At 37.6% G+C, this 144,179-nt stretch overlaps 1 protein-coding gene and 1 pseudogene across 1 annotated transcript; one reads left to right on the top strand and one right to left on the bottom strand.

Annotated features, from left to right (window-relative positions):
* The first annotated feature begins 42,799 nt into the window (after positions 1 to 42,799).
* Positions 42,800 to 103,586, top strand: CYSLTR1 (cysteinyl leukotriene receptor 1). The gene is made up of 3 exons (XM_020910884.2): positions 42,800 to 43,281; positions 96,493 to 96,578; positions 101,426 to 103,586. Exon 3 carries the CDS (start codon positions 101,453 to 101,455, stop codon positions 102,473 to 102,475), a length of 1,023 nt encoding a protein of 340 aa, XP_020766543.2. The 5' UTR covers positions 42,800 to 43,281; positions 96,493 to 96,578; positions 101,426 to 101,452; the 3' UTR covers positions 102,476 to 103,586.
* On the bottom strand, positions 62,101 to 84,978 carry LOC139033144 (histone-lysine N-methyltransferase SETMAR-like; annotated as a pseudogene).
* Positions 103,587 to 144,179: the final 40,593 nt, after the last annotated feature.

Raw genomic sequence — 144,179 nt, 5'->3', positions numbered from 1 at the left:
TTTGATTTAGGTCATACCTGAATGGTGTAGTGGTTTTCTCCACTTTCTTCAATTTCAGTCTGAATTTGGCAATAAGGCGTTTATGATCTGAGTCTCAGTCAGGTCCCGGTCAAGGGAAGCCCAAGAATACTGGAATGGTTAGCCTACCCATTCCCCGGCGGATCTTCCTGACCCATGAGTTGAACCAGGATCTCCAGCACTGCAGGCAGATTATTTACCAACTGAGCTATCAGGGAAGCCCCAATACCTTCTATGACTAACACCAAAAAAAGTTGTGCTTTTTATCATAGGGGATAGGAATGCAAAACAGGAATTCAAGAGATACCCAGAGAAATTTTGGCCTTGGAGTATAAAATGAAGTGGGATAAAATAAAGAGAACACACTGCTCACAGAAAACACCCTTTTCCATCAACCTAAGAGATGATGCTACACAGTGACATCAGTACACAGTCTACCAAAATCAGATTGATTATGTTCCTTGCAGGCAAAGATGCAGATGACCTATACAGTCAGTAAAAAACAAGAACTGGAACTGACTGTGACCCAGATCGTGAGTGACTTATCGCAAAATTCAGGCTTAAATTGAAGAAAGTAAGAAAAACTACTAGGCCCTTCAGGTATGACCCATATCAAATTCATTATACAGTAGAGGTGGTGAATAGATCCAAAGGATTAGATCTGGTAGACCAACAGCCAGAAGAATTATGGACAGAGATGCATAACATTGTACAGGAGGCAGTGATCAAAATCATGGCAAAGAAAAAGAAATGCAAGAAAGCAAAGTAGTTGTCTAAAAAGGCTTCACAAATAGCTGAGGAAAGAAGGGAAGCAAAAGGCAAGGAAGAAAAGGAAAGATATACCCAACTGAATGCAGAGTTTCAGAAAATAGCAAGAAGAGATAAGAAAGTCATCTTAAATGAACAATGCAAAGAAATAGAGGGGGAAATAGAATGGGAAAGACTATAGATGTCTTTAAAAGAATTGGAGATATCAAGGGAATATTTCATAAAGAATAGAAATGGTGAGGACATAACAGAAACAGAAGAGGTTAAGAAGAAGTAGCAAGAATACACAGAAGAACTACAAAAAAAAAAAAAAAAAAAAGGTCTTAATGACCCAGATAACCATGATGGTGTGGTCACTCACCTAGAGCCAGACATCCTGGAGTGTGAAGTCAAGTGGGCCTTAGGAAGCTTTACTAAGAACAAAGCTATTGGAGGGGGTGGAATTGCAGCTCAGCTGTTGAAATTCTAAAAGATAATGCTGTTAAAGTGCTGCACTCAATATGCCAGCAAATTTGAGAAACTCAGCAGTGACCACAACACTGGGAAAGGTCCATTTTCATTCCAATCCCAAAGAAAGGCAATTCTAAAGAATGTTCAAACTACCATACAATTGCACTCATCTCACATGCTAGCAAAGTAATGCTCAAAATTCTCCAAGCCAGGCTTCAACAGTACATGAACCGAGAATTTCCAGATGTTCAGGCTGCATTTCAAAAAGGCAGAGGAATCAGAAATCAAATTGTCAACCTCCACTGGATCATAGGCAAATCAATCTACTCTGTTTCATTTAGTATGCTAAAGATTTTGACATTTTGTATCACAACAAACTGGAAAATTGTTAAAGAGATGGGAATGCCAGACCACCTTACCTGCCTCCTGAGAAACCTGTTTGCATGTCAGGAAGCAACAGGTAGAACCGTATTTGGAACAACTAACTGGTTCTAAATTGGGAAAGGAGTACAACAAGCCTGTATATTATCACCCTGCTTATTTAACTTATATGCAGAGTACATCATGCAAAATGCCAGGCTGGATGAAGCACAAGCTGGCATCAAGATTGTAGGGAGAAATATCAACAAGCTGATATACAGATGATACCACTCTAATGTCAGTAAGTGAAGAGGAACTAAAGGACCTACTGATGAGGGTGAAAGAGGAGAGTGAAAAGACTGGCTTGAAACTCAACACTCAAAAAAGTAAGATCTTGGCATCTGGTTCCATCAGTTCATGGCAACTATAAGGGCAAAATGTGGAAGCAGTGACAAATTTTATTTTCTTTGGCCCCAAAATCACTGCAGACAGTGACTGCAGCCATGAAGTTAAAAGACACTTGTTCCTTGGAAGGAAAGCTTTGTCACTGTAATAAAAAAAAAAATAGAGACATCACTTTGCTGACAAAGATCAGTATAGTCAAAACTATAATTTTTCCATATGTCATGTACAGATGTGACAGTTGGTCCACAAGGAAGTCTGAGTGCTGAAGAGTTGATACTTCTGATTCTGGTGAGAATCCCTTGGACTGCAAGATCAAAATGGTCAATCCTAAAGGAAATCAACTTTGACAGTTTATTGCATGGATTGATATTGAAGCTGAAGCTCCATTACTTTGGCCACCTGATGAGAAGAGCTGATTCATTGGAAAAGCCCTGATGCTGGAAAGATTGAAGGCAAAAGGAAAAGGAGGCAGCAGAGGATGAGATGGTTAGATAACATCAAAGACTCAGTGGACATGAGTTTGAGCAAACTACAGGAGATAGTGAAGGACAGAAAAGCTTAGCATGCTACAGTTCATGGGGTCACAAAGAGATTGGCATAGTGACTAATGATAACACCAATAGGACATTCCATCAAACCACCACAGTATTGTAAAGTAATTAGCCTCCAATTAAAACAAATAAATTAATTTTTAAAAATAAATAACAGTCTAAGTGAACAAGTAAGAAATTTATATTATCTCAAATTTTAAAAAAAGAAACAGAATACACTTTATTCTCAAGTGCACATGGAATAGTCTCCATTTTTCAGGATAGATCACATCTTAGTCCACAAAGAAAGATTCAGTAAATGTAGGAAAATTGAAACCATATCAAGCATCTTTTCTGACGACAATGTTATATCATTGTAAATCAATTACAGGGGGAAAAGTTTAAAAGCACAATCATACAAGTTGGGAAATTATTTGTTCTAGTTCTGTGAAAAAATCCCATTGGTAATTTGATAGGGACTGCTTTGAATCTGTAGATTGCTTTGGGTAGTATAGTCATTTTCACAGTATTGATTCTCCAATTCAAAAACATGATATAACTCTCCATCCGTTGGGGTTGCCTTTACTTTGTTTCACAAAGGTCTTAACAGCTTTCTGCTTACAGGTCTTCTGTCCTCTTAGGTAGGTTTATTCCTAGGAATTTTATTCTTTTTGTTTCAATTGTGAATGGGATTGCTTCCTTAATTTCTCTAAAAGATTTTTTTGTTGTTAGTTTATAGGAATGCAGGCGATTTCTGTGTATTAACTTTGTATTCTGCAAATTTACTAAATTCATTGATTAGCTCTAGTAATTTTCTGGTGGCATTTTTAAGGTTTTCAGCATGATACCTGCAAACAATGAGAATTTTTACTTCTTTTCTAATCTGAATTCCTTTCATTCTTTTCCTTCTCTGATTGTCATGGCAAAGAATTCCAAAACTATTTTGAATAATAGTGGCAAGAATGGGCACCCTTGTCTTGTTTCTGATTTTAGGGAAAATACTTTCCATTTTCACCAAGGAGAATAATGTTTGCTGTGGGTTTGTTGTATATGAACTTTATTATGTGAGGTAGTTTCCTTCTATGCCCATTTTCTACAGTTTTTATCATAAATAGATGTTGAATTTTGCCAAAAGGTTTTTCTGCATATTTTGAGATGATCACATGATTTTTATCTTTCACTTTGTTGATAAGGTGTATCACATTTATTGATTTGCATATATTGAAAAATCCATGATTTCCTGGGATAAATCCCACTTGATTAGAGTGTATGAGTCTTTTAATGTTGTGTTTGATTCTGTTTGCTAATATTTTGTTTAAAATTTTTTTATTTTTATTCATCAGTGATATTGGCATATAATTTTCTTTTTTTGTGATATGGTCATCTGATCTTGGTTCAGGGTGGTAGTGGCCTGGTACAATGAGCTTGGAATTTATTGGAAGAGTTTGAGAAAGATAGGTGTTAGCTCTTCTTTAAATGCTTGATAGAATTCACCTGTGAAACCATCTGGCCCTGGGCTTCTGTTTGTTGGAATATTTTTTAATCTCAGTTTCATTTTCTGTGCTTGTGATTGGTCTGCTCCAGATTCCTATTTCTACATCACTCATTATTGGAATGTTGTACTTATCTAAGAATTTATCCATTTCTTCCAAGTTGTCCATTTTAGAGGCATATGGATTCTTGTAATAATCTCTTATGGTCCTTTGTATTTTTCCATTGTTCTATAGTAACTTTTCCCTTTCTATTTCTAGTTTTATTAATTTAATTATTCTCCCTTTTTGTCTTCATAAGTCTAGCTAATGATTTTTGTTTATCTTCTCAAAGAACCAGCTTTTCATTTTATTTATCTTTCCTACTACTTTCTTTATTTTTTTTCCATTTATTTATGCTCTGATATTTATGATTTCTTTTCTTCTACTAAGTGTATGGGGAGGACTTTGTTCATCTGTTCCTAGTTGCTTTAGTTGTAAAGTTAGGTAGTTTATTTGATGTTTTTCTTATTTCATGAGGTAGGATTGTATTACTATAAACTTCTATTTTAGAACTGCTTTTGCTATATCCCGTATGTTTTAGGTCATCATGTTTTCACAGAACTGGAACAAAAAAATTTACAATTTTTATGGAAACACAAAAGACCCCAGATAGCCAAAGCAATCATGAGAGAAAAAATAGAATCAACCTTCTTGATGGCAGACTATACTAAAAGCTACAGTCATCAAGATAGTATGGTACTAGCACAAAAGCAGAAATATAGATCAATGGAACGAGACAGAAAGCCCAGAGATATACTCACACACCTATGGGCACCTTATCTTTGACAGAGGCAGAATATACAATGGAGAAAAGAGAGCCTCAATAAGTGGTGCTAGGAAAACTGGACAACTACCGGTAAAGGAATGAAATTAGAACACTTCTTAACAAAACACACAAAAATAAGCTCAAAATGGATCAAAGACTTAAATGTAAGACAAGAAATTGTAAAACTGATACAGGAAAACAGGCAGAACACTCTTTGACATGAATTGTAACAAGATTCTCTTTGATCCACGTTATAGAGTAAGAGTAATAAAAAAAAAAAATTTAAAAAACGGGACCTAACTAAACTTAAAAACTTTAAACAGAAAAGAAAACTATGATCAGGATGAAATGACAATCCTCAGAATGGAAGAAAATAGTTGCAAATGGAGTGATTGACAAAGGACTAATCTCACGCAGTGCAACATCAGAAAAACAAACAACCCAATCAAAAAATTGGCAGAGGATCTAAACAGGCATTTCTCCAAAGACATACAGATGGCCAATAAACACATGAAAAGATGCTCAAAATCACTCATTATTGCGTTGTTTAGTTGCCCAGTCATGTCCAACTCTTTGCCACCCCATGGACTGCAGCATGCCAGGCCTCCCTGTCCCTCTCTATCTCCCAAAGTTTGCCGAAGTTCATGCCCATTACATTAGTGATACCATCCAGCCATCTCATTCTCTGACACCCTCTTCTCCTTCTGCCCTCAATCTTTCCCAGCATCAGGGACTTTTCCAATGAGTCATCTGTTCACATCAGATGACTAAAATACTGGAGCTTTGGCTTCAGCATCAGCAACAGTCCTTCCAGTGAATAGTCAGCGCTGATTTTCCTTAAGATTTGACTGGTTTGATTTCCTTGCTGCCCAAGGGACTCTCAGGAGTCTTCTCCAGCACCACAGTTTGTAGGAATCAATTCTTCAGTGTTCTTCCTTCTTTATGGTCTAGTTCACACAACCATACGTGACCACTGGGAAGACCATAACCTTCACTATACAGACCTTTGTCAGGAGGGTAACGTTTCTGATTTTCAACACACTGTTTAGGTTTGTCATAGATTTCCTGCCAAGAAGCAATCATCTTCTGATTTCATGGCTGCAGTCACCATCCACAGTGATTTTAGAGCCCAAGAGGAGGAAATCTGTCACTACTTTCACCTTTTCACCTTCTATGTGCATGAGTAATAGGACTGGATGCCATTATCTTAGTTTTGTTTTATTTTGTTTTTTTAATATTTAGTTTTAAGCTGGCTCTTTCAGTCTCTTCTTTCACCCTCATCAAGAGACTCTTTAGTTCCTCTTCACTTTCTGCCATTAGAGTGGTATCATCTGCATATCTGAGGTTATTGATGTTCCTCCCACCTATCTTGATTCCAGCTTGTAACTCATCCAGCCCAGCATTTCTCATGATGTACTCAGCATATAGTTTAAACAAACAGGGTGACAGCAGACAACCCTGTTGTACTCCTTTCTCAATCATGAACCAATCAGTTGTTTCTTTCAGGGTTCTAACTGTTGCTTCTTGACCTGCATACAGGTTTCTCAGGAGACAGGTAAGATGGCCTGGTATTCCCATCTCTTCAAGAGCTTTCCACAGATTGTTATGATCCACACAGTCAAAGGCTTTAGTGTAGTCAATAAAACAGAAGTAGGTGTTTTTCTGGAATTCCCTAGCTTTCTCTATGATCCAGCAAATGTTGGCAATTTGATCTCTAGTTCCTCTTCATTTTCTAAACCCATCTTGGACATCTGGACATGCTTGATTTGCATAATGCTGAAGTCTAGCATGCAAGATTTTAAGCATGTCTTTACCAGCATGGGAGATGAGTGCAATTGTCTGATGGTTAGCACATTCTTTGGAAATTGGGATGATTATTGACTTTTTCCAGTCTGTGGCCACTGCTGGGTCTCCAGATTTGTTGACATATTGAATGCAGCACCTTGATGGCATCAGCCTTTAGGGTTCTGAATAGTTCTACTGTAATTCCATTGCATCCACTAGCTTTATTAACAGCAGTGCTTCCTAAGGTCCACTTCATCTTGCTCTCCAGAATGTCTGGCTCTGGGTGACTGACCACACCATCGTAGTAATCTGGTTCATTAAGATCTTTTTTGTACAGTTCTTCCGTGTATTCTTTCCATCCCTTCTTGATCTCCTTAGCGTCTACTAGGTCTCTATTGTTGCTGTACTTTATTGTGCCCATCTTTGTATGAAATGTTCCCTTGACATCTCCAGTTTTTCTGAAAAGATCTCTAGTCTTTCCCCTTCCATTGTTTTCTTCTAGTTCTATGCTCTATTCATTGAAGAAGGCCTTCTTGTCTCTCTGTGCTGTTTTTTGGAATTCTGCTTTTAGTTGGATGTAGCTTCTTTCTTCAGCTATTTATAAAGCCTCCTCATATAACCACTTTGCCTTCTTGCTTTTCTTTTTTAGTGGGATGGTTTTGTTCACTGTGTCCTGTGCAATATCATGGACCTCCATCCATAGTTTCTCAGGCACACTGTTAACTAGGTCTAAGCCCTTGAATCTACTCATTATCTCCACTGCATATTCATAGGGGATTTGACCTAAGTTGTACCTGGCTGGCTTAGTGGTTTTCCCAACGTTCTTTAGTTTAAGCCTGAATTTTGCTATGAGACGCTGATGATCTGAGCCACAGTCAACTCCGGGTCTTGTTCTGGCTGACTGTATACAGCTTCTCCATCTTTGGCTACAAAGAATGTAATCAATTTGATATCGGTATTGACCATTTGGTGAAGTCCATGTGTAAAGTCATCTCTTGTGTTATTGAAAAAGGATATTTTCTAATACTAGTGCATTCTCTTGGCAGAATTCAGTTAGCTTTTGCCATGCTTCATTTTGTTCTCCAAGGCCAAACTTGTCAATTACTCCAAGTATCTCTTGACTTCCTACTTTTGCATTCCAATCCCCAGTGATGAATATAACATATTGTGTGTGTGTGTGTGTGTGTGTGTGTATGTGTGTGTGTGTGTTAGTTCTAGAAGATCTTCTAGGCCTTCATAGAACTGATCAACTTCAGTTTCTTCAGCATCTGTGGTAGGGGCATAGACTTGAATTACTGTGATGTTGAATGACTTGCCTTGGAAATGAACTGTGATCATTCTGTCATTTTTGAGGTTGCATCCAAGTGCTGCATTTCAGACTCTTTTGTTGATTATGAGGGCTACTACATTTCTTCCATGGAATTCTTGCCCACAATAGTTGATATAATGGTCATCTGAATTAAATTCTCCCATTCCCATCCATTTTAGTTCACTGATTCCTTAGATGTTGGTGTTTATTCTACCATTTCCTGCTTGACCAGTTCCAATTTACCTTAATTCATGGACCTAACATTCCAGGTTCCTATGTAATACTGTTCTTTGAAGCATTGGATTTTACTTTCATCACCAGACACATCCACAACATGGTGTCATTTCTGCTTTAGCCCAGCTGCTTCATTCTTTCTGGGGCTATTAGTAGTTGTCCTCTGCGCTTCGCCAGTAGCATACTGGACAGCTTCAGACCTGAGGGACTCATTTTTCAGTGCCATATATTTTTCTCCTTTAATGCAGTTCAAGAGGATCTCATGGTAAGTATACTAGAGTGGTTTGCCATTCCCTCCTGCAGTAGATCACATTTTGTCAGAACACTCTGCTATGACCCATCCATCTTGGGTGGCCCAAAATGGCATGGTTCATAGCTTCATTGAGTTACACAAGCCCCTTCTCCCCGACAAGGCAGGAACTGTGAAAGGGATCCTTGTAGCAAGATCCTCTTTGACCCACCTCATAGAGTAATAGTAATAAAAACAAAATGTAAAAAATGGGACCTAACTAAACTTAAAATCTTTGAACAGGAAATAAAACTATGAACAAGATGAAAAGACAATCCTCAGAATGGAAGAAAATAATTACAAATGGAGCAATTGACAAAGGATTAATCTCCAAAATATACAAGCAGCTCATGCAGCACAATATCAGAAAAACAACCCAATCAAAAAATTGGGAGAGGATCTAAACAGAAATCTCTCCAAAGAAAACATACAGATGGCAAATAAACACCTGAAAAGATGCTCAACATCATTCATTGTTAGAGAAATGCAAATTAAAACATAATGAGGTATCACCTCACACTAGTCAGAATGGTCATCATCAAAAACCCTACAAACAATAAATTCTAGAGAGAATATGAAGAAAAGGGAACTATCTTTCACTATTGGGGATGTAAGTTAACAAACCCATTATGGAAAACAGTATAAAGATTCCTTTGAAATCTAGGGATAAAACTACCATATGACCCAGCAATCCCATGACTGGGCATATACCCTGAGAAAATCATAATTCAAAAAGACACATGTACCAAAATGTTCATTGCTGCACAATTTACAATAGCCAGAACATGAAAGCAATCTAGATGTCCACCAACACATGAATGGATAAAGAAGTTATGATACATGCATAGAATATATATTACTCAGCCATGGAAAGGAATGAATTTGAATCAAGTTTAGTGAGGTGGATGAACCTAAAGTCTGTTATACAGAGTGACGTAAGCCAAAAAGAAAAAATCAAATATTATATATTAACACACATACATGGTATATGACCTAGAGGTAGGTGGGGATGGGGGTGAGAGGGAGGTTCAAGAAGGAGAGCATATACATATATATATACACATGTATATAGATATATACACCCACTTATACTTAATTCACACAATTCTACGGCAGAAACCAACACAACATTGTAAAGCGATTATCTTCCAATTTAAAAAATACATAAAGGCTAAACTAATTATATGTAACAAAACAACCAATGGATCCCTAAAGAAATCAAACAAGAATCAAAAAACACATAGAGGCAAACAACAATGAAAACACAATGATCCAAAACCTGTCAAATGAAGCAAATACACTTTTAAGAGGGAAGCTTATGGCAATATAATCTTACATCAGGAAACAAGAAAAATCTCAAATAAACAAGCTAATCTTATACCTAAAGCGACTAAACAAAGAAGCATGAAAAAAACCCAAAGTTAGTAGAAGGAAAGAAATCATAAAGATCAGAACAGAAACAAGTGAAATAAAGATAAGGAAAACAATAGCAAAGATCAATGAAATTAAAAGCTTGTCCTTTGAGAAGATAAATAAAATTGATAAATCTTTAGTCAGACTCATCAAGAGAAAAAAGAGAGGGCTAAAATGAATACAATCAGAAATGAAAAAGGAGAAGTTACAACGGACACCATAGGAATACAAAGGATTGTAAAAGACTACTAGAAGAAACTATATGCCGATAAAATGAACAGCATAGAAGAAATGGACAAATTCTTAGAAAGGCAAAACATTCTAAGACTGAAACAGGAATAAAGAGAAAAATGGACAGTTCAGTTCAGTTTGGTTCAGTTTAGTGCCCAGTCGTGTCCTACTCTTTGCGACCCCATGAACCACAGCACATCAGACCTCCCTGCCGATAACCAACTGCCGGAGTCTACCCAAACCCATGTCCACTGAGTCAGTGATGCCATCCAACTATCTCATCCCTTGTCATCCTCTTCTCCTCCTGCTCTCAATCTTTCCCAGCTTCAGGGTCTTTTCAAATGAGTCAGCTCTTCACATCAGGTGGCCAAAGTATTGGAGTTTCAGATTCAGCATCACTCCTTCCAATGAACACCCAGGACTGATCTTTTTTAGGATGGACTGATTGGATCTCCTTGCAGTCCAAGGGACTCTCAAGAGTCTTCTCCAACACCATGGTTCAAAAGCATCAATTCTTTGGCGCTCAGCTTTCTTTATACTCCAATTCTTACATCCATACATGACTACTGGAAAAACCATAGCCTTGACTAGACAGACCTTTGTTGGTAAAGAAATGCCTTTGCTTTTTAATATGCTGTCTAGGTTGGTCATAACCTTCCTTCCAAGGGGTAAGCCTCTTTTAATTTCATGGCTGCAATCACCCTCTGCAGTGATTTTGGAGCCCCCCAAAATAAAGTCAACCACTGTTTCCGCTGTTTCCCCATCTATTTGCCATGAAGTGATGGGACTGGATGCCATGACCTCAGTTTTCTGAATGTTGAGCTATAAGCCAACTTTTTCACTCTCATCTTTCACTTTCATCAAGAGGCTCTTTAGTTCCTCTTCACTTTCTGCCATAAGGGTGGTGTCATCTGCATATCTGAGGTTATTGATATTTCTCCCAGCAATCTTGATTCCAGCTTGTGCTTCCTCCAGCCCAGCATTTCTCATTATGTACTCTGCATATAAATGAAATAAGCAGGGTGACAATATACAGCCTTGACGTACTCCTTTTCCTATTTGGAACCAGTTTGTTGTTTCATGTCCAGTTCTAACTGTTGCTTCCTGACCTGCATACAGGTTTCTCAAGAGGCAGGTCAGGTGGTTTGGTATTCCCATCTCTTTCAGAATTTTCCACAATGTCTTGTGATCCACACAGTCAAAAGCTTTGGGGTAGTCAATAAAACAGAACTGTCTTGAACTGTCTGGAACGGTCTTACTTTTTCGATGACCCAGTGAATGTTGGCAATTTGATCTATGGTTCCTCTGCCTTTTCTAAATCCAACTTGAACATCTGGAAGTTCACGGTTCACATATTGCTGAAGCCTGGCTTGGAGAATTTTTTTTTTTTTGTTTGTTTGTTTGTTTTGTTTTGCCTTGTGATTTTCTTTTTTTTTTTTTTAATTTTTATTAGTTGGAGGCTAATTACTTTACATCATTACAGTAGTTTTTGTTATACATTGAAATGAATTAGCCATGGATTTACATGTATTGGAGAATTTTGAGCATTACTTTGCTAGCGTGTGAGATGAGTGCAGTTGTGCAGTAGTTTGAGCATTCTTTGGCATTGCCTTTCTTCGGGATTGGAATGAAAACTGACCTTTTCCACTCCTGTGGCCACTGCTGAGTCTTCCAAATTTGCTGGCATATTGAGTGCAGGATTTTCACAGCATCTTTGAGGATTTGAAATAGCTCAACTGGAATTCCATCACCTCCACTAGCTTTGTTTGTAGTGATGCTTCCTAAGGCCCACTTGACTTTACATTCCAGGATGTCTGGCTCTAGGTGAGTGTGAGTGATCACACCATCATGATTATCTGGGTAGTGAAGATCTTTTTTGTACACTTCTGTGTATTCTTGCCACCTTTTCTTAATATCTTCTGCTTCCGTTAGGTCCATACAATTTCTGTCCTTTGTTGAGCTCATCTTTACATGAAATGTTCCCTTGGTATCTCTAATTTTCTTGAAGAGATCTCTAGTCTTTCCCATTCTAATATTTTCCTCTATTTCTTTGAATTGATCACTGAGGAAGGTTTTCTTATCTCTCCTTGCTATTCTTAGGAACTCTGCATTCAAATGTACGGTATGTCTTTCCTTTTCTCCTTTGCTTTTCACTTCTCTTCTTTTCACAGTTATTTGTAAGGCCTCCTCAGACAGCCATTTTGCTTTTTTGCATTTCTTCTTCTTGAGAATGGTCTTGATTCCTGTCTCCTGTACAATGTCACGAACCTCCATCCATAGTTCATCAGGCACTCTGTCTATCAGATCTAGTCCCGTAAATCTATTTCTCACCTCCACTGTAGAGTCATAAAGGATTTTATTTAGGTCATACCTGAATGGTCTAGTGGTTTTCCCCACTTTCTTCAATTTAAACATGAACAGACAAACAGCAACTACTGAAATTGAACCTGTGATTAATAAACTTCCAACAAACATAAGTCCAGGACCTGATGGCTTCACAGGCAAATTCTTTGAAACATTTAGAAAAGAGTTAACACCTATATATTTCTGAAGTTTAAATTTCAGAGAAATAAACATCACAAGTTCATTCTATGAGGCCACCATCACCTTGATAACAAAACCAGATGATGATATCACAGAAATTTATAAGCTAATATCTCTGATGAACATAGATGCATAAATCCTCAACAAAATACTAGCAAACAGAATCCAACAACACATTAAAAGGATCATACACCATGATCTAGTGGGATTTATCCAGGTGATTAAAGATCCTTCAGTATATGGAAATCAATCAGTATGATACACTATATTAAGAAATTGATGAATAAAACCCATAGGATCATCTCAGTAGATGCAGAAAAAAAGGTATTGACAAAATTCAACACTGACCTATGATAAAAACTTTCTTGAAAGTGGCCATAAAGGGAACTTCAACATAATAAAGGCCATATGCAATAAACCCACAGTAAAGATTATTCTCAGTGGTGAAAACCTGAAAGCATTTCTTTGATATCAAGAACAAGACAAGGATGTACACTCTCATCACTATTATTCAACATAGGTTTGGAAGTCCTAACCATGCAAATAGAGAAGAAAAGAAATAAAAGGCATCCAAATTGGAAAAGAAGTACAGCTCTCACAGTTTGCAGATGACATGATACTATATGTAGAAAATCCCAAAGATGCTACCAGAAAACTACTAGATCATATCAAAAAACTTGATAAAGTTTCAGGATACAAAATTAATACACAGAAATCTCTTGCATTCCTATACACTAGCAATGAAAGAGGAGAGAGATTAAGAAAACAATCCCATTTACCATTGCATCAAAAAAGCAAAATACCTAGGAATAAACCTCCTTAAGGAGACAAAAGATCTGTGCTCCAAAAACTATAAGATGCTGGTAAAAGAAACTGAAGTAGACACAAATAGATGGAATGATATATCATGTTCATGAATTGGAAGAATCAATATTGTCAAAATGACCATACTATTCAAAGCAATTTACAGATTCAATGTCATCCCTATATGATTACCAATAGCATTTTTCACACAATTGAAGCAAGAAGCTTTACAATTTGTGTGAAAACACAAAAGATCCCAAATAGCCAAAGCAATCTTGAGGAAAAAAACTGGAGTTGGATGTATTAGGTGCTCTGGCTTCAGACTATACTAGAAAGCTACTGTTAGCAAAACAGTATGGTATTGGTGCAAAAGAGAAATATAATTCAATGGAACAGATAGAATGTCCAGAGATAAACTGACAGACCTATGAACAACTAATCTATGACAAAGGAGGCAACCATATAAAATGGAGAAAATATAGTCTCTTCAATAAGTGGAGCTGGAAAAACTGGACAGCTACCTGCAAAATAATGAAATTAGAACACTCGAACTCAAAATAGATTAAAGACCTAAATATAAGGCCAGACACTATAAAACTCAGAGAAAAACATAGGCGGAACACTCTTTCACATAAATCTCAAGACCTGTTTTGATCCACCTCCTTGAATAATGGAAATAATAATGAAAATAAACAAATGAGATCTAATAACACTTAAAAGGTTTTGCACAGCAAATGAAACCATTAAAAAAAAAAAGATAGCCCTCAGAATGAGAGAAAATATTTGCAAATGAAACAAATGACAATGGATTAATCTCCAATATGCATAAACAGTTCATGCAGCTCAATATCAAGAAAACAAACAACACAATCAAAAACTGTACAGAAGATCTAAATGTGTATTTCTCCAAAGAAGACATACAGATAGCCAAGAAGTGCATGAAAAGATGCTAAACGTCACTAATTTTTAGAGGAAATACAAATCAAAACTTCAAAGAAAATTCCAGGCCCAGATGGTTTCACTTGTGAGTTCTACTGAACATCTAAGGAAGAAATAATACCAATTCTACACAAAACTTCCAGAAAATTTAAGAGAGGAAAGGACTCTTTCCAACTGATTTCATGAGTTTAGAATTACTCTAAAAGGGAAACTAGACATAGATGTTGCAAGAAAGAAAACCATATACCAGTATCTTTCATGAACATAGTCACAGAAACTTGTAACCAAATTAGCAATATATAAAGAAGATAATAATATATCATGTATCATGCCCTATCAGAGCTTATCATCTTGGGAATGTGAGACTCATTCAACATTTGAAAATTGATGTAATTCTTTATGCCAATATACTAAAAAAGTTGCATTTATGAAATCAAAGATGCATACGTAGCATTTCACAAAATTCACCCATTCATAATTTTAAAATACCTCTTTCAAGAAAGCAGTTCAAAGAAACTTTCCTATTCTGATAAAATTGAAGTTGTTCAGTCCTGTCCAACTCTTTGTGACCCCATGGACTGTAGACTACCAGGCTCCTCCAGCCATGGAATTTTCCATGCAAGAGCACTGGAGTGGGTTACTATTTCCTTCTCCAGGGGATCATCCCGAACCAGGGATCAAACCCAGGCTTCCCGCATTACAGGCAGGTGCTTTACTATCTCAGCCACCAGGGAAAGTATAAAGGACCTCTACAAAAAACAGAATTATGTATTACTGTGGTAGACTTCTCCCTAAAACTGTAAACAAGGTCAAGATATCTGTTCTTATCACTCCATTTAACGTCATACTGGAAGGCCTAGACAATACAGTAAAGCAAAAGGAAATGAAATTATTTTCTATGAAGAAAATCTCAAGGAATCTGCAGCTAAAGTTGCTAGTGGAATTAATAACACAGTTTGGCAAGGTTTCAGGATGCAAGATCAATGTACAAAAATCAACTGTATTTACACACACCATCAATGAAAAACATAATTTATTAAATTTTTATTGAAACATAGTTGATTTTCAGTGTTATGTTAATTTCTTCTGTATAGCAAAGTGAATCAGTTATACATTTACATATATTCACTCTTTTTTAGGTTTTTCCAATACTGATCATTATAGAGAATTGAAAAGATATTCCTGTGCTACACATGTTCGTGCATGCCTGACTCTTTGTGACCTCCATGTACTTTAGGCCACCAGGCTCCTCTGTCCACGGAATTTTTCAAGCAAGAATACTGGAGCAGGTTGCCATTTTCTACTCCAAGGGATCTTCCCAACCCAGGGACTGAACCCGTGTTTCTTGCATCTCCTGTATTGGCAGGCAGATTCTTTACCAGTCGTGATACCAGGGAAGCCCAGGTTCTAGTTTTGTACTATACACTAGGTACTTATTAGTCATCTATTTCATATTATATAATGTGTACATGACAATCCTAATTGCCCAATTTATCCCTTCCATCAAAAAGGTATAATTTCAAATGCTATTTCTAACATGAAAATGTACACTTAAGTGAAAATCTCATAGAATATATGCTGAATTTGTATGCTAAAAAAAAAAAAATACTTCTGACAGAGATAAGCCCAAATACACGCAGGGGGGAAAAGTGTCAAAGGATTAGAAAACTACATTTTCAACATATCACATCTCCCCAAATCTATCTATAAGATTCAATATAAGATCCAATCAAAATCTCAACAGGACTTTTTTTTTGTAAAATTCAACAAACTGGTTTTAAAATTTATGTGTCATGGTGGTTTAGTCACTAAGTTGTGTCCAACTCTTGTGATTCCATGGACTATAGCCTGCTAGGCTCCTCTGTCCATGGGATTTTCCAGGCAAGAATACTGGAGTGGATTGCCATTTCCTTCTCTAGGGATCTTCCCAATCCAGGAATTGAACCCAGGTCTCCTGCATTGCTGGCAGATTCTTTACCAACTGAGCTATGAGGGAAGCCCAAAAAATTTATGCATAAAGGTAAAGAAATTAGAATACCAAATGCAGTTTCAAAATAGAAAACAACAGCTGAGAGATTCACAATACTTGATTTCAAGATTTACAATACAGCTATATTAATCATAAGAGTGTTGTATTAGAGAAAGAATAGACATATTGATCAGTAAAACAAAATAGAGTCCAGGAATACATCCATGTATATGGTCACTTGAATTTTCACGAAGGTTAAAGGCAATGAAATGGAGAAGGATAATCTTTCAATAATTGGTATTTGAATTATCAATGCATTCTTCACATCTTATTAAAAACTAAAAATGGATTGTAGACCTAAATTTTAAACATAATCATCTATAAGAAAACATAAGAGAAAATGTTATGACCTTTGTTAGGCAAAGATATTAGATGCAACACCAAAAGGACATTGTATTAATTTTTTTATATATTATACCTCATTAAATGTTAAAACTTCTGGTCTCTGAAAGATACTACTTAGAAAATAAAAACACTATTTCTCAGAATAACATATCTGGCAACTTTCAGTATCGTATCTTTTTGCCTTTTCATACTGTTCATGGGGTTCTCATGGCAAGATTACTGAAGTAGTATGCCATTCCCTTCTCCAGTGGACCACGTTTTGTCAGAACTCTCCACCATGACTCATCCATCTTGGGTGGCCCTATAAGGCATGGCTCATAGTTTCATTGAGTTAGACAAGGCTGTGGTCCATGTGATCAGTTTCATTAGTTTTCTGTGACTGTAGTTTTCATTCTGTCTCCCCTCTGACTGTTAAGGATAAGAAGCTTATGGAAGCTTCCTGTTGGGAGACACTGACTGTGGGGGGGGGGGTGCGTGTGCACTCATCTCACATGCTAGCAAAGTAATGCACAAAATTCTCCAAGCCAGTCTTCAACAGTACATGAACTGTGAACTTCCTGTGTTCAAACTGGATTTAGAAAAGGCAGAGGAAACAGAGATCAAACTGCCAACATCTGTTGGATCATCAAAAAAGGAAAAGAATACCAGAAAAACATCTACTTCTGCTTTATTAATTATGTCAAAGCCTTTGGTTGTGTAGATTACAATAAACTGTGGAAAATTCTTCAAGAGAGTTGGTAATACCATACCACCTTACCTGCTTCCTGAGAAATCTGTATGCAGGCAAAGAAGCAACAGTTAGAACCAGACATGGAAAAACAGACTGGTTCCAAACTGGGCAAGGAGTATGTCAAGGCTGTATATTGTTTGTCACCCTGCTTATTTAAGTTCTAGGCAGAGTACATCATGCAAAATGCCAGACTGGATGAAGCACAAGCTGGAATCAAGATTCCTGGGAGAAATATCAATAACCTCAGACATGCAGATGACACCACCCTTATAGCAGAAACCAAAGAAGAACTAAAGAGCCTCTTGATGAAAGTGAAAGAGGAGGGTGAAAAAGCTGGCTTAAAACTCAACATTCAAAAAACGAAGATCATGGCATCCAGTCCCATCACTTTATGGCAAATAGATGGGGAAACAATGGAAACAGTGACAGACTTTATTTTCTTGGGCTCCAAAATCACTGCAGATGGTGGCTGCAGCCATGAAACTACTTTGCCAACAAAGGTCCATCTAGTCAAAGCTACAATTTTTCCAGTAGTCATGTATGGATGTGAGAGTTGGACTATAAAGAAAGCTGAGCACCGAAGAATTGGTGCTTTTGAACTGTGGTGTTGGAGAAAACTCTTGAGGGTCCCCTGGACTGCAAGGAGATCCAACCAGTCTATACCAAACGAAATCAGTCCTGAATACTCATTGTAAGGAATGATGTTGAAGCTGAAACTCCAATACTTTGGTCACCTGATGCAAAGAACGGACTCCTTGGAAAAGACACTGATCCTGGGAAAGATTGAAGGCAGGAGGAGAAGGAGACCACAGAGGATGACACGGTTGGATGGTATCACCGACTCAATGGACATGAGTTTGAGCAAGCTGTGGGAGTCAGCTGCAGTCCATGGGGTCGCAAAGAGTCAGACACAACAGAGTGACTGAACTGAACTATCTGACACAGGACTTGTATCCTAGAAATAAAAGAAACTCTTAAAACTCAATAATGCTGACAAAGATACAGAGCTATAGGAAGTCTCATTCATTTCTAGTAGGAATGCAAATGATACAACCACTTCAGAAGATAGTTTAGGAATTACTTACAAAATCATATATACTCTTACCATACAATCCAACAGTCATGCTCCTTAGTATTTATCCAAAGGAGTTGAAAACTTATGTCCATATAAAACCTGCACACCAATGTTTACAGCAGCTTTACTCATCATTGCCCAAGCTTGTAAGCAACCAAGATGTCTTTCAAATAGGCAAATGGATAAATAAACTGATACATCCAGACAATGTACTATTATTCAGCACCAAAAAGAAATGAGCTTTAAAGAGCTATGAAAATGAGCATTAAAATAAATGGAAGAACAGTAAATGAAAGAATCAAAAAGACACGGAAGAACTTTAAGTGGAAAAAAAACAATCTGAAAAGTGTATAGACTGCATGATTTCAACTATAAGACATTTTAGAAAAGGCAAAACTATAGAGATAGTAAAAATATTAGTGGTTTCCAGGGATTAGGGAAGAGGAAGGGATGAAAAGATGGAGTAGAGAGCATTTTTTTGGCAGTGAAACTATTGTGTATGATACACAGTGGTATTCACAAGTTGTTATACTTTTCCCAAATCCATGAAATATACAAACCAAGAGTGAACTCTAAATATAAACTATGGACTTTGCCTGATAATTACACACTAGTGTAGGTTTAGGAATTATATTATTCTTGTTTAAAATGTTAATATTCAGAGATGTTATGCATATTTGTGGGCAAGAGGTACATGGAAAATTTCTGTACGTCTTCATTTTTCTATGAACCTAAAACCTCTCTAAAAAAGAAGTCTTTTTTAAAAAACACATTAATATAATGTGAATCCACGGCTGATTCATGTCAATGTATGGCAAAAACCACTACAATATTGTAAAGTAATTAGCCTCCAACTAATAAAAATAAATGGAAAATAAAAGAAACTTAAAAAAATAAAAATACATTAATATAAAAACAAACCAATTTGCATTGTCAGCGAAAAACTTGAACAGATACTTCACCAAAGACAACATACGGATGGCAAGTGAGATTATGAAAATATGCTCAAAATCATCAGTCATTGGGGAAATGCAGATTAAAATAATGAGATATACCACTACACACATTTTAGAATGACCAAACTTGAAAAATCTGACAATACCAAGTGATAGCAAAGACTGGAACAACTGAAATGATTATATATTGCTAATTAGAATGCAAAGTGCTAGGGTCACTTTAGAAAACAGTTTACCAGTTTCTTATAAAACTAAACATACACAGACTCTATGACCTAGCCAACTTCCTCCTAGGTATTTACTGAAGAGAAATGAAAATACATATTTACACATGAAGTACATGAGTGTTAATAGTTGCTTTCTCCAAAGTAACAAAAAAGAAAGAAAACCAAAAAACTGGAAACAACTTAAACTTCTTTCACCTGATAAATGGGTAAACAAATGATAGCCACACAGTAAAATACTACAGGGATTTCCCTGATGGTTCAGCGGTAAAGAATCTGCCTGCAGTGCAGGAGACATAAGAGACGCATATTCAGTTCCTGACTGGGGAAGATTCCCTTAAGGAGGGCATGGCAACCCGCTCCAGTATTATTGCCTGGAGAATCCCATGGACTGAGGAGCCTGGCTGGCTACAGTCCATAAGATCGCAAAGGGTCAGATACGACTGGAGCAATTGAGCACGCATGCATACAAAATACTACAGAACAATAAAAAGTATGAACTATTGAACAACATGCAACAATATGGATGAATCTCAAAATAGTTATGTAAGGTATTGTTGGAGAGGAGGCAATGAAGAAAGGAAGACGACCTCAACGGAGGCAGGTTACCATTATTCAGGCAAGGAGGGGCGACAGTCGGTCTAACAACCAGGCTGAGCGCGAGCGGGATCAGGGAGGCTTCATATTTAAGGGGAGGTTTTGCAGAAGCTATATGGAAAGATTTAGTTAGGCAGGGAGTTCCGGGTAATCTTTAGCTGAGATGGCAGTTTGCGGATGAATGGAGAAGGGGTGGCGGGTGTCCCAAGCAGGGGGTTGAAAGCTCGGGCTGATGCAATCTGCTCAGAGTAGCCGGGTGGGACTTAAAGTTCAGTCTTGTTTTCCCCAAGTCAGGTGGTTCAGCAAGGGCCTTTGAGGTGTTTATCTCCTTTATCTAGGCCCGAGGGCTTTGAGGTCGTTACCTCCTTTTTCTAGGCCCGAGGACTCCTTCAAGTTATATTGAATGAAAGAAGCCATGTTAAAAAGGGTATATACTCTATGTTTCTGTTTAAATAACATTATGGAAACGGAAATATTGACAATATTGACCAAAAAAATTCAGTATTTGTCAAGAACTGTGAAGGAGGGCAGCACAAAGGAATTTGGGAAGGGAGTGTAGGATGGAACTGTTCTGAATCTCAAGTTTCATGTTTACATACAATCAGTATGACTTTTCAAAATGCACTCATAAAATTTTGCAGTAAATTTTAATCTACGTAAATTATGCCTCAAATATTAAAAGTTTTAAATGTCAATTAGATTTTGTCAGTCTTAGGTACTGCAGCCTAAATGCCAAAGTTAGATTTTTGGAATTTAAACATTACAAAAACAAAGGAATACAGAATCTAAGTTGAGTAGGTAAATCCTAAATAGAGAACTCCGTTTGATATCTATTTTCTTGTCCAAGTCCAGTCAATTCTCATACACAGGTATTTTTGCTTGTTTAGTTCCCCTTTATTTCTCCCTTGATTCAGACTGAACTATCTCTGAACTCCCGTGACCACCAAGGATACAGTGGATCTTTATCTTTTCTCTAAGTCAAACAGAGAGAAATAAATGCCTATAAATGCAGACATAAGCACACACAAACACTGAGCTTCAGATTCAGTATCTAGCATAGTATCTTGTTCCAGTAGATATTAAATATTCTTGGTGATGTTTTTGGGCACCACCATCTCTTCTATCCTTTCCTTACAAAAAAGTATGATGCCAAAAAAAAAAAAAAGTATGCTGCCTTCTGACTCTTCATTCTTGATCCTGTTTTAGCTAGTACATACACTCTACTTTCTCTCTGTCCAAACCTACTATACTTTGCTCTTAATATTTAAGACTAATCATGAACATGTGTAAACTCCAAATCAGTATACTGCCAGCAAAGTTCACCAGAATATAACCTAGGAAAATATGAAAGAAAAAAGAAAGATTTTTTCCTGCTACAAAAAATGTGAGATTTAGTTGTCAGTGTTTGTTCATATTTTTGTTTTGTTTTCTTTTGCTTTGTTATATATACCTCTATGGCTTCCTGTGAACTAGATAGCAGCTGTGGGTACACATCACAGACCGCATCTGTCTTAATAAGGCAATTATCACTTGAATTACCCTGATGCCTTACTGCTAGTGAGCAATGCTGAAATGTCAAGAAAACTGAAAAATTGTCAAGCAAATGAGACATTTTTTACATGACATTTACATATCAGGAAGTGATAAGATCTCCCTTTTGAGCTACTTTGACTTGCCAAGAAACATGTTAAAGAGAACAAAGAAGATTTAGAAGATTAGCTTAATTTTTAAATTAAACTAGGATTTAAAATAAAAGATTAACCTTGCATCTAAGCTACAATAGCACATATTCTGATTTCAGTGCTCTCAGTGGAACAGAATCCAAAAATAATTAAATTAATCCAGAATATATACCCCTCTGGGAAATCAAATTAAAAGAGGAGTAGCGACAAGGACTAAGATAACATCTTCTTATTTTTACTACTTCCTCCTGTACTGGAAGCATTTATTTGCAAATCTGACAAGAGAAAATAACAAAGAGAAAAATAACTGCAAAGAAGAGTTGTAAAACTATTTGTTAAAATGTAAATTGACAGAAAAAAAGAAAATGAAGTTTAATCTTCACTCCAGCCAAAATCTCTTGAGAATGTTAGGTAATGAAAAGCTGTAAGACAAAACCAGCATAAGATAAAACAAAGAGGGAACAGAAATGCTGAAACTCAGTGTGCTTTTTTGGACATGTGAAGGTCAGTACAGTCTACAGTAAAGACTTCATCTTGACAGTCAAGACAATGTGTGGTACTTATTAGTCCAAATTAAGGGCATTGTGAGCATCAAATGAGATATAAATATGAAAGAACTATAAACTCTAGAGTAATATGCCAATAATATATTAAGAATAATGATTATTATTATTTTATACTGGAATCCCAAAATTCTATTTCTCTAAAATTGCCAAACAAAACCAGAAGTTATAATAAGTACAAAAGGAAAAAAAAAGACTAAGTACTCTTTAGAGTTGCATTTCTTTCTTTATCTTATTTTCATTTCATTTTCATTTGTTCTATAAAATAGAGTAGGAGTTACCACTTATATTTTACTAGTACACTAGCATCTGTCATCTACTGGGACAAGACCCTACACTAATTTGTTATACTTTGTGATTCTAATACTCAGAATATTTTATCTCTGAGAACAATTTGAAACTCTGTTTGAGGTGAATAAATGTCTCTATCTTCTGATTAGTAGAGTGAGACCCAAAACACCCAAGCAGTTCCCATACAGTGAATTCAGAGAGAAACTTAATGCCAAAATAACCCACAGTGGTAAAAGAAACTGAGCCTCTTTCAGCCTTAACTATCTTTCATTAGTGGGTTTAGATTTCCATGAAGACCTGATAATGACTCAGTTCAACACTTCAGACTCAATTTGTCAAATTGGACATAGTCTAGAAAAGAGGCTGGCCTGAGGAAAGTCCTAACCCTAGCTCTACCCCTTACAAGCTGAGTTACTTTAGGGAAATCATATTTCTTTCTGGGCTTCTCTCCCTTTAATCTATAAAAAAAAAAAAAGGGCACAAAGTCATTTTAAGCTCTAAAATTCTACATTTTGACTGGATTGGCGAGTGTCCTCTTCCTTCTCCCACTCTGTGTGTCTTCTCCTGAAATAATGCTCTTAGCAAACATGTGTGACTTTTCCCTGACAGAGAAGGACTGCTTTTCTATTGTGAATATGTAATTCCCATAAGAAAAGAGAAAAGCCATGTAGAGAAAATGAAGTACCCTGGTGCATTTCTTAGATAAATAAACATTTGACTTAAAAAAGAGTATTGGATACAAAGCCTTGAAAAGCACACATAATATTTCTAGAAGACAGCAGTTCTTAAGAGTGTAAAAAAAAAAAAACTAACAAACTCGCCTTCAATTCAGTTTAGTCACTCACTTGTGTCCGACTCTTTGCGACCCCATGGACTGCAGCACTGCCAGGCTTCCCTGTCCATCACCAACTCCCAGAGCTTGCTCAAAGTCACGTCCATCAAGTCAGTGATGCCATCCTACCATCTCATCCTCTGTAGTCCCCTTCTCCTCCAGCCTTGAATCTTTCCCAGCATCAGGGTCTTTTCCAATGAGTTAGTTCTTCACATCAGGTGGCCAAAATATTGGAGTTTCAGCTTCAGCATCAGTCCTTCCAATGAATAATCAGGACTGATTTCCTTTAGGATGGACTGGTTGGATCTCCTTGCAGTCCAAGGGACTCCCAAGAGTCTTTTCCAACACCACAGTTCAAAAGCATCAATTCTTTGGTGCTCACCTTTCTGTATGGTCCAACTTTCACAACATGGCTAGTTTCCCAACTAACTGGTCTTGGGAAGCTGTAAAGTTTATTTCCTTATGGGAGTTCTCTGGTATGTATTCATTTTTTCCTTGTTTCTTTTGATATATTTTATCTTTATTAATCTTTTGTCTTTAATTTGCATCATTTTGATTACTATGTGTCTCAGTGTGTTCCTCCTTGGGCTTATCCTGTCTGAGGCTCTCTGTGCTTCCTGAACTTGGTTGACTATTTCCTTCACCACATTAAAGAAGGTTTCAGCTATTATCTATTCAAATACTTTCTCAAGTTCTTTCTGTCTCTCTCTCTTCTCCTTCTGGGACCCTTATAATCAAATGTTGGTGCATTTAATGTTATCCCAGAGAACTCTTAGGCTATCTTCATTTTTTCATTCTTTTTTCTATATTCGTTTTATGGCAGTGATTTCTCCCACTCTGTCTTCCAGATCACTTCTGCCTCAGTTATTCTGCTGTTGATTTCTTCTAGTGTATTGCTCATTTCTGTTTGCTTGTTCTATAGTTCTACTAGGTCTTTGGTAAACATTTCTTGCATCTTCTCCACTCTTTTCCCAAGATCCTAGATCATCTGCACTGTCACTGTTTTCAATTCTTTTTCTGAAAGGTTAACTATCTCCACTTCATTTAGTTGTTTTTCTGGGGTTTTATCTTGTTATTTAATCTAGGAGATATTCTTCTGCTTTTCATTTTGATTAATTTGCTGTGGTTGTGGTTTTCCTTCTGGAGGCTTCAGGATTGTGGTTCTTCTAGCTCCTTCTGTCTGCCTTCTGGTGGATGAGGCTGATGGGAGCGACTGGTGTTGGGAAAAACTAGGTTTTGTTCTGGTGCACAAGATCCTGCTCAGTAAAACTTTAATCTGATTTTCTGTTAGTTTTTTAGCCTGAGGTGACCCAGCTCTAGAGTCTACAGTCTATATGCTAGGGTTAATGACAACCTCCAAGAGGACTCACTTGTCAAGGAGCACCTCCCAGGACTGCTGCTGTCAGTTTCCTTGTTCTCCACAGTTAGCCACTGCCAACCCATACCTCCAAAGGAGGCCCTCAAACACTAGCAGTTATGTCTGGTTCAGTCTTCTGTAGGATCACGGCTCCTTTCCCCTGGGTTGTGGTGCATACAAGATTTTGTTTGTGCCTTCCAAGAGTGGAGTCTGTTTCCCCAATCTTGTGGAAGTCATAAAATCAAGTCTTGTTGGGCTTCAAAATTAGATTCCCTTGGGATTCCTAGTCCCTTTGTTTGGTCCCCAGGCTGGAAAGCCTGATATATGGTTCAGAACCTTCAAAACAGTGGGAAAACTTCTTAGGGATTATTGTCCTCCAGTTTGTGGGCCACCCACATGGAAGGTATGTGATTTAATTTTATCATGATTGCACCCCTCCTACCATCTCATTGCCTCTTCTCCTCTGTCATTGGGTGCAAAGTATCTTTTTTCAGTGGGTTCCAGTTTCCTCTTGTCAATGGCTGTGCAACAGCTAGTTGTGATTTCAGTGCTCTCACAGGAGGAGATGGCTACACATCCTTCAACTTCAGAATCTTGATTTAATCTAACAGAGAGTTTTTAACAAAGAGCGAAAAATATAAGGACAACCAAACGGAGTTGAAGAATACAAAAACTGAAATGAAAGTTACACTAGAAAGAATAAAAGAAGCAGAATAAGTGAGGCAGAAAATAGGTCAGTAAGCTGGAAAATAGAGTGGTATAAATCACTACTATAGAACAGAATAAAGAAAAAAGAAGGAAAATAAATGAAAACAGTTTAAGAGACTTCTGGGGCAATGTCAAATGTGCCAATATTCACACTATGTGATCCTAGAAGGAGAAGAACCAGAGAAATAGGCTGAGAATATAGTTGAAGAGATCATGGTTAAAATCTTACCTAACATGGGAATCAAAACAGTCATCCAGAAGGCACAGAGGGTCCATAAAGGATTAACCAAAGGAGGAACGTGCTCAGACAATTAGTAATCAAACTGACAAAAACTTAAAAGACAAAGAGAAAATGCTAAAAACAACAAGGGAAAAGAAACAATAGACAAGAGAATCCCCACTATACTATCACTGGATTTTTCAGAAATTCTGCAGGCCAGAAGGGAATGGCATGATATATTTAAAGTGATATAAGGGATAAACCTACAGCCAAGAATACTCTACCCAGCAAGTCTTTTGTTCAGATTTGATGGAGAAATCAAAAGCTTGACAGACAAGCTAAAACTAAAAGAATTTAGCACCACCAAACCTGTTTTACAATCAATGGTCAAGGAACTTCTCTAGGCAGGAAAAAAGGCCACAGCTAGAAACAGGTAAAATATGAGATGGGAAATTTCACTGGTAAAGGTAAATATGCAGTAAAAGTAGGAAATCATCCACAAACAGTTATGATATTTAAACCAGCAATTGTGAGAAAAGGACAGTACAAAGGCAAGATATTTGAAATTAAGACACCAGAAACTTAAAACAATCTTGTATATATACAGGCTGCTATACAAAAATCCCATGGTAACCAAACCAAAAATCTATAATGGATATCACACAAAAATTTAAAAAAAGGAATTCAAACACAACATTAAATATAGTCATCAGTTCACAAGAGAAGATGGTACTTCCCTGTTGATCCAGTGACTGAGACTCCATGCTCCCAATGCAGAAGGCCTGGGTTTGATCCCTGGTCAGGAAACTAGATCCCACATTGCATGCCATGACTAAGAGTTCATATGCCATAACTAAAAAAATATTGTGCTGCCACAACAAAAGATCCCACATGCCACAACTAAGATCCAGCCTAGCCAAGTTAATTAATTACTTTTTTTTAGTCACAAGAAAAGAGAACTAAAGAGGAAAGGGGACAAAAAGACTTACAAAAATAAAAAATAATTAACAAAATGACAATAAAAACATATATATCAACAAGTACCTTAAATGGAAGTGGATTAAATGCTACAATCAGACTGGCTGAATGGATACAAAAACAAGAACTGTATATATGCTGCCTACAAGAGACCCACTTGAGATGTAGAGACACTTAGCCAGAAAGTGAGGGAGTGACAAAAGGTATCCCATGCAAATAGAAATCAGAAGAAAGCTGGAGTAGCAAAACTTGTGTCAGACAAAATAAACTTTAAAATCAATACTGTTAAAAGAGAAAAGAAAGGACAGTACATAATGATCAAGGGATCAAACCAAGAAGAAGATATAGCAATTGCAAATATATATGCACCCAATATAAGAGCAACTCAATATGTAAGGCAAATACTAACAACCACAAAAAGGAGATATTAATAGTAACACAATAGTGTTAACACCCCTGTTACATACTTAACACCCCATTACATCAATGGAAAGATCTTCCAAACAGAAAATCAATAAGAAAATATAGGCCTTAAGTGCTACATTAGAGCAGACTGAATTAATTGACATTTATAGAGCATTTCATCCAAAAGCAACAGAATATACATTCTTTACAAGTGTACGCAGAATATTCTCCAGGATAGGTCACATGGTGGGCCACAAAGCTAGCTTTCATAAATATAAGAAAATTGAAATCATGTGAAGTATCTTTTCTGACCGTGACATTATGAGATTAGAAATCAACTACAATTTTTTTTAAAAACCTTCAAAAAAACACAAATACATAGAGGCTAAACACTATGCTACTAAGCAACAAATGGATCACTGAAGAAATCAAAGAGGAAATTAAAAATATCTAGAGGCAAATGAAACTGAAAACACAAAGACCCACGACCTATGAAACACCACAAAATCTGTTTTAAGAAGGAAGTTTATAGCAATACAAGCTTATAATAGGAAACCAGAAAAATCTCTAATAAACAACCTAAACTTAGACCAAAATAAGCTAGAGGAAGAAAAACAAACCCCAAAGTTAAGAGAAGGAAAGAAATCACAAAGATCAGAGCAGAAATAAATGAAATAGAGACAAAGAAAACAATAGAAACTGTCAATGAAATTAAAGCTGATTATTTGAAAAGATTATATTGATAAATCTTTAGCCAAACTCATCAAGAAAAAAAAAAAGGAGAGGGCCTAAATCAATAAAATGAGACATGAAAAAGTACAAGTTATAATGGGCACCACAGAAATACAGAGGATCATAAGAGACTACTGCAAGCAACTAGATGCCAATAAAATGGAAAACCTGGAAAATGGACAAATTCTTAGAAAGGTACAATCTCCCAAGACTGAACCAGGAAGAAATTGAAAATATGAACACACCAATCAGAAGTGCTGAAATTGAATCTGTGATTAAAATACTCTCAACTAACAGAAGTCCAGGACCAGATAGATTTACAGGTGAATTCTATCAAAAATTTAGAGAAGAGCTCATACCCATCCTTCTGAAACTATTGCAAAATTTCAGAGGAGGGAACACTCCCTAACTCATTCTGTGAAGCCATCTTCATCTTGACATCAAAACCAGACCAAGATACCACAAAAAAAGAAAATTACAGACCAATATCACTAATAAATATATTAATAGATGCAAAAATCCTCACCAAAATACTAGCAAATCAAATTCAACAGTACATTAAAAGGATCATACACCATAATCAAGTGGGATTTATAGCAGAGATGCAAGGATTTTTCAATATCTGCAAATCAATCATTGTGACACACTACATTAACAAGTTGAAGAATAAAAACCCATATGATCATCTCAATAGATGCAGAAAAAGCTTTTGATAAAAGTCAATACTCATTCATTATAAAAAAAAAATTCTACAAAAAGTAGGTATAGAGGAAGCCTATCTCAACACAGTAGAGCCCATATGTGACAAACCCACAGCTAACATCATACTCAGTAGTGAAAAGATGAAAGGACTTCCTCTAACATTGGGAACAAGACAAGAATATGCACTCTCACCACCTTTATTCAGCATAGTTTTGAAAATCTTAGACATGGCAATTAAAGAAGAAAAATAAATAAAAGAAATGCAAATTAGAAAAGAAGGAAAATTGTCGCTCTTTGTAGATGCCATAACACTATACATATAAAATCCTAAAGATGGTACCAGACAATTACTAGAGCTCATCAATGAATTTGATACAGTTGTAGGATAAAAAATGAATACACAGAAATCTGTTTCATTTCTCTACACTGACAACAAAAGATCAGAAAGAGTAATTCAGGAAACCATCCCATTTACCATATCAACAAAATGAATAAAATGCTTAGGAATAAGTCTACCTAAGAAGATTACTGATAAACACATGAAAAAATACTCAACATCACTCATTATTAGAGAAATTCAAATCAAAACTACAATGGAGGTGGGGATAGAGGCTCAAGAGGAAGGGGGATATATATATATAATTATGACTGATTCACATTGTTGTACTGCAGAAGCCAACAAAACATTGTAAAGCAATTTTCCACCAACTAAAAAATAAATAAATAAAAAACTACATTGAGGTATTACCTCTCACCAATCAGAATGGCCACCATCAAAAAATCTACAAACAATAAATGCTGGGGAGGATGTGGAGAAAAAGGAGCCTTTCTGCACTGTTGGTAGGAATGTAAATTGATACAACCACCATGGAAAACAGAATGGAGATTCCTTGAAAAACTAGGAATAAGACTACCATATGACCCAGCAATCCCACTACTGAGTATATACCCTGAGAAAAACCACAATTCAAAAAGACACATGTACTCCTCATTGCAGTATTATTTACAATAGCCAGGACAAGGAAGTAACCTAGATGTCCATCGACAGATGAATGGGCAAAGAAGATGTGATGCATATATACAATTTAATATTATTCAGCCATAAAAAGGATCAAATTTGAGTCAGTTGTAGTGAGGTGGATGAACCTAGAGCCTGTTATCCAGAGCAAAGTAAGTTAGAAAAAGAAAAACAAATACTGTATATTAACACATAAATATGGAATCTAGAAAAATAGTACTGATGAACATATTTGCAGGAAAGTAATGGAGATGCAGATGTAGAGAACAAACATGTGGATGCAGCAGAGGAAGGAGAAGGTAGGACGATTGAGAAAGTATCATTGACATATATACACTACATATACACTATTATAAAATAGCTAGCTAGTGGAAAGCTGCTATATAACATAGAGATCCCAGCCTGGGGCTCCGTGAAGACCTAGAAGGGTGGGGTGGGAAGGTGGAAGGAGGCTCAAGAGGGAGAAAAAAAAATATATATATATATATATACAAACCAATTCACCTTTTTGTACAGCAGAAACCAATACAACATTATAATGAATTATATTTCAATTAAAAAATAAATGTTAAAAATCTACCTAAGAAAAGACCTATATTCAAAAACTATAAGGTGCTGATGAAAGCAATCAAATATGACACAAACAGATGAAAAGATATACCATGCACTTGAGTTGGAAGAATCAATATTATCAAAATGAATATACTACCCAAAATGAATATACTATACTACCTGAAAAATGATTTACAGATTCAATGCAGTCCCTGTCAAATCACCAATAACATTTGTCAATTTGTATGGAAACACAAAAGACCCCAAATAACCAAAGCAATCCTGAGAGAGAAAAATGAAGCTGGAGGAATCAGGCTCCCTGACTTTAGACTATATTACAAAGCTACAGTAATCAAGACAATATGTTACTGGCACAACAAACAGAAATATAGATTAATGGAATAGGACAAAAAGCCTAGAGATAAACCCATGCACCTATGGCTAATTAATCTATGACATAGAAGCCAATAATATATTATACAATGGAAAAAAAAGACAGTTTCTTCAATAAGTGGTGCTGGGAAAATTGGACAGCTACATGTAAAAGAATGTAATTAGAACATTCTCTAACACCATGCACCAAAATAAACTCAAAATGTATTAAGGACCTAAATGTAAAACTGAATACTCTAAAACTTCTAAAGGAAAACATAAGCAGAACGTTTTTCAATAAAAGTGACAGCAATATCTTTTTGGATCTGTCTCCTAAAACAATGGAAATAAAACAAAAATAAACAAACGGAACCTAATTAGACTGAAAATATTTTGCACAGCAAAGGAAACCATAAACAAAACAAGAAGACAGCCTACAGATGAGAGAAAATATTTGTGGATCAAGCCACCAACAAGGGATTCAAACCCAAAATATACAAACAGTTCAAATACATCTATATAAAAAAAAATCCAATTGAAGAACGGGCATAAGATCTAAATAGACATTTCTCTAAAGAAGAAATACAGATGACCAACAGACACTTGAAAAGATATTCAACATCACTAATTATTAATGAAATGTAAACCAATACTACAATGTGGTATCACTTCACCCCAGTCAGAATAACCATCATCAAAAAGTCTATTAAATAATAAATGCTGGAGAGAATGTAGAGAAAAAGGAACCTTCCTACACTGTTGGTGGGAATGTAAATTGGTACAGCCACTATGGAGAACAGTGTGGAGGTTCCTTAAAAAACTAAGAATTACCATATAATACTGCAATCCCACTTCTGGGCATATATTTGGAGAAAGCTTCAATTCAAACAGATATATGCACCCCAATATTCATTGTAGCACTATTTACAATTGTCAAGACATGGAAGCAACCTAAATGTCTATTGACAGATGAATGAATAAAGATGTAGTGTAGGTATGGATATAGATAGATAGGTAGATAAATAGATTAGTAATATTACTCAGCCATAAAATAGGATGAAATAATGTCATTTGCAGGAACATGAATGGATTTAGAGATTATCATACTATGTGAAATAAGCCAGATGGAAGAAGACAAATATCATATGATATCACTTACATGTGGAATCTTTTTTAAAAAAGATACAAAGTTATCTACAAATCTGAAATACACTCACAGTCATAAATACAAACTTCTGGTTACCAAAGGGAAATGGGTTGGAGGGGGAAATTAGGGTATTGAGATTAACATATACACACTTACATAAATATGGATGAGACTATCTTAAGTGTAGTAAATCAGAGAAAAACAAACACATGATATCACTTACACATGGAATCTAAAAATATTATAAAGCTGAAGTTACTTACAAAACAGAAATAGACTCATAGGCATAGAAAACAAACTTATGATGTGAAATAGATGACCAGTCCAAGTTCGGTGCATGAAACAGGGCACTCAAAGCCACTGCACTGGGACAACCCAGAGGGATGGGATGGGGAGAGAGGTGGGAGGGGAGCTCAGGATGGGAGGACACATGTACACCTGTGGCTGATTCATGTCAATGTATGGCAAAAAAAAAAAAAACCCACCACAATATTGTAAAGTAATTAGCCTCCAATTAAAATAAATAAATAAATTTTTTAAAAAGAAAACAGACCAGAAAGATAAACACCAATACAGTATACTAATGCATATATATGGAATTTAGAAAGATGGTAATGATAACCCTATATGCAAGACAGAAAGAGACACAGATGTATAGAACAGACTTTCAGACTCTATGGGAGAAGGCGAGAGTGGGATGATCTGACAGAACAGCATCGAAACATGTATATTATCAAGTGTGAAACAGATCGCCAGTCCAGGTTGGATGAATGAGACAAGTGCTCGGGGCTGGTGCACTGGGATGACCCAGAGGGATGGGATGGGGAGGGAGGTGAGAGGGGGGTTCAGGATGGGGAACACATGTAAATCCATGGCTGATTCATGTCAATGTAGTGCAAAACCCACTACAATATTGTAAAGTAATTAACCTCCAACTAATAAAAATAAATGAAAAAAAAAAGAAAACAAACATGGTTATCAAAGGAGAAAAAAGAGGGAGGGATAAATTGGGAATTTAGGATTAACTGATACAGATTATTATGTATAAAATAGATAACCAACAAGAACCTACTGCATAACACAAGGAACTATACTTAATATTTTATAATAAATCATAATGGAGAAGAATGTGTGTGTGTATGTATAACTGAATCACTCTGCTCTACATCAGAAACTAACACAAAATTGTAAATCCTCTATACTTCAATAAAGTTGTTTTGAATTTTTTATTTAAAAAAAGGACTTCTTTAGAAATAATGACAATATGGTACTGGCATAGGGATAGAAACCTAAATTAATGGAACAGAATAGATAACCTAGAAATAGACTGATATAAATATTCCCAATGATATTTGACAAAGATGCAAAAGCAATTCAGTGGAGGAAGGCCTCTTCAACAAATGGTGCTTGAACAATTGGCCATCAATAGATTAAAAAATTAATCTCCACCAAAGTCTCACACTTTGTACAAAATTTAACTCAGAATGGATTACAGACTTAAATGTAAAACATATCTATGGCTGATTCATGTTGATGCTTTGCTGAAACAAATACAATACTATAAAGCAATTATCCTTCAATTAAAAATAATTTTTTTAAAAACTAAAACTTTCAGAAAAATTAATAAGAAATTATCTTCAGAATCTGGGGCAAAGCAAAGAGTTTTGACATCAAAAGCATGATCCATAAAGAGAAAAACTGACAAATTTGACCTCATTAAATTAAGAACTTTTGCTTTACAAAAAAGGAAAATAAACCTATTAAGAGGTTGAAAATGCAAGCTATATATGCAGACAAAATTCTTTCAGAAGACATATCTGACAATGGAATAGTGTCAAGAATATATAAAGAAGTCTCCAAAAGCAAAAAATAATAATAATAATTAAACATAATTAGAAAATGAGCAAAAGGTATGAACGGACACTTCACTGAAGAATATGTACAAATGGTAAATAAATACATTTTAAGATATTCATTTCATTAGTTCTTAGAGAAATACAGATTTAAATAATGAAATATCTCTATGCACTATTACAATGGATTTTTTTATTTAAATTATTTATTTATTTTACTTTACAACATTGTATTGGTTTTGCCATACATTGACTTGAATCCGCCATGTGTGTACATGTGTTCCCCATCCTGAATCCCCCTCCCACTTCCCTCCCCATGCCATTCCTCTGGGTCACCCCAGTGCACCAGCCCTGAGCATCCTGTATCATGTATTGAACCTGGACTGGCGATTCGTTTCACATATGATAATTTACATGTTTCAATGCCATTTTCCCATATCATCCCACCCTCCCCTCTCCCACAGAGTCTAAAAGACTGTTAAATACATCTGTGTCTCTCTTGCTGTCTCACATACAGAGTTATCATTACCATCTTTCTAAATTCCATATATATGCTTTAGTATACTGTTTTGGAGCTTTTCTTTCTGGCTTACTTCACTTGGTATAATAGGCTCCAGTTTCATCCACCTCATTAGAACTGATTCAAATATATTCTTTTTAATGGCTGAGTAATATTCCATTGTGTATATATACCACTGCTTTCTTATCCATTCGTCTGCTGATGAACATCTATGTTGCTTCCATGCCTGGCTATTATAAACAGTGCTGCGATGAATATTGGGGTACACATGTCTCTTTCAATTCTGGTTTCCTCAGTGTGTATGCCCAGCAGCAGGATTGCTGGGTCATATGGCAGTTCTATTTCCAGTTTTTTAAGGAATCTCCACACTGTTCTCCATAGTGGCTGTACTAGTTTGCATTCCCACCAACAGTGTAAGAGTGTTCCCTTTTCTCCACACCTTCTCCAGCATTTATTGCTTGTAGACTTTTGGATAGCAGCCATAGAATGGATTTTTTTTTAAGTGACACCAATCCTGTGAGGTTGCAAGAAACATCATTCATGCATTGGTTTTGGAAATTAAAATTGTTTGGCCACTCTGGAAAGCAATTTGTCACTTTCTTACTAAGCTAAACAAGCAACTGCCATTCAGTCAAACAATTAGACACTTAGGCATTTTCCCCAAGAAGTAAAAATTTATGTACACACAGAAGCCTGTGCATAAGTGTTCATAGGATCTTTGTTCATAAGTACAAATGACTGGACACAACAGAAATGTCCTCCAATAAGCATACAATTAAACAAACTGTGGCATATGCATTCCATGGAATACTACACAGCAATAGAAAATGATCAACCTGTTGATACACACAAAAACTTAAGATGAAGTTCCAGAGAACTATGCTGAGTGCTAAAAAGCCAATCCTATAAAAGGGTGACATGATCTTTGTTGTGATGGAAATGTTCTGTATTTGACTATATCAGTGTCAGTCTCCTGATTGTGATATTGTGCTATCGTTTTTTTTAAGGAGCTACCATTGGGGAAAATGGGGCAGAAAGTGCACAACATCTATTATTTCTTAGAACTGCATGTGAATATGCAGTTATCACAGCATAATATTTTAATTTAAAAAATTTACTTCACTCCGTATAATGGGCTCCAGTTTCATCCATCTCATGTCAGTGTACCACAAAAACCACTACAATATTGTAAAGTAATTAGCCTCCAACTAATAAAAATAAATGGAAAGAAAATTTAGCACCAGGTTCCCCACCAACTTGTGCTAAATGACTGGCAAGTGAATAGGCTTTCTTTCCAGGCCATCACCATTTGTGACAGGTCTGGATGCCAGATCCTGTCTTGGTACACAGTGGGAACATGTTGAGTGACACAAGGGGTAGGAGGATAGGCTATCTGATGCCAATCTAAGCTCTGTAGCACTGCCATGTCATTCCTCCTGAGTAGGATTCTGACTCAGAAGCATTTAACTATAATTCCGCAAATAGTAGCTTCACCCCATTGGCTCCTCAGCCAATTACATACACCATTTTTAAATTTTTTTTTTTTAATTTCTTTTGTGAGTATGTGTTTCTACCTCATTTTTTTTTTACAAACCCTGTGTTGAGGGCTGACTTTGTTTAAATCACAACAAAGAAACTGCTCTGTAAATGATCTATAAGCAGATTGCCTGTGAAGAGAGAGAATATGTTTAATATTATAGAAATAAATTCATAATATATTGCTAAGTAAAAATCACAAGTTGATGAGTAATATGTATAGTGAAATCCCATTTTTATGAATATATCTATATATATAGATAAATAAAAAAGAAAAAAGGCTATAAACATAAAGAGTGGGTTACTTTAGCATGAGGGGATCATGGATGAATTTTTAATTAATTTTATTTCTGCTTAGTGATATTTTATACTTTTCCATAACTAAAATAAAATGAAGTCATTTCAGAAAAAAAGAGCAATTTAAATTTATTTACGCTGAAATGTTAGAGATTTCGCAGATCTACTTTCCTTCAAGCAGTTGGAACTCAGTCAGCGTAAGAAGATATCTGGACCACACAAGAGATAAAAAAGAGAAAAGAGATCTCCAGGAAGGGCTGACACCTAATTTATTCCCTAATTTATTTATTCCCTAATTTTTCTCAGGATTGACTCAGCTAGACTGAGAAGTTTAGAGTTAATTTCATGTGTTTCACATGGTAGATAAGCCACGCCCCCAAGAAGACACATACACAGTGTGTAAGAGAGATTTCAAGATTTCTAGCTTCGTTTCTTCTTTATTTAAAATGTTCATCTGACTGGTTCTCTTGAGTATATATTAAGTACAGCCTGACTTTCAGACACTCTTAAAGTCTTAAAGGAGGCAACAGTTGTGCAACGTGGGGTGCTTACTTATAATACTATCAGCACTTCCTGCTTAAAACAGGAAGGAAGAGAAGGACTGACAGTCCTAAACCCAAAATTAGTGAAATGAGGCCTCTTTATCTCAGGAACAAAAAGACAGACCATTACACTTGCCATTTTGAGTGCTCCTGATAATTGCTTGTTTGCTCATTTGTTTAAATGATATTGGACTCAAGACAGCCTGGAGATGGAATAGTCATGAGATTCAAGAATATGTTTCATTTAGAAATCAAGTGGACATTAGAACTATTTCAGTAGAGGGAGGATACCAGTAATATTTTAATGCAAAAAAGAAAGTTCAACATTACCTAACAAATGCATTTCACAAGCAACACTAAGTTAATAACAAAAAATAATCTCAGAATTTTATAATGCATCCAAATTTCCAAAGTGCTTTAACAGACTTCATTTTATCAACAATGAGAAATTGAAAAACAATGGCTCTGGCTCTATGTTAAGAGATGTGACAAAAGCTATTGGTTTGAGTGCCTGAACACCAGATAAACCTTTACTCTTCATCCTAAAAGTGTACTTTCCTGCTATAAGGAAAGTGTTCAACCAGCCAGTAACCTCACATATATCCCCTTCCCACAACTTTTTCCACTATTTTTCTCTATGCATGAGAAATAAATTAAATGCAACTTTAAAATGCCAATGGCAATCTACAAACTGACAAGTAAAATTGAGGTTGATCCATAAAAGTACGTTCCAAATTAAAAATCATGAAATTAAACTAAGCACTTTGTTCCATAGCCATATATATTCCACTTTAAGGATTCAACTTAACCTTGTGACACAGGAAAAAATCTTCTATTTTGTTATTTTTTTAGCCACGGTCAAAACCTCAACAAGCTAATCTAGGCGCCAACTATCCAGTGGTGAGAGGTCTCTGGACAGAACAGGAATGAACATACTTAATAGGAGACAAATCAATATCAAGGAAAGAACTTCTGATCATCTGAAAGCAAAAGTAAAAAGAAAAATCATCTAAAATGCAAATTGGCATGTCTGTGAAAATTTTTTTCATTTATTTTTATTAGTTGGAGGCTAATTACTTTACAATATTGTAGTGGTTTTTGCCATACATTGACATGAATCAGCCATGGATTTACATGTCTGTGAAAATGTTATTTAAAAAAAAAAAAAACAAGATTCTATTTTATATTCTGATTTGTGCCCAATATTGCCTGGGAATTCACTTACACAAACCAAACCAGCAAAGCTAAGATATGGGAAAGTTTTTAATGCTCCAAACCAGAAATCATTCTTTGAAACAATGTCACATTCTTGGCTGGTAACTTTGTAAATGACTCTGAGTGAATAAAACCATAATGTTAATAAAAATAAATCTGTATGTATTAGAAGCATAATTTGTGCCAGGCACTATTGCAATTAAGCCCCATAATAACCACATAAAGTAGTGTAATTATTGGCCCCATATTACAGACCAGGAATCTAAAGATCCAAGAGTTTGGATAACTTACCTAAGATCACAATTAGTAAATGGTGGAACCAAAATTCAGTCCAGATCTGATCTGTCCACTTCCAAAGTTTATATTATTAAACCCTAGTGCATACAACCTCTCAGAATGTAGTTTCTTCCACTACATTCTACTCCCTTGGGGAGGGGGTACTGAAAAGAAAAATGAAAAAAAGAAAGTAATTGAAAACATGCTTTATTTGCTTCAAAATATTTGTCCAAGTCTAGTCTTGCTTGTATTTTTTGAAAGGGAATTTATCTTTGTAAGAGCGGTGAAGCTACTTAAGAGCTAGGCCCCAAACTCAAATATTTAAGTCAATTTCCCTTCTTGGCTTAGACAGTTGTTTGGTCCCTGGTGAGATAAAGGAAACATGCCAAACACAGTTTCTGAGCACATCCCTGGGGGATTTCCCCCAATACTAGGAAGTAACTAAGAGGTTGTTTGTATAGCTATTTACAGTTCACAAGCACTTCACATGTGTTAGCTCACTCTGATTCCCAGTGAAGTGACAGAGTGGTGGTTATTAACCCTTTACCGCTATTAATTTCAAATGGGAAAAACTGAAGCTCAGAAAATTCAAGTGACTTGCTCCCTCTCAGGTCACACCAAAAGTGATGAAGCCCCAATAAACCCAGGTCATGGAATTCCATTTTCAAGTTAAACTAATGTTTTCCCTTCAGTGGCTAAGGCAGTTTTACAAATAGCACTTTATTAGCCCATGCACACAGTAAACACATACAAATATTCCTGAGAGATGATGTCATTATGGCAAATTAAGCTCCAGATATAAAAATAAGCCTTTGCCCTTTCATGGCTCTCCTTTTCTGTGACTTTTAAATGCTGTGAAATAAGCATAGCTGATATTATCATTACTTTTCTAATAAGAATACTTAGACTCCACATTTATAGTGGGTGACCTCTCCTATAAAAGTCAGTTCTTGAATGACTTCTTAATTTAGAGACATCTAATAGACGATACTCACTCTAAACTATACTTAAAGGTATTTCAGCCTAGGCTAGCAAGTTTGGAGTAGCAGGAGCTTTGAGGATCTGTGGACTTCTTAGACACTCCTAAAATAATTCTTAGTACACTAGCCTCTACACTGATGCTGAAGTTGAAACTCAAGTATTTTGGTCGTCTGATGTGAACAGCTGACTCATTAGAAAAGTCCCTGATACTGGGAAAGATTGAGGGCAGAAGGAAAAGAGGGCATCAGAGAATGACATGGTTGCATGGCTTCACCAAAGCAATGGACATGAACTTGAGCAAACTTCAGGAGATGATGAGGGACAGGGAGGCCTGGCTTGCTACAGTTCACGGGGTCACAAAGAGTTGGACACCACTGGGCAACTGGCTGTTGTTTGTTGTTACAAACAACAACAACAACACTAGTCTCTAGTTATAGCAACACTTTCACTAAGAATTTACAGTACAATGATTACTCAGAAAGTTTTCTTTCATTTTCTTAGAAAAAACTAAACGACACACTTTTCAGTAGTTGCACAATCCCTTCAATTAACGGAAGGCCTAGTTCTCACTGAAAGACTTTGTCTAATTCTTCCATTACTGATCTTCTTTAGAAGTAAAGTCTGAGGTAGGGGCAGATCCAACCAGCCCCAGTTCCTAGGTTTGCAGGCTATACCAGGTTCCCTGATCACATGCACACAGCAAACTCTGTCTCACATCAGTTGCCAAAATGACTCAGCAATACAGTTCATTTTCCTACTCACACCCGTCTACAGCTGGACTCAGGGGCAAATACTAAAAGTATTTGGAAAAAGTAAAGTTGGAGTTTATCATCATTACTACAACTTCCATTTGTATAACTTTTGTTTTCCTTTTCAAAGCACCTTTCTACATATTCTCTCCTTTGGTCCTGTCAGGGAGAAAGGCAGGAACTCTACAAACCCATGCAAATGAACTTTCTCATCCGTGCTAACCAGATGGCATCCTCCTCAAACTTCAAAGCCCATACATGAAGTTACACACACTAGTGTGCCTCAGCTATGCCCATAGACCCACACTGAGATATAAATAAATACAAAGGGAGTGGAAATAAATCTACTTACTCTTGATTAGAAATCCAGAAACTTGGCTTCTTTCCCAACTTTGGCACTTAATTATATGACCTTGTACTGATGATATGCTTTACTCCAAACTAAGTATTAATTTTAAAATCTATTCTAAATCTGTGCAGTTCAAAGCAGTAGCCACTGTCTATATGTTATCTATTGAGCATCTGAAATGTGGCTAGTGTAAGTGAAGGACAGACTTTTCTATTTAATATAATTTAATGTATTTACATTTAAGTTTAAATAAGCACATAGTACTAGTAACTATGGCATTGGGCAGCACAGAATAATGTAGGGATTTGGGACTTAAATAATCTGTACCAGCTCTAAGTGGTCTATACCATTCTGTCCTACAGGTCTTATTCAAACTTATTCAAAATTTTCATTTATTGTGTTGTGGCTTCACCAGAAATGACAACTCAAAATTGATTTATATCACGAGGTAAGCCCTGGGGCAGAAACAGGGAGAGTGATGAGAGTCATATTTCCACAGCCAGACTGATACTTTTCATCGTCTCTGATTTTCTCTAAGCTGGAACTAAGCATGAATCATGGTATCCCAGTCTCTTTGAGTGAATGCATATGTGTGTACAGAGCTGGGCTGTAAATATAGTAACACTCTTTATCTACCTTTCCAAAGTGTTGTGAGTATTAATTGTGGGACAGTTTCAGTTCTGAAAGAAAATAAGTGATATTTCTTGATTTTGTGGTGAAATAAACATCTTTAGAAAATCTCTTTCTCTTATGGCCTCAGTTTCCTTATCTATAATATAAGAGAGTTGAACTAGATTTATTTAACAAACCAAACAAGGCAATCAGCTAACATCTAGGAACACAGTGATTAACCAGATATGTCATACCCTCAGGAACTCAATTTTTTTTAAAGTCTAAACAAAATGATTTTTCAAGGCCTTTTCAGCTCTATGAGTAAGTTATGAATCCTGCAGCACAAAGTTAATATATGAATGCTGTCTTGCTGAAAATCTTATAACCTTCTACCCAAGTCTTACTCCATTAAGACAGAGTCCCCATCTAACTACACATTATTCACCTTCTCCCTCACCATTCCCTTCTTGGTCCTCTCCACCCCAATAAAAAATTAAGAACTGAAAGAGTCTGGGGAAAATAAGAAAGAATATAGAGATGACAGCAAAAATATATCAGTGTGATATTTCATCATTTCCTAAAATAATAGAAAATGTAGGGACAAGTATGTAATGAAGACAGAGAGGATGGAAAAGAAAGGATAGAGAGATGAGGAAAGGAGATTAGGAATCTGCTGTCAATTATAACAAACATGGCATAAATTGATATAGCTAAACAAGGCCAAAACACAATTGGGGATGAGTGGAGCACTGCTTTTTCCTTTCTAGAGGCAGAGAAACAGCTAAGGACAGATAACTGGAGGAGTACATAGAGGCACCACAGAGCATTCTGTCTCTGCCACAGTTATTGTGATATCCTCTTGAAAGATTTTGCCTCTTTCTTTTTCCTTCCTTACCCAAGTATGTACTATGCTTCCACCATAGTTGAAAATGGCAGTAACAGTCCAGATTGGAGGCAAAGTGGTAACTTATCCTCTGTCTCTCTTATGAACTTTCCCCTAGATCTCTGGGGATCCAAACTCAGTTGAAGAAATTCTATTTCTAATATCACTTCAGTTAGTAAACTTTCCAGGAAAGGATTAGAGTCTGATCTTGAATCCAAATGTTATCTCCTTCTTCAATTTGATTGAATGACTTTTCCTCCCAACTAATACCACATCCAAGAATACTATGAAAGGAGATGAATATTTAAGAAACCTTAGAGCCCTGACCCCAGGTTGGCTGTGAGATAATTCTGGTACCTACAGATGCAAAGTTCAAGCCTTTGTTCCTGCATCAGGTAGCAGATCAGAAGGCTGTTGCTAGTTTCCTGATTTACTGAGTACACAAATTAGTTATTAGTTATAGGGCTATGTTTTCAAAGTGTTAATATGAACATATTTATGCCATTCCCAGATGAAATATTTTAATATAACTCAATACAAATGAAGTAACAAACTCCCATTAGGGTATTATTATCCATTTGGTTCATAACATCAAAGTGCTGCCCCAAGTTCCAGTCAACACATAACAGACTGCTATATCCCTTTCTCCAGAAGCAGACAGAGTATCCCAAAGCTCCAATATCCCAGAGCCTAGCCAAAGACAAATTTCTTCTAAATTCCTAACACAGGCCCACAGGCAGAAAACCCAGTCATTCCAGACCATTCTTAGTGTGACAGAAAGAAAAAAAATAATTTTTAATTCAATGGAGGTAATGTATTGCCGTGGGGATTTTGAGAAACCAAATTCAACCTAAGACATTTATTTTTCAGGACATAAGACACCAGAAAGGAGAAGGATTTTTAGAATGCAGATAGAGCCGTAATTGCAGTGAGAGAGAGATGTGAAATTTATCTTGCCTAAGATCAGGTTTCACATGCTGACGGTTATATTAGCATATACTGGTAGGATTATATTTCTCCACCTACAAATAGTCTAACCACTCCCCCAAATCATAAAAATCAGAGAGAACTAAACTGGACAGAGTATACTCCTTCCTGCTTCCAATCTCAGAGCAGTTGTGTGATTTCCTGAGGATTCCGTTGCTGGAGCTAGGGATAAAAGTTCATTTATACACACAACAACCTGCAAGTCCAGTTTCTATTCTTCTCTCTTTCTGCCTTCCCCTTCCCCCACTTTGAATGAGAGTAGCCAAATTGAGGCGTGCTTTAAACAGCTTGAGGACTGATCTGAAAGAGGAAGAAGAATTTGTATACATTGGCTAGCATATGTGCCCTGCCCTCGTCTCCTCTTGAAAATAGCAACAACTCATCTTTTCAAAGAAGTTTGCCTAAAAGAGCAGGCACACTGTGAATGGTGTTTACTTTCAGAACTTCCAGGGTATTCAAATTTACTGTACAGCTGACCAACGATGATTAGCTTTCCAAGGGACGGATAGATTGGATTTACTGAAGACCTGGAGCTTGCTTCTGAGAGTGAATGCAAAAGACCCTAAATTGCCAACCTTCAGGTTAACAGGTAAGCTGATTCAATGTTTTTTTCAGTGCTAGAACCAGGCATTTTGCTGATGGTAGATTTTAGCAAATTCCCAGGAGTTTGAGGATAAACAATTTGCCTTGTCTGCTTTAAATTGGGCTGCTAGTATGATTCTTTCTGCTTTACTTATTGGATAGAGATTCAATAATCTAATCAGTCAGTCAACAATATTGCTCAGTGCTTCTGTTAGGGGTTCAATGTGGCAAAATATAGAGGGGACACTCCCCAAGCCTCCAGCATCTTTGCAATCAAGTAAAAAAAGTAAGGGATATTTTTTATTCTTTATTAAGGGCTCAATGAAGTTTCTCTAAACTGTAGTAGCAGTTTCCTTTAACATACAAATAAAATATACAGTGACTGCTGAAGGTAAACCCACTATTGAAGACTGATTTGGTATCTTCACAATGTAGTTTCATATTCATTATCCTACTTGAATCTATCAATATTCTGCAATTTAAAGAAGTAAGTGTTATTATTTCTGTTTTGCAAAAAAATTAATTCAAAGGGGTTAAGAAATTTTCTGGAAACTTGCCACACAACTAGAATTGGCAAGTTCTGACTAGAAACTGCAAGTAGAAAGCTCTCACAATTATAAATGAATATAAGGAAATTAGATGATTTAGTAGCTTGGACATATCTGACTTATACCAGGTTTAAACAGGCTTACCACTTCATATATTTTAATCAAAATCTTTGGCCAGGAAAATCCTTCTACTTAAAAGCAAAGAGTTGTTTTTAAAAGCAAAGAGTTGTTTTCAAAAGTAAACAAATGGGTTGGTGGATTCCATCTATAGCTAAAAAGCAAAAACAAAAATTGACTTGAATTCAGTGGTTCTGCCTTCCAATCCTCTGATTATTTTGAAATCTAGAAAAAGGATTTTTCAGGCTATTATTAAAAAAAAACAAAATGTAACTAAACTCAGAGTTGAGATTGCATTGCATTTCAAATATGTTCGTGAAATTTGTTTCCAGATAATTTTAAATTTATAATCTCTACTACAACAAAATCAAGTTTATGGTATCTACTTAAATTATTCAGAAAACTTTCTGTTGCTGTTTTATTATTAATTGCTCAATCAGAACTAAAAGCAGTCTATTTTTACACTGTAAGTAAACAACCTAAAGTACTGTATTTACTTCAGTCCCCTTAATAAAAGCTGTTCTCCAAGTCCCCGTGATATTTAAATGACTATACTAGTGAGTCCCTTCCTGCAAATGAAATAAATCAGCCCATGAACCCAATAGAATAGTAAAGTGAAGTGAAGTAAAAGTCGTGTCCAACTCTTTGCGACCCCATGGACTATACAGTCCATGGAGTTCTCTAGGCCAGAATACTGGAGTGGGTAAACTTTTCCTTCTCCAGGAGATCTTTCCAACCCAGGGATCGAACCCAGGTCTCCCACATTGGTAAAGAAACCCAGGCAGATTCTTTACCAGCTGAGCCACAAGGGAAGCAATAGAATGGTAGGCTAAAGAAAGTTTGCAGGTTGAGTCCAGTGCGAATTCATCATTTAGGCGAATTTGCCATACATCAACATGAATCAGCCACAGGTATACATATGTCCCCCCTCCATCCTGAAACCCCCTCCCACTTCCCTCCCCACCCTATCCCTCTGGGTTGTCCCAGAGCACTGGCTTTGGGCACCTTGCTTCATGCATCGAATTTGCACTGGTCATCTATTTTACATGTGGCAATGTACATGTTTCAGAGCTATTCTCTCAAACCATCCCACTCTCGCCTTGTGCCACTGAGTCCAAAAGTCTCTTCTTTTTACATCTGTGTCCCCTTTGCTGCCCTGCATGTAGGATCATTGGTGCCGTCTTTTTAAATTCCATATATCTCCCCATCAACATGGTAATTTCCCGAAAGGCAGGAACTACGTCTAACTTTACTTTGTGGTACTTTGTGTGAGCTTAACTGAAGATTGTTTAACTGAATTACAAGAGATTTGAGCTATTTTAATAAGAACATAAAAGTAACAAAATAGATCAGAATAGCGGTCCATGCAGAGCTATCTGTGTTACTTGGGAGATTATGATAGATACTCTTCATGGCATCAAATCCACAAGGTTTGATATATATCTTAAGGATCAGTGCAGTTCCTTTAATATCTTATTATTAATAAGCAGTACTGCAAAGGAAAATTTATGATTTTCAGCACCATGGGTGAATTTTGCTTTTATCTCAGATAAATAGTTCCTGAAAAATCAAAAGCTTGACTAAATATGGGAGAGAAAACATAGTAGAAAATGAAACTATGATTCTTGGCTAGGAAGACACCTAAATGCTGAATTCACACTGGACTCAACCTGCAAGCTTTCTTTAACCTATCATTCTATTAAATAGCTCTGTATGGACCACTATTCTGATCTATTTTGTTACTTTTATGTTCTTATTAAAATAGCTCAAATCTCTTGTAATTCAGTTAAACAATCTTCAGTTAAGCTCACACAAAGTACCACAAAGTAAAGTTAGATGTAGTTCCTGCCTTTCAGGAAATTACCATGTTGATGGGGAGATATATGGAATTTAAAAAGACGGCACCAATGATCCTACATGCAGGGCAGCAAAGGAGGCACAAATGTAAAGAAGAGACTTTTGGACTCAGTGGCACAAGGCGAGGGTGGGATGGTTTGAGAGAATAGCACTGAAACATGTACATTGCCACATGTAAAATAGATGACCAGTGCAAATTCGATGCATGAAGCAAGGCACCCAAAGCTGGTGCTCTGGGACAACCCAGAGGGATAGGGTGGATAGGGGAGTGGAAGGGGGGTTCAGGATGGGGGGACACATGTATACCTGTGGCTGATTCATGTTGATGTATGGCAAAAGCCATCACAATATTATAAAGTAGTTATCCTCCAATTAAAATAAATTAATTAATCTTTTTTAAAAGAATGACAGAACATAAAAATATGAGATGGTAAACCAGTGTTGTTTTTAATGGCAAAGGCATTTAGAAAAAAAAAAAAAAAACAGTGGGCTGGGATGAATGGAGAAGGTGTCACAGAGAAGATAAAATGAGATAGGTCTAGAAGAATATCTAGAATATGGAACCATGCTGAACAAATTTTCTCTGCACATAGTAAGTGGTAAATATACATTGTTTAAATTCAATTCTAGTCACAGAAATGATGTGAGAAACATATTGTGTCATGACTGAGTTTGACACCTACAAGGTACACTGAGGAGCCTGATCTGGGATTGTGTTGAGGTAACACAAAATAAATCTGGATAGAAATTTAAGGCCAAATTATTAGCCATTGAATTCCAAGCACTTTTTAAGGGGTAATCATATTAGCAAACTTTGAATAAGTGAAGACCTGATAAAAAAGTATTTTTAGTAGACAAATCTAGCAGATTTTCATATACCTGAGTACATTTATAGAAAACTGGAGATGGAGAGACCACTTAAAAAGAGTAGCAGTTCCCACCAAGAGTGTAAGAGGGGTCCCTTTTCTCCACACCCTCTCCAGCATTTATTGTTTGTAGACTTTTGGATGGCAGCCATTCTGACTGGTGTGAGATGGCACCTCATTGTGGTTTTGATTTCCTCTTCTCTGATAATGAGTGATGTTGAGCATCTTTTCATGTGTTTGTTACCTATCTGTATGTCTTCTTTGGAGAAATGTCTGTTTAGTTCTTTGGCCCACTTTTTGATTGGATTGTTTATTTTTCTGGTATTGAGCTGCATATACTGCTTGTATATTTTGAAGATTAATTCTTTGTCAGTTGCTTCATTTGCTATTATTTTCTCACATTCTTAGGACTGACTTTTCAACTTGCTTGTAGTTTCCTTCATAGAGACTCCTTTTAAAAAACTGGAAATAGAACTGCCATACAACCCAGAAATCCCACTGCTGGGCATACACAGCGAGGAAACCAGAACTGAAAGAGACACATGTACCCCAGTGTTCATAGCAGCACTGTTTACAATAGCTAGGACATGGAAGCAACCTAGATGTTCATCAGTAGATGAATGGAAAAGGAAGTTGTGATACATATACACAATGGAATATTACTCAGCTATAAAAAATGCATTTGAGTCAGTTCTAATCAGGTGGATGAAACTGGAGCCTATTATACAGAGTGAAGTAAGTCAGAAAGAGAAACACCAATGCAGTATATTAATGCATATATATGGAATTTAGAAAGACAGTAACAACAACCTTATATGCAAGACAGAAAAAGAGACACAGATGTAAAAAAGACTTTTTGGATTCTGTGGGAGAAGGTGAGGGTTGGATGATTTGAGAGAATAGCATTGAAACATGAATGTTACCATAAGTAAAGCAGATGACCAGTGCAAGTTCGAATCATGAAGCAGGGTACTCAAAGCTGTGCTCTGGGACAACCCAGAAGGATGGGGTGGGGAGGGAAGTGGGAGGGGGGGTTCAGGATGATGGGACACATGTACACCTATGGCTGATTCATGTCGATGTATGGCAAAAACCACCACAATATTATAAAGTAATTAGCCTCCAATTAAAATTAATTAATTTTTTTAAAAAGAGAGAAAAGAATAGCAGTTAATGAGGCTCTTCCACTGCTATTTGGTGGTAGTGGAAATGGAATGAAGAGTAACTCAAGAGTAATCGGTGAAAGTTGGTGAGTGACTAGATATAGGCAGCATAGGAAAGAAATGTCAGAGCTGTCTCTGAATTTTTGAAAGTATGGGATCTGGGCACTGATGTTACTACTATTTATATAAATATGTAATTTGAGGGTAAAGTGTTTTGACCAACTGGGTTTGAGGAGATGGCAAAAACTCAAAGCAATGTCCAATGAATAGTTGGAAATAATGACCCTGAACATGAATGATGGGTAAGAGGTGGAGGCCAAAATTAACTCTGGGGAGTGTAACAGCCAAAATCATAAGAATTACTCAGCTTAGAATAATCAAATATAAGACATGACCAAAGACTGAAATTCATGCAATACTCACACTTTCAGTCAAGAGGAAGAAGACAGTCCTGAAAAATAAGAGCCACAGAAATATAATTCCTCTCAAAGGGCTTCCTTTGTGGCTCAGCCGTCAAGTACCTGCCTACAATGTGGGAGACCTGGGTTCGATCCCTGGATTGGGAAGATCCCCTGGAGAAGGGAACAGCTACCCACTCCAGTATTCTGGCCTAGAGAATCCCATGGACTGTATAGTTCATGGGGTTGCAAAGAGTAGGACACGACTGAGTGACTTTCATTTCACTTCACTTCAAAGGATTTTTTAAAAGTCTTGAGGAAAGGTATCAGATAATTTACTCTTTTAAATGTTCCCTGACCACCAGTAACTTGCACAGTACCTCATATACACTGTGAGTACTTAATACAAAGTTATTCTAACATAGGCTAGCATGATTTTTTTTCTTCAGACTGTATTCCAGTTTGAACTCTGTCATAAATGGTGCAACTTAACAGTGGCTGCTCTAAACTACCTTGCTGAATGAATTTCAATGGGAATGAAGTTGAACCAGGATAACTGAGAGTTCATCCTAGCCTTGGCTTCTAATCAGTTGTCTGTTCTCTAGCAAGTTCCTGAACATCCGTATTTCTTGATATCTTCATGTGTTGTATGTAGTAATGAACAAATGGAGATATTTTTCAGATCCTTTAAAATGATAAATATGAAAGCAACTTGAAAATACAAACCACTTTCCAAAAGAGTTTTAAGTCTATTCCAGGAGAATAAAATATGTAACAAAATTAAATGTATGTTGAGGCAGCAGGGCTAGTTACTTTCTGCTCCCAATATTACATTGTAAACAAGGGCCTCATTCTAAGCATCAGCAATCTCAGCCAACACTAAGGACCTGTCAATAGGATCCAATCTTTTCATTACCACTAACTCTACAATACTTGTACAAGCCTCAATGTGAATTCCTGAAAGATTAAAAGATTTAAACTTTATATTATGTGTCGGGGTATAGCTGATTAACAATGTTGTGATAGTTTCAGGTGAACACTGAAGGGAATCAGCCATACATATACATGTATCCATTCTCCCCCAAACTCCCCTCCCATCCAGGTTGCACATAAGATTCTGCAAAGTTCCATGTGCTATATATAATACGTCCCTGTTGGTTATCCATTTTTAATATAGCAGTGTGTACATGTTGATCTCAAACTCTCTAATTATCCCTTCCCTCCATCTTTTACCCCAGCAAATATAAGCTGGTACTTGAAGTTTGTGAGTCTGTTTCTGTTTTGTAAATAAGTTCATGTGTGTATTTTTAGATTCCACATATAAGGGATATCTTAAAATATTTCTCCTCTCTCTGACTTACTTCACTCAGTATAACACTCTCTAGGTCGATTTGTGTTGCTGCAAATGGCATTATTTCATTATTTTCAATGGCTGAGTAATATTCCATTATATATATGAACCACATCTTCTTTATCTAGTCCTCTGTCAATGGAATTTTAGGTTGTTTCCATGTCTTGGTTAGAGCTGCAATGAACATTGAAATGCATGTATCCTTTCAGACCATGTTTTTCTCTGGATATATGCCCATGAGTGAGATTGCAGAGTCATATGGTAGATCTCATATGAGACAAGATGGCAGTACAAGGGTGTGTGTTCATCTTTTCCCGCGAGAACTCCAATATTTCAACTTGCTGCTGAACAATAATCAAAAGGAGAATGTCGGATCCCACCAAAAAAAGACCCCACGTCCAAGGGCAAAGGAGAAGCCCCAAGAAGATGGTAGGAGGAATGAAATCATGTTTAGAATCAAATTGCATACCCCCCAGAGACACTCGGAAGGTCAAACAAAACCTTGTACACACCAGGACCCAGAGGCCCCACAGAGACCAAACCAGACCTGCCTTTGAGTGTTTGAGTGTTTCATGTGGGGGCATGGGTCAACAGTGGCCTGTCATGGGAACAGGGGCTCTGGTTGCAGCAGACCCAGAACATGTTGCGTGTAGCATAAGCCTTCTTAGAGGAGGTCGTGATTAGCCCCACCATAGAGCCACTGAGCAGACAATCCACAAACTGCAGAATAATTACACCAAAGAAATTGTCACACCACACTGTTAAGAAAGTTCTAGGACCCACAACAAATTTCCCAACCTGGGGATCCAGCAAAAGGACTGAGAACCCCCAGGGAATTTGACATTGCAGGCCAGTGGGATTTGATTAGAGAACTTCTGCAGAAATGGGGAAACAGACACTTCAAAGGCACAAACAAAACCTTGTGTGCACCAGGATCCAGGAGAAAAGAGCAGTGTCCCCACAAGAGACTGAGCCAGACTTGCCTGTGAGTGTCCAGGACTCTCCAGAATCAGGGAGTCTGAATACAGGGGCACTGAGTCAGGGGTACTGAATACAACAGTGTGGGCATAAGTCCTTTTAAAGGAGGTCTCCATTACTGCCATTACCTATACCATAGTTTGGCCTCAGGCCAAACAACAGTGAGGGAACACAGCCCTGACCATCAACAGAAAATTGTATTAAAGATTTACTGAACATGGCCCTGCCCATCAGAACAAGACCCAAATTCCCCCACAGTCATTCTTTTCCATCAGGAAACTTCCATAAGCATCTATCCTTATCCATCAGAAGGCAGATAGAATGAAAACAGAAAACTAAACAAACTGATCACATGGATCACAGCCTTGTATAACTCAATAAAACTATGAGCCATGCCAGGGCCACCCAAGACAGATGGGTAATGGTGGAAAATTTGGACAAAATGGGATCCACTGGAGAAGGGAATGGCAAACCACTTCAGTATTGTTGCCTTGACAACCCCATAAATAGTGTGAAATGGCAAAAAGATGACACTGAAAGATGAACTCCCCAGGTCGGTAGATGCTCAATATGCTACTGGAGAAGAGTGGAGAAATAACTCCAGAAAGAATGAAAAGACAGAGCCAAAGTGAAGACAATGCCCAGTTGTGGATATGACTGGTGACAGAAGTAAAGTCCAATACTGTAAAGAACAATATTGCATAGGAACCTGGAATGTTAGGTCCATAAACCAAGGTAAATTGGAAGTGGTCAAACAAGAGACAGCAAGAGTGAACATCGATATTTTAGGAACCTGTGAACTAAAATGGACCAGAATGGGTGAAATTTAATTCAGATGACCATAATATCTACTACTGTGGGCAAGAATCCTTTAGAAGAGATGGAGTAGCCATCATAGTCAACATAGGAGTCTGAAATGCAGTACTTGGGTGCAATCTCAAAAAGGATAGAATAATCTCTGTTCATTTGCAAGGCAAATCATTCAATATCACAGTAATCCAAGTCTATGCCCCCACCACTAATGCCAAAGAAGTTGAACAGTTGTGTGATGACCTACAAGATCTTGTAGAACTAATTTTTAAAAAGATATCATTTTCATCATAGGGAACTGGAATGCAAAAGTAGGAAGTCAAGAGATACCTGGAGTAACATGCAAGATTGACTTTGTAGTACAAAATGAAGCAGGGCAAAAGCTAACAGAGTTTTGCCAAGAGAACACACTGGTCATAGCAAACACACACTTCCAACAACACAAGACAATTCTACACATGGACATCACCAGATGGTCAATACCAAAATCAGACTGATGATATTCTTTGCAGTCAAAGATGGAGAAGCCATAAACAGTCAAAGAAAATAAGACTTGGAGCTTACTGTGGTTCAGATCATGAAACCTTATTGCAAAATTCAGACTTAAAGAAAGTAGAAAAAAAATTAAGGAAAGTAGAGAAAACAACTAGACCATTCAGGTACGGCCTAAATGAAATCCCTTACGATTATACAATGAAAGAGACAAATACATTCAAGGGATTAGATCTGATAGACAGAGTGCTTGAAGAACAATGGATGGAGGTTTGTGACATTGTACAGGAAGTGGTGACCAATACCATTCCCAAGAAAAAGAAGTGCAAACAGGCAAAATGGTTGTCTGAGGAGTCCTTACAAATAGCTGAGAAGAGAAGAGAAGCAAAAGACAAAGGAGAAAAGGAAAGATATACCCCACTGAATGCAGAATTCCAAAGAACAACAAGGAGAGACAAGAAAGCTTTCCTAAGTGATTAATGCGAAGATATAGAGGAGAACAATAAAATGGGAAAGACTAGAGACCTCTTCAAGAAAATTAGAGATAACAAGGGAACATTTCATGCAAATATGGGCAAAATAAAGGACAGAAACAGGATGAACCTAACAGAAGAAGAAGATATTAAGAAGAGGTGGCAAGAATACACAGAAAAACTATACATAACAGACCTTCATGACCCAGATAACCACAATGGTGTGGTTAGAATAGAGCCAGATCCTGGAATGTGAAGTCAAGTGAGCCTTAGGAAGCATCACTACAAACAAAGCTAGTGGAGGTGATGGAATTCCAGTTGAGCTATTTTCAAATCCTAAAAGATGATGCTGTGAAAGTGCTGCACTCAATATGCCTGCAAGTTTGGAAAACTCAGCAGTGGCCACAGGACTGAAAAAGGTCAGTTTTCATTCCAATCATACAGATAGACAATGCCAAAGAATGTTCAAACTACCGCACAGTTGCACTCATCTCACATGCTAGCAAAGTAATCCTCAAAATTCTCCAAGTGAGCCTTCAACAGTACATGAACCAAGAACTTCCAGATGTTCAGGCTGGATTTAGAAAAGCCAGAGTAACCAGAGATCAAATTGCCAACATCCACTGGATCATCAAAAAAGCAAGATAGCTTCAGAAAAACATCTAATTCTGCTTTATTGACTATACCAAACCCTTTGACTGTGTGGATCACAACAAACTGTGGAATATTCTAAAAGAGACGAGAATATCAGATCACCTTACCTGCTTCCTGATAAATAGGTATGCAGGTCAAGAAGCAACAGTTAGAACTGGACATGGAACAACAGACTGGTTCCAAATTGGGAAAAGAATACATCAAGGCTGAATATTCTCACCCTGTTTATTTAACTTATATCCAGAGTACATCATGCGAAATGCTGGGCTGGATGAAGAACAAGCTGGAATGAAGATTGCCAGGAGAAATATCAATAACTTGAAATATGCAGATGATACCACCCTTATGGCAGAAAGCGAAGAGGAACTAAAGAGCCTCTTGATGAAAGTGAAAGAGGAGAGTGAAGAAGCTGGCTTAAAACTCAATATTCAAAAAATTAAGATCGTGGCATCAGTCCCATCATTTCATGGCAACTAGATGGGGAAGCAATGAAACAGTGGCTGACTTTATTTTGGGGGGATCCAAAATCACTGCAGATGGTGATTGCAGCCATGAAATTAAAAGACACTTGCTCCTTGGAAGAAAAGCTATGACCAACCTAGACAGAATATTAAAAAGCAGAGACATTACTTTGCTGACAAAGGTCCATCTAGTCAAAGTATTGGTTTTTCCACTACTCATGTATGGATGTGAGTTTGACCGTAAAGTAAGCTGAGCATCAAATAATTGATGCTTTTGAACTGTGGTGTTGAGGAAGGCTCTTGAGAGTCCCTTGGACTGAAAAGAGATCAAACCAGTCAATCCTGAACTAAATCACTCCTGAATATTAATTGCAAGGACTGATGTTGGAGCTGAAGCTCCAACACTTTGGCCACCTGATGTGAAGAACTGACTCCTTGGAAAAGACCCTGATGCTGGGAAAGATTGAAGGCAGGAGAATGAGATGACAGAGGATAAGATAGTTGGATGGCATCACCGACTCGATGGAGATGAGTTTGAGCAAGTTCCATAATTTGGTGATGGACAGGGAAGCCTGGCACGGCTACAGTCCATGGGGTCACAAAGAGTCAGACAGGACTGAGTGACTGAACTGAACTGATGGTAGATCTATATTTAGATTTTTAAGGATTTTCCGTACTGGTTTCCATAGTGGCTATACCAACTTACATTCCCACCAACAGTGCAGAAGGGTTCCTTTCTCCTCACACCCTCTGCAGCTTTTATTGTTTATGGATTTTTTGATGATAGCCATCCTGGTTGGTGTGAACCAACGTTCACTGTAGTTCTGATTTGCATTTCTCTAAAAACTAGCAATGCCAAACATCTTTCTTGTGCTTATTGGTCACCTGTATGTATTCTTTGGGGAAGTGTCTACTTAGGTCTTCTGCCCAATTTTTGATTGGATTCCTTGTTTTGATGCTTATAGGCATCATGAGCTATTTGTAGATTTTGGAGACTAATCCCTTATCAGCCGCATCATTTGCAAATATTTTCTCCCATGTGTGGGGCTGTCTTTTCAATTTATTTATTGTTTCCAAATTGTGCTAAAGCTTTGGCATTTAAGTAGATATCATCTATTTATTTCTGTTTTTATATCCATTATTCTAGGAAGTGGATTGAAAAAGATACTGCTACAGTTTATGTCAAAGAGTGTTCTGCCTACATTATCCTCTAAGAATTTTTTAGTGTCTGGTCTCACATTTAGGTCTTTAATTCATTTTAAGATTATTTTTGTGTACTGAGTTAAGTAACTATTCAACTTAATTATATATATATAGCTGTCCAGTTTTCCCAGAACTATTTGTTGAAGACACTATCTTTCCAAAATTTTGTAGTCTTGCCTTCTCTGTCATATATTAATTGACCATAAGTGTGTTGGCTTATTTATGGGTTTTCTCTCCTTATGCATTGATCTATATTTCTTTTTTTTTTTCACCAGTACCATACTTTTATGATGCAAAAGTAATTGTGATTTTATTATTTTATTTTATTTTTTCATTTATTTATATTAGTTGGAGGCTAAATACTTTACAATATTGTAGTGGTTTTTGCCATACATTGATATGAAGCAGCCATGGATTTACATGTGTTCCCCACCCTGAACCCCCTCCCACCTCCCTCCCCATCCCATCCCTCTGGGTCATCCTAGTGCACCAACCCCGAGCACTTGTCTCATGCATCAAATCTGGACTGGCGATCTGTTTCACAATTGATAATAAACATGTTTTAATGCTATTCTCTCAGATCATCTCACCCTCGCCTTCTCCCACAGAGTCCAAAAGTCTGTTCTATACATCTGTGACTCTTTTCCTGTCTTGCATATAGGGTTATTGTTACCATCTTTCTAAATTCCATATATATGCGTTAGTATATTGTATTGGTGTTTTTCTTTCCCACTTACTTCACTCTGTATAATGGGCTCCAGTTTCACCCATCTCATTAGAACTGATTCAAATGTTTTCTTTTTAATGGCTGAGTAATATTCCATTGTGTATATGTACAACAGCTTTCTTATTCATTCGTCTGCTGATGGGCATCTAGGTTGCTTCCATGTCTTGGCTATTATAAACAGTGCTGCAATGAACATTGGGGTACACTTGTCTCTTTCAGTTCTGGTTTCCTCAGTGTGTATGGTGTTAGAAAGTATTCTAGTTTCATTCTTCTACAAGTGGTTGACAAGTTTTCCCAGCATCACTTGTTAAAGAGGTTGTCTTTTCTCCATTGTATATTCTTGCCTCCTTTGTCAAAGATAAGGTGTCCATAGGTATGTGGATTAATCTCTGGGCTTTCTATTTTGTTCCATTGATCTACATTTCTGTATTTGTGCCAGTACCATACTGTCTTGATGACTGTGGCTTTGTAGTAGAGCCTGAAGTCAGGCAGGTTGATTCCTCCAGTTCCATTCTTCTTTCTCAAGATTGCTTTGGCTATTCGAGGTTTTTTGTATATCCATACAAACTGTGAATATATTTTTTCTAGTTCTCTGAAAAATACCGTTGCTAGCTTGATAGGGATTGCATTGAATCTATAGATTGCTTTAGGTAGTATACTCATTTTCACTATATTGATTCTTCCAACCCATGAACACGGTATATTTCTCCATCTATTTGTGTCCTCTTTGATTTCTTTCATCAGTGTTTTATAGTTTTCTATATATAGGTCTTTTGTTTCTTTAGGTAGATATATTCCTAAGTATTTTATTCTTTTCGTTGCAATGGTGAATAGTATTGTTTCTTTAATTTCTCTTTCTGTTTTCTGATTGCTATTGTATAGGAATGCAAGGGATTTCTGGTGTTAATTTTATAGCCTGCAACTTTACTGTATTCATTGATTAGCTCTAGTAATTTTCTGGTAGAGTCTTTAGGGTTTTCTATGTAGAGGATCATGTCATCTGCAAACAGAGAGAGTTTCACTTCTTCTTTTCCTATCTGGATTCCTTTTATTTCTTTTTCTGCTCTGTTGCTGTGACTAAAACTTCCAAAACTATGTTGAAGAGTAGTGGTGAGGGTGGGCACCCTTGCCTTGTTCCTGACTTTAGGGGAAATGCTTTCAATTTTTCACCATTGATGATAATGTTTGCTGTGGGCTTATCATATATAGCTTTTATTATGTTGAGGTATGCTCCTTCTATTCCTGCTTTCTGGAGAGTTTTTATCATAAATGGATGTTGAATTTTGTCAAATGCTTTCTCTGCATCTATTGAGATAGTCATATGGTTTTTATCTTTAAATATTTTAATGTGGTGTATTACATTGATTGAATTGCAGATATTAAAGAATCCTTGCATTCCTGGGATAAAACCCATTTGGTCATGATGTATGACCTTTTTAATATGTTGTTGGATTCTGTTTGCTAGACTTTTGTTAAGGATTTTTGCATCTATGTTCATCAGTGATATTGGCCTGTAGTTTTCTTCTTTTGTGGCATCTTTGTGTGATTTTGGAATTAAGGTGATGGTGGCCTCATAGAATGAGTTTGGAAGTTTGCCTTCTTCTGTAATTTTCTGGAAGAGTTTGAGTAAGACAGGTGTTAGCTCTTCTGTGAATTTTTGGTTGAATTCAGCTGTGAAGCCATCTGGTCCTGGGCTTTTGTTTGCTGGAAGATTTCTGATTACAGTTTCGATTTCCGTGCTTGTGATGGGTCTGTTAAGATCTTCTATTTCTTCCTGGTTCAGTTTTGGGAAGTTATACTTTTCTAAGAATTTGTCCATTTCTTCCAAGTTGTCCATTTTATTGGCATATAGCTGCTGGTAGTAGTCGCTTATGATTCTTTCTATTTCTGTATTGTCTATTGTGATCTCTCCATTTTCATTTCTAATTTTGTTGATTTGATTCTTATCCCTTTGTTTCTTGATGAGTCTGGCTAACAGCTTGTCGATATTATTTACCTTCTCAAATAACCAGCTTTTGGTTTGATTGATTTTTGCTGTGGTCTCTTTTGTTTCTTTTGCATTTATTTCTTCCCTAATTTCTAAGATTTCTTTCCTTCTACTAACCCTGGGGTTCTTCATTTCTACCTTCTCTAGTTGCTTTAGGTGTAGAGTAAGGTTATTTACTTGACTTTTTTCTTGTTTCTTGAAGTAAGCCTGTATTGCTATGAACCTTCCCCTTAGCCCTGCTTTTACAGTGTCCCATAGGTTTTGGGTTGTTGTGTTTTCATTTTCATTCGTTTCTATGCATATTTTGATTTCTTTTTTTATTTCTTCTATGATTTGTTGGTTATTCAGAAGCGTGTAATTTAGCCTCCATATGTTGGAATTTTTAATAGTTTTTTTTTCCTTTAATTGAGATCTAATCTTATTGCATTGAGGTCAGAAAAGGTGACTGGAATGATTTCATTTTTTTTAATTTACCAAGGCTAGATTTATAGCCCAGGATGTGATCTATCCTGGAGAAGGTTCCGTGTGCACTTGAGAAAAAGGTGAAATTGATTGTTTGGGGTTAAATGTCCTGTAGATATCAATTAGGTCTAGCTGGTCCATTGTGTCATTTAAAGTTTGTGTTTCCTTGTTAATTTTCTGTTTAGTTGATCTATCCATAGTTGTGAGTGGGGTATTAAAGTCTCCCGCTATTATTGTGTTATTGTTAATTTCTGCTTTCATACTTGTTAGCATTTGTGTTACATATTGCAGTGCTCCTATGTTGGTTGCATATATATTTATAACTGTTATATCTTCTTCTTGGATTGATCCTTTGATTATTATGTAGTGTCCATTTTTGTCTCTTTTCACAGCCTTTATTTTCAAGTCTATTCTATCTGATATGAGTATTGCGACTCCTGCTTTCCTTTGGTCTCTGTTTGCGTGAAATATTTTTTTCCAACCATTCACTTTCAGTCTGTATATGTCCCTTGTTTTGAGGTGGATCTCTTGTAGACAGCATATATAGGGTTCTTGTTTTTGTATCCATTCAGCCAGTCTTTGTCTTTTTGTTGGGGCATTCAACCTATTTACATTTAAGGTAATTATTGATAAGTATGGTCCCGTTGCCATTTACTTTGTGGTTTTGGGTTCACATTCATACAACCTTTCTGTGTTTCCTGTCTAGAGAAGATCCTTTAGCATTTCTTGAAGAGCCGGTTTGGTGCTGCTAAATTCTCTCAGCTTTTGCTTGTCTGTAAAGCATTTAATTTCTCCTTCATATCTGAATGAGATCCTTGCTGGGTTGTAGGTTATTCTCTTTCATCACTTTAAGTATGTCCTGCCATTCCCTTCTGGCCTGAAGAGTTTCTATTGAAAGATCAGCTGTTATCCTTATGGGAATCCCCTTGTGTGTTATTTGTTGTTTTTCCCTTGCTGCTTTTAATATGTGTTCTTTGTGTTCGATCTTTGTTAATTTGATTAATATGTGTCTTAGGATGTTTCGCCTTGGGTTTATCCCGTTTGGGACTTTCTGGATACCTTGGTCTTGTGTGACTATTTCCTTGCCCTTTTTAGGGACGTTTTCAACTATTATCTCTTGAGTATTTTCTCATGGTATTTCTTTTTGTCTTCTTCTTCTGGGACTCCTATGATTTGAATATTGGGGTGTTTCACATTGTCCCAGAGGTCCCTGAGGTTGTTCTCATTTCTTTTGATTCTTTTTTTCTTTTTTCCTCTCTGCTTCATTTATTTCCAACATTCTATCTTCTACCTCACTTATCCTATCTTCTGCCTCTGTTTTTCTACTCTTGGTTCCCTCTAGAATGTTTTTTATCTCATTTATTGCATTATTCATTTTTAATTGGCTCTTTTTTATTTCTTCTAGGTCCTTGTTAAACATTTCTTGCATCTTCTCAATCCTTGTCTCCAGGCTAATTATCTGTAACTCCATTTTGTTTTCAAGATTTTAGATCACTTTTATTATCATTATTCTAAATTCTTTTTCAGGTAGATTCCCTATCTCCTCCTCTTTTGTTTGGTTTGGTGGGCATTTTTCATGTCCCTTTACCTGCTGAGTATTTCTCTGCCTTTTCTTCTTGTTTAGATTGCTGTGTTTGGGGTGGCCTTTCTGTATTCTGACAGTTTGTGGTTCCTCTTTATTGTGGAGGTTCTTCCCTGTGGGTGGGGTTGGATGGGTGGCTTGTCAAGGTTTCCTGGTTAGGGAAGCTTGGATCGGTGTTCTGGTGGGTGGAGCTGGATTTCTTCTCTCTGGAGTGCAATGGAGTGTCCAGTAGTGAGTTTTGAGATGTCTATGTGTTTGGTGTGACTTTGGGCAGCCTGTATATTGACGCTCAGGGCTATGTTCCTTCATTGCCGGAGAGTTTGTGTGGTATGTCTTGCTCTGGAACTTACTGGCTCTTGGGTGGTGGTTGGTTTCAGTGTAGGTATGGAGGCTTTTGGATGATCTCTTATTAATTAAAGTTCCCTGGAGTCAGGAGTTCTCTGGTGTTCTCAGGTTTTGGGCTTAAGCCTCTGGTTTTCAGTCTTATTCTTCCAATAGCCTGAAGGCTTCTCCATCCATACAGCGCTGATAATAAAACTTCTAGGTTAATGGTGAAAAGATTCTCCACCATGAGGGACACCCAGAGAGGTTCACAGAGTTACATGAAGAAGAGGAGAGGGAGGAAAGAGATAGAGGTTAGCAGGAGGAGAAAAAAAGGGGGAAATCCAGAGGAGAGAGACAGATCTAGGCAGTACTCTGTCCCCTAAGTGTTTTCCGTAGTCCAGAACACCCATAGAGATTCACAGAATTGGGTTGAGAAGAGAAGAGGGAGGGAGGAAATAGAGGTGACCTGGGGGAGAAAAAGGAGAGTCAAAAGGAGGAGAGAGTAATCAAGCCAGTAATCATACTCCTGAGTAAAAATGGGTACTGAATATTGGATTCTTAAATGTACAAAATTGATATCAAATATTAAAAAACAAAGATTCAACATCTATACTAGAGGTTAGACTTTTAAAATACAATATTAAAAAAACAAAAACACATAAAGTGTAAGCAATATATATGAAGTTTGCTTTAAAAATAAGGTCTTTTTTTTGCAAGATAACAGTGGGTTATAAAAATGAAAATTAAAGGAGTAATAGAGGACTTAAAAAAAGAAGAAAAAATGTTTTAATTAAAAATAATAATAATAGTAAAAATATATCTAGGAATTTCTCTGGAGCTGTTGCAGGCAGTGTGGATTCAGTTCAGTTTCAGATAGTTCCTTGTTCCAGCTTATACTTCTCAATATCTATAGGCCCCTTCCAGTGTAGTCAGTGTTAACTACAGGGATTTTAATCCTGTTGCACCTGTCACTTCTAAAGCGGTTCCCTTTGTTTATTTGGCTTCTGTTTGCAGGTCTCTTCAGTGTCTAATTTCCGCCCTGACACAGTGGGGCGGAGGTGGTCTCTTGTTCAGGTTCGCTTGTTCAGTCGTGCTGTGGGGAGCGAGGAACACTGCAAATAAATATCAATGGCATGTGTGGGAAGTACTCACAGTGTTTTGGCCACACTGGGTTTGCCCCCGCTCACAGCATGTGTGCTTTCCCTGTCTACAGGCTTCAGGTTGCTCTACAGGGAGTGGGCCCTCAGTTCTGTGCACTTCCCAGGTCTAAGCCGCTCAATTCAGGTTCTCAGGTACTCCACAAAGGCTCAGACTCGGTTGGGCCTGCGTTTTGTGCCATTCCCAAGCAGCTCAGGCAATCAGGTGCTTGATGAGCACACTCTCTTCAGGTGCAATGCATTTTATCGGTGCGGTGCCCGGTCCCAGCCTCAGCTTCCGGGCACGCCCCGTCTGGTGTGCTTGTGTCTCTTCTGGGGAGCTGATCTCTGGCTGCGACCCCCTCGGTGGATGTCAACCATCCAGAATCTCAGGAAGTCTTTGGTTAGAAACTGGAAGCCTGTTTGCAGTTTGGTAGAGGATGCCCTCTCTGGGGCCAAGTTTGCCCCTTTCCGGCTCTGACTGGCGCCCACCTCCCCACGTGCCTCTGGCAGGGGATGGACTGGTCCACAACCAGCTAGCTCTTCTCTGGTATTGCTCAGTCCTTTGTTCTGTGAACAGGCCAGCAATGCGTTAGGTTAGGGCTTTTCACAGGTTAACTCTCTTGCGTGTGCGTGCTATCCCACAGTTTAGGTTGCTATCTCACATTAGCTCCCTCAGATTGCCCTCAGGGCATTCATGCCTGGTCCTTACCCTAAGCTATGCCACCCGCTCCTCTCCGTTCAGCCCCCACTTGCTGGCGGTGGATGCGAGTGTCTGGGGTACTTTTCTGCTGGGAGTTGCCTTTAAGCATGTAATGTGTGGGTTTTGTTTATTTATTTCTCCTCCCAGTTAGTTAGGTTGCCCTCTGAGATTCAAACACCACCCCCAGACCCACCGATGAGAGGGTTTCCTGGTGTTTGGAAACTTCCTCTGTTAAGACTCCCTTCCTGGGACGGATCTCCATTCTTAACTCTTTAGTCTCTCTTTTTATCTTTTATATTTTGTCCTACATCATTTCAAAGACAATGGGCTGCTTTTCTGGGTGCCTGATGTCCTCTGCCAGCGTTCAGAAGTTGTTTTGTGGAGTTTGCTCAGCGTTCAAATGTTCGTTCAATGAATTTGTGGGGGAGAAATTGGTCTCCCCGTCCTATTCCTCCACTACCTTAACTCCTACCCTAATTGTGATTTTAGAGAGTGAATTTTAAATCATTATAACTAGGCTCAAACACATTTTTATTAATCAAAATAGGAACCATTACAATAACACATTTTTTACAACAAGAGATGTTTATCCCTGTAGTACAAAAATCTGTGCTTCAGGATTTGACGAACTCTTGGAAAGCAGTTTGTGTCTCCTGCTAGTTCTGAAGGTGTATTCCATGCAAAAAGTTGTCCAAATGGTTGAATAAGTGGTAGTGGTTTGGCAAGAGGACAGGTGAATATGGTGGATGAGGCAAAACTTTGTAGCCCAATTCATTCAACTTTTGAAGTGTTGGTTGTGCAATGTGTGGTTGAGCACTGTCATGGAGAAGAACTGGGCCCTTTCTGTTAAGCAATGACAGCTGAAGACACTGAAGTTTTTGCTGTATCTCATCAATTTGCTGAGCATACTTCTCAGGTGTAATGGTTTTGCTGGGATTCAGAAAGCTGTAGTGGGTCAGACTGGCAGCATACCACCAAACAGTGACAATGACCTTTTTTGATGCAAGTTTGACTTTGGAAGGGGCTTCCCTGATGGCTCAAATGGTGAAGAATCTGCCTGCAATGCAGGAGACCTGGGTTCAATCCCTGGGATAGAAATATCCCTTGGAGAAAGAAATGGCTACCTACTCCAGTATTCTTGCCTGGGGAATTCCATGGATAGAGGAGCCTAGCAATTAACACTTTAACTACTTTTCACTTGGCTTTGGGAAGTGTTTTGGAGCTTCTTATAGGTCCAACCACTGAGCTGGTTGTCGCCAGTTGTATAAAATCCACTTTTCATCACATGTTACAATCTGATCAAGAGGTGGCTCCTTGTTGCATAAGAGAAGACGAAACTTAATAATGAAGATTTTTTTTTTTATTTTCAGTCAGTTCATGAGGCATCCACTTATTGAGCTTTTCACCTTTCCAGTTTGCTTCAAATTCTGAGTAACCATAGAATGGTCAATGTTGAGTTCTTCAGCAACATAGTGTAGAGTTGTAAGAGGATCAGCTTCAGTGACTGCTTTCAGTTGGTCATTGTCAACTTCTAATGACCGGCCACTATGCTCCTCATCTTCAAGGATCTCATCTCCTTTGCAAAGCTTCTTTAACCACCACTGCACTATATATTCATTAGCAGTTCCTGGGCCAAATGTGCTGTTGGTGTTCCGAGTTGTTTCCACTGCTTACAACCCATTTTGAACTGGAATAAGAGAATCACTCAAATTTGATTTTTGTCTAACTTCATTTCCATAGTCTAAAATAAAGATAAAATAAGCAGCAGGTAATGTCACTAGCCAAAAAAACGTAAAGTGAGAAATGCACATTAAAATGATGTATAACATAACCACATTTATTTAAGAATGTATTCCAATATCAAACAGCAAAATGCAAAAACCGCAATTACTTTTGCACCAACCTATATAGTATATAGTCTGAAGTTAAGGAGCCTGATTTCTCCAGCTCTGTCTTTCTTTCTCAAAATTGCTTTGACTATTCATGATCTTTTGTGTCTCCATGCAAATTTAGATTTTTTTGTCATAGTTCTGTGATAAATTCCATTGGTATTTTGATAGAGATTGCATTGAATCTGTAGATTGCCTTGGGTAGTATAGTCATTTTGACAGTATTGATTCTTCCAATCTACAAACATGGTGTATCTGCCCATTGGTTTATGTCTTCTTCAGTTTCTTTCATTAGCATCTTATAGTTTTAAGAGTACATGTCTTTTGTATCTTTAATTATGTTTATTCCTAGATATCATATTGTTTTTGATGTGATGGTAAATGGAATTATTTCTTGAATTTCTCTTTCTGATCTTTCATTGTTAGTGCATAAAGATGCAACAGATTTCTGTGTATTAATTTTGTAACCTGCAACTTAACCAAGTTCATTGATGAGTTCTAATAATTTTCTGGTAGCATCTTTAGGATCTTTCATCTAAAGTATCATGTCATTTTCATACAGTGACAGTTTTATTTCTTCTTTTCCAATATGGACTCCCTTTACTTTTTTTTCTTCTCTGATTGCTGTAACCTAGGACTTCCAAAACTATGTTAAATAAAAGTGGCAAGAGTAAACATCCTTGTCTTGTTTCTGATCTTAGAGGGAATGTTTTCAGATTTTCACCAGTGAGTATGATGCTAGCTGCAAGTTTGTCTTATATGGCCTTTATTATTTTGAGGTGTTTTCCCTCTATGCCCACTTTCTGGAGAGTTTTTTTTAATCATAAACAGGTGCTGAATTTTGTCAAAAGTTTTTTCTGCATCTATTGAGATGATCATATGATTTTTATTCTTCAGTTTTTTGATGTGGTGTATCACATTTGTTGACGTATGGATATTGAAAAATCCTTCCATCCCTATGATGAATCCCACTTGATCACTGTGTATGATCTTTTTAATGTATTGTTGGATATGGATTGCTAAGTATTTTGTTGAGGATTTTTGCATCTCTATGTTCATCAGTGATATTAGACTGTAACTTTCTTCTTTTGTGATATCTTTATCTGGTTTTGGTATCAGGGTGATGGTGGCCTCATAAAATGAGTTAGGAAGTTTTTTTTCCTCTGCAATTTTTGGAACAGGTTCAGAAGGATAAATGTTCACTTTTCTCTAAATGTTTCATAAAATTTGCTTGTGACACTGTCAGGTCCTGGGCTTTCATTTTTGGGGGGGGGGGGTTCAATCACAATTTCAATTTCAGTGCTTATGATTAATTTGTTAATATTTTATATTTCTTCTTGGTTCAGTCTTGTACCTTTCTAAGAATTTGTCCACTTCTTCCATGTTGTCCATTTTTTTGGTATATAGTTGCTCATAGTATTGGTACTATGATCTTGGTATTTCTGTAGTGTCAGTTGCAACTTCTCTTTGATTTCTGATTTTGTTGATTTGGGTCCTCTCCCTTTTTCTCTTGATGAGTCTGGCTAAAGGTTTATGTATTTTGTTTATCTTTTCAAAGAGCCAGCTTTTAGTTTCATTGATCTTTGCAGTTTTTTTTCTTTGTCTCTATTTCATTTGTTTCTGCTCGGATCTTTATGACTTCTCTCCTTCTGTTAACTTTAGGTTTTGTTCTTTTTTCTCTAGTTGTTTTAGGTATAAGGTTAGGTTGTTTATTTGAGTTTTTCTTTTTTTGTTACTTGAGGTAAGATTGCAGTGCTATAAACTTGCCTCTTAGAACTGTTTTTGCTGCATCCCATAGGTTTTGGGCTTGTGCTTTCATTTTCATTTGTCAGTAGGTTTTTTTTTTTTACTTCCTTTTTTATTTCTTCAGTGATCCATTGGTTGTTTAGTAGCTTAGTGTTTAGCCACCACATGTTTGTGGTTTTATGGGTTTTTTTCTTGTAGTTTATTTCTAAACTCATAGCGTTGTGATCAGAGAAGATTCTTGATACCATTTTAATTTTATTAAATTTATCAAGGCTAGTTCTGTGGCCCAGCATGTGGTCAATCCTAGATAATGTTTTGTGGGCACTTGAAAGGAGTATGTTGTCTGCTACTTTTGGATGGAATGCTCTACAAATATAAGTCCAAGTCATCTGAAATGCCATTTAAGGCCAATGTTCACTTATTAATTTTCTGTTGAAAGGATTGAAATATTTAAGAGTAGTATTTAAGAAGCATTTCTGTGAAAATGCTATTTACTTTTTCCCTACATATTACTTCCATTAAGTCCATTGATTCCTAGGATCAAATGCTGAGAATCAAAATAATTTTTACACTGATTTCTGAATGTAACACAATATTCTACTACTCTGTTATCAATCCATTTGTCCAACCAAAGATTTAGTTATAATACAAATGATGTTCCAGAATACATAAGTAGGTATAGTGCATGTATCTTTCCCTAAAATACAAAGACCTAAAGTCATTTTTATCCCTCATATCAATGATATTTATGTTTCAGGCTACATGGTTACCAAACATGGTATGATTTGAGAGCCAGTAAGAAACAGCTTCCCTTGTTCAATCAGGTGTAAAAAAATAAGAAGTTAGATTCCTATTAATCAATCCTATAAAAGAGATTCTTGAATAAGATTATCAATTTGTTTATTTGTATTGAAGAAATACAACTGTCAATAAGTCTGGTAGACTCATAGCTGGTAGTGGCACATCTTCATTCTTATAGAAAAAGCATCAAAGGAAGCCATTTAACCTGATTAGATAAATTCAGACATCTTAGGTCAGTTAATTCATGTTACAATACTGGTGCTAAAACACTGTCAACTGACAATTACTTTTGCCTTTGACTGAGAATTCTTCACAGGTTGGTAGGGAAAACCACCGATAAACAAGTTGTGCACAAGACTCTTCTATCTTACTTCTTCTTTCCAGCCCATCCCACTTCATCCCATCACGATCCCTCTTTTCTTTGTGCCCTACAAGCTTTTCTTATTTATTTAGGGGGCAGTACATACGAGACAGGAGCTTGCCAGGTGGTAAAGAACCCACCTGTCAATGCAGGTTAGATGTAAGAGATGCAGGTTTGATCCCTGGATAGGGAAGATTCCATGGAGATGAGAACAGCTACCCATTCCAATATTCTTGCCTGGAGTATCCCATAGACATAGGAGTCCAGCAGGCTGTAGTCCATGGGGTCCCACAGAGTCAGACACGACTGAAGCAACTTAGCATACTATGCACACATTTGAGAGAAAAAAGAAACATCTTTACATGTTTGGAAGATATAGGTTAAGGAGGGGCCCTGGTAGAAATAGGGGAAACGAGGCAAAATAGAAGAGTAAACATAAACCCTTTAGCACTTAAATACAGAGTTGGTTTTCCTTTTGAAGACTAAAATGCCATCTTATCTTATTTAGAGTGTTCGTGGAATCATATCCCAGACATTTGAGCTCCTACTTAAGTGTCACTAATGAAAAAGGAAAGGGGACTGAGATCTAGACTTAGAGTCCTCTGGCACATCAAGCTTTCATTTACTTTTCATCAATCTCTTTCCTCTAAAAAGGAATGGAAAATCCAGTTTGGAATCACATTTTGAGATGACTGACATATAGGACTTGTCAAGATTTCTCACCTATTTCAGATTAATAGCCATTATTTTTACATAGGCCTATCACTGTTGTCATGGGTTCTACATGATAAGTGGAATTAAGTTAGCAGTAACAATACTCAATCACTTCATGGCAAATAGATGGGAAAGCAGTGCAAACAATGGCTGACTTTATTTTTCTGGGCTCCAAAATCACTGAAGATGGTGATTGCAGCCATGAAATTAAAAGACGCTTACTCCTTGGAAGGAAAGTTATGACCAACGTAGACAGCACATTAAAAAGCAGAGACATTTCATTGCCAACAAAGGTCCGTCTAGCCAAGGCTATGGTTTTTCCAGTGGTCATGTATGGATGTGAGAGTTGGACTATAAAGAAGGCTGAGCATCGAAGAATTGATGCTTTTTAACTGTGGTGTTGGAGAAGACTCTTGAGAGTCCCTTGGACTGCAAGAAAATCCAACCAGTCCATCCTAAAGGAGATCAGTCCTGGGTGTTCATTGGAAGGACTGATGTTGAAACTGAAACTCCAATACCTTGGCCACCTGATGCAAAGAACTGACTCATTTGAAAAAACCCTGATGCTAGGAAAGATTTAGGGCAGGAGGAGAAGGGGACGACAGAGGATGAGATGGTTGGATGGCATCACTGACTCGATGGACAGGGGTCTGAGTGGACTCTGGGGGTTGGTGATGGTCAGGGAGGCCTGGCATGCTACGGTTCATGGGGTCGCAAAGAGTCAGACACGACTGAACTGAACTGAACTGAAGTGAACAATACTCAAACACCTCTAACACATCTTGTTTATTTATTCCAAAGTTTCTAAGAAATTCAGGCCTTACAAGATATTAAAAGCTTCTTTTCATTCTGAATTGGTTACCCAGTTCGGGTAAACATTTGGTTTATATGTTTAATATGAAATTGAATTCTTGTTTATGACTACGTCCTTCCATAAAAAGCAATCTCTTAAAGAACAATTATCTTGCTTCCAAAATCCAGGCATCTAAAATACCAAGAAGTTAGAAGCAGGCCTTGGAGCCAGGTCTGAGGAAAGACCTCAGAACTTAGGAGGATTACAAATTGCTAGTAATTCGGTAGGGACTCATACAGGTATCCCTGAAAGGTCAGCCCTCTAGTTAGTACTTTACAAAAAGTTCAAAAGTATGTAAGCTGTCTGTAACATATTTTGACCATCTAGACTAAGAGTAGAATTAATCTCCCACTGTCCTCTCTCACACACACTCATGCACTCCTCAAGATTTCTATTGCCATTTTGTGACTCATATTTTCCCTGAGGTCTGCTCTTATGCATTGCTTCATTCTGATCATACAATATAAAATATTTGTATCATGGTACTATGCTTCCCTGGTGGCTCAGATGGTAAAGCATCTGCCTGCAATGCAGGAGACCTGGGTTCGATCTTGGGTTGGGAAGATCCCATGAGGAAGGAAATGGCAACCCACTCCAGTACTCTTGCCTGGAAAATTCCATGGACAGAGGAGCCTGGTAGACTATAATCCGTGGGGTTGCAAAGAGTTGGATATGACTGAGTGACTTCACTATGCAAGAGGGCACATAGTGACATTAAGTTTAATGCCAAGTCTGACTTCCATTTGGACTTGACAGTGTCCTGTGTTTGGAATCTAACTGTTTGACAATAGAGTGGCCCAATTTGATGAGTGTGATGATCTCTTAAGAATGAATTAACTACTGGAGAAGAGAGGTCATAGAACTGTCAACAATGTAGTATCAATTCCTCCTGTAATTTTTAATACTAGTTAGAATGCTACTAAGTATATCCCTGGACATGCCAAGGTAAATACTACTTATTGTAATAATAAGGCAACAGTAATGACAGGGGAGGGGTCTTTCTACTTTCCTCCTCAAGATCTTTTACTATCATGGAGGAAAACCACTGGGATCATTAGTATAATCCTGGTCATTTATAGATTAAAACTCCATGGGGGATGTGCAGCTTTGCTCCAGTTAAGCAATAACCAATCATTTAACAAACATTTTTCTATGTGCAAAGTGTGGTGGCAGGTTAGGCTTTGGGTTCACAGAGCTTAGGAGGGAAAAAAGGCTGGACTTTCTCCTGCTCTAGGGAAGTTCACAATCTACCTAGGGAGACTAGTTTCCTACACACTAAAAGATACAATGCAAAGCAATAGAATACTTGTTGTCATACTATTGGTACAGGCAATAAAAATAATATAAGTTCAAAAAGGAGAAATATGAGTGTAGGATGAAACAGTCAAAGTAGGTGTCAGGAAGTGAAACCTGAGCTAAGTCTGATGTGAATAGGAAAGAGAATCATCAAAATTTACATTTGTATAGTGTTTTAGAGTTTACAAAACACTCATATTTGTTGATCCTATTATTCATTCATGTATTTATTCAATAAAACACCTTCTATATAAAAAGATGAATAAATCATTGTCCTGATAATTAACTTGTTGGGGGGAATCCCTTCACAATGTAAATATATATCAGATCATCACATTGTACACTTTAAATATGTTATTTTATTTGTCAAATATACCTCAATAAAGTTGAAGGGGAAGGATTGTCCTTCAGCTTCCTGAGTAGAGCTTTAAAATGAATAGCACAACTAAATTTTTTCATTTGTCAATAATAGGATACATGGAGAATAGAAAAGACGGTATTGGGGAGTTGGCCAAATAAAAGCATGAACCATTGAGCTGTACCTTCATGCAAACTAAGTTTCCTGCATTTTTTCACTACTCAGCAAAAGTTGAGGAAGTATCTGTCTTTGAAGCAGAGCCCTGAGCCCCCCCACTTCCCCTTCTGCTTTTGCCTTATCACCCCAGCCCTGCTGGCAGTCCTCCAATATATACAGACAATCCAGTGCATGCTAAATTTTACTAGAAAGGTAAAGAAAGTCTTGGGGAGGCAGTCAACTAAACAGAATCATAAAACTACATCCAAATGCTGATTTAATCTTTCAGTCTCTCTTGTTGACTGAATTATGTGTTACACAGAACTATGGTCAGACACAGCTTTTGACCTTTGGAGTCTCAACAGTCTCTGTCCTCAGCCACTTTGAACTCTCCTACAGCCCCATCACACTGCTTTAGCTATTTTTTTTTCAAGCTCTTCCTTCTATTTCTTCCCAAATGTGTGGATACAACTGCACTACCACTTTTCCTTTCTTCTCTAGTAATTCATACACGTGGACATGGATGTGGGTTGGAGAGAGAGAGGGTGGATGAGTCATGATACCCTACATTCTTTGATTTTTCAAGGTTTTTTTTTAAAGACTCTATCATTCTAAGAGTACACATTTCACTTCCACTTTACACCATTATCTAGATTCCTGCACAATAGCACCTATGTTCCCATACTAAAAACATGCTTCCCCCAGGACACTCACCCTGGGGAGTCAAATAACTCAAAATCTCCTGTACCACAGTGTTACTCTTCGAAAGTTGCTCAACTAGGAGAGGAAGAGAGAAAAAATGGATAAAACAGGCTCATGGCCATTAATGGGCTTACTGTCTAAGTGGGTATGACAGACATGTAAGCAAAAAGAGTAATTAAATCACTGTAATAAATGAAATAATAAAGCCATGAGCAAAGGAACATTTGTAGAGAATGGCCACTTATTTTGCTCTTGAACTACAAGTAGAAATTTGCCAAGTTCACCTCTTTGACTATGTAAAGGGCAAAAGACACATAGTTCAAGTACCCTCAAGTAGCCCAGACATGATGCTGAGAGGGTAACAGGCAGGAAGGCCAGGGGTCTCCAAACAGAGGAAATAGGCTACAAGTGCCAGACATCTTTATCTCTCTTAAGCGGCAGGAGGAAACAAACTAGAGATTTTTTTTTCCTTCTCTATACAAATTTAAAAGACGGTTTCTGTTAAAATGCTGTGTTGCCATGACACCTGGTTTTACCTGAAGCTAACTATTCTCAAAACTTTGAGTTAACCAATACATTTTTCTTATGGAAATGTTTGTCTTAAGCTATGTTAATGTACCCCAGACTCTGTCTTCAAGTTGATTCCGCCAAATGGCTCAAACTACTTGACAAACCAGTATGTTATACTCAGATATTGTTCCCCTAATCTGTGTAAATGAAATTATTTGTTTGGTAATCTGCCCTTCTACAAGATTCAGGTCAATCGTTTTATGGCCTGGGGTGAATTATCTGGTGCCATTCTGAATTTTAAGACATTCCCTTCTTTTCATTAACAGACTGCGAGTGACTATATAGCATACAGCTGAAAACTAGCAGGGGGGTACTCTTTCTGCCCCCTTCTGATGCCTATGTCAGAAGCTTTCTCTATCTCCTTTATACTTTAATAAAACTTTATTACACAAAAGCTCTGAGCGATCCAGCCTCGTCTCTGGCCCCGGATTGAATTCAACTCCTCCGGAGGCCGAGAATCCCGGCGTCTTATCGTTCAGCAACAATCTTTCAATGCTATCAGGATTCTGAACTACATTGGTGGAAGAAAGAGGGTCAGAGGATACTGCAGAATAAGAATTAACAGAACTCAGCGTTTACATGTGAGGGAAGAGGTCAGAGTTGGTTGGGGTCAAATATGAATACCAGATTCTGTGCTTGAGTGACTGAAAGACTATTAGGTCAATGGAACAAAAACAGAAAAGTCAGTTGGAGAATTTGAGTTGGGAAGGAAGATGATATTTGTCTTTAAACATGTCAAAACTGAGGGAAACATATGAAGTCCAAGAAGAATAACATAATCAGTTCAGTTCAGTCAGTTCAGTCGCTCAGTCGTGTCCGACTCCATGGAGCCCCATGAATCGCAGCACGCCAGTCCTCCCTGTCCATAACCCTCTCCCAGAGTTTACTCAAACTCATGCCCATCGAGTTGGTGATGCCATCCACCATTTCATCCTCTGTTGTCCCCTTCTCATGCCCCCAACCCCTCCCAGCATCAGGGTCTTTTCCAATGAGTCAACTCTTCATATGAGGTGGCCAAAGTACTGGAGCTTCAGCTTCAGCATCAGTCCTTCCAAGAACACCCAGGACTGATCTCCTTCAGGATGGACTAGTTGGATCTCTTTGCAGTCCAAGGGACTCTCAAGAGTCTTCTCCAACATGATAGTTCAAAAGCATTCATTTTTCGGTGCTCAGCTTTCTTCACAGTCCAACTCTCACATCCATACATGACCACTGGAAAAACCAATAACGTAATAGGTAGACAAAAATGAGAGACTAAAGATCAGGTTTGTGCCTGAGACAGAAATCTGAATCATCTATTAATACATAAGTGATATTTTTAAGCCATGTAAATTGGTAGATTCTCCAAGGGAAATAGAAAAGCACAGAACAAAGCACCAAAATTTGTGTTTCACAGATCTTGGCAACACTGATAGCCACAATTGACTATCTGAAAACTCTGTCACTGATGAAGTGAGCCAAAAAGAAAGAGTGGCTATTGAGGCAGCACTGTGGTAGCAGAACTAGATTGTTGGTTGCAGTGCCTGTGTTCTAGTCCCAGCCCTGTTCCCAGCTATGTGCTGTTGAGCAAGTCATCAGTTCATTGGAACAGGATATCTCTTTGTTACTATACCAGTTCTCCTTGTTGTTGTTTAGTTGCTAAGTCATGTCCGACTTTTTGTGACCCCATGGACTGTAACCCACCAGGTTCCTCTGTCCGTGGAATTTTCCAGGCAAGAATACTGGAGTGGGTTGCTATTTCTTACTGTAGGGGATCTTCCCCACCCAGAGGTCGAACCTGCATCTTGAACCCACATATCTTGCATTGGCAGGCAGATTATTTACCACTGAGCCACCAAGGAAGCCCTATCAGTTCAGTCAGTTCAGTGCAGTCGCTCAGTCATGTCCGAATCTTTGCGACCCCAAGAATCCCTATACCAGTCCTTAAATCTCAGTTAAATCTTTGCACCCCTTGATTCCTCCCTTTTTTCCTAACCTGTTAAACTTCTTCATTGTTTCACTTTTAACTACTCTTTTTGTAGCATTTTTAACTTTCTTATCCCATTGTCCTTCCATAGCACTTGCTCTATGATCCCAACCTTATATCGATTTAAGCATTTGCATTTTTTTTCTCTTACACCCAAGTTTTTAAACACTCCTAAAACAAATGGCACAATTTTGCAGCTGGATCCACTAAAAATTCATACTCTCCAACCTCAACTGGGCCTTCAATTTCTTCTTGGTCATATTTCCCTCCCAATCCCTAGAGTCACCATTCAAACCTTCACCAATTTTCAAAAGACCTGAACCCAAGTTTAGCCCTCTTTTTCTCAACAGACAACATTGTTTCTTATTTCACCAAGGAAGTTAAGTCTCTCAGAGATAGGCAATCTCTGTCTTTGTTTCTCCACTTCCACTTTCCCTTGCCTTTGCTGTTTTAGTTGCTAAGCTGTGTTCGACTCTTTGTGACCCCATAGACTGTAGCCCACGAGGGTCCTCTGTCCATGGAATTCTCCAGGCAAGAGCACTGGAGTGGGTCCACCTCCAGGGTATCTTTTGACCCAGGGATTGAACCCACATCTCCTGCTTGGCAGATGGATTCTTTACCACTGAGCTACCTGAGACACCCTCCACTTTCCATTACCTGTTAGTATTTTTTTTTCCTCTGCACATTCTAGTAACTTTCCATTCCCTAAAGGATAAACTTTCATTCTCTAAAACAATATACTAGACCATTGTGATCTAGTTTCTGCATTTTTTGCCAACCTATTTTCTCATGTTTAAACTCAATAATGCAAACATACACAGATGCATACACCTAAATAGACACACCTGCACACATATACAACCTTCATCTTATATTTCATCCCTATCACACTGCTAGCTATTCCCTAAACATGTCATGCTATTTCAAATCTCCAAATCTTTGCTCATTCTACCTTCTGTGCTGTACTGTGCTTAGTCACTCAATAGTGTCCGACTTTTTTTGACCCCATGGACTATAGCCCTCCAGGGTCTTCTGTCCATGGGGATTCTCCAGGCAAGAATACTGGACTGGGTTGCCGTACCCTCCTCCAGGGAATCTTCCCAACCTAGGGACTGAGCCCAGGTCTCCCTCACTGCAGGTGAATTCTTTACCATCTGAGCCACAGGGGAAGCCCAAGAATACTGGAATAGGTAGCCTTTCCCTTCTCTGGGGGATCTTCCTGACCCAGGAATCAAACCAGAGTCTCCTGAATTGCGGGCAGATCTTTACCATCTGACCTACCAGGGAAGCCCATTCTACCTTCTACCCCTGCCTAGAATGCTCTTCTCCACCTGTCATACACCTCTATCTTTTGTAAAGCCTTTACTAACATATGCAAACCGTGTACTATCCTCATTATTTGTGTTCTTTATATACCTCTATTGCAGCAACTGTAATTGTGTAGTAAATGAATTTGTTAAGATATCTGTGTCTTATTCTAGTAGAGTGTAAGCATTCATGGGCAGGCAGGGTCTGTGTCCTATTTTTCAAAGGATCTAACCGAGAATTGACACACAGTAAGTAGCTAATACATCGCTTTTAATAAACATATCACAGTAGTGCAGAAGATTAGGAAAGTTTTTATAGAGGGAGTGATGTAAGAGATGGTCTTAAAAGTGGTCAGACAAAGGATTAATCTCAAAAATATACAAGCAACTCCTGAAGCTCAATTCCAGAAAAATAAATGAACCAATCAAATAATGGGCCAAAGAACTAAACAGACATTTCTCCAAAGAAGACATACAGATGGCTAACAAACACATGAAAAGATGCTCAACATCACTCATTATCAGAGAAATGCAAATCAAAACCACAATGAGGTACCATTACACGCCAGTCAGGATGGCTGCTATCCAAAAGTCTACAAGCAATAAATGCTGGAGAGGGTGTGGAAAAAGGGAACCCTCTTACACTGTTGGTGGGAATGCAAACTAGTACAGCCACTATGGAAAACAGTGTTGAGATTTCTTAAAAACCTGGAAATAGAACTGCCATATGACCCAGCAATACCACTTCTGGGCATACACACCAAGGAAACCAGATCTGAAAGAGACGTGCACCCCAATGTTCATCGTAGCACTGTTTTTAATAGCCAGGACACAGAAGCAACCTAGATGCCCATCAGCAGATGAATGGATAAGGAAGCTGTGGTACATATACACCATGGAATATTACTCAGCCTTTAAAAAGAATTCACTTGAATCAGTTCTAATGAGATGGATGAAACTGGAGCCCATTATACAGAGTGAAGTAAGTTCAGAAAGATAAAGAACATTACAGCATACTAACACATACATATGGCATTTAGAAATATGGTTATGATAACCCTATATGCAAAACAGAAAAAAAGACACAGATATACAGAACAGACTTTTGGACTCTGTGGGAGAAGGCGAGGGTGGGATGTTTTGAGAGAACAGCATGTATATTATCTATAGTGAAACAGATCACCAGCCAAGGTGGGATGCATGAGACAAGTGCTCAGGCCTGGTACACTGGGAAGACTCAGAGGAATGGGGTGGACAGGGAGGTGGGAGGGGGGATTGGGATGGGGAATACATGTAACTCCATGGCTGATTCATGTCTGTATGACAAAATCCACTGCGATGTTGTGAAGTAATTAACCTCCAACTAATAAAAATAAATGAAAAAAAAAAGAAAAAGAAAAAAATGTGGTCAGAATTATATCAAATAACAATGAAGGAAAAGAGTGTTTCAGGTGGCAAAATGGCCTGAGCAAAGAGACTAAATAAAGGATGGAGCTATTCATAAGACCACATTTATATTATATATATAGTAAACCATATAAAATGACTCTATAAAGTTAAGATAGAATATTATTGTAGTCTTGAATGGTACTTCAAGCTTAATAAGTCATCAGAGAATTCTGAAAGAGATATGAAATGATTATAACTGGGCTTTAAGATGAATAATTTGTTGTAAGTGATAAAGACTGATTAAACAGAAGAGAAATAAGAACATGAAAAAGAAAGTTGTAATTTCTAGCATTCAGTAAACAGTTCTCCCATATTATAAACCAAAGAGAGAGCAAAATAATGGATCAATCTGGGGCTTTTGAGCAGTCCTCTCCACAAGTTTGTTAAATTTTCATGATTTATACCAGTATATGGGGCTTCCCTGGTGGCTCAGATGGTAAAGAATCTGCCTGGGATGCAGGAGACCCGGGTTCAATCCCTGGGTCAGGAAGATACCCTGGGGAAGGGAATGGCTACTGACTCCAGTGTTCTTGCCTGAAGAATTCCATGGACAGAGGAGCCTGGTGGGCTGCAGTCCATGGGGTCATGAAGAGTCAGACACGACTTAGCAATTAACACTCTCACTTTCACACCAATACACAAGTTTATCTTATGTTATTGTTTAGTAACAGGCCTTGTGGAATTTGAAACTTAATAGTGTGGTGTAATGAAAATAGCCTTGGACTGTGAGCCAGGCATACTGGCTCTGCCACTAATTCTGTGAGATACTTTCAATAATCATTTTATCTTTCTGGGTCATGAAGGGAGTGGGATGGATTAGATGTTTTCTAAGTGTTCTTCTGTATCTAATATTCCATTAAAATAAGTCATTCAACAAATAGGGATTGTATAGCCACTTATGGAAGTTTCCTTCAGGAGTAGCTTTGTTTAAGAATTGTTTTCAGTATTCTGATACATACTTCCTTTTTATTTATCTGACACATACTTCTTGTTCACAGTGATCTGATTCAGCTAACAGTTATATGGGAACATAGCCTTCATCCCTTCTCATAGAACTTGCTCTGTGATCATGTCTAGTCTTTAATCTTCATGAAAGCCTGACCACCAGGACACTGCTAAATTATTCTTTGTTCTGCCATTTCTTGCTGTAGAGTGCCAAAGTGTGCACTGGTAGAATTTTTCAAATAATTGAATACACCTTAAAGAAGTAAATTTGACATTAGGCTAGCAGATTTATAGTAACAGAAAGAACTCTGAGAAGTAATTTACTACAATCTAGAACTGGACATGGAACAACAGACTGCTTCCAAATAGGAAAAGAAGTACATCAAGCTTGTATATTGTCACCCTGCTTATTTAACTTATATGCAGAGTACATCATGAGAAAGGCTGGGCTGGGAGAAGAACAAGCTGGAATCAAGATTGCTGGGAGAAATATCAATAACCTCAGATATGCAGATGACACCACCCTTATGGCAAAAGTGAAAAGGAACTAAAAAGCCTCTTGATGAAAGTGAAAGAGGAGAGTGAAAAAGTTGGCTTAAAGCTCAACATTCAGAAAACTAAGATCATGGCATCTGATCCCATCACTTCATGGGAAATAGATGGGGAAACAGTGGAAACAGTGTCAGACTTTATTTTTGGGGGCTCCAAAATCACTGAAGATGGTGATTGCAGCCATGAAATTAAAAGACGCTTACTCCTTGGAAGGAAAGTTAAGACCAACCTAGACAGCATATTAAAAAGCAGAGACATTACTTTGTCAACAAAGGTCCATCTGGTCAAGGCTATGGTTTTTCCAGTAGTCATTTATGGATGTGAGAGTTGGAGTATAAAAAAAGCTGAGTGCAGAAGAATTGATGCTTTTGAACTGTGGTGTTGGAGAAGACTCTTGAGAGTCCCTTGGACTGCAAGGCGATCCAACCAGATCCAACCGATCTAAAGGAGATCAGTCCTGGGTGTTTATTGGAAGGACTGACGCTGAAGCTGAAACTCCAATACTTTGGCCACCTGATGCAAGGAGCTGACTCATTTGAAAATACCCTGATGCTGGGAGGGATTGGGGGCAGGAGGAGAAGGGGATGACAGAGGATGAGATGGTTGGATGGCATCACTGACTTGATGGATATGAGTTTGAGTAAACTCTGGGAGTCGGTGATGGACAGGGAGGCCTGGCGTGCTGCGATTCATGGGGTCGCAAAGAGTCGGACATGACTGAGTGACTGAACTGAACTGAACTGAGTGGGATAAAATTTATGCTTTCTCCTGTAAGCAACCAGGAGATTCTAAGGAGATAGAAGGTATGATCAAGATGGTGGTCACCCAGAATTACCTCTTCACTGCTGATTAATGAACAAGTTGAAGCTTGCTTTCCACACTTAACGCCTAGTTCATTCTCTTTTTTTATCTTGCTTTCTTTTCTTTTTTCTAATTCTTTCTTCCCTCCCCCCCTTTCCTTATTTTCTTTCTTTCTAGCTTTACTTGCAACAATACAGTACATTTCCTAACTGGTATTTAACAAACTACACAAACTTACAGAGTGTTCAACTTAGTTACATTTCCTCATTTAATTTTTCAGAGTTATTAACAATTTTACCCCCACCCACTAGTTGGAAACATCTGCACAAAATAATGATGCTTTCTTTAATGGCATTATGTGCCTTTAAGAGCTTCTTTCAACACTATAAAATCCTTACTTCATCTGAAAACTTTCATCTGAATTCCCAGATTTTGCTATAATTTACCCAGGAGACCTCATCTGGACATGAAGCAAAGATTTCTGACAATGCCATTCTGTTAGAGCACTTATAGGCAGACTACAGTGATTCACTCCCACCTTACCAAAAAAAAAATATGTTTTTCATGAAATGAAAATCCACCTGAAGAACTTTAACCAATCTTCATCACGTTTCTATAGATGAGTCTATACTTCCATAGCTGTCACTCTTTTCAGATTTATCTAGCTTAGCTTTGAACCACATTTTTCTCCCTAGAAAGCCCCCCCCCAGACATTATTTCTTTGGTGAGCAGAATTCAAAGATAGATCTCAGGATTCTTACCCTTTGGTGTACAAACTTGATATAATCTCTTCCTCTTTAATGTATGTAGGACCTGTGAATAGGATATTTATTCCTGTGTTAAGAGTACAATCCATTGGTTTTCAGTTAACCAAACTGGAGATTATCCTGGGTTGGACTACTTGATTAGGTGAGACCTATATCAGGGGAGAAGTTGGGAAGTTAGAAAAAGAAGTTAGAAAGATTTAAAGAGATTTCTTTTCCGATGGACTGGAGGAAAACAAACATCCATGTTGTGAGAGAAGTGGGGCATGGGTTAAGAGTCTAAGAATGCCCTTCAAGAGTTGAGAGTGGTTCCTGGCCAATAAGAGAGACAGTAAGAAAACAGGACCTCAATAACAAGGAATGAATTCTACCAATAACCAGTGATCTTGGAAGAGAACCCCTAGCCTCAGATGAGATCTCGTTTCTGGGTGACAACTTGATTGTAGCCCTGTGAGACCCTAAACAGAGGACCCAGCTGACTTGTATCTGAGCTCCTGAGCCATAGAAACTATGAGGAAATAAGTGGGTGTTGTTTCAAGTTTGTGATAATTTGTTAAACCAACAATAGAAAAATAATATACTTTGCTTCATTCTTTTTCTGTTTTTATTGATGATGACTACCAAAGTGGAGATCAATAAGTCTGATTAAAACCTTTATTTTGGTTCTAAACGCAACACTGTATTGAAAATATTTTTCCAAGGTCTCCAAGGCCTCCTAAGTACCAAATGCAATTGCTATTTTATGAACTTCATTCTCTTTGGTCTTTTGGAAATATTTTAAATAAATGACCATATTATTTCTTAAAATTGCCCTTTTGAGTTGTTTTATTCTTTGGCTTTCTCCCCTCTACTATCTTCACTTTACAGATGAGAAAACTGAGTATCAGTGAGGTTAAGTAACTCGCCCAAGTTAAAATAGTAAGTGGAGAAACCATGATTCAAGCTCAGATCTATCCTGGCTCAAAAGCCTTTATCTTTTCCCCATTATATCTATATTGACCTTGTCTCAGTAGAAAATTAAGCTGAGGATTTCTCCTTTTTCAAAAAAGGTATGTTTTTGCATAATGAAAAATCTTTATCATTAAAACAAAGAACTTGCTATAATAAAATATGACATAGAATAAAACTAAAATTAATCTCAAAGTGAAATACAGGGGTGATGGGTCCATCAGGGAAGACAGAGCTATTTGGCTTCATCCATCATCAAGTCCTTCTACTCCATACAAGATGGTTTTTAAATTTTCTCTGTAACCACTCAGTGTGTCTGAATTCAGGGAGCCCGACTCCTCTAGTTCCATTTCTCTTTCTCAAAACCCCTTTCCTATTCAGGGTCTTTTGCGTCTTCAGACAAATTTTAAGATTTTGTTCTAGTTCTCTGTAAAGTTTGATTGGTAATTTGACAGAGAGTGCATTGAATCTGTAGATTGCTTTGTGTACTACAGCAATTTTCACCATATTGACTCTTTCAATCTAAGAACATGGTATATCTATCCATCTGTTTGTGTCATCTTTTATTTCTTTCATCAGTACCTCATAGTTTTCTAGTACAGGTATTTTGGTTCCTTAAGTAGGTTGATTCCTAGGTATTTTATTCTTTTTGCTGCAATAGTAAATGGGAGAGTTTCCTTAATTTCTCTTTCTGATATTTTGTTGTTAGTATATAGGAATTCAAGGGATTTCTGTGTATTAATTTTGTATCCAGAACTTTACCAAATTCATTGATTAGCTCTAGTAGTTTACTGGTGGCCTCTTTAGTATTTTCTATGTATAATATCATTTAACCTGCAAACAGCGACAGTTTTTCTTCTTTTCCAATTTGGATTCCTTTTTTTCTTTTTCTTCTCTCATTGTCATGCCTAGGACTTCCAAAACTATAAAAAAGAATAAAAGTGGCAAGGGTGGACATTCATGTCTTGTTCCTGATCATAGAGGAAATGCTTTAAGTTTTTCACCATTGAGAATATGTTGAAGTTGTTTTATGTTGAAGTATGTTCTCTCTATGCCCACTTGCTGAAGAGTTTTATCATAAATCATTGGTGAATTTTATCAAAAGCTTTTCTTACATCTATTGAGAAGATCATATTTTTCTTTATATACTTTATTGAAGAAACTGAGCTATGAGGGGATCCCCAAAGTATAGCTGGCTTACAATATTTCAGGTGCACTGCAAGGTGATTCACTTATACATATATACATATATTACATTTCAGATTATTTTCCTTCATAAGTTATTGCAAGATATCAACTATAATTCCCTATGCTATACCGAAAACCTTTGTTGCCTGTTGCCTATCTATTTTTAAATTAGTTAATTATTTTAACTAGAGGATGATTACTTTACAATATTGTGATGGTTTTTGCCATACATCAACATGAGTCAGCCATAGGTATAAATGCGTTGCCCCCATCTTGAATCCCCCTCCTACCCTGCTCCCCACCCTATCCCTCTATGTTGTCCCAGAGCACTGGCTTTGGGTGCCCTACTTCATGCATCAAACTCACACTGGTCATCTATTTTACATATGGTAATGTATATGTTTCATGAGAAAACTAACATTCTATTCATATTAAGTCAAATAAATGGAATCAAAATGTCATAAATCTTTTAGTTAAGCAAGAATTCATATTTCTAAAATATGTATATTATTGTTGCTGTTCAGTCATCAAGTTGTGTCTGACTCTTTGCGACTCCATGCTTTTGGAGTTCTCACAGCAAATATACTGGGGTAATGGTTTGCAATTTCCTCCTCCAGTGGATCACATCTTGTCAGAACTCTCCACTATGACCTGTGCATCTTGGGTATCCCTGCATGGTGTGGCTCGTAGCTTCATTGAGTTATGCAAGCCCCTTCACCACAACAAGGCAGTGATCTATGAAGAGGGATCATATATATATACGTACACATATAATTTATATATATATGCACACACACACACACACATATATATATATGTGTGTGGTATGTATACACAAAAGCTTTTCTACTAAACTTGATGAAAACTTGAGAAAGAACATCAAAAAAAAGATGGAGAAATTAGAAAACATAAACAAGAGAAAATGGGAGGGCTGAATATGAAATAGAAAAAAATGAAGTAAACTTTATAGAAGTAAAAGATCATCATATAATCCAGTTGTTTTAAAACATGGCTGCTCATTAGAAAAACATATGGAGCTTTGAAGAAACAAAAATACCAGCTCAATTCCAGAAAAATAAGTGACCCAATCAAAAAATGGGCCAAAGATCTAAACAGACATTTCTCCAAAGAAGACATACAGATGGCTAAAAAACACAAAGAAAAATGCTCAACATCGCTCATTATCAGAGAAATGCAAATCAAAGCCACAATGAGGTACCATCTTACCCTGGTCAGAATGACTGCTCTCAAAAAGTCTACAGTAACAAATGCTGGAGAGGGTGTGGAGAAAAGGGAACCCTCTTACACTGTTGGTGGGAATGCAAACTAGTACAGCCACTATGGAGAACAGTGTGGAGATTCCTTAAAAAACTGGAAATAGAACTGCCATATGACCCAGCAATCCCACTCCTGGGCATACACACCGAGGAAACCAGATCTGAAAGAGACACGTGCATCCCAATATTCATCGCAGCACTGTTTATCATAGCCAGGACATGGAAGCAACCTAGATGCCCATCAGCAGATGAATGGATAAGGAAGCTATGGTACATATACACAATGGGATATTACTCAGCCATTAAAAAAGAATACATTTGAATCAGTTCTAATGAGATGGATGAAACTGGAGCCCATTATACAAAGTGAAGTAAGCCAGAAATATAAACACCAATACAGTATACTAAAGCATATATATGGAATTTAGAAAGATGGTAACAATAACCCTATATGCAAGACAGAAAAAGAGACACAGATGTATACAACAGACTTTTGGACTCTATGGGAGAAGGCAAGGGTGGGATGATCTGATAGAATAGCATTGAAACATGTATATTATCAAGTGTGAAACAGATCCCCAGTCAAGGTTGGATGCATGAGACAAGTGCTCAGAGCTGGTGCACTGGGATGACCCAGAGGGATGGGATGGGGAGAGAGATGGGAGGGGGGTTCAGGATGCGGAACACATGTAAATCCATGGCTGATTCATGTCAATGTAATGCAAAAACCACTACAATATTGTAAAGTAATTAGCCTCCAACTAATAAAAATAAAGGAAAAAAAAAGAATTTGAAGGGCCTCACAAGAAATAAATATATTTTGCATGTGGTGGGAATATAAATGCTGTTGCCATAGGGAAGACTGAAATGAATAAAAGATGGATGGAATTTGTTTTTGTTAAAAAAAAAATACCTAAGCATTTGTATTTTTCAAAAAGTTCCAAGATAATTCTGTTATGCATCTAAATTTTTTTAAGTGATTACAGGGTTTTCTATTAAAGGATAGTTTTGGTGATACTGTTTTTGTTGTTCAGTTGCTTATTCATATCCAATTCTTTGTGGCCCCATGGACTGCAGCCCACCAGTCTTTGGTGATATAAAATTCTATTGTTTTCTGTTGACCAATCATGATACAACAGCATTAAAATGAACACTAGTTACATAATCACAATAGTAAAAGATGTTTATCAGTTTTCACAATCAATAGCCAGACAAAAAATAAAAGATAATTACAATTGCAAGCCATAACGGAAACATGATTAATATAACAATGTAAAATAATTGCATAGAATTTGGGTGGTTAAATAGAGTGATGTGGTAAGTGAAAGTGTGCATGCACATGTTTTCATCTACCTAGCTGGTCTGTGTCTTTTGGTTCGTGCATTTAATCCGATTACAGTTAAGGTAATTATTGATATGTATGATCCTATTACCATTTTCTTAATTGCTTTGGGTTTATTTTGTGTAAGTCTTTTCCTTCTCTTGTGTTTCCTGCCTAGAGAAGTTCTTTAGCATTTGTTGTAAAGCTAATCTGATGGTGCTAAATTCTCCTTTGCTTGTCTGGAAAGCTTTGATTTCTCCATCAAATCTGAATGAGAACTGATTCAAATGAATTCTTTTTAATGTAATATTCCATTGTGTATATGCACCATAGCTTCCTTATCCATTCATCTACTGATGAGCATCTAGGTTGCTTCCATGCCCTGGCAATTATAAACAGTGCTGCGATGAACATTGAGGTGCACGTGTATCTTTCAGATCTGGTTTCCTCGGTGTGTATGCCCAGGAGTGGGATTGCTGGGTCATATGGCAGTTCTATTTCCAGTTTTTAATGAGATGGATGAAACTGGAGCCCATTATACAGAGTGAAGTAAGCCAAAAAGATAAAAACCAATACAGTACACTAACACATATATATGGAATTTTAAAAGATGGTAATGATAACCCTATATGCAAAACAAAAAAGACACAGATGTACAGAACAGACTTTGGGACTCTGTGGGAGAAGGCGAGGGTGGGATGTTTCGAGAAAATAGCATTGAAACAAGTATACTATTAAGGGTGAAACAGATTACCAGCCCAGGTTGGATGCATGAGACAAATGCTCAGGGCTGGTGCACTGGGAAGACCCAGAGGGATGGGATGGGGAGGGAGGCAGGAGGGGGGATCATGATGGGGAACACATGTAAATCCATGGCTGATTCATGTCAATGTATGGCAAAAACCACTACAGTATTGTAAAGTAATTAGCCTCCAACTAATAAAAATAAGTGAAAAAAATCTGAATGAGAGTCTTGTAGGGTAGAGTATTCTTGTTTGCAGTCACCTCCCTTTCATCATTGTAAATATATCTTGCCATTCCCTTCTGGCTTGTAGAGTTTCTTTTGAGAAATCATCAGACAGCCCTATGGGTATTCCCTTGCATATTATTTGTCATTTTCCCCTTGTTGCTTTTAATATTTTATCTTTGTCTTTAATTTTTTCAGTTTGATTACTATGAGTCTTGGTGTGTTCCTCCTTGGGCTTAACCTGCCTGAGATTCTGTGCTTCCTGGACTTGGTCGACTATGTCTTTTCCCATGTTAGGGAAGTTTTCAGCTATTACCTCTTCAAATATTTTCTCAAGTCCTTTCTCTCTCTCTTTTCCTTCTGGCACCCCTATAATGCAAATGTTGGTGTGTTTAATATTGTCCCAGAGGACTCTTAGGCCATATTCATCTTTTTTCTTCCTTTTTTCTATATTCTGTTCTGAAGCAGTGTTTTCCACCATTCTTTCCCCCAGGTCACTTCTCTATTCTTCTGCCTCAGTTGTTCTGCTACTGATTCCTTCTAGTGTATTGTTTGTCTGTTCTATTTTTTCTTTAGTTCTTCTAGGCCTTTGGTAAACATTTCTTGCATCTTCTCCATTGTTTCCCAAGATTCTGGATCATTTTCACTATCATTATTTTGAATTCTTTTGCTGGGAGTTTGTATATCTCCACCTCTTTTAGTTGTTTCTGGGTTTTATCTTGTCTCTTCATCTGGGACATAACTCTCTGCTTTTTCATTCTGATGAACTTTCTGTAATGTGGTTTTTGTTCTAGCCAGGCTGTGGGATTTGTAGTTCTTCTTGCTTCTATCTGTCCTCTGGTGGATGAGGCTAAGAGGCTTGTATAAGCTTCCTGAGGAGAGGGACTGATGGTGGGGAAAACTGGGTCTTTCTCTGGTAAGCAGGGCCTTGTTCAGTAAAGCTTTAATCCAATTAGCTGTTGATAGGTGGGATTATGCTCCCACCCTATTAGTTGTTTGGCCTGAGGTGGCCCAGCCATGGGATCTACAGGCTCTATGGTAGGGTTAATAGCAACCTCCAAGAGAACTTTCACCAAGGGGCATCTTCTAAGACTGCTGCTGCCAGTGCCCCTGTCCCTGTGGCAAGCCTCTGCCGACTCATGCTTCCACAGGTGGCCCTCCAAGACTAGTAGTTAAGTATGGGTCAGTTTCCTGTTGGGTCACTACTCCTTTCCCCTGGGTCTTGGTATGCAGAAGATTTTGTTTGTGCCCTCAAAGAATGGAGTCTTTGTTTCCCCCAGTCCTGTGGAAGTCCTGTAAGTAAATCCTGCTGGCCTTCAAAGTCAGATTCCCTGGGAATTCCCAGTCCCTTTGTCAGATTCCAAGGCTGGGAAGCCTGATGTAGGGCTCAGAACCTTCACAACAGTGAGAGAACTTCCTGGTATTGTTGTACTCCAGTTTCTGTGTCACCCACATGGCAGGTATAGGATTTGATCTTAATATGATTTTGCCCTTCCTACCATCTTGCTGTGGCTTCCTCTTTGTTTTTGGATGTGGAGCACCTTTGTTTTGGGGGGGGGGGTTCTAGTAACCTCTTGTCGATGGTTGTTCAACAGCTAGTTGTGATTTTCATGCTCTCAAAGGAGGAAATGAGCACATGCTCTTCTGCTCCACCATCTTGAGCCAGAAGGCCATATTATTTTCATTCTTCAACTTGTTGATGTGGTGTATCACACTGATTGATTCCCAAGTCCTCAAGTTCCTTTTAATCATGGTGTGTGATCCTTTTAAAATATCATTGGATTTGATTTGCTTGTAGTTTGTTGAGGAGGTTTGCTTCTATGTTCATCAGTGATATTGGCCTGAAATTGTCTCTTTTTTGTGGTATCTTTACTGGTTTTGGTATCAGGGTGATGGTCACCTCATAGAATGAGTTTGGGAGTATTCTTTTCTCTGCAATTTTTTGAAGGAGTTTCAGAAGGATAGATGTTAACTCTAAAAATTAGGTAAAATTCACCTGTGGAGTCATCTAGTCCTGGACATTTATTTGTTGGGAGATCTTTAATCACATTTTCAATTTTAGGCCTTGTGATTGATCTACTTATAATATCTATTTCTTCCTGGCTCGTTCTTTGGAGATTGTCACTTCCTAAGAATTTATCCCTTTCTTCCAGGTTGTCCATTTTATTGGCATATAGTTGCTTGTAGTAGTCTCTTGTGATCTACTGTATTTTTGTGGCATTTTATGTTGTAACTTATCCTTTTTCATTTCTAATTTTATTGATTTGAGCCTTATCCTTTTTTACTTGTTGAGGCTGGATAATGGCTTATCAATTTTGTTTATCTTTTCAAAGAACCAGCTTTTAGTTTCATTGATCTTTTCTATTGTGTACTTCATTTCTATTTCTGCTTTGATCCTTATGATTTCTTTTCTTCTATTAACTTTGAGTTTGTTTGTTCTTCTTTCTTTTTTTTTAGGTGTAAGATTGAGTTGTTTATGAGATATTTTCCTTGTTTTCTATGGAAGGTTGTATTGCTATAAACTTTCCTCTTATAAGTGCTTTTGCTGCATCCCATAGGTTTTGGAACACCATTGTTTTCATTTTCATCTTCTGTATTTTTTATCACCTGTTTGATTTCTTCAGTGTTCCATTCATTGTTTTTTTTTTGTTTGTTTGTTTGTTTTTTTTTCCCCATTTATTTTTATTAGTTGGAGGCTAATTACTTTACATCATTGCAGTGGTTTTTGTCATACATTGAATTAGCCATGGATTTACATGTATTCCCCATCCCAGTCCCCCCTCCCACCTCCCTCTCCACCCCATCCCTCTGGGTCCTCCCAGTGCACCAGGCCTGATCACTTGTCTCATGCATCCAACCTGGGCTGGTGATCTGTTTCACCCTAGATATACATGTTTCGTGTTTAGCTTCTAAGTGTTTTTTACAGTTCTTTCCTTGTAGTTTATTTCTAATCTCATAGCATTATTGTCAGAAAAGATCCGTGATATGATTTCAATTTTCTTGCATTTTCCAAGGCTCACCTTGTGGCCCAGCATGTCAATCCTGGAGAATGTTCCAAGCCCACTTGGGAAGACTGTGTATTCTGTTGTTTTCAGAAGGAATGCTCTATAAATATCAGTTAAGTGTGTCTGGTCTAATGTGTCATTTAAAGCCTGTTTTTTATTGATCTTCTGTCTGGATGATATGTCCATTGCCAAAAGTTGTGTATTAAAGTCCCCCAGTAGTATTGTGTCACTGTATATTTCTCCTTTCATGGATGTTAATATTTGCCTTATATATTGGAATGATGCTTTGTTGAGTTCATACATATTTACGATTGTTATATCTTCCTCTTGGATCAATCCCCTTAATCTTTATAAAGTGTCCTTCCATCTCTCTTGTGATAGCCTTTATCTTAAAGTTTATTTTGTCTGATATGAGTATTGCTACTTCAGTGTTCTTTTGATATCCATTTGATTGCAATACCTTATTTCATCTCCTCACTTTCAGTCTGTATGTGCCCCTAGATCTGAAGTGGATCTACATTAGACAGGATATATATGAGTCTTATTTTTTTTTATTCATTCAGCCAGTCTATGTCTTTTGGTTGGAGCATTTAATCCATTCACATTTAAGGAAATTGTTTATATATATGTTCCTATTGCCATTTTCTTAATTCTTTTGGATTTCTTTTTGTAGGTCTTTTTTCTTCCCTTCCTCTTTTGTTCTCTTGTGATTTGAAGACTAACTTTAGTGTAGTGTTTGCATTCCTTTTTCTTTTTTGTTTGTGTATCAATTGTAGATTTTTGGTTTATGATTACCATGAGAATTTTATATAGCAGTCTATATATAAACAAAACTATTTTAAGTTACTGGTGTTTTCATTTCAAATGCAATTCTTTTTTCCTGCATTTGTATTCTCCTCTTTTCATGGTTGCTGGTTTTGATATCATATTTGATATATTTGTTATATTTGTTTGTTATATTCTTGTTTCTAATAATGGCCTTTTCTTTGTTGCTTAGAGAAATTCCTTTAGCATTTGTCGAAAAGCCGGTCTAGTGATTAGCTTTTGTTTGTCCATAACACTTTTATTTCTCCATTACTTCTGAAGGAGAGCCTTGCTGGGTGAAGCATTCCTGGTTATAGGTTCTTTCCTGGTTATAGTGTTTGTCCATAACACTTTTATTTCTCCATTACTTCTGAAGGAGAGCCTTGCTGGGTGAAGCATTCCTGGTTATAGGTTTTTATCCTGTTAAAGTCATCACTTTAAATATATCGTGCACTGCCTCCTGATAAGAAATGAGCTGATAACCTTATGGTAGTTCCCTTATATGTTATTTATTTCTTTTCCCTTGTTCTTTCAAATACTTTTTCTTTGTCTTTAATTTTTATCAATTCAATCACTATGTGTCTCGTAGTTTTCCTCCTTGGGTTTATCCTGCCTGGGACTTTCTGCATTTCCTAGACTTAGGTGATTGTTTTCTTTCCCATGTTAGGGAAGTTTTCAACTATTATCTCTTTCACTATTTTCACAGGTCTTTTCTCTATATATTCTCCTCTGGGACATCTATAATGTAAATGTTGGTGCATTTGACATTGTACCAGAGATCTTTCATTCTTTCCTCAAATCTTTTCCTTCTTTTTTCTTTATTATATTCCATGGCAGTGATTTCCACTAGTCTGTCTTCCAATTCACTTCTCTATTCTTATGCTTCAGCTATTCTGCTACTGATTCCTTCTAGTATATTTTTTCATTTCAGTTATTATATTGCTCATTTCTGTTTGTTTGTTCTTTAGCGCTTCTGGAAAAGTGAAAGTGTTAGTTGCTCGCTCGTGTCTGACTCTCTGTGACCCCAGGACTGTAGCCTGCCAGGCTCCTATGTCCATTGAATTCCCCAGGCAAGAATACTGGAGTAGGTAGCCAGCCATTCCCTTCTCCAGGGTATGTTCCAGATCCAGAGATTGAACCTGGGTATCCCACATTTGCAGGCTGATTCTTTACTGTCTGAGCCACCAGGGAAGCCTTTAGTTCTTGCAAGTCTTTGTTAAACATTTCTTGTATCTTCTCAGTCTGTGCCTCCATTATTTTTTTTGAGAACTTGGATCATCTTCACTATCATTACTCTGAATTCCTTTTCCAGTAAATTGCCTATCTTCACTTCATTTAGTTTTTCTTCTGAGGTTTATTCTTGCTCTTCTCTCTAGGACATACTCCTCTGCCATCTCGTCTAACTTTCTGTGATAGCAGTTTCTTTCCTGCAAGATGCAGGGTTACATTTCTTATTGCTTCTTCTATCTGTCCTCTGCTGGATGAGGCTGGTAAGAGGCTTGTGTAGGCTTCCTGTGGGAGGAACTGGTTTCTGCCCAGTGATGAGTGCAGCCGGGTCTTGTCCTTCTGTTGAGCAGAGCTGTGCTCAGGAAGACTTTAAGTGACCTGTCTGCTGATGGGTGGGGCTGTGTTCCTCTTCTATTGGTTGTTTAGCCTGAAACATCCCAGCATTAAAGCCTACTAGCTATTGGGTAGGGCTAGTTCTTGTGGGAGAATGGAGGCCTCCAGGAGGGCTCATGCCAATGAGTGCTCACCAGAGCTGCTGCTGCCGGTGTCATTTTCCCTGCAGTAAGCCACTCCCTACCTCCAAAGAAGACCCTCCGGGACTAGCAGGTAGGTCTTTCCCAGTCTCTTATGAGGTCACTGCTTTTTTCCCTGAGTCTTGGTGCACGCTGGACCTTGTGGGTGCCCTCCAAGAATGGAGTTTCTGTTTCTCCAGTCCTGTGGAATTCCTGCAATCAAACCCTGCTGGCCTTCAAAATCAGAATCTCTGGGGGCTCTTCCTCCTATTGCCAGGCCCCAAGTCTGCAAAGCCTGACATGGAGATCAAGACTTTCACTCTTATGGGAGAACTTTTGTGGTATCAATATTTTCCTGTTTATGAGTCACCCACCTAGAAGGTGTGGGATTTTATTTTATCATGGTCACACCTCTCCTACTGTCTTATTGTGACTTCTTTGTCTTGGATATAGGAAATCATTTTGTTGATGGTTGTTCAGCAGTTAGTTGTCGTTTTGGTGTCTTTGTGAGAAAGGGTGAGCTTCCGTCCTATTCTGCCATCTTGCTGGCAAGTCCTAACTTCCTATGTTTTGGAAAACAAAATAGACTCATACATTTCCACCTATCTCCTTAGTCCTTATAGAAAGCATATCTATCCCCTAATGCAGACTATTTTGATTCCTTGGATCCTTAACAACCCGAATAAGTGAGCTCTTCTTCACAATTAAAATGATTTGCAATTTGTTTACTCCAACAAAATGCTATCAGTAATGTGAAGTCCCCAAATTTAAATTAACACAGAAGCTCTTCTTTGTATATCTTCAAAAATATTCTCACACTCTTCCGGGAAACAAATTCCAGAGTTAAGTTCATCTCCTAAGATGATTTTTGTTCCAAATGCCATAAAGTAAACAAACTCTCACTTCTCACCTGGCTGATCAAAGTTGGCCCTGCCATCTCCTTTGATTAGAATTGTTAGAAATATTAAGTATACCTGAATATCCCCCCAAGATATTACTTATAAAAGTGTTTGTGATTTGTTCAGATTGGATAAATAACAAAGTCAAAATAAATGTTTCATTTTTCAAAAGATTATCCAAGTGGCGTACAGCTGGAGGTGGGCCCAACAGGGAAAAGGTTGAGTGGAATACTTGTAAATGATGACTGAACAACCTAAAAAGAAGCTAAACTTTAAAAAGTTGTTGACCTATTTTGGTGACTCACTATAACATACAAAATTGATATGCCTGTCAAGATCAGAATTTTAAACTTGCATATCAAGGTAACCTTGTCCTTGAACTAATTTTCTGAAGAGTCACTGTTTCAATAATTAAGCTGTCATTTTAGTTCTACAGCATATCTTAGCTTGAGATAACTGCATATCCAAAAATATGCCACAGATTGTTTCAAGGCTCTCTTTCTAAGAGCCCTAAGCTCTCCTTAGTACTTACTGGTGGTTTTATTCTTTCTCCAGATTCTTTCTTTGACTTCTGCCATTATTACCTTTCTCTGTGAAACAGAAGTTTCACTGGATAGGAGGCTAGTGCTTGATTGTGGATGGAATTGCCTGGAATTTAGGGTGGGGTCTTGACTATAGTTATTTACAGACTCGAGAAATCAAACAACAAGGTCTAAAATTTCTAGTTTAATACAGATCACCAACAGGCACATGAAAATATACTCAACATCATTAATTATTACAGAAATGAAAATCAAAACTACAAGGAAGTATCACCTTACACCAGTCAGAATGGCCATTGTCAAAAAATCTACAAACAATAAATGCTGGAGAAGATGTAGAGAAAAGGAACACTCCTACACTGTTGATGGGAATTTAAATTGATACAGCCACTATGGAGAACAGTATGAAGGTTCCTTAAAAAACTAAATATAGAGTTATCAAATGTATGACCCAGAAATCCCAATCCTCAACATACTTCCAGAAAAAAACACTAATTTGAAAAACATATATGCACCCCAATGTCATAGCAGCACTATTTACAATAACCAAGAATCACAGAAGCAGCCTAAATGTCCATCAACAGATGATAGATAAAGAAAATCTGGAGTATGCATGTACACACACACACAGCCACATAATGGAATATTACTCAGTCATAAAAATATTGAAATAATGCCATTTTCAGCAACATGGATGGACATAGAGATTGTCATACTAAGTGAAGTCAGACAGAGAAAGACAAATATCATGTTATCACTTATATGTGGAATCTTTAAAAAATTATACAAGTGAACTTATTTACAAAACAGAAATAGACTCACAGAAGAAAACAAACTTATGGTTATCAAAGGGGAAAGGAGGGGAGGGATAAATTAAGAATTTGGGATTAACAGATATCCACTACTATATACAAATAGATAAACAATAAGGACCTACTGTATAGCACAGGGAATTATATTCTCTATAATAACTATAATGGAAAAGAATCTGAAAATATATATTCTACTCATATATAGACATATGTATATATGTATATATACAGCAATCACTGTGCTATACACCTGAAATTAACATAGCATTGTAAATCAACTGTATTTCAATTTAAAAAATGACTGATCTGGCAGTGGTGTGTAAGATGATGTTGAAAAGAAAGAGCCTGAAAAGAGGCATGAAAGACATCTCCAGGAATTACAAACAGTTCAGCATGGTTCAAATACAAGGTACATGTGAAAGGTAGGAGATTATTATAAGTCATCTACATCTGAGGTAATGAGAGTCAGGATAGAAGAAGCAGCTGTAGGAAAGAAAAGGAATTGAGTGGAAAAAGACCAAGACTTGATGTCAGATTGTATAAATGTTAGCTGGAACTGGAGCAAAATTGCAAAGAGTCAGATTCTTTCTCTCTTCACCCCCAGCTTCCCACATCTGTGCTGTTTTCCCTATATTTAATTTTAACTTCAGTGTCATCAGATCAGATTTCTATTACCTTCCTCTCTTTTTCTCTTTCCCCATGAGTTTTAGCAAAACCCTCCCAGACCCCTACCATCTAACTGAGATGACACGGTCTGATAAATTTGTCATTTAACAGAAATCAAAGCCTCTTAAAAATTCTGAAGAGTAGATTCTGGTCCTCAGCTAAGACACAGACAGATGAATTGTTGGTCCTGGAACTCTAAAGCCATATGATCAAGCTGGATGAGCATCTCATATGAGATGATTTTTTTAAAAAAGAGACCAACAAAGAAGACAAACAGTTTCTCCCTTGCACATTATGAAGAATGGTGACCATACTGCCAGAATCAGATATGTTGTTATTTGTTGTAAAACAAAAGGGGTAAGACCAAGGGGGAAAAAAGATCTTTGAGCCCTAGAAAGCCCAATCACTTTACATTGCAAAATTAGCACTTAGTTTAGAAACCACTGTCAAAGTTAAAACTGCTGTGCTACCTTTAGAGGACCTGAAGAAACCTGTATCCTGAGCACAGCTGATACATTCAAAGAGGAATGAAGTGATACTTTCTCTCAGATGTTTACCTGAGAGAAACTCAGGGAACACCTAGAAGTCTTAAATCAAGTTCACACACAACTTCTGTCTGGTTCCTCTTTATTGAAGCTGTAAATCTCTTTTCTTTCATCTTCTCTTATTTTTCTAAGATGAAAAATAAAGAATACTTGGTTTTTGCCCTTTGAGTCTAGTGGGACTGCCCAGTAGGAAGAACAGTGAAATTTAAATTGAATAACCACAGAGATGAGTATGACATGAAACAATCAGTGAAAATTATCAAGGAAAGTACAAACAAAATAATGTAGGACTTTGAAGGAAAGAAATATTAAAATGGATCAGGAATGGCTTTTTGTTTGAATATAAGCAAAAAAGAGGCATAGTTACTATCTTCATTTAACAGAAGAGACTACCCTGAGGACTACCTGAGAATGCTATGGATCACTAGCTCTACTTGGGGCACACTTAGAAGGCAAAACGGTGCATAAGTCATCCTCATTCGTAGGCAGTTTTATTGCAGCAACAATAAAGGCTATGGTATATGAATTGGGACCTTATATTCTCAGATTATCTCTGGGAACTCCTACTTACTTGTTCACTGAAGCTTGACCAGGTTACAGATCAATGGAGGCTAAGGGCTGATGCAAGGAGAGTAGATAGATGATGATGATAATGAAGATAGATAGACAGATAGATAGATAGATAGATAGACATGGACTAGATGAGCCAAATAAAAATTTGAGTACCTCCTGAAATAAATAATTGAACCCAAAAGTTATATATCCACACATTTACTTTATTGCCTCATCTTCCCTCAACCAATCACCCAGACAAGAATGGTAGAATCCAATTTTGGCAGAAGCTGACGTCAGAGACAAGAGTTCTCAATTAAACAAAAAAGAAAAGAGGGGCAAAGAGTAAGACTATTGAATGCCTGCTATATGCAAACTCAGAATTTCTAAAGAAAATTTCTAAAGGAACCATAGAAAACCCTTCAAAATCCCAAACTTGGAGAAACATTACATTGTTGCCCAGGCAATGTGACTTTTACTCACTTGTGCATGTACAGAGAGAAGGCTAAACTGTAGTTGTACAGCTACCATAAACTTGGACAATTATTACATTAGCCTGGTAAAACTATACTTCTCATAGATGGGTCTTAGAAATTCAAAAACTTTCTCTTTCCACACTAGGGAGAAATATAAGCTTTGTCTAAACACAAAACTGGCAGAGCCAAAGTTAATTTTCACCTAGAGAAAATGACTGGAATCATATAATTCTTGGGTTAGAAAGGTTATTTTTATTAAATATTCAAGCAGTATATCTTTACTGATTACAGAGCCCCAGGATAAGCTAAATCCCCAAAGAAGTTTTAATGCCTGAGTAACAAAATATAAAAGCCAACTCTGTTTGAATAATTCCCCACCTGTAATGCTCACTTCCTCCAGACTGCTAGTAGATGCTTACTTATGTCAACTCCTTGCCTGGGGATGAAAGGAAAATCCTGAGAGAGAAGAAATTAGAGAATATTTGAAAACTGATTATCTGAATATGTCATGGACTCAAACATCAATATCATAGCTGTGGGTTCAGATTCCTACTTTTTAAACTGTCTGTTTCATGTTTTTGCATTTTCTTTATTTTCATTTTGATTTTCCTTTTTTTCAGTAGAGTTCCTTTGGAAAATTCCAACCTATTTTAAGCTTGCTAAGGTCCATCTAGTCAAAGCTATGGTTTTTCCAGTAGTCACGTATGAATGTGAGAGTTGGACTATAAAGAAAACTGAGAGCCAAAGAATTGATGCTTTTGAACTGTGGTGTTGGCAAGGACTCGTGAGAGTCCCTTGGACTGCAAGGAGATCCAGTCAGTGAATTCTAAAGGAAATCAGTCCTGACTATTCATTGGAAGGACTGATGCTGCAGCCAATACTTTAGCCACGTGATGGGAAGAACTGACTCAATGGAAAAGACCCAGATGACAGGAAAGATTGAAGGCGGGAGGAGAAGAAGATGACAGAGAATGAGATAGTTGGATGGTATCACTGATGTGATGGACATGAGTTTGAGTAGGCTCCGGGAGTTGGTGATGGACAGGGAGGCCTGGCATGCTGCAGTCCATGGGGTCCCAGAGAGTCGGACATGACTGAGCAACTGAATTGAACTGAAGAATAAATTGGAGAAACATGTTTATTCTATTGACACTTAGACCACAAATAAAAGAAAAATGGCCAGCCTCTGGGGTCCTTGCATATAGAGATGAAAGTTGCCATAGGGCAACACAAATTTAGGAAACAAGTATTCAGGCTGCTACTGTTTTAAGAAAGCCCTTCTTTGTTCATTTCTTGGAGATTTTTTATACTTTCTTAGATTTTCTGATAGTTTAGTTGAAGATACATACACTCATGAAAAGTTAACTATATAAACTATAAAACAGTTGATATCCAAAGGTATATAATATATGCCAAATTGATAATAAATTCCATAACTATTATTATGAATTTTTATGGAAAAGAGCCCAAAGTCTTCTAAATCATCACTCCTCCCAGGAAAATTGTCCCTAAGCCATCACAGCCAGATATACTTGATATTTTTCAAGTCTTAATTCCTCTTCCTAGCAAACTAGATACTTGGATATGAAGTTCCAAGTTATTTCCCCTTTGAACTTCATAACAAGCTATTTAGAAGAGAAAATAGGGAAAATATCATGGTTTCACAGAACAAAATTTTTAAATACTGTGTTCATCTCTAGATACAGAAGCTATTAATAGAGCAGCAGACATGTGTAATCAGCTCTGGTCTTTGTTTTAAATTTTCCCCTGAGGATGTAAAAATGAATGGAGTGGAAACAAGGATACATGGAATCCAATAACTAGCTCTAAATTTGTCAGTAAAGCTATGATGTCCCATCACACACCCTAGATCTGTGCTTAAGGCTGCTAAGCTCCCATGACCCTCTGGACTGCTTCTAAAGTCATTAACTTCCTTTTCAACCTTATGATTTCAGCTTAGGCTTCATCTGATATTATATCATAAGAAGCGCTGACCACTAACCAAGAACATTCGTGAAGGGTACTGCGGTGCCAGAATTAGGTATGCCTCTATTTTCTAAATAAATCTTGATTGTCAACTCACTAGTTATCTTAACAAAGTAACTTCCTTCATCATCTGCACTAAATATTAATTTCATTTATGTTTATTGCCTGTATATGTTTGCATATGTGCTCAGTCATGTCTGACTCTTTGCAACCCCATGAACTGTAACCTATCAGGCTCCTCTGTCCATGGATTTTCCAGGCAAGAATACTGGAGTGGGTTACCATTTCCTCCTCCAGGAGATCATCCCAACCCAGGGATCAAACCTGCATCTCTGGTATTGGCAGGCAGATTCTTTACCACTGAGCCACTTGGGAGGTCCCTATTGTTTGTATATATGAATCAACTAATAGCCCATTCGTTTTGTGCTAAGATAGTTCTTGCCATACTTCTTCATGCTTCTGAGCTATCACTCCTCTCCCCCACCATTCTATGAGCTGCTCAAAGGCAGAGATGTATCCTTAAGCATCTCTGTTTCCATATAGTGTGAATATCATTAAGAAATCACAGTAAATTCTATAAAAATGAATCAAATGCTGTTTAAGATAAGTAAAACCATCATCTGCAAAATGAATAGCTTTAACTAAATGATCTCTAACCTTCTAGGATTTATTACTTGTTTGAAAGTTTTAAAATTTTCTTTTTTTGACCTAATATAGGTCAATGGCTTGATTTAGTTATAAATAAGCAATCAAATCTAAATATCAAATGTACCAGGAAAGTTTTTTTTAGTAACAACCAATAAATTTATTAATGATACTAGAGGTACCTATTTCTTTTTTTAATTAGTTTATCCATTTTACTTGACATCTTTCATTCTAACACCTGAGAATTTCAAAATTATTTATAATATTTAACAGACAAGTAAAACAAACAAATGATTCATCTCTGTCATGATATAAGTGTGATTTTTTTTTCCATTTCTTTTTATTAGTTGGAGGCTAATTACTTTACATCATTGCAGTGGTTTTTGTCATACATTGAAATGAATTAGCCATGGATTTACATGTATTCCCCATCCCGGTCCCCCCTCCCATCTCCCTCTCCACCCGATCCCTCTGGGTCTTCCCAGTGCACCAGGCCCGAGCACTTGTCTCATGCACCCAACCTGGGCTGGTGATCTGTTTCACCCTAGATAATATACATGTTTCGATGCTGTTCTCTTGAAACATCCCACCCTCGCCTTCTCCCAGAGTCATTATAGTTAACCTTATGATTTAGTGCCTTTCTTAATACTTTAGGAAGCAACTTAACAGATTCACTTTAGGTTCTGAGGTTGGGAAATTTTTAAATAATATTGGAGTGAAAAGACAACTTTCAGTGGTTTAGAATGATAAACAATACTTTCAAAAGATAAACTTGCTCTGTCATTCATTTACTCATTCATTCTATTAATATTTATGATCATCTATGAGCAAAGTACATATGTACTGGCCCTGTATGAGCCCTTTATATATCAATCGGAAAGTCTATGAGGGAAGATAATAAACACATACACATCACTGATCTGAAAGACATATTTAAAATTCCCTAGAAGGGGAAAGATAGAAATTACCTTAGAAGGAGGCTAAGGGAAGGCTTTGTCAAGAAGGTGTCAAGAAGAGCTGAAAGATGGGTAGCTTTTGCACACACATAGATGGAGAAAAGGTCATTTCAGGAAGAAGAAATACCACGAAAAAAGACAGACAGGTGGGAAAACATATAGCTTATGACCCTGATATAGTAAAGTAGTTGTTTATTGAAATATAGGATATACAAAAAGGGAGAAGTGAGAGAGAAGCTAGGAAAATTCAGTTGCAACCAGACTCTGTGTGTGTGTGTGTGTGTGTGTGTGTGTGTGTGCGCGCGCGCGCGCGTGCACTAAGTCACTTCAGTCGTATCTGACTCTGCGACCCTATGGACTGTAGCCCGCCAGGCTCCTCTGTCTATCAGATTCTCCAGGCAAGAATACTGGAGTGGGTTGCTGTGCCCTCCTCCAGGGGCTCTTCCAAGAGCCTTAAATATCAGGCCAAGAAGTCTGGATTTTATTTTGAAGACACTGAAGGACCATTGAAGATTTTTAGAGAAGTAATATGAGATAACTGGAAGCTATAATGTATAGAGAATTATTTTGGAAAGAGTTTGTAACAGGATATAGTGAGTGTTGGTGGTGGTAGAAAGGACAGATGGTAATTATTTGATACCTTTCAAATGTGGTTATTTTTTTTAAAAGGCTATATCAAAAATCTCAACAGCACCATCTAGTGCCTCACAGGCTAACACTGTCTGATTTGGAGAAAACCCAATACAGGGCTAGCTAGAATAAGTTTACAGAGATTCTCTTTCTTCCACAATTGCACCTGAATTCAGGAAAGCGATGGTGGAAGAGGCAGGTTAAGTGGAAAGCAAACTGAGAAATAATGCATAGGTTGACAATAATGAACTAATTTTTCTCTGTGACCTTAGTTATATACCCTCAGAATGATTCACCTTCAAATTTTTTACTGTATATCAACAGTTCTTGGTGGAAAATAATGACTTTTTTTTTGGCCACACTGCAAAGCTTGTGGGATCTCAGTTCTCCAACCAGGGATTGAACCCAGGCCACCATAGTGAAAGCCTGGAATACTAACCACTAGGCCACCAGGGAACTCCCAACAATGACATTTTTAATGAAAGGAAAAAAATAGATGGGCAAATGAATAAATGACATACCCTCACAGCAAATATAATTGTTAGCAGTAGTAAACCTGGAAAGTTATATCCCACCTACAACCACAACCATAGCTTCCTGTATCTGTATCCTTGACACAGAGACTAATTCAGTCTCTTCCACTACCAGCAATTCTTGCATGCTGAAGCAATCTTCCCACCTTACAAATCCTAACCCCTCTCTTACCAGGGAGAAAGAGCTGTGTAACAGGCCAACAAATCATATTTCAACCAAAGATTATCTACCATATTATAAATCGATCAGTTGTTCCCATCTCCTTAAAGAATAAAAGAGAAGAATATGGAGGAACATAGGAAATCACTACTTCTGCACTATCTCATCCCTATATCTTTCTGATCAGAGCTTATTTATTGCTGTGATAAAGCTGAACTAGGCCAGACCAAGCAACACTCTCTTGCTATAATAGAAATGACCATGTGCTGTTGAACAGTAAGACTTTGAAAGTGAGTCTGGGAAGAGAATAAGGATGAACATGTACAATTTCCTCACCCAGAAAGTATATTCCAATTAGTTATGCTGCAGTTCTCCTCAGAACCTTAACTTAGGTGTGGATTTTAGAAATGTATTTCACCTTATTTCCTCATTAAAAAAACTAGATAGCTTCTAAAGTTTCCCCAGCCTTGGTGTTCTGTTGTTCTAAATAGAGTCCACCATGTTCTAGATTAAGATTCTCCACCATGGAGTGAGTTCCATTGATAACAAATTTAATTATTTTCCTTAGGTACAAGCATCACCCAGCAGCTGTTACTTAGGAAGACTTCTTTGTGGGGGAACTAAGCATTTTCATCCAGATTTTATCCTCAGAAAGAATCTAGATCTCTTCCAACAGAGAAAGAGATGATAGATAGAAGATAGATAGATACTCATACTTATGAAACTACTATCTTTAAAACTTTTCTCTAAAAAACAAACCCATTTAAAAGGAAGATTTAAGAGAAATGCAAATCAAAACCACAATGAGGTACCATCACACACCAGTCAGGATGGCTGCTATCCAAAAGTCTACAAGCAATAAATGCTGGAGAGGGTGTGGAGAAAAGGGAACCCTCTTACACTGCTGGTGGGAATGCAAACTAATACAGCCACTATGGAGGACAGTGTGGAGATTTCTTTAAAAAACTGGAAATAGAACTGCCATATGACCCAGCAATCCCACTTCTGGGCATACACACCGAGGAAACCAGATCTGAAAGAGAGACATGCACTCCAATGTTCATCGCAGCACTGTTTATAATAGCCAGGACATGGAAGCAACCTAGATGCCCATCAGCAGACGAATGGATAAGAAAGCTGTGGTACATATACACCAGGGAATATTACTCAGCCATTAAAAAGAATTCATTTGAATCAGTTCTAATGAGATGGATGAAACTGGAGCCTATTATACAGAGTGAAGTAAGCCAGAAAGATAAAGACCATTACAGTATACTAACACATATATATGGAATTTAGAAATATGGTTATGATAACCCTATATGCAAAACAGAAAAAGAGACTCAGATATATAGAACAGACTTGTGGACTCTGTGGGAGAAGGCGAGGGTGGGATGTTTCAAGAGAACAACATCGAAACATGTATATTATCTAGGGTGAAACAGATCACCAGCCCAGGTTGGATGCATGAGACAAGTGCTCGGGCCTGGTGCACTGGGAAGACCCAGAGGGATCGGGTGGAGAGGGAGGTGGGAGGGGGGACCAGGATGGGGAATACATGTAAATCCATGGCTAATTCATTTCAATGTATGACAAAAATCACTGCAATGTTATAAAGTAATTAGCCTCCAACTAATAAAAATAAATGAAAAAAAAATAAAATAAAATACAAGCAAGATTTATAGGATAGTGCTGGAGTAATATGGCTTAAAATAAGGCATAGCTAGTTCTTAAAGATTAAAAAGCCCATCAGGCAAACATGGATAGGAAATAGGGGAAAGGAACTTTCTGGGTGCCTATAGGATCCAAACCCTTCTCCTGGGGGGAAAGTCCAGAAGAACATCTCTTCACTTATCCACCACTCTTGCTTCCTGCTGTTTTAAATATATATATACATAACACTATAAAATGAAATGTTAGTATGTCCTATAATTTATGGAAGAGCAAAAATTGACAAGATTTTTTATATACATTGTAGGCACCAAGAAGACTCTCCTAGAGAAACATGGATGGAGTTGGAAATCTGACAGTATCTTCTTCCAGTAGTAATGCATGCAATGACACTATTGATGATTTCCGAAATCAAGTGTATTCCACCTTGTACTCTATGATCTCCGTTGTGGGCTTCTTTGGCAATGGCTTTGTGCTCTATATCCTCATAAAAACATATCATGAGAAGTCAGCCTACCAAGTATACATGATTAATTTAGCAGTAGCTGATCTACTGTGTGTGTGCACACTACCTCTCCGTGTGGTCTATTATGTTCACAAAGGCATTTGGCTCTTTGGTGACTTTTTGTGTCGCCTCAGCACCTATGCCTTGTATGTCAACCTCTATTGTAGCATCTTCTTTATGACAGCCATGAGCTTTTTCCGGTGCATTGCAATTGTCTTCCCAGTCCAAAATATTAATTTGGTTACACAGAAAAAAGCCAGGCTTGTGTGTATTGGTATTTGGATTTTTGTGATTTTGACTAGTTCTCCATTTTTAATGTCCAAATCTTACAAAGATGAGAAAAATAATACCAAGTGCTTTGAGCCTCCACAGGACAATCAAGCTAAATATTATGTCTTGGTCTTGCATTACGTGTCATTATTTTTTGGATTTATCATTCCTTTCATTATTATAATTGTCTGTTACACAATGATCATTTTGACCTTACTAAAAAATTCAATGAAGAAAAATCTATCAAGTCGTAAAAAAGCTATAGGAATGATCATAGTTGTGACAGCTGCCTTTTTGATCAGCTTCATGCCATATCATATTCAACGTACCATTCACCTTCATTTTTTACACAATGAAACAAAACCCTGTGATTCTGTACTTAGAATGCAAAAGTCAGTGGTCATAACCTTGTCTCTGGCTGCATCAAATTGTTGCTTTGACCCTCTACTATATTTCTTTTCAGGGGGGAACTTTAGGAGAAAGCTGTCTACATTTAGAAAGCATTCTTTGTCCAGCATGACTTATGTACCCAAGAAGAAGACCTCCTTGCCAGAAAAAGGAGAAGAAGTATATAAAGAATAGTTTAAGCCCATTTTTGGTGGATTCCCAAATCACTATTTTCTCAAATCATTCACAGCAAAAATAAGAGCTTCCATCAATAATTTACCCTTATTTGACTTAATGACCTAGAAATCTATCTCATTTATGAATTCACATTATTAGAGGTCCTAAAGATATTTTTAGTGTTAAAATTCAGTTCAGGTCTATGAACTAAATTATAAATGATTTTCTGATCTTTCACCTAAAGATGGACAAAATTTGTATCTTGGCACTGTAAAACATAGGTCTGAGATTAAAGTTTTCCCTCTCAAATAAAACCTTTACAAAGGGTAAGAACTAGCTTTTTAAGATATAAATTTAGCTAATAGTGATCCTAACATATTTCTTTGCATGCATGCCAACAGATGAGAACTGGAGTGAGCCAGGAGCTACATAAAATGTACTATCATCCTCTTTCTTTGTAGCACTGATTGGCTAGGAAATCACAGCCATTTCTTTCCCTCGAGAAAATGATCACGTGTTAAAACAGCCTAGTCTTCAGCCAAATGGCCCTAAAGTCTCCATTCAATGTACAATCTGGAAACTGAGGAAGGTAAACCTGATCAAAAGCTAGTTTGTCTCCAATTTTCTTCTGATTCTGCCTTAGGCTCCCAAAAGAGAATAGTGGGGTTTTTGTTGCTCATTGAGATTCTTTTAGGGAACTCTCTCCCTAAACAAGATGCAATCCTTCCTTAATAAAGCAGATGACTGGCACTACCATCTAATAACAGAAATCATTTAAAATTTATCTAAAGAAGAGGAAAGGGAATTTACTTTTCTACACACTTATTACTGGAACCACAATGAACTGCAATGATTCTCTGAATAAAAATTTGAATGTTGATATTGCAAATTTTAAGAAGTACTTACATTTATGCATATTGTGTAAACTATATGTAAGAAATTTTGCTGTATGCATTTATGAGTGGAAGTCAGTTATAACCTTTGTTATATTTTATGCTTTTTACTTTTATTAGCATGTTGACAGGAATACCAAAGATATACTGCAGTGGTTTTTTATGTTATAGTGGAATCTCTTCTTAAAATAGCAACAGTTTGATTATGGCTGAAATATAATATTCATGAGAAAGTTTTTGTTGAAGTGTAGTCTGTTCCTTAATTCTGTGTTTCAAAAAGTGCTTTATCTCAGAGGAAATGATAATATTGAAAAAAAGAAAAGCTAGGATATAAGTTCTATCTGAATCTGCCACATGCATGTAATTTCTATTTCACTTCTAATGTTGCAATCCCTTCAAAAACCTGAAAGATAGAAGATTTCTGCATGCATAAGTCTCTTCAGTCATGTCTAACTCTTTACAACCCTATGGACTATAGCCTGCCAGGCTCCTCTGTCCATGGGATTCTCCAGGCAAGAATACTGGAGTGGGTTGCAATGCCCTCCTCCAGGGAATCTTCCCGACCCATGAATTGAACCTGCATTTCATATGTTTCCTGCATTGGCAGGCAGGTTCTTTACCGCTAGCACCACCTGGGAAGCCCATAGGATCTCAAAGGTATAGTAATAACTGGTGCCCATTTATTTTTAACATACCTGAGGTTTGTAGAAGTAAAAGTACCTGCACTTTTACCCTATTTTTTTCTTGCTTGACAAAGATCAAATGTAATATGTGTCATAAAATCAGTCCTTATTTTTATTTACTAAGCTTTCTGCTATTCAATAAGTATACTGTTAGAACAACACTACATTGAAAGCCAGAAGACCTGGATGCTAATCTGCTCTCTTATACTTACTAGCAGTGAAACTTGAAGCAAGTAACATAAACTCTGATTCTCAGCTTCCTCACTTGTAGAGGGGGAATATAATACTTGTCCTGCCTTTCTTACAAGGCACATTTGAAACTCAAATGTAATCATAGTATACATACATATTTTAACACACATATGTTAAAATTTTACCTTAAAACATACAGTGTGGTGCAATTTATCACACTAAATATAAAGTATTTAGAGATAGTTTTGTTACTTAAACATACTGAATCATATTTACTATTGGGTTGGCCAAAAAGTTCATTCAGGTTTCCTGCAACCGTGTATGCAGAATCCGAATGAACTTTTTGGCCAACTCAATACAGAGATTCTCAATTCCGAAAGAATTAGAACAAAATATGGCCATAGTTAAAATGTATTTCACATAAAATAATCTTGTTTATTTTTTCCTACCTCCAGGTTTTTGCCTGTGTTCTCATTTCCAACCACAATCCAACTTCCTCCCACTCAGAAACATACCATGCTTCAATCACCTACAAGCTCACCATAAATTTATTCTTCTCTAATGCTGTATGTATTATAACCTGTACCACACTGCTTTGCACTCATTTTTTTTGCTAATTTTTCCAAATATATTAGTATTTTCTCCCAAAGTGAAATAATTGCTTGGTGTAATTATCGGTTCCTTGAAAATTATGCCTTTAAATCATGGTGCCTAACATTTAATGAGCATTTGCTCTGTTTTATCTGTATCAGTTAATTTAATGCTTACAACTGACCTGTGAGATGGGTACCATTATTATCCTTGTTTTACTGATTTAAAAACAGAGGCACAAAGAGGTTAAGTAATTTATCTATGTAAGATAGCTGGTAAGCATCAGCATCAGAGTTCAAATCTAGCCTGGTGCCCTGTGATGACCTATAGGGGTGGAATGGGAGGATGGGAGGAAGGCTCAAGAGGGAAGGTATGTATATATATGGCTGATTCATGTATAGCAGAAACCAACACAACATTGTAAAGTAATTATCCTTCAATTTAAAAAATTAATTCCTGACTCACAAAATAATTAAATAAATAAAGACCTGAGATAATTAAATATATCTCTCAATAGCTACCTCATATTAACACTTTAGTGTTTCCAACCATGGAAAATTCAGAAGCTTCAAAGGTGAGACTAGATCTCAGAGCAATGTAAATTTGTAGACCCTTTCCAGGAGCAACATTACACTGGAGGTGAAAAAAAAAACACTCATTTTTTTCTATTCTACTTTATGTGCACAAGCTAGGTTAGATTGTATTTCCTTAACTCTAAAATAGCACAATATTTCTGAGAGGCCAAATCCAGAACATTTTCTTTGATCCATCCTAGATCTCTGTTATCCTAGATAAAACACAAGACAAATTCTAACTCCTCATTCATTTGTTCATTGCTTCATTTTTCTCTGACTATATAGAATCCCTTTATATAATTCCCTCTGTAATAATTCTACAAAAATCACAAGAATATATTTCTATTCTAAATTACAAAAACATAACTTAAATTTTATCAAACAGTTTTTTATAGAACACCTGCTCAATTGACATTTAAATTTGTATCCTCAAGCACATGACCTTTACAGTTTCTCTTGATAGCTAGTTATTTGATTTCACAAACATTTTATTTGTCACAAGAACTGCCTTCGAAATTAAGCACAACTAAATAGGCCTTATAGGAAACGACCTTTTTGGCAAAGAAAGTTATATTATTCAAAGGGAAAAATAAAAGTTTCTATGACCAAAAATAAGTTTTCACTGAAGTCTAAGTAGACAAAAAAAATGACCATTTCCATTCTTCCTAAACACCCATAACTACTTTTGTTTTGGTGTGGTGGTTTTCTATGACCTTGCTAACTTAAAAGATTAATGGTCACTTGAAGACATAGAGACACATGAAAATTACAATTTTAAAAATAATGTCTACCTGCTCATAAAAAAACAGGTTCTTCTTTCCATACCTTTAGCAAAGAGTAGTTCAAATTACTGCCTATTATTAGTCTCCTTTAAAAAAAATCAAACAGCTGACAAAGAAAACCAAGAAAGTTTATCCCTTTTCACTCTTCCACATGGTTTTCATTTTTACTAGATAATGGATACAGTTCTTCACCATTATATTTGGTTCTTTTATCTATCCATAAGAAAAAATTAATTACTTAAAATAACACCATAACAACTTTTCATGTATACCATTTTTATTTAAATATAATTATTAAAAATAATATATTTAAATCTAATTATAAGAGCATTCCAAAGCAGATACTATAGCTCTGTGGGACTTAATTTCTGCCTCTATTCCCACCATGCTACAATAAGTGCTCACATAACTAAGATCTTGACAATCTAAGCTTTCTTCCTCTGGCTTAGAAATATCCTATCAACAATATATATTCAAATTTTGTCAGAATATTGGAAGAAGCCTGAAACTCCTTGATTCAACAGAATTAGAAACTAGTTTATCAACAGAAAAAACTGGGCTTTCCTCAGGGGTGAAATAATTTGGGACATTTAAAGTGGGTATTCATATCATTAGAAAACCTCAAGAAGCAAGTTAGAATGTTTGAGAAAAGCAACTGGAAGTGATACTGGGACAGCATGTAGCCAGGAACACTAAAGGGAGAATTCAAATGTATGACAGGAGATTCTGGATAGCTTGTGCAGTCTCCTCCTTAGTCAACTGTATTCTTCATCAATCCACCTTAAGATATCCATATAGTTTCCTAGCTTACTCATCAAATAAAAAGGTATTGACTGGCCAATAAGAATATCCACCTGTTTGGCTATTCTAGTTTGACTGTAAAGTATTCAATTGACTTTCTAGCAAAAATTCTTTTCTGGTGAGTTTGGGCGATATGAGCCAGCTTTCCTGGGGTCTTATCTCCATACCCTCTCCTCTCAGCCCCAACTCAGCTCTGAAAAAAATAAGTTGAACAATGATGGAGTTTTCTAGATCTAAAGTTTTGGAAGTCCCAACTCTGGAAAAGAGAAAAACTATAACCACAAAGTCTTGCTTATCAAGCTATTCCTCAATACTACAAGTGGCACTTTGGAAGCAGAAACCTATTATAATCACCTTGACTGTGTCTACAAATAATTTTTGTCAATATTTGAACTAACAGTCTTAAAATCTGTGGTTTTCTGTGTTCACTTGTCTCTCAAATTTGGGGCATAGCAGCTTGCCCTGTGACCTCTATTCTCTGAGGGACCTAAGAAGAATTGTTGACTTTCAATTTGTTCAGTTTTTTTTTCAATTGTGGTGATGGGCTTGTCAACTTTCAAATTCTTTACACCAGAAGAGCAAATTCTCAGTCAGTGAAGTACATGGAAGCCTGGCATGCTGCAGTAGTGGCTGAACAACAAGAGACTTCAGGGACAATGTCAAATGCAGCAACATCCTAGGAGTCTGAGAAGGAGAAGAGAGAGATAAAGTACCTGAGAAAATGTTGGAATAGATAATTAGTTGAAGACTTCCTTAACATAGGAAAGTAGACAGTCACCCAAGTGCAGAAAGTGCAGAGTCCCAGGCAGGATAAACCCAAGGAGGAACATGCCAAGACACATAGTAATCAAAATGACATAAGTTAAAGACAAGGAAACAGTATGTGTAACAGCAAAGGAAAAGAGACAGAAAACCAAACAAACAAAAGCCCATAAGTTTATCAGATCTCTTAGCAGAAACTCTGCAGATCAGAAGAGAGTGGCATGACATATTTAGGGCAATGAAAGAGAAGAACCTAAAACCAAGAATATTCTACCCAGCAAGACTCTCTTTCAGATTCAACGGAGAAATCAAAAGTTTTACAGAAAAAAAAAAAAAGTTGAGAGAATTACCACCAATAGACTAGCTTTGCAACAAATGCTAAAGGAAATTTTCTAGACAGGAAAGAAAAGACCAAAACTAGAAACAAGAAAATTTCTACTGGAAAAGCTCACCAGTAAAGACAAACACACAGTAAAGGTAGAAAATCATCTGCACACATTTATAATATCAAAAACAGCAATTATGAGGAGAGTATAATTGCAGGATATTGGAAATGCATTTTAAAATGAAAAACCAGCAACTTGAAATGCTCTTGTTTATATATAGACCGTTATATTAAATCTTCATGGCAACTGCAATCCAAAAATCTGCAATAAATACAGGCACCAAAAAAGGAAACCAAACACAATATTCGTCATGGTCTTTGTAGACCGGGACCTGGGGACTGAAGTCAACGAGAAGAGGGATGCAGGGGACCCAAGTTTCGAGTGAAACAAAGGTGCTTTATTTGTAGAAATGCATGTTTATATATTTCATACAAGGCAGCTTTAGGGAGTAAAAATAAAAATTTTAAAAAAAACTGAGCAAAAACAAAGCCAAGCAAATAACAATCTTCAAACGGCCAGAAAGCATTCCATTTCCTGAGTAAGAGGGGCATAACTGAATAGATTACATTTAAGTAAGGTCACTGAAGGGAGTCACTGAAAGGAATCCAAACAGGTGCCCTTTCTCATGATCTCTGTCCTGAGAACTGCCTGCACCTCTGCTCATTCCTGTTTTCCAGGAACTGATAAGGAATAGAGAATCCTTGAGAAATGGCACACAAAAGAAAAGAATAACATATTGGATCCCTTAAAGCTGAACGTCCCCTGACAAACATTAAGGTTAGTAATCAAATCACAAGAGAAAAGAACAAAAGAGACCCAAAAAACAAATTCAACACAATTTTTTTTAATGACAATAAGAACATACATATCAATAATTACCTTAAATGTAAATGGATTAAATGTTCAAACCAAAAGACAGACTGGCTGAATAGATTTTTTAAAATTCCAAATCTGTGGACACATACAAACTGAAAGTGAGAGGGATGACAAAAAGTAATCCATGCAAACAGACCAATATTCAAGAAATCTGGACAATGCAGCAGTGACCACAGGACTCAAAAAGGTCAGTTTTCATTCCAATCTCAAAGATGAGCAATGCAGAGAATGTTCAAACTACCAACAATTGCATTCATTTCACATGCTAGCAAGGTAATTCTTAAAATCCTTCAAGCTAAGCTTCAATAGTACATGAACCTAGAACTTCCAGATGTACAGGCTGGATTTAGAAAAAGCAGAGGAAACAGAGATCAAATTGCCAACATCTGTTGGACCATATAAAAAGCAAAAGAATTCCAGAAAAACATCTGCTTCTGCTTCATTGATTATGTTAAAGTCTTTGACTGTGTGAATCATAACAAACTATGGAAAATTCTTAGAGATAGGAATACCAGACCACCTTACCTGCCTCCTGTGAAACCTGTATGCAGGTCAAGAGGCATGAACCTGGTTAGAACCAGGCATGAAACAATGAACTGCTTCCAAATTGGGAAAGGAGTACATCAAGGCTGGCTGTATATTATCACCCTGTTTATTTAAATAATATGCAGATTACATCATGCGAAATGCTGGGCTGGATGAAGCACAAGATGGAATCAAGATTGCAGGCAGAAATATCAATAACCTCAGAAATGCTGATGACACCACTCTTATGGCAGAAAGCAAAGAGAAACTAAAGAGCCTCTTGATGAAGGTGAAAGAGGAGAGTGAAAACCTGGCTTAAAACTCAACATTCAACAAATGAAGATCATGGCATCCAGTCCCATCACTTCATGGCAAACAGAGAGAAAAAATAGCATCCAGTCCCATCACTTCATGGCAAACAGAGAGAAAAAATAGCATCCAGTCCCATCACTTCATGGCAAACAGAGGGAGAAAAAATGGAAACAGTAACAGACTTTGTTTTCTTGGGCTCCAAAATCACTGCAGATGGTGATTGCAGCCATGACATTAAAAGATGCTTGCTCCTTGGAGGAAAAGAGGTGACCAACCTAGACAGCATATTAAAAAGCAGAGACATTTCTTTACCTAGAAAGGTCTGTATAGTCAAAGCTATGGTTTTTCCATTAGTCATGTATGGATGTGAGAGCTGGAAAATAAAGAAGGTTGAGCAGCAAAGAATTGATGCTTTTGAGCTGTGCTGTTGGAGAAGACTCTTGAGAGTCCCTTGGACTGCAAGGAGATCCAATCCGTCAGTCCTAAAGGAAATTAGTCCTGAATATTCATTGGAAGCACTGATGCTCCAATTCTTTGGCCACCAGATGCTAAGAGCCAACTCATTGGAAAAGATCCTGATACTGGGGAAATATTGAAGGCAGGAGACAAAGGAGACAACAGAGGATGAGACAGTTGGATGGCATCACCAACTCAATTGATGTGAGTTTGAGCAAACTCTGGGAGATGGTGAAGGACAGGGAAGCATGGCGTGCTGCAGTTCATGGGATTGCAAAGAGTCTGACATGACTGAGCAACTAAATAAGAACATGCATCGGGTGGAGAGGGAGGTGGGAGGGGGGACCGGGATGGGGAATACATGTAAATCCATGGCTAATTCATTTCAATGTATGACAAAAACCACTGCAATGATGTAAAGTAATTAGCCTCTAACTAATAAAAATAAATGAAAAAAAAAAGAACATGCAAATAGAAATCAAAAGAAAACTGGAATAGCAATACTCATATCAGAAGAAAAAACAGATTTTATACTAAAGACTGCTACAAGAGACAAGGAAGGAAACTAGATAATGATCAATGGATCAATTGAAGAAGATATAACAATTATAAATATATATGCACCCAACATAGGAGCACCAAAATGTTTAAGACAAATACTAACAGCTGTAAACAGAAAAATTGACAGCAACACAGTAATAGTGGGGAACATTAACACCTCAACTTCATCAATGGACAGATCATGCAGACAGAACATCAGTAAGAAAATGCAAGCTTTAAATGACACATTAGACCAGATAGCCTTAATCAATATTTATACAGCATTCTATCCAAAAGCAGCAAAATACACATTCTCAAGTGCACGTGGAACATCCTCCAGGATTGATCACATGCTGGGCCTCAAGGCAACCCTAGGTAAACTTAAGAAAATTAAACTCATATGAAGCATCTTTTCTCACCACAATGCTGTGAGATTAGAAATCAACTAGTAGGGGGAAAAAAACTGTAAAAAAAAAAAAAAAAAAAGAAAAGAAAAGAAAGAAAGAAAGTAAAAATACGTGGAGGAAAAAAAAAATACGTGGAGGATAAACAATGTGCTACTAAGCAACCAGTGTATTACTGAAGAAGTCAAAGAGGAAATTAAAAAATACTTAGAGACTAATGAAAATGAAAGCACGACAATCCAAAATCAAAGGGACACAGCAAAAGTAGTTCTAAAGGGGAAGTTTAAGCAATACAGCCTAGCTTCCCTGATGGCTCAGTGCTAAAGAATCTGTCTGCAATGCAGAAGACACAAGAGATGCTGGTTCGAAGACAAGGGTGCCCACTCTCACCACTACGATTCAACATAGTTTTGGAAGTTTTGGCCACAGCAATCAGAGCAGAAAAAGAAGTAAAAGGAATCCAGATAAGAAAAGAAGTGAAACTCTCGCTGTTTGCAGATGACATGATCCTCTACATAGAAAACCCTAAAGACTCTACCAGAAAATTACTAGAGCTAATCAACGAATATAGTAAAGTTGCAGGATATAAAATTAACACACAGAAATCTCTTGCATTCCTATACACTAACAATGAGAAAACAGAAAGGGAAATTAAGGGGAAAATACCATTCACCATTGCAACAAAAAGAATAAAATACTTAGGAGTATATCTACTTAAAGAAAGAAAAGACCTATACATAGAAAACTATAAAACACTGATGAAAGAAATGAAAGAGGACACAAACAGATGGAGAAACATACCGTGTTCATGGATTGGAAGAATCAATATTGTCAAAATGGCTATTCTACCCAAAGCAATCTATAGATTCAATGCAGTCCCTATCAAGCTACCAATGGCATTTTCCACACAACTAGAACAAATAATTTCACAGTTTGCATGGAAATACAAAAAAACCTCGAATAGCCAAAGTAACCTTGAGAAAGAAGAATGGAACTGGAGGAATCAACCTGCCTGACTTCAGGCTCTACTACAAAGCCACAGTCATCAAGACAGTATGGTACTGGCACAAAGACAGAAATATAGATCAATGGAACAGAATAGAAAGCCCAGAGATAAATCCATGAACCTATGGACACCTTATCTTTGAAAAAGGAGGTAAGGATATACAATGGAAAAAAGACAACCTCTTTAACAAGTGGTGCTGGGAAAACTGGTCAACCACTTGTAAAATAATGAAACTAGAACACTTTCTGACACCATACACAAAAATAAACTCAAAATGGATTAAAGATCTAAATGTAAGACCAGAAACTATAAAACTCCTAGAGGAAAACATAGGCAAAACCCTCTCCGACATAAATCACAGCAGGATCCTCTATGACCCACATCCCAGAATATTGGAAATAAAAGCAAAAATAAACAAATGGGATCTAATGAAACTTAAAAGCTTTTGCACAACAAAGGAAACTATAAGCAAGGTGAAAAGACAGCCCTCAGACTGGGAGAAAATAATAGCAAACGAAGCAACAGACAATGGACTAATCTCAAAAATATACAAGCAACTCCTGAAGCTCAATTCCAGAAAAATAAATGACCCAATCAAAAAATGGGCCAAAGAACTAAACAGACATTTCTCCAAAGAAGACATACAGATGGCTAACAAACACATGAAAAGATGCTCAACAGCACTCATCATCAGAGAAATGCAAGTCAAAACCACAATGAGGTACCATTACACTCCAGTCAGGATGGCTGCTATCCAAAAGTCTACAAGCAATAAATGCTGGAGAGGGTGTGGAGAAAAGGGAGCCCTCTTACACTGTTGGTGGGAATACAAACTAGTACAGCCTCTATGGAAAACAGTGTGGAGGTTCCTTAAAAAACTGGAAAGAGAACTGCCAAATGACCCAGCAATCCCACTCCTGGGCATACACACCGAAGAAACCAGATCTGAAAGAAACAAGTGCACCCCAATGTTCATCGCAGCACTGTTTATAATAGCCAGCACATGGAAGCAACCTAGATGCCCATCAGCAGATGAATGGATAAGGAAGCTGTGGTACATATACACCATGGAATATTACTCAGCCATTAAAAAGAATTCACTTGAATCAGTTCTAATGAGATGGATGAAACTGGAGCCCATTATACAGAGTGAAGTAAGCCAGAAACATAAAGACCATTACGGCATACTAACACATATATATGGAATTTAGAAATATGGTTATGATAACCCTATATGCAAAACAGAAAAAGAGACACAGATGTACAGAACAGACTTTTGGACTCTGGGAGAAAGCAAGGGTGGGGTGTTTCGAGAGAACAGCATCGAAACATGTATATTATCTAGGGTGAAACAGATCAGCAGCCCAAGTTTGATTCATGAGACAAGTGCTCGGGCCTGGTTCACTGGGAAGACTCAGAGGGACCGGGTGGAGAGGGAGGTGGGAGGGGGGATCGGGATGGGGAATACATGTAAATCCATGGCTGATTCATGTCAATGTATGACAAAACCCACTACAATATTGTAAAGTAATTAGCTTCCAACTAATAAAAATAAATGAAAAAATAAATAAATAAAATGAATTTTAAATTTAAATTGTTAAATAAATACATTTATTCAACAACAACAACAAAAAAAAGATGCTGGTTCGATCCCTGGGTGGAAGATGCCCTGGAGGAGGGCATGGCAACCCAATTGCAGATTGACAACCCAGTCTGCAGTGTTCTTGCCTGAAGAATCCCATAGGCAGAGGAGCTCCATAGGGTCAAAATGAGTCAGACATGACTGAAGTGACTGAGCACATACATATCAATATAATCTTACCTCAGGAAACAAGAAAAAACACAAATAAACAACATAACCTTACACCTATAGAGGAACTAGAGAAAGAACAAACAAAACCTAAAGTTAGTTCCGTTCAGTTGAGTTGCTCAGTCATGTTCAACTCTTTGCAACCCCAATGGACCACAGCACTCCAGGCCTCCCTGTCCTTCATCGTCTCCCTGAGTTTGCTCAAACTCATGTCCATTGAGTTAGTGATGCCATCCAACCATCTCAACTTCTGCTGTCCCCTTCTCCTCCTGCCTTCAATCTTTCCCATTATCAGGGTCTTTTCCAATGAGTCAGTTCTTCACATCAGGTGGCCAAAGTATTGGAGTTTCAGCTTCAGCATCAGTCCTTCCAATGAATATTCATGACTGATTTCCTTTAGGATTGACTGGTTGGATCTTCTTGCAGTCCAAGGGACTATCAAGAGTCTTCTCCAACACCACAGTTTGAAGGCATCAGTTCTTCGGCGCTCAGCCTTTTTTATTGTCCAGCTCTCATATCCGTATATGACTACTAGAAAAACCATAGCTTTGACTATACTAATCTTTGTAGGCAAAGTAATGTCTCTGCTTTTTAATATTTTTCCTAAGTTTATCAATGCTTTTCTTTCAAGGAGCAAGCGTCTTTTCATTTCATGGTTCCAATCACCATCCACAGTGATTTTGGAGCCCAAGAAAATAAAGTCTGTCACTGTTTCTGTTGTTTCCCCATCTATTTGCCATGAAGGACTGTACATAATAATAAATTAGATAATCCTAGAAGAAGATATAACATTCATAAACATATATTCACCTAACAAGGAAGCTGTTAAATCTATAAGCAAATATTTAAAGACATAAAGGAAGAAACTGACAATAAACATAATATTTAGAGACTTTAATATCTCACTTAAATCAAGGGAGAGATCTTTCAGACAGAAAATCAATAAGGAAACAGTGACCTTAAATGACACATTAGACCAGATGGACTTAACAGATATCTATAGAATGTTTCATATAAAAACAGTAGAATATATTCTTTTCAAATTCACATAGAAATTCTCCAGGATAAATCACATGATAGCTAGGAAAATGCAAACACATAGAGACTAAACAACATGATACTAAAAAGCAATAGATCAGCGAAGAAATGAAAAAGGAGATCAAAAATACTTGAGACAAGTGAAAATAGAAACACAACTATCCAAAATCTATGAGATGAAGTAAAAGCTGTTCTAAGTGGAAAGTTTATGGCAATATCAGTTCAGTTCAGTTCAGTCGCTCAGTCGTGTCCAACTCTTTGCCACCCCATGAATCGCAGCACGCCAGGCCTCCCTGTCCATCACCAACTCCCGGAGTTTACTCAAACTCATGTCCATCGAGTCGGTGATGCCATCCAGCCATCTCATCCTCTGTCTCCCCTTCTCCTGCCCCCAACCCCTCACAGTATCAGGGTCTTTTCCAACGAGTCAACTCTTCTCATGAGGTTGCCAAAGTATTGGAGTATCTGCTTCAGCATCAGTCCTTCCAATGAACAGCCAGGACTAATCTCCTTTAGGAGAGACTGGTTGGATCTCCTATAGGCCTACATTAAGAAGAAGAAAAAGAAAAATCTCAAAGAAACAACCTAACCTTACAACTAAGGGAATTAGAAAAAAAAAAAAAAAGGACAACCAAGGCCTAGTTAGAAGAAGAAAATATAATAAAGATCAGAATGGAAATAAATGTAATGGAGACTAAAACAAACAATAGAAAAGATCAATGAAACCAACAGATGGTTTTGAAAAGTTAAAATTGATAAACCTTTCTCCAGACTCATCAAAAAATAAAAGAGTGAGTGTGTTCTTTTTTCTTCTAACTTTAGGCCTTGGTTGTACTTTTATTCCTAATTCCTTAGTTGTAAAGTTAGGTTGTTTATTTGAGATTTTTCTTTAGAAATAAAAAAGAGAGGACCCAAATAAAATTGGAAATGAAAGAGGAAAAATTACACTTGATTATCACAGATATACAGATAATACTAAGGGAATTCTATGGACAGTTAAGAGAACAATCTGAAAGAGATGGATAAATTCTTAAAAATAGACAGTCTTCCAGGACTTAATCAGAAAGAAAAAAATCTCTATAAAATTGTTACTAATGATGAAATTGAATCAATAATCCAAAAACTCCCAAAAAATAAAAGATGGATTCACAGAGGAATTCTGCCAAACTTTAAAGAAGGCTTAATCCAACACGGACCTACTGTATAGTGCATGGAACTCTGCTCAATGTTATGTGGCAGCCTGGATGGGATAAGAGTTTGGGGGAGAATGGATACATGTATATATATGGCTGAGTCCCTTCACTGTTCACCTGAAACTGTCATGACATTGTTAATCAGCTATACCCAATACAAAATTTAAAAGTTTTAAAAAATAAAGGAAAAAAACAGTATACAGTGATTAAAATTTTTTAAAAAATAAAGACAAGTTAATACCTATGCTTCTCAAACTGTTTCAAAACACTGAAAAAGGGGAACACTTTCAAACTTATTCCATGAGACCAGCATTACCCTGATACCAAAACTACACGAAAAGACTAAAAAAAAAAAATTACTGTCCAATACCCCTGATGAATATATATTTTAAAATTCTCAAAAAATATTAACAACCCAAATTCAACAATACATTTAAAGGATCATACATCATAATCAAATAAGATTTACTCCAGGGAAGCAAGGATGGTTCAACATCTGCAAGTTAATCATTTACAAAACAAAGAATAAAAATCACAAGATCATCAAAATCAATGCAGAAAAAGCATTTGACAAAATTCAATATCCATTCAACATCCAGAAGAGTGAGCCCCAAAATAAACCCATGTACATATGGTCAATTAATTTGCAACAAAAATGAGAAGAATAGACATTGAGGAAAAGACAGTGTCTTTATAATTGATGTTGGGGGAATTGGACACCTTAGTGTAAAAGAATAAAGCCGGACCATTTTCTCACACCATGTACAAAAAAAAAAATCTAATAGTGTATTAAACTTAAAAGTAAGACCTGAAATCATGAAAGCCCTAAAAGAAAATATCGGCAGTACACTCTTTGGGATTGGTCTTAGCAATATTTTTTTGATCTGCATCCTCAGGCAAGGGCAATAAAACCAAAAATAAACAAATGGGACCACATCCTACTAAAAAGCTTTGGCACAGAAAAACAAATCAGCAAAATGAAAATGCAACAGACTGAAAGAGAAACGACCCTTGTAAATGATTAGTCTGATAAGGGGTTATATTCAAAATATATAAAGATCTCATACAACTCAATGTCAAAAAATAAAACAAACAATTCAATTAAAAATGGTCAGAGGAAATGTCCACTGACAGAGGAATGGATTAAAAAATGTGATTCATATATACAGTGGATTATTGTTGTTGTTCAGTCACTCAAACGTGTCCAACGCTTTGTGACACCATGGACTGCAAGTGTGCTATGTTTCCCATCCCAACTCTGCACCATCTCACAGAGTTGCCTCAAATTCATGTCCATTAAGTTGGTCATGCCACCCAGTTATCTGATCCTTTGTTGTCCCCTTCTCCTCCTGCGTTCATCTTTCCCAGCATCAGGGTCTTTTCCAATGAGTCAGTCTTTCGTATCAGGTGGCCAAAGTATTGGAGCTTCAGCTTAAGCATCAGTACTTCCAATAAATATTCAGGAATGATTTCCTTTAGGATTGACTGGTTTGATCTCTTTGCTGTCCAAGGGACTCTCAAGAGTATTCTCCAACACTACAGTTTCAAATCACCAATTCGTTGGTGCTCAGTTGTCTTTATGGTCCAACTCTCACATCCATATATGACTACTGGAAAAACCATAGCTTTGACCATATGGACCTTTGTAGGCAAGAAGAGTCTGTGCTTTTTAATCCACTGTCTAGGTTTGTCATACCTTATCTTCCAAGAATCGTGTCTTAATTTCGTGACTGCGTCATGGTCCACAGTTATTTTGGAGCCCAAGAAAATAAAGTCTATCCCTGTTTCCAATTTTTCTCCATCTACTTGCCTTGAACTGATGGGACTGGATGCCATGATCTTCGTTTTTTGAATGTTGAGTTTTAAGCCAGCTTTTTCAATCTAGCCTATTACGTTCATCTTTAGTTTCTCTTCACTTTCTACCATAAGGGTGGTGTCATCTGCATATCTGTGGTTATTGATATTTCTCCCAACAATCTTGATCCAGGCTTGTGCTTCAACCACACTGGCATTTTGCATTATGTACTCTATAATACACAGCCTTGATGTACTCCTTTCCCAATTTTGAGCCAGGCCATTGTTTCATTTCCAGTTCTAACTGTTGCTTATTGACCTGAATACAGGTTTCACAGGAGGCAGGTAAGGTGGTCTGGTATTCCCATCTCTTTAAAAATTCTCCACAGTTTGTTGATATCCACAGAGTCAAAGGTTTCAGAGTAAGCAATGAAGCAGAAGTAGATGTTTTCCTGGAATTTTCTTGCTTTTTCTATGATCCAATGGATGTTGGCATTCTGATCTCTGATTCCTCTGCCCTGTCTAAATCTAATCTGTATATCTGGAAGTTCTAAGTTCACATAATGTTGAAGCCTAACTTGACGGATTTTGAGCATTACCTTGCTACCATGTGAAATGAGTGCAATTGTGTGGTAGTTTGAACATTCTTTGGCATTGCCTTTCTTTGGAATTGGAATGAAAACTTACCCTTTTCTGTCCTGTGGCCACTGCTAAGTTTTCAAACTTGCTGGCATATTGAGTGCAACACTTTCACAGCATCATCTTTTAGGATTTGAAATAACTCAGCTACAATTCCATCACTTCCCCTAGCTTTGTTTGTAGTGATGATTCCCAAAGCCCACTTGACTTCACGCTCTGGAATGTCTGGCTCTAGGTAAGTGATCACATCATCGTGGTTATCCAGGTCATTAAGATCTTTTTTGTACAGTTCTTCTGTGTATTCTTGCCACCTCTTAATATCTCCTGCTTCTGTTAGGTCCATACCATTTCTGTCCTTTATTGTGCCCATCTTTGCATGAAGTATTCCCTTGGTATCTCTAATTTTCTTGAAGAGCTCTCTAGTCTTTCCCATTCTATTGTGTTCTCCTATTTGCACTGATCACTGAGGAAGGCTTTCTTATCTCTCCTTGCTATTCTTTGGAACTCTGCATTCAAATGGGTATATCTTTCCTTTTCTCCTTTGCCTTTCACTTCTCTTCCTTTCTCAGGTATTTGTAAGGCTTCCTCAGACAACCATTTTGCCTTTTTGTATTTCTTTTCTTGGGGATGGTCTTGATCACTGACTCCTGCACAATGTTAAGAACCTCCATCCATAGTTCTTCAAGCACTCTATCAGATCTAATCCCTTTAATCTATTTGTCACTTCCACTGTATAAGGGATTTGATTTAGGTCATACCTGAATGGCTTAGTTGTTTTCCCTACTTTCTTCAACTTAAGTCTGAATATTGCAATAAGGAGTTCATGATTGAGCCACAGTCAGCTCCCCGTCTTGTCTTTGCTGACTGTTACATCTTATCCTCAATGGATTATTACTCAGTCATTAAAAAGAGTGAAATAATGTCATTTGCAGCAACAGGATGGACCTAGAGATTGTCACACTGAGTGAAGTAAGTCAGACAGAGAAAGAGAAATATCATATGGCATCCCTTATATGTGGACTCTAAAAAGAAATAATATAAATGAACTTATTTACGAAACAGAAACAGACTCACAGACTTAGAGAATGAACTTATGGTTGCCAGGTGGGAAGAATGGGGGGAATAGATAAGGGAATTTGGGATAGGCATGTACACACTGTTATATTTAATACACAAAACCATCACAATCCTACTGTATAGCACTGGGAACTTTGCTGAGTGTTACGTGGCAGCATACATGGAAAGGAAGCTTGGGGGAGAATAGATATATGTATATTTACAGCAGAGTCCCTTTTCTGTCCACCTGAAACATTGTCACAACATTGTTAATTGGCTATAGTCCAATACTAAATAAAAAGTTTAATTTGAAAAAATGGGCAGAGGACCTAAATAGACATTTTTTCAAAAAAGACACCCAGATGTCTACCAGGCACATGAAAAGATGCTCAACATATCTAATCAGCAGAGAGGCGCAAGATGAAAACATGATGAGATATCACCTCACACCTGTCAGAATGACTATTATCAAAAATACAAGAAATAAAAGCTGGTTCTTAGAAGCACTAGTCACCTGACCTCTCAGGCTGATGGCTTTCTGTTTAAAGTCGTTATTCCTGCCCCAGGAACTTGCCTCCTGATATACTGGCCTTTCGTGGGGTGAGCAGAACTCCATATCAACTCTGACAGAAGTGACCTGACACATTTCCTGTAGATTGGAAACTCAGGAGAGAAGGTAAATTGAGGCACTATTACTTCATTTTGGCTAGGAACTACTTGGGACCAGCAGTAAGTCATTATACCTTCACTAAACTATTCCAAGAGATCAATCCCTGAGCCTTTGGAGCGGGAGCACTAACTCCAAGACCCTAGAATACCAGAGAACTCACCCTAGTGAGGATCAAATAGTGAGAACTCACACAAAGGAAACCACTTGAATACAAGACCCAGCATCACCCAACCACCAGTAGCACTCTGTGCAGGACATCTCATCTAAACAAAAAACAAACAAAAAAAAAATACAAACCAAATCATCAGCAGACAGGATTACCACCTCACACAGCCTTGCCCATCAGAGGACAAACCAACAAACAAAAACTCAGTGCGAATCTCAACCTATACAAAGCTTACACATACCACTGGGCCAACCTTAGCAGGGCAGAAACCAAAAGGAAGAAAGAATTCAATCCTGAAGCCTGGGGAAATGAGACCTCAAACACAATAAGCTTATGATTGTGAAAATAATCATAAAAAATAATGAAAAGGCAGAGAAATACTACACAAATAAAGGAACAAACTAGAAACACAGATGTTCAAACAAATGAAGAGGAAATAGGCAAACTACCTGAAAAAGAACTCACAATAATGATAGTAAAGATGATCAAAAACCATGAAAGTAAAATTGAGAAAAAGCAACAATCAATTAACAAAGACCTAGAAGAATTAAAGAATTAACATACAGAGACAAACAACACAATTGCTGAAATTAAAAATACTCTAGAAGGGATCTATAGCATAATATCTAAAGCAGAAGAATGCCAAAACATAAATTTTGTTGTAATAATACAACGAATAACATGTAAGCTATTTAGGCAAATAAAAAAAATTTTAAAAAAAATAAAGCAGAAGAACGAATCAGTAAGCTGGAAGATAAAATGGTGGAAATAATTTATGAAGAGCCAAATAAAGTAAAAAGGATGAAAATAACTGAGGATACTCTCAAAGACGTCTGGGACAATATCAAACATATATATCAATATTTACTTTAAATGTAAATGGATTAAATGCTCCAACCCAAATGCACCAACATTCCAATTATAGGGATCCCAGAAGAAGAAAAGAAATAGAAGGAGTAATGGAAAATTTTTGAAGAGATTTCAGTTGAAAATTTCCCCAACATGGAAAAGGAAATAGTCAAGTCCAAGAGGCACAAAGAGTCCCATACAGGATAAACCCAAGGAGAAATATGACAAGACACATACTAATCAAACTAACAAAAGCTAAACACAAAGAAAGAATGTTAAAAGCAGCAAGGGAAATGCAACAAGTAACATACAAGGGAAACCGCATACATTTAACAGCTGATCTTTCAGCAGAAACTCTGCAGGTCAGAAGGAAATGGCAGGATATATTTAAAGTACTGAAAGGGGAAAATCTATAACCAAGATTATAGTACCCGTCAAGGATCTCATTCAAAATTAATGGAGATATAAAAAGCTTTTCAGACAAGCAAAAGTTAAGAGAATTCAGTACCACCAAACCAGCTTTACAGCAAATGTTAAACAGAATAATATGGTCAAGAAATACAACAGTGTAAGAGGGTTCCCTTTTCTCCACAGAAAAAGAGACTCAGATGTATAGAACAGACTTGTGGACTCTGGGAGAAGGCGAGGGTGGGATGTTTCAAGAGAACAGCATCGAAACATGTATATTATCTAGGGTGAAACAGATCACCAGCCCAGGTTGGGTGCATGAGACAAATGCTCGGGCCTGGTGCACTGGGAAGACCCAGAGGGAACGGGTGGAGAGGGAGGTGGGAGGGGGGACCGGGAAGGGGAATACATGTAAATCCATGGCTAATTCATTTCAATGTATGACAAAAACCACTGCAATGATGTAAAGTAATTAGCCTCCAACTAATAAAAAGAAATGGAAAAAAAATTTAAAAATTTAAAAAAAAAGAAATACAACAGAAGAAAAAAGATCTACAAAATCAACCCCAAACAATTTACAAAATTGCAATAGGAATATATATATCAATAATTACTTTATATGTAAATGGATTAAATGCTCCAACCAAAAGACACAGACTGGCTGAATGGATACAAAAACAAGACCCATATATATGCTGTCTACAAGAAACTCACTTCAGACCTCAAGACACATATAGACTGAAAGTGAGAGGATGGAAACATATATTCCATGCAAATGGGAAGCAAAAGAAAGCTGGAGTAGCAATCCTCATATCAGACAAAAGAGACCTTAAAATAAAGAAGATTACAAGAGATAAGGAAGCACAAAACATAATGATAAAGGGATCAATCCATGAGGAAGACATAACAATTGTAAATATCTATGCACCCAACATAAGAGCACACCAATACATAAGACAAACACTAACAGACTTAAAAGGAGAAATTGACAGTAACACAATAATAGTAGGAGATTTTAACAACCCACTCACACCAAAGGACAGATCATCAAAACAGAAAGTTAATAATGAAGCATAAGTCTTAAATGATACATTAGATGAGAGGGATCTCATTGATATCTTCAGGACATTCCATCCAAATGCAGAAGAATACACCTTCTTCTTAAGTTCACGTGGAACACTCTCCAGGATAGACCACATCTTGGGTCACAAATCAAACCTCAGAAAATTTAAGAAAATTGAACTCATATCAAGCATCTTTTCTTATCACAATGCTATGAGACTTGATAGAAATTACAAGAAAAAAAAAACTGTAAGAAACACAAACACATGGAGATTAAACAACACATCTCTAAGTAGCCAACAAGTTACTGAAGAAATCAAAAGAGAAATCAATAAATTTCTAGAAACAATTGACAATGAAAACACGACAACTCAAAACCTATGGGATGCAGCAAAAGCTGTTTTAAGAGGGAAGTTTATAGCAATACAATCCTACTCCAAGAAATAAGAAAAACACCTAATAGGCGACCTAACTTTATACCTAAAACAACTGGAAAGAGAAGAGGAAGAAAACCCCAAAATTAGTAGAAGGAAACAAACCATAAAGATCTGAGCAGAAATAAATGAAAGAGAAATGAAATAAACAATAGTAAAGATTAATAAAACTAAAAGCTGGTTCTTTGAGAAGATAAACAAAATTGACAAGCCTTTAGCCATACTAATCAAGAAAAAAAGAGAGAAGAATCAAATCAGTAAAATTAGAAATGAAAAAGAAGAGGTTACAACAGACAATGAAGAAATACAAAGGATTATAAGAGACTATTATGAACAACTATATAGCAATAAAAAGGATAACCTGGAAGAAATCTTCCAAGACTGAACCAGGAAGAAATAGAAATGATGAACAACCCAACTACAAGCCCTGAAATTGAAGCTGTAATCAAAAATCTCCCAAAAAACAAAAGCCCAGGACCAGATGACTTCACAGGAGAATTCTATCAAACATTTAGAGAAGAGCTAATGCCTATCCTTCTAAAACTCTCAAAAAATTGTAGAGGAAGGAACACTTCCAAATTCAATTCTACGATGCCACCATCACCCTGATACCAAACCAGAAAAGACACTACAAAAAAAAAAAAAAAAACTACAGGCCAATATCACTGATGAACATAGATGCAAAAATCCTCAAAAAAATTTTAGCAAACAGAATTCAGCAACACATCAAAAAGTTCATACAGTGTGATCAGGTTGGGTTTATTCCAGGAATGCAAGGATTCTTCAATATTCGCAAATCAATCAATGTGATACACCATGTTAATAAATTGAAAGAAAAAAACCATATGACAATCTCAATAGATGCAGAAAAAGCCTTTGACAGAATTCAGCACCCATTTGCGATTAAAACTCTTCAATAAATGGGCACAGAAGGAACCTACCTCAACATAGTAAAGGCCATATATGATAAGCCTACAGCAAACATTATTCTCAGTGATAAAAAACTGAAAGCATTCTTCCTAAGATCAGGAACAAGACAAGGGTGTCCACTTTGACCCCTATTATTCAACATAGTTCTGGAAGTTCTAGCTACAGCAACCAGAGAAGAAAAAGAAATAAAAGGAATCCTGATCAGAAAAGAAGTGAAGCTCTCACTGTTTGCAGATGAGATGATACTGCACATAGAAAACCCTAAAGATAGTATTAGAAAATTACTAGAGCTAATCAGAGAATTTAGCAAAGTTGCAGGATACAAAATCAATACACAGAAATCACTTGCATTTCTGTATACTAACAATGAAAAATCAGAAAGAGAAATTAAGGAATCAATCCCATTCACCATTGCAACAAAAGGAATTAAATATCTAGGAATAAATTTACCTAAGGAGACAAAATAACTGTACACAGAAAATTATGACACTAATGAAAGAAATAAAAGATGACATAAACACATGGAGAGACATTCCACATTCCTGGGTTGGAAGAATCAATATTGTGAAAATGACTATACTACAAAATGCAATGTATATAGTCAAGGTGATCCCTATCCCTAATTGCATTTTTCACAGAACTAAAACAAAAAATTCGACAATTCATGGAGAAACACAGAAGACCCCGAATAGCCAAAGCAGTCTTGAGAAAGAGGCATGGAGCTGGAGGAATCAACCTTCCTGACTTCAGATTATACTACAAAGCTACGGCCATCAAGACAGTATAGTACTGGCGCCAAAACAGACATATAGGGCAACGGAACAAGATAGAAATCCCAGAAATAAACCCATGCACCTAGGGGTAGCTTGTTTTTTACAAAGGAGGCAAGAATATACAATGGGACAAAGACAGCCTCTTCAATAAATCATGCTCAGAAAACTGGACCAATATATGGAAAAGAATGAAATTAGAACACTTCCTACCACCATACACAAAGATAAACTCAAAATGGATTAAAGGCCTAAATGCAAGACCAGAAACTATAAAACTTTTAGAAGAAAACATAGGCAGAACACTCAATGACATAAATCAAAGCAAGAATCTCTATGACCCACCTCCTAGAGTAACGGAAATAAAAACAAAAGCAGGAGAATGTCGGCCAAGATGGCGGAGGAATAGGATGGAGAGACCACTTTCTCTCCTACAAATTCATCGAAAGAACATTTGAACGCTGAGCAAATCTCACAAAACAACTTCAGATCGCTAGCAGAGGACATCAGGCGCCCAGAAAAGCAGCCCATTGTCTTCAAAGGGAGGTAGGACAAAATTTAAAAGATAAAAAGGGAGACAAAAGAGCTACGGACGGTCACCCGTCCCTGGAAGGGAGTCTTAATAGAGGAAGTTTCCAATCACCAGGAAACCCTCGCACTGGCGGGACTGGGGGAAGTTTTCGGCAATCTAACTGGGAGGAAATATTAAATAAGGCCCACAGATTACGTGCCTAAAAGCAACTCCCAGCAGAAAAGTACCCCAGACGCCCGCACCCGCCAGCAACAAGCGGGGGCGAAACGGAGAGGAGCAGGCGGCATTGCTTAGGGTAAGGACCGGCCTGAAGACCCTGAGAGCAATCGGAGGGAGCTTCTTTAAACGGTGGGACAAAATTAACCGGCCAGAACACACTGCCTGCGGTTCGCGAAACAAAGGGACTGAGAAAGTCCTGAAAAGAGCCGGCCCGTCCCCGCTGGAGGTAGGAGGCAGGGGGAAGGGGAAAAGGGCAAACTCAGCCCCTGAGAAGCCACCCCCTCCCACACTGCAAACAGGCCCCCGGTTCCTATCTAAAGACTTCCTGAGACCCGACTGGCGGCGCGCGCTGGGGCCGCGGAGGGGAAAAGCGCGCCGTACCGGGGCCAAGCCTCTGGCTGCCTGGGCCGCTCGACGCGGAGGGAAAAGTCGCGCCACATCCGTGGAGAGTGTGCCCAAGCCTCTGGCTGCCTGGGCCGCTCAGGCCAGGAAAGGCACAAAACGCAGGCGCAACCGAATCCGCGCTTTTGTGGAGTACCGAAAACCGGAACCGCACTCAACGCAGGGCCCGCTCCATATAGAGCAGCCGGGAGCCTGAGCAGTGTAGACGGGGAAACACTGACACCCGTGAGCGGGGCAAACCCAGTGTGGCCGGCGAGTGCTAGCCACACGGAGCGGTATCTGTCTGCAGAGCCCTGCCCTCCCCGTAGTAGGACTAAACTGAACTAGCGAACCTAAATAAGAGATCACCTCCGCCCGCCTGTGTCAGGGCGGAAATTAGACACCGAAGAGAAGCCAAAACAAACAAAGGGAACCGCTTCAGAAAGGACCGGTGCAACAGACTAAAAACCCTGAAGGTAACACCGACTACACCGGAAGGGGCCTATAGATATCTAGAAGTGTAAGCTGGAAAGAGGAGCTATCTGAAATTGAACTGAACCTACACTGACCGCAACAACTCCAGAGGAATTCCTAGATATATATGTTTTTTTTTTTTTTTTTAATTTACAAGAAAAAAAAAATTTTTTTTTCTTTCCTTTTTTTTTTAGTTTTTATTTTTTCTCTTTTATTATCTTTTAAAATTCCCTATTACACCCCTATTACTCCTTAGCTTTCATTTTCATATATTTATACGATTTTTTTTAATTAGGAAAGGAAAGTTTTTTTTCCTTTTTTCTTTATTTTTTTTTTCTCTTTTATTTTCTTTTAAAATTCCCTATTACTCCCCCATTACTCCTCAACTTACACTTTTATATATTTTTACGATTTTTTTTTAATCAGGAAAAAAAAATTTTTTTTTCTTTCCTTTTTTATATTTTTAATTTTTTCTCTTTTATTTTCTTTTAAAATTCCCTGTTACTCCCCCATTACTCCTCAACTTTAATTTTCATATATTTATACGATTTTTTTAATTAGGAAAAAAACTTTTTTTTTCTTTTCCTTGTTTTTCTCTCCTATTTCCTTTTAAAGTCCTCTAATACTCCTCTATTATTCCTTCATTTTCATTTTCATTTCACTATAACCTTGCCAAAAAAAAAAAGAGAGAGAGAGAAACTCTATTTTTAAACCAAACTTCATATACTTTTCTAATTTTTTTGTGTGTTTTTGTTTTTGTTTTTAAATATTGTATTTCAAAGAGTCTAACCTCTACACTAGATTTTTAATCTTTGTTTTTCAGTATGTGATATAAATTTTGGACATTTAAGAAACCAATATTCAGTTCCCATTTCTATTCAGGAGTGTGGTGATTACTCTCCCACTTCTGACTCTCTGATTTCTACCTCAGAACACCTCTATTTCCTCCTTTCCCCTTCTCTTCCCAGTCCAATTCTGTGAATCTTTGTGGGTGTCTGGGCTACAGAGAACACTTGGAGAACAGATAACTGTGTAGATCTGTCTCTCTCCTCTTGAGTCCCCTTTTTCTCCTCCTGCTTACCTCTATCTCCTTCCTCCCTCTCCTATTCTTCATGTGACTATGTGAATCTCTATGGTTATCTCTCACAGTGGAGAATCTTTTCACCATTAACCTAGAAGTTTTATTATCAGTGCTGTATAGTTGGAGAAGTCTTGAGACTATTGGAAGAATAAAACTGAAATCCAGAGGCAGGAGATTTAAGCCCAAAACCTGAGAAAACCAGAAAACTCCTGACTACACGGAACATTAAGGAATAAGAGACCATCCAAAAGCCTCCATACCTACACTAAAACCAACCACCACCCAAGGGCCAATAAGCTCTAGTACAAGACATACCACACAAATTCTTTAGCAACACAGGAACATAGACCTGAGTGTCAACATACAGGCTGTCCAAAGTCACACCTAACACAAAGACCCATCGCAAAACTCATTACTGGACACTACACTGCACTCCAGAGAGAAGAAATCCAATTCCACGCACCAGAATGCTGACACAAGCTTCCCTAACCAGGAAACCTTGACAAACCAATCGTCCAGCCCCACCCACTGGGTGAAACCTCCACAATAAAAAGGAACCTCAAACCACAAGAATACAGAAAGCCCACTCCAGACACAGCAATCTAAACATGATGAAAAGGCAGAGAAATATCCAACAGCTAAAGGAACATGAAAAAAGCCCACCAAGTCAAACAAAAGAGGAGGAAATAGGGAATCTACCTGAAAAAGAATTTAGAATAATGATAATAAAAATGATCCAAAATCTTGAAAACAAAATGGAGTTACAAATAAATAGCCTGGAGACAAAGATTGAGAAGATGCAAGAAATGTTTAATAAGGACCTAGAAGAAATAAAAATCAATTAAAAATTAATAATGAAATAAATGAGATCAAAAAACACTCTGGAGGGAACCATGAGTAGAATAACAGAGACAGAAGATAGGATAAGTGAGTTAGAAGATAAAATGGTGGAAATAAATGAAGCAGAGAGGAAAAAAGAAAAAAGAATCAAAAAAAATGAGGACAACCTCAGGGACCTCTGGGACTATGTGAAACGCCCCAACATTCGAATCATAGGAGTCCCAGAAGAAGAAGACAAAAAGAAAGGCCATGAGAAGATACTCGAGGAGATAATTGCTGAAAACTTCCCTAAAATGGGGAAGGAAATAGCCAACCAAGTTCAAGAAACCCAGAGAGTCCCAAACAGGATAAACCCAAGGCGAAACACCCCAAGACACATATTAATCAAATTAACAAAGATCAAACACAAAGAACAAATATTAAAAGCAGCAAGGGAGAAACAACAACACACAAAGGGATTCCCATAAGGATAACAGCTGATCTATCAATAGAAACCCTTCAGGCCAGAAGGGAATGGCAGGACATACTTAAAGTAATGAAAGAGAATAACCTACAACCTAGATTACTCTACCCAGCAAGGATCTCATTCAGATATGAAGGAGAACTCAAAAGCTTTACAGACAAGCAAAAGCTGAGAGAATTCACCACCACCAAACCAGCTCTTCAACAAATACTAAAGGATCTTCTCTAGACAGGAAACGCAGAAAGGTGGTATAAAAGTGAACCCCAAACAACAAAATAAATGGCAACGGGACCATACCTATCAATAATTACCTTAAATGTAAATGGGTTAAATGCCCCAACCAAAAGACAAAGGCTGGCTGAATGGATACAAAAGCAAGACCCCTATATATGCTGTCTACAAGAGACCCACCTCAAAGCAAGGGACACATACAGACTAAAAGTGAAGGGCTGGAAAAAAATATTCCACGCAAACGGAGACCAAAAGAAAGCAGGAGTCGCAATACTCATATCAGATAAAATAGACTTTCAAATTAAGTCTGTGAAAAGAGACAAAGATGGACACTACATAATGATCAAAGGATCAATCCAAGAAGAAGATATAACAATTATAAATATATATGCACCCAACATAGGAGCACCGCAATATGTAAGGCAAACGCTAACAAGTATGAAAGAGGAAATTAATAGTAACACAATAATAGTAGGAGACTTTAATACCCCACTCACAACTATGGATAGATCAACTAAACAGAAAATGAACAAGGAAACACAAACTTTAACGGACACAATGGACCAGCTAGACCTAATTGACATCTATAGGACGTTTCACCCCAAAACAATCAACTTCACCTTTTTCTCAAGCGCACACGGAACCTTCTCCAGAATAGATCACATCCTGGGCCATAAATCTAGTCTTGGTAAATTCAAAAAGATTGAAATCATTCCAGTCATCTTTTCTGACCACAGTGCAGTAAGATTAGATCTCAATTACAGGAAAAAAATTATTAAAAATTCAAACATATGGAGGCTAAACAACACGCTTCTGAATAACCAACAAATCATAGAAGAAATCAAAAAAGAAATCAAAATATGCATAGAAATGAATGAAAATGATAACACAACAACCCAAAACCTATGGGACACTGTAAAAGCAGTGCTAAGGGGAAGATTCATAGCATTACAGGCCTACCTCAAGAAACAAAAAAAAGTCAAATAAATAACCTAACTCTACACCTAAAGCAACTAGAGGAAGAAGAAATGAAGAACCCCAGGGTTAGTAGAAGGAAAGAAATCTTAAAAATTAGGGCAGAAATAAATGCAAAACAAACTAAAGAGACCATAGCAAAAATTAACAAAGCTAAAAGCTGGTTTTTTGAAAAAATTAACAAAATTGACAAACCATTAGCAAGACACATTAAGAAACAAAGGGAGAAGAACCAAATTAACAAAATTAGAAATGAAAATGGAGAGATCACAACAGACAACACTGAAATACAAAGGATCATAAGAGACTACTACCAGCAGCTCTATGCCAATAAAATGGACAACTTGGAAGAAATGGACAAGTTCTTAGAGAAGTATAACTTTCCAAAACTGAACCAGGAAGAAATAGAAGATCTTAACAAAACGATCACAAGCAAGGAAATCGAAACTGTAATCAGAAATCTTCCAGCAAACAAAAGCCCAGGACCAGATGGCTTCACAGCTGAATTCTACCAAAAATTTAGAGAAGAGCTAACACCTATCTTACTCAAACTCTTCCAGAAAATTGCAGAAGAAGGTAGACTTCCAAACTCATTCTATGAGGCCACCATCACCCTAATTCCAAAACCAGACAAAGATGCCACAAAAAAAGAAAACTACAGGCCAATATCACTGATGAACATAGATGCAAAAATCCTTAACAAAATTCTAGCAAACAGAATCCAACAACATATTAAAAAAATCATTCATCATGACCAAGTGGGCTTTATCCCAGGAATGCAAGGATTCTTTAATATCCGCAAATCAATCAATGTAATACACCACATTAACAAATTGAAAGATAAAAACCATATGATTATCTCAATAGATGCAGAAAAAGCCTTTGACAAAATTCAACATCCATTTATGATTAAAACTCTCCAGAAAGCAGGAATAGAAGGAACATACCTCAACATAATAAAAGCTATATATGACAAACCCACAGCAAGCATCACCCTCAATGGTGAAAAATTGAAAGCATTTCCCCTGAAATCAGGAACAAGACAAGGGTGCCCACTCTCACCACTACTATTCAACATAGTTTTGGAAGTCTTGGCCACTGCAATCAGGGCAGAAAAAGAAGTAAAAGGAATCCAGATAGGAAAAGAAGAAGTGAAACTCTCGCTGTTTGCAGATGACATGATCCTCTACATAGAAAACCCTAAAGACTCTACCAGAAAATTACTAGAGCTAATCAACGAATACAGTCAAGTTGCAGGATATAAAATTAACACACAGAAATCTCTCGCATTCCTATACACTAACAATGAAAAACAGAAAGAGAAATTAAGGAAACAACACCATTCAACATTGCAACAAAAAGAATAAAATACTTAGGAGTATATCTACCTAAAGAAACAAAAGACCTATACATAGAAAACTATAAAACACTGATGAAAGAAATCAAAGAGGACACAAGCAGATGGAGAAATATACCGTGTTCATGGATTGGAAGAATCAATATTGTCAAAATGGCTATACTACCAAAAGTAATCTATAGATTCAATGCAATCCCTATCAAACTACCAACAGTAATTTTCACAGAACTAGAACAAATAATTTCACAATTTGTATGGAAATACAAAAAACCTCGAATAGCCAAAGTAATCCTGAGAAAGAAGAATGGAACTGGAGGAATCAATCTGCCTGACTTCAGACTCTACTACAAAGCCACAGTCATCAAGACAGTATGGTACTGGCACAAAGACAGAAATATAGATCAATGGAACAGAATAGAAAGCCCAGAGATAAGTCCACGAACCTATGGTCACCTTATCTTCGACAAAGGAGGCAAGGATATACAATGGAAAAAAGATAACCTCTTTAACAAGTGGTGCTGGGAAAACTGGTCAACCACCTGTAAAAGAATGAAACTAGAACACTTTCTAACACCATACACAAAAATAAACTCAAAATGGATTAAAGATCTAAATGTAAGACCAGAAACTATCAAACTCCTAGAGGAGAACATAGGCAAAACACTCTCTGACATAAATCACAGCAGGATCCTCTATGACCCACATCCCAGAATTTCAGAAATAAAAGCAAAAATAAACAAATGGGACCTAATGAAACTTAAAAGCTTTTGCACAACAAAGGACACTATAAGCAAGGTGAAAAGACAGCCCTCAGATTGGGAGAAAATAATAGCAAACGAAGCAACAGACAAAGGATTAATCTCAAAAATATACAAGCAACTCCTCCAGCTCAACTCCAGAAAAATAAATGACCCAATCAAAAAATGGGCCAAAGAACTCAACAGACATTTCTCCAAGGAAGACATACAGATGGCTAACAAACACATGAAAAGATGCTCAACATCACTCATTATCAGAGAAATGCAAATCAAAACCACAATGAGGTACCATTACACGCCAGTCAGGATGGCTGCTATCCAAAAGTCTACAAGCAATAAATGCTGGAGAGGGTGTGGAGAAAAGAGAACCCTCTTACACTGTTGGTGGGAATGCAAATTAGTACAGCCACTATGGAAAACAGTGTGGCGATTCCTTAAAAAGCTGGAAATAGAACTGCCGTATGACCCAGCAATCCCACTTCTGGGCATACACACCAAGGAAACCAGATCTGAAAGAGACACATGCACCCCAATGTTCATCGCAGCACTGTTTATAATAGCCAGGACATGGAAGCAACCCAGATGCCCATCAGCAGACGAATGGATGAGGAAGCTGTGGTACATATACACCATGGAATATTACTCAGCCATTAAAAAGAATTCATTTGAACCAGTTCTAATGAGATGGATGAAACTGGAGCCCATTATACAGAGCGAAGTAAGCCAGAAAGATAAAGACCATTACAGTATACTAACACATATATATGGACTTTAGAAAGATGGTAACGATAACCCTATATGCAAAACAGAAAAAGAGACTCAGATGTATGGAACAGACTTGTGGACTCTGGGAGAAGGTGAGGGTGGGATGTTTCAGGAGAACAGCATTGAAACATGTATATTATCTAGGGTGAAACAGATCACCAGCCTAGGTTTGGTGCATGAGACAAGTGCTCGGGCCTGGTGCACTGGGAAGACCCAGAGGGATCGGGTGGAGAGGGAGGTGGGAGGGGGGACTGGGATGGGGAATACATGTAAATCCATGGCTAATTCATATCAATGTATAACAAAAACTACTGTAATGATGTAAAGTAATTAGCCTCCAACTAATAAAAAATTTAAAAAAAAAAAAAAGAAAGAAAAAAGTCAAATAAATAACCTAACTCTACACCTAAAGCAACTAGAGAAGGAAGAAATGAAGAACCCCAGGGTTAGTAGAAGGAAAGAAATCTTAAAAATTAGGGCAGAAATAAATGCAAAAGAAACTAAAGAGATCATAGCAAAAATCAACAAAGCTAAAAGCTGGTTTTTTGAAAAAATAAACAAAATTGACAAACCATTAGCAAGACACATTAAGAAACAAAGGGAGAAGAACCAAATTAACAAAATTAGAAACGAAAATGGAGAGATCACAACAGACAACACTGAAATACAAAGGATCATAAGAGACTACTACCAGCAGCTCTATGCCAATAAAATGGACAACTTGGAAGAAATGGACAAGTTCTTAGAGAAGTATAACTTTCCAAAACTGAATCAGGAAGAAATAGAAGATCTTAACAAACCCATCACAAGCAAGGAAATCGAAACTGTAATCAGAAATCTTCCAGCAAACAAAAGCCCAGGACCAGATGGCTTCACAGCTGAATTCTACCAAAAATTCAGGCAAAAGCTAACACCTATCTTACTCAAACTCTTCCAGAAAATTGCAGAAGAAGGTAAACTTCCAAACTCATTCTATGAGGCCACCAGCACCCTAATTCCAAAACCAGACAAAGATGCCACCAAAAAAGAGAACTACAGGCCAATATCACTGATGAACATAGATGCAAAAATCCTTAACAAAATTCTAGCAAACAGAATCCAACAACATATTAAAAAAATCATATACCATGCCCAAGTGGGCTTTATCCCAGGAATGCAAGGATTCTTTAATATCTGCAAATCAATCAATGTAATACACCACATTAACAAATTGAAAGATAAAAACCATATGATTATCTCAATAGATGCAGAAAAAGCCTTTGACAAAATTCAACATCCATTTATGATTAAAACTCTCCAGAAAGCAGGAATAGAAGGAACATACCTCAACATAATAAAAGCTATGTACGACAAACCCACAGCAAGCATCACCCTCAATGGTGAAAAATTGAAAGCATTTCCCCTGAAATCAGGAACAAGACAAGAGTGCCCACTCTCACCACTACTATTCAACATAGTTTTGGAAGTGTTGGCCACAGCAATCAGGGCAGAAGGAGAAGTAAAAGGAATCCAGATAGGAAAAGAAGAAGTGAAACTCTCGCTGTTTGCAGATGACATGATCCTCTACATAGAAAACCCTAAAGACTCCACCAGAAAATTACTAGAGCTAATCAATGAATACAGTAAAGTTGCAGGATATAAAATTAACACACAGAAATCTCTTGCATTCCTATACACTAACAATGAGAAAACAGAAAGAGAAATTAAGGAATCGATACCATTCACCATTGCAACAAAAAGAATAAAATACTTAGGAGTATATCTACCTAGAGAAACAAAAGACCTATACATAGAAAACTATAAAACACTGATGAAAGAAATCAAAGAGGACACAAACAGATGGAGAAATATACCGTGTTCATGGATTGGAAGAATCAATATTGTCAAAATGGCTATTCTACCCAAAGCAATCTATAGATTCAATGCAATCCCTATCAAACTACCAACGGTATTTTTCACAGAACTAGAACAAATAATTTCACAGTTTGTATGGAAATACAAAAAACCTCAAATAGCCAAAGTAACCTTGAGAAAGAAGAATGGAACTGGAGGAATCAACCTGCCTGACTTCGGACTATACTACAAAGCCACAGTCATCAAGACAGTATGGTACTGGCACAAAGACAGAAATATAGATCAATGGAACAGAATAGAAAGCCCAGGGATAAATCCACGAACCTATGGTCACCTTATCTTCGACAAAGGAGGCAAGGATATACAATGGAAAAAAGACAACCTCTTTAGCAAGTGGTGTTGGGAAAACTGGTCAACCACCTGTAAAAGAATGAAACTAGAACACTTTCTAACACCATACACAAAATAAACTCAAAATGGATTAAATATCTAAATGTAAGACCAGAAACTATAAAACTCCTAGAGGAGAACATAGGCAAAACACTCTCCGACATAAATCACAGCAGGATCCTCTATGACCCACATCCCAGAATTTTAGAAACAAAAGCAAAAATAAACAAATGGGACCTAATGAAACTTAAAAGGTTTTGCACAACAAAGGATACTATAAGTAAGGTGAAAAGACAGCCCTCAGATTGGGAGAAAATAATAGCAAATGAAGCAACAGACAAAGGATTAATCTCAAAAATATACAAGCAACTCCTCCAGCTCAACTCCAGAAAAATAAACGACCCAATCAAAAAATGGGCCAAAGAACTAAACAGACATTTCTCCAAGGAAGACATATGGATGGCAAAAAAACACATGAAAAGATGCTCAACATCACTCATTATCAGAGAAATGCAAATCAAAACCACAATGAGGTACCATTATACACCAGTCAGGATGGCTGCTATCCAAAAGTCTACAAGCAATAAATGCTGGAGAGGGTGTGGAGAAAAGGGAACCCTCTTACACTGTTGGTGGGAATGAAAATTAGTACAGCCACTATGGAAAACAGTGTGGAGATTCCTTAAAAAGCTGGAAATAGATCTGCCATATGACCCAGCAATACCACTTCTAGGCATACACACTGAGGAAACCAGATCCGAAAGAGACACGTGCACCCCAATGTTCATCACAGCACTGTTTATAATAGCCAGGTCATGGAAGCAACCTAGATGCCCATCAGCAGACGAATGAATGAGGAAGCTGTGGTACATATACACCATGGAATATTACTCAGCCATCAAAAAGAATTCATTTGAATCAGTTATAATGAGATCGGTGAAACTGGAACCTATTATACAGAGCGAAGTAAGCCAGAAAGATAAAGACCATTACAGTATACTAACACATATATATGGAATTTAGAAAAATGGTAACGATAACCTTATATGCAAAAAAAGAAAAAGAGACTCAGATATATAGAACAGACTTGTGGACTCTGTGGGAGAAGGCGAGGGCGGGATGTTTCAAGAGAACAGCATCGAAACATATATATCTAGGGTGAAACAGATCACCAGCCCAGGTTGGATGCATGAGACAAGTGCTCAGGCCTGGTGCACTGGGAAGACCCAGAGGGATGGGGTGGAGAGGGAGGTGGGAGGGGGGACCGGGATGGGGAATACATGTAAATCCATGGCTAATTCATTTCAATGTATGACAAAAAACCACTGCAATGTTTTAAAGTAATTAGCCTCCAACAAATAAAAGTAAATGGAAGAAAAAAAATAATAAATAAAAAAATAAAAGTTAAAAAAAAAAAAGCAAGCAAATGGGACCTGATCAAAAGTAAAAGTTTTTGCACAGCAAAAAAAAAACTAAAAGCAAGATGAAAAGACAGCCCTCATTGTGGTTTTGATTTGCATTTCTCTGATAATGAGTGATGTTGAGCATCTTTTCATGTTTGTTAGCCATCTGTATGTCTTCCTTGGAGAAATGTCTGTTTAGTTCTTTGGCCCATTTTTTGATTGGGTCATTAATTTTTCTGGAGTTGAGCTGGAGGAGTTGCTTTGAGACAAGTGCTCGGGCCTGGTGCACTGGGAAGACCCAGAGGGATGGGGTGGAGAGGGAGTTGGGAGGGGGGACCGGGATGGGGAATACATGTAAATCCATGGCTAATTCATTTCAATGTATGACAAAAACCACTGCAATGATGTAAAGTAATTAGCCTCCAACTAATAAAAATAAATGGAAAAAAAATAAAAATTTTGAATTGAAAAAAAAAAAGAAAAGAAAAGAAAAGACAGCCCTCAGAATGGGAGAAAATAATAACAAATGAAACAACTGACAAAGGATTAATTTCAAAAATATACAAGCAGTCATGCAACTCAATGCCAGTAAAATGAACAACCCAGTCAAAAAGTGGGAAAAAAGACCTAAAAATTTTTCCAAAGGAGATATACAGATGGCTAACAACCACATGAAAAGATGCTCAACATTGCTCATTAATCACTTCAGTTCAGTTCAGTCACTCAGTCGTGTCCGACTCTTTGCGACCCCATGAATCGCAGCACACCAGGCCTCCCTGTCCATCACCAACTCCCAGAGTTCATTTAAACTCATGTCCATTGAGTCAGTGATGCCATCCAGCCATCTCATCCTCTGTCGTCCCCTTCTCCTTCCCCCAATCCCTCCCAGCATCAGGGTCTTTTCCAATGAGTCAACTCTTTGCATGAGGTGGCCAAAGTATTGGACTTTCAGCTTCAGTGTCAGTCCTTCCAATGAAAACCCAGGACCGATCTCCTTTAGGATGAACTGGTTGGATCTCCTCACAGTCCAACGGACTCTCAAGAGTCTTCTCCAACACCACAGTTCAAAAGCATCAATTTTTCGGTGCTCAGCTTTCTTCACAGTCCAACTCTCACATCCATACATGACCACTGGAAAAACCATAGCCTTGACTAGACGGACCTTTGTTGGCAAAGTAATGTCTCTGATTTTTAATATGCTGTCTAGTTTGGTCATAACTTTCCTTCCAAAGAGTAAGCGTCTTTTAATTTCATGGCTGCAGTCACCATCTGCAGTGAATTTGGAGCCCTCAAAAAATAAAGTCAGCCACTGTTTCCACTGTTTCCCCATCTATTTCCCATGAAATAATGGGACTAGATGCCATGATCTTAGTTTTCTGAATGTTGAGCTTTAAGCCAACTTTTTCACTCTCCTCTTTCACTTTCATCAAGAGGCTTTTTAATTCCTCTTCACTTTCTGCCATAAGGGTGGTGTCATCTGCATATCTGAGGTTATTGATATTTCTCCCAGCAGTCTTGATTCCAGCTTGTGCTTCTTCCAGCCCAACGTTTCTCATTATGTACTCTGCATACAAGTTAAATAAGCAGGGTGACAATATACAGCCTTGACGTACTCCTTTTCCTATTTGGAAGCAGTCTGTTGTTCCATGTCCAGTTCTAACTGTTGCTTCCTGACCTGCATACAGGTTTCTCAAGAGGCAGGTCAGGTGGTCTGCTATTCCCATCTCTTTCAGAATTTTCCAAAGAGCAATGCAAATCAAAGCTACAAAGAGATATCACCTCATACCAGTCAGAATGGCCATCATCAAAAAGGCTACAAATAATAAATGCTGGAGAGGCTATGGAGAAAAGGGAATGCACAGACAACTAGCCAATCTGATCACATGGACCACAGCCTTGTCTAACTCAATGAAACTAAGCCATGCTATGTGGGGCCACCCAAGATGGACAGGTCATGGTGGACAGGTCTGACAGAATGTGGTCCACTGGAGAATGGAATGGCTTCAGTGTTCTTGCCTTGAGAACCCAGTGAACAGTGTGAAAAGGCAAAAAGATAGGATACTGAAAGATGAACTCCCCAGGTCGAGTGGTGCCCAATATGCTACTGGAGATCAGTAGAGAAATAACTTCAGAAAGAATGAAGGGATGGAGTCAAAGCAAAAACAACACCCAGTTGTGGATGGGACTGGTGATAGAAGCAAGGTTCGATGCTGTAAAGAGCAATATTACATAGTGAAAGGTTGTTGTTGAACCACAAAAAGACGCCGGGATTCTTGGCCTCCAGAGGAGAAGAATTCTATCCGGGGCCAGAGACGAGGCTTGATCACTCAGAGCTTTTGTGTAATAAAGTTTTATTAAAGTATAAAGGAGACAGAGAAATCTTCTGACATAGACATCAGAAGGGGGCAGAAAGAGTACCCCCTTTCTAGTGTTAGCAATGAAGTTATATAGTCTCCAATTAGTTATTGCAGTGAATCAAAAGAATGTCTGGAGGTTGTAAAGGCCTTGCTAGACCTACTCCCATAATATACACCTTAAGATAACAGGATTAGCCCAAAGGATTTTTCCAGAGAATGTCCTCAAGCAGGATACATTATTGCTATATAATCCTAAGGAATGTAGAGGGACAAAAAAAGTTTGTCCTTTCTTCCTCCTTGAGAATTTCAGACACTTTTCTCCTTGGGGACCCCTAGACTTCTTATAAACCTGCCTAGGAAATGACGATCTCAATAGGAACCTGGAAAGTTAGGTCCATGAATCAGGGCAATTTGGAAGTGATTAAACAGGAGATGACAATAGTGAACATCGACATTCTAGGAATCAGTGAACTAATGGACTGGAATGGGTTAATTTAACTCAGATGACCATTATATGTACTACTGTGGGCAAGAATCTCTTAGAAGAAATGGAGTAGCCATCATAGTCCACAAAAGAGTCTGAAATGCAGTACTTAGATGCAATCGCAAAAACAACAGAATGATCTCTGTTCGTTACAAGGCAAACCATTCAATATCACGGTAATCCAATCTATGCCCCAACCAGAAATGCTGAAGAAGCTAAAGTTGAGCAGTTCTATGAAGACCTACAAGACCTTCTAGAAATAACACCCAAAAAAAGATGTCCTTTTCATTATAGGGGACTGGAATGCAAAAGTAGGAAGTTAAGAAACACCTGGTGTAACAGTCAAATTTGGCCTTAGAGTACAGAATGAAGCAGGGCAAAGGCTAATAGAGTTCTGCCAAGAGAACGCACTGGTCATAGCAAACACCCACTTCCAACAACACAAGAGAAAACACACACTCTACACATGGACATCACCAGATGGTCGACACCGATATCAGATTGATTATATTCTTTGCGGCTAAAGATGGAGACGCTCTATACAGTCAGCAAAAACAAGATCAGGAGCTGACTGTGGCTCAGATCATGAACTCCTTATTGCCAAATTCAGATGTAAATAGAAGAAAATGGGGAAAACCACTAGACCATTCAAACATGACCTAAGTCAAATCCCTTATGACTATACAGTGAAAGTGGGAAATAAATTTAAGGGACTAGATCTGATAGAGTGCCTGATGAACCATGGACAGAGGTTTGTGACATTGTACAGGAGACAGGGATCAAGACCGTCTCCAAGAAAAAGAAATGCAAAAAGGCAAAACGGCTGTTTGAGGAGGCCTTACAAACAGCTGTGAAAAGAAGGGAAGCGAAAAGCAAAGGAGAAAAGGAAAGATATACCTATTTGAATGCAGAGTTCCAAAGAAGAGCAAGGAGAGGTAAGAAAGCCTTCCTCAGTGATCACTGCAAAGATATAGAGGAAAACAACAGAATGGGAAAGACTAGAGATCTCTTCAAGAAAATTAGAGATATCAAGGGAACATTTCATTCAAAGATGGGCTCAATAAACGATAGAAATGGTAGGGACCTAGCAGAAGCAGAAGATATTAAGAAGATGTGGGAAGAATGCCCAGAAGAACTGTACAAAAAAGATCTTCATGGCCCTGATAATCACAATGGTATGATCACTCACCTAGAGCCAGACATCCTGGAATGTGAAGTCAAGTGGGCCTTAGGAAGCATCACTATGAACAAAGCTAGTGGATGTGATGGAATTCCAGTTGAGCTATTTCAAATCCTGAAAGACGATGCTGTGAAAGTATCATGAGAAACGCTGGGCTGGAGGAAGCACAAGCTGGAATCAAGATGGCCAGGAGAAATATCAATAACCTCAGATATGCAGATGACAGCACCCTTATGGCAGAAAGTGAAGAGGGACTAAAAAGCCTCTTGATGAAAGTGAAACAGGAGAGTGAAAAAGTTGGCTTAAAGCTCAACATTCAGAAAACTAAGATCATGGCATCTGGTCCAATCACTTCATGGCAAACAGATGGGGAAACAGTGGTTGATTTTATTTTTGGGGGCTCCAAAATCACTGCAGATGGTGATAGCAGCCATGAAATTAAAAGATGCTTACTGCTTGGAAGGAAAGTTATGACCAACCTAGACAGCATATTAAAAAGCAGAGACATTTTTTTGCCAACAAACGTCCGTCTATTCAAGGCTATGGTTTTTCCAGTGGTCTTGTATGGATGTGAGAGTTGGACTATAAAGAAAGCTGAGCACCAAAGAATTGATGCTTTTGAACTGTGGTGTTGGAGAAGACTCTTGAGAGTCCCTTGGACTGCAAGGATATCCAACCAGTCAATCCTAAAGGAGACCAGTCCTGGGTGTTCATTGAAAGGACTTATGTTGAACATGAAATTACAATTTTTTGGCCACCTGATGTGAAGAGCTGACTCATTGGAAAAGACCCTGATGCTGGGAACGATTGAGGGCAGGAGGAGAGGGGGATGACAGAGGATGAACTGGTTGGATGGCATCACCGACTCAATGGACATGGTTTTGGGTGGACTCTGCGAGCTGGTGATGGACAGGGAGGCCTGGCGTGCTGTGGTTCATGGGGTCGCAAAGAGTCGGACACAACTGAGCGACTGAACTGAACTGAACTTGCACTGTCGTTGGGAATGTAAATTGATACAGCCACTATGGAGGATGGTATGGAGATTCCTTACAAAAAAAAAAAAAAAAAACTGGGAATAAAACCACCGTATGATCCAGCAATCCCACTCCTTGGCATATATCCTGAGGAAACAAAAATTGAAAGAGACACATATATCCCATTGTCCATTGCAGGCCTATTTATAATAGCTAGAACATGGTAGCAACCTAGATGTCCATCAACAGATGAATGGATAAAGAAGTTGTCGTACATATGCACAATGGAAAGTTACTCAGCCATAAAAAGGAAAGCATTTGAGTCAGTTCTGATGAGGTGGATGAATCTAGAATCTATTACACAGAGTTAAGCGAGTCAGAAAGAGAAAGTTAAATATCGTATTCTAATGCATATATACAGAATCTAGAAAAATGGTACTGAAGAATTTATTTACAGGATAGCGATGGAGAAACAGACATAGAAAATAGATTTGTGGACATGGGGAGATGGTAGGAGAGGTAGATATGTATGGAAAGAGTAACATGGAAATTCACATTACCATATGTAAAATAGATATCCAATGGGAATTTGCTGTATGGCTCAGGAAACTCAAACAGGAGCTCTGTATCAATCTAGATGGATGGGATGGGGCAGGAGATGGGAGGGAGTTTCAAAAGGGAGGGAATATATGTATACCTATGGCTGATTCATGTTGAGGTTTGACAGAAAAATAACAAAATTCTGTAAAGCAATTATCCTTCAATAAAAAAAAATAAAATAAACAGGGGTCTACCATATGATCCAGCAATCCCACTCCTGGGCATATAACCAGAGAAAACCATAATTCAAAAAGATATTTGCACCCCAATGTTCACTGCAGAACTATTTACAATAGCCAAGACAAGGGGGAGGTCCTAAGATGGGGGAGGATTATGACAGGGAGAACACTTTCTCCCTGATAAACTCAATGAAAGATCATTTGAAAGCTGAGAAAAATTCCACAGGACAACTTCTGAATGCTGGCAGAGGACACCCATTGCCTTCGAAAGGCAGCCCATTCTCTTCGAAAGGAGGTGGGACAAAATGTAAAAGATAAGAAGAGAGACAAAATAGTTAGGGACAGAGACCAGTCCTGGGAGGGAGTCGTAAAGCAGGAGAAGTTTCCAAACACCAGGAAACCTTCTCACCAGTGGCTCTGTGGGGAGTTTTGGAATCTCAGAGGGGAACATAACCAGGAAGAAAAAATAAACAAACACCCACAGATTACGCACCTAACCACAACTCCCAGCAGAGAAGTAGCCCAGACACTCGTGTTCACCACCAGCAATGGGGGCTGAACAGGGAGGCGTGTGCTACATTGCTTAGGGTAAGGACCAGGCGAGAATGCCCTGAGGACAATCTGAGGGAGCTAATGTGAGATAGCAACCCAAACTGTGGTATAGCCAGAGAGAGAGAGAGAAGAAGAAGAAGAAAGGAAAGAGAGAGAGAGACAGAACTTTCCCGTGAAAAGCTCTAACCTAAGGCACTGCCAGCCCATTCACAGAACAAAGGACTGAACGAATACTAGAGGAGAGCTAGCCAGCTGCAGACTGGCCCATTCCCTGCCTGAGGCAGAGAGACAGGTGGGCAAAAGCCAGAGCTGGAAGGAGAGGGGCAATCTCGGCAACAGAGATGGCATCCTCCACCAAACTATGAGCAGGCTCCCAGTTGCTAACCAAGTCTTCCTGTGATCCTAGACGGTTGACATCTGCCAGGAGGGTCGCAGCCAGAGATCAAGCTCCTCAGAGAGGCACATGGCACACCTGAGACTGTGGTCCCGCTGCACACCCTGGAAACTGAGCAGCTGGGACCAGAGAGGGGATAAAGACACATGGCCCACCTGGGGTGAGTGTGCTTGCCAAGCACCTGGTCACATGACTTGCTCAGACCTGGGGAGGGCACAAAACACAGGCCCAACCAAGTCTGTGCCTTTGTGGACTACTCGAGAACGTGAACCTGAGTGGCTTAGACCTGGGAAGTGCACGCAACCCGGGGCCCACTTTAGACAGTTCCCCTGCAGAGCAACCTGGAGCCTGAACAGTGTACACCAGGAAAGCACACACGCCTTGAGCAGGGGCAAACCCACTGGGGTCCAACACTGCAAGCACTCCCCACACATGCCAGTGGTATTTGTCTGCAATGTTTCTCTCTCCCCACAGCACAACTGAACAAGTAAGCCTAAATAAGTGACCACCTTTGCCCTCTTGTGTCAGGGCGGAAACTAGACACTGAAGAGACTAGTAAACAGAAGAAGCAAAAATAAACAGAGGGACCACTTTGAAAGTAACAGGTGCAACAGATTAAAACCCTGTAGTTAGCAACGACTACTTTGGAAGGAGCCTATAGACCTTGAGAAGGACT

This window comes from Odocoileus virginianus, chromosome X, assembly GCF_023699985.2.
Source record: "Odocoileus virginianus isolate 20LAN1187 ecotype Illinois chromosome X, Ovbor_1.2, whole genome shotgun sequence".
In the NCBI taxonomy this organism is placed as follows: domain Eukaryota; kingdom Metazoa; phylum Chordata; class Mammalia; order Artiodactyla; family Cervidae; genus Odocoileus; species Odocoileus virginianus.
The sequence above is the reverse complement of the archived record's forward strand: the minus strand, read 5'-3'. Positions and strand labels throughout refer to the sequence as shown.

Coding starts and splice junctions, on each gene's coding strand:
- CYSLTR1 (XM_020910884.2), top strand. CDS start 101,453: ATGGATGGAGTTGGAAATCTGACAGTATCTTCTTCCAGTAGTAATGCA.